At 39.4% G+C, this 108,769-nt stretch overlaps 2 protein-coding genes across 3 annotated transcripts; both read right to left on the bottom strand.

Moving 5' to 3' along the window:
* Window positions 1-7,027: 7,027 nt before the first annotated feature.
* Window positions 7,028-9,223, bottom strand: CER1 (cerberus 1, DAN family BMP antagonist). The gene is made up of 2 exons (XM_051643215.1): window positions 8,699-9,223; window positions 7,028-7,321 (listed from the first exon to the last, which is right to left on the bottom strand). The coding sequence occupies exons 1-2, from the start codon at window positions 9,221-9,223 to the stop codon at window positions 7,028-7,030; spliced, it is 819 nt and encodes a 272-aa protein (XP_051499175.1).
* Window positions 9,224-14,762: 5,539 nt separating this feature from the next.
* FREM1 (FRAS1 related extracellular matrix 1) lies at window positions 14,763-76,798 on the bottom strand. Of its 2 annotated transcripts, XM_051643265.1 has the most exons (36): window positions 76,568-76,798; window positions 71,839-71,933; window positions 70,958-71,259; window positions 70,255-70,451; window positions 68,119-68,442; window positions 64,683-64,791; window positions 63,773-63,904; window positions 61,452-61,796; window positions 60,666-60,808; window positions 59,347-59,543; window positions 58,107-58,197; window positions 56,905-57,072; window positions 56,173-56,381; window positions 55,290-55,383; window positions 54,656-54,908; window positions 52,594-52,791; window positions 51,193-51,378; window positions 50,262-50,458; window positions 49,288-49,516; window positions 47,565-47,709; window positions 44,370-44,511; window positions 42,776-42,971; window positions 41,763-42,024; window positions 37,521-37,935; window positions 36,860-37,061; window positions 36,261-36,405; window positions 34,162-34,291; window positions 32,691-32,763; window positions 29,685-29,834; window positions 28,285-28,523; window positions 27,522-27,569; window positions 27,066-27,248; window positions 26,659-26,784; window positions 25,856-25,971; window positions 19,363-19,448; window positions 14,763-18,013 (listed from the first exon to the last, which is right to left on the bottom strand). In XM_051643265.1, the coding sequence occupies exons 1-36, from the start codon at window positions 76,796-76,798 to the stop codon at window positions 17,814-17,816; spliced, it is 6,558 nt and encodes a 2,185-aa protein (XP_051499225.1). In that variant the 3' UTR covers window positions 14,763-17,813. The 2 variants fall into 2 exon arrangements, with proteins under 2 accessions (XP_051499225.1, XP_051499226.1); XM_051643266.1 differs by lacking the exon at window positions 26,659-26,784.
* Window positions 76,799-108,769: the final 31,971 nt, after the last annotated feature.

Raw genomic sequence — 108,769 nt, forward strand, 5'->3', positions numbered from 1 at the left:
GCGTGCTAAAATCAAGCCATGTGCAGTAACAGCTGATGCTCTCTTATGGAGAGCACATGCAAGAAAGAGGTATGCACTGTGTCTCCCATGGTTCTTATTCCTCACAAGCCCCTTCTTCGTGAGACTGTTTTCCAGTATTCATTTTGAGCTCAATTGTACCCCTGGAAGGGGCACTCTCTGGGCACAGGTATCTTCTAGGTTTGAGAAATCAGCCTCCTCAACATTACTCATCTTCTGGGGTCCCTGTTACTCCCGTTTCTTTTCTGCAGCACTGTTTCATTTGTTTGCTTCCTTGTAAACTTTGCTGATGTACATAGGAGACATTTGTTTACATGGGAACAAAATTCTTCATGTCATGAAGATCCATGCCATGAAGATGAAGATCTGTGTTAATGACATGCTGTGCTGAAACAAAACCTGTCCTGGGCCAGAAGTTTTATCAGTCACAATGTCACATACTGAGAATGAGGCAATAGATACTTGTAAAAGAAAATGTCTCTTGGGATTTGTTTTCTCTCTGGCCTAGTTGCCAGAAAAATTGAAGCTAAGGTAGGTTTTCCAATCTGTCTGCCTCAGGAGTAGGCATAGTGATATGGATTTCCCAGCCCATGTAGGTTACATGGGGGCTAAGCTAGACCAGGTAGTAGTTTGATTTAGGGACTTAAATTTTACCCAAGGCACTTCAGGGGTCTGAGGAGCTCTACTCAGATAATGTCCAGCTGCAGATGTCCTAGTATTAAATCTTGCAACCCCTCTCTGCCAGGAGCTGCTGTCTGAAGGCAACAGACTGCTTGATTGCTTCCTATATTGCAGTGCAAGGTGAGTTTGAAGGAGCTTAAGCAGAGGGTTAAGGTGAGATACTGCCTTGCTCAGAATGGCAGCTGAAGTACTTGTCTGGTCTGTTTAAACACCCTGACTGTGGGCAGCAGCCACCTGCAGAACATGAGACTAAATGGCTGGTAATAGCAATACCCTAAAACAGCAAAACAAAAATGCCTCAGAAAAGGCCACAACTGACCCTGACATCATACTATTACTACTACTACTAATAATACTAATAGCAATAATAATATTAGAATTAGAAGAGAAATAATAATTTTAGCTTCTGGTCCAGTTTTAATTTTTCAAGTTGAAGTGCATTTTGTTGGCGTCATGAGTGCACTGTAAACAGGATAATTTTGTTCTCAGTGTGGGCCATTTTTATCAATATTCCTGTAGTGAGCTAACTACAGAGTCTTCTCATTGCCATTCTTTCTCATTTGAACAGAGGGAGTGTGCACAGCTGGGGAGTGTGCACAGCTGACAGGGAGAGATTTCAGGGGAAAGCAAGCACACACTGGCTGACATGATGTGGTTATGCAGCTCGTACAGGGTGGCAGGAGGCTTCTACCCCAGTAGGGAATCTAGTCATCTTGCTTTTGCAGCAAGGAGCTAGTACATTTAGGAGAATCACAGAATTTTTGGAGTTGGAAGGGACCTTAAAGATCATCGAGTTCCAACTCTCCTGCATGGGCAGGGACACCTTCCACTAGAACAGGCTGCTCAGAGCCCCGTCCAACCTGCCCTTGAACACCTCCAGGGATCAAGCCCCCACAACATCTCTGGGCAGCCTGTTCCAGTGTCTCGCTACCTTTACACTGAAGAATTTAAGCCTGATTTCTAACCTAAATCTCTCTTCTTTCAGCTTAAAACCATTACCCCTTGTCTTCTCACTGCAAGCCCCTGTAAAAAGACCCTCCCCAGCTTTCCTGTAGGCTGCCTTCAGGTACTGGAAGGCCACTATGAGGTCCCCTGGAGCCTTGTCTTCTTCAGACTGAACAACCCCAACTCCCTCAGCCTGTCCTCATAAGAGAGGTGCTCCAGCCCTCGGGTCATTTTTGTGTCCCTTCTCTGGACATGTTCTAACAGGTCTCCATCTTTCTTGTGCTGGGGGCACCAGAGCTGGACACAGTATTCCAGGTGAGGTCTCACCAGGGCAGAGTAGAGGGGCAGGATCACCTCTCTCAATCTGCTGGCCACACTTCTTTTGATACAGCCCAGGATGGAGTTGGCTTTCTGGACTGCAACTGCACACTGGGGGCTCATGTCCAGCTTTTGATCCACTAGTACCCCCAGGTCCTTTTCCACAGGGCTGCTCTCAAGTGTGACCTCCCCCAGCCTGTATTCATATCTTGGGTTACCTTGGCCCAGGTGCAGAACCCTGCAGTTAGCCTTGTTGAACCTCATGAGGTTCACCACTTCTCTGGCTTGTCCTGGTCCCTCTGGATGGCGTCCTGTGCCTCTGGCATATCAGCTGCACCACCCAGCTTGGTGTCATCAGCAAACTTGCTGAGGGTGCTCTCAATGCCCCCATCAATATCATTAATGAAGATATTAAAAAACATTTGTCCCAGCACTGACTCCTGAGGGACACCACTTGTCACTGCTTTCCATCTGGACTTAGAGCCATTGACCACTACCCTCTGGACACAACCATCTATCCAGTTCCTTATCCACTGAACAGTCCACCCGTCAAACCCGTATCTCTCCAGTTTAGTGAGAAGGATGTTGTGGGGGACCGTGTCAAAGGCCTTGCAGAAGTCCAGGTAGATGACATCCACTGCTTTTGTCTGGTCAACTGATATAGTCACTTCGTTGTAGAAAGCCACTAGGTTGGTCAGGCAGGATTCGCCCCTGGTAAAGCTGTGCTGGCTGTCCTGGATCACCTCCTTGTCCTCCAGGTGCCTTAGCATGTCTTATAGGAGGATCTGTTTCATGATCGTCCCAGGCACAGAGATGAGGCTGATAGGTCAGTAATTCCCAAGGTCCTCCTTTCTATCCTTATTAAATACAGGCGTAACATGTCCTTTCTTCCAGTCACCACGGACTTCACCTGACTGCCATGACTTTTAAAATATCATGGTCAGTGGTTTGGCAACTACATCCGCCAATTCATTCAGGACTCTGGGATGTATTTCATCAGGTCCCATGGTCTTGTGTATCTTCAGGTTCCTCAGATGGTCATGAACCTTATCTTCACTTACAGTGGGGGGGGACTTTGTCTCTCTGGTCTGCATCTTGTAGGCTATCAGCATGAGAGTTGTGAGGAGAGGGGTTACCAGTGAAGACTGAGGCAAAAAAAGTTGTTGAGAACCTTAGCCTTCTCCTCGTCTGTTGTTACCATTTCACCATTGTGGCTCATCAAGGGGGTTATGCTTTCTTTAACCTTCCTTTTCTGGTTTATGTACCTGTAGAAGCCCTTCTTGTTTTCCTTAACATCTCTTGCCAAGTTCAGCTCCAGCTGCACCTTGGCCTTCCTGACCTCATCCCTGCATAATCGAGCATCATCCCTATACCTAGGATACCTGTCCCCTCTTCCACTGCCTCTGTAGGTCCATCTTGCCTTTTAGTTTGATCAGCAGGTCTCAGCTCAGCTGTGCTGGTCTCTTGCCTTCCTTGCCCGATTTCCTATACCAGGGGATTGAGACCTCTTGCACTATATGGAAAGTACAAGAGATTTTGCCACCTCTTGGTAAGACATGCTAAAGCTTGTTAGCTGACAGACATAAGGTTAGGTTTGAATACTTCATAAATGGTGAACAAAGTACCAAGCACAGCATGAAGTGCAACTTCAGAGGCTTTTTCTCTGGAACATATGGTTACACAGTATTCTATAAGAGGTACCTTCTAGTGTTTAATGTAATGATAAGCACTAAAGCTGATTGCATAAAATCCATATTTAGGAGAATAGCCTTTAATGAAGATTTATTTTGCTTAAAGTAGTTAAAATAAGCAGCACTTCTCAATTGTTTTCAAGATAAAGCACAGCCATTTGGAAAAGTGGCCACAGGTCAAATAAATCAGCAGAAAGGTACAAACGTCACTTGGGATTGACCTGAATTTTCAGAGAGCTCTGCAACTATGGGTTAATCTTGTTCTGGAAGATAAGTTTGCAGAAGTGCTCTGAAATAGATCACATTAACAGCCCTTCCACAGTAAGGATAGTTACATTGGAAAAGCTTTCATGACAGAAGGCGTACAAGCTCTGAACAGACACAACTAAATTAAAGTAATGCAGGCTTGCTGCTATAATAGCGTTACTACTAAAAACATCTGTATAACGATATGGATCACACCCCTCACCTTTCTGACCCACATCATTATACTAGCAGAGGCCATCATAGTTGTGCTGAGAGAGCAAAATCCTCTTAGCCCCTGGAGACAACTTATTCCTAATATGGAATTTTTAAAGGCTGAGAAATCTGATCCAATTAACACATTCTTGATTTTGCAGAATACTCTGCTAATTATGTGCAACCAGTCATTGCTGGGTTAATTAAACATTCATTCAAAAACCTACAGCACTAATCTAATTAGCAACTGCTACAGCTGTCATTACCTCTTTTCACCTACTTTTAAGCTGTGGAAATTCACACTAAGAATCTGATCTTGCAAACTCCTTAAATGAATAACTTTGAGTGCAGTAATGCTCCAGCACACAGAAGTTGCTTTAAACACTAGACTAAATACTTTACAGTCCACAATATATCTTTAGTTCTGCCATCCTTACGTGCAAAACTCACAGTTTAGCAGTCAGTCATGTCAAAATTATGAGACTGAAAGATTTTTCTTTCTAATTGACTTATGATCTTAATGGGAGTGTATGTAGGTCCTGCCTTCTAGTGGTTCTCTGAAGGTATCAAACCTGAAACATACTTGCATTTAAGGAAAAAAGAATATGCATACAAACATTTATACAGATGCACAGAGTATTAAAACATCAGTGGTAAGAAGCCTCAGAAGAGACAGCTTTTTCAGATTAAAAAAATAAAGTTGAGAAGAAAGATAAAATAGTAGGGAACTTTGATGCTTTGTTTTCTTTTCTTCCTTGGGTTTAATTAAAAATAAATACTAGTAATCACACACAATAACTGACAAAGGTTTGATCCTTATGGCAAGGCAAGGAGTTGTTCCTTAGATTTTCCACTTGCTTATAGCATGCTTTAACCATGCACCAGTCATTGAGGCTGACTGTGCAATTGGACATGCCCAAGGAGGAGGAATCTCTACTGGAAAAGTCATGAGCCATGAATAATTACTTTGTTCTCTGAAACTATTTTTGCTAGCTGGTGCTGCTTTGCTTGTTAGAAAATATTTTCTTTCTTTCTTTGGTCATAGCCTGAGCCATTCATGCTCAACGCACCCCAAGATGTGAAGGTAAATTCTCAATCTGGGTGCTAGTTCATTGCACTAGCATCCTGTGAGTATCAATCAGCTTTAAAAATCTAGAGTAAATATTAAGTTTAAATTAGTATTTATTGTATTCAATACAGGGATGATAAGACTTTGTCGGCTTGTTACTTGGAATGACATCACACATCATGTCATAACGTACAAACAGCCATACACAGTTTGCACATCAGTCCTTGGTGTAAAAGGATAGAGAGAAGGCTTTGTTCACTTTTAGTATACAACTTTTATTCTCTAAAAACAGGTTTATATATAATGAAAGATAACTATATACTAATCTTCACTTCGCTCACTGCAAGTGACTGACCTGCAGAAGCAAACAGCTATTGCAGCGGTTCAGATCCAGTATCAGAACATCATTGAGATACAATTTTCTGTAAATATTAAATATTTTGAGCCTTGTACTCCAAGGCCATGCTGAGCGTATTTTTTACAGGATATTAAAACACTTCTGATCACAGTACAGTTCAAATACAAGGAATTATTTACGCAACCCTTAAATTGACCAGCTATATCAATAGTGATTTCCAAATCCCCAAAAAGAGCTGAGGAAAGTTTAACAACAAGGGCCCAGGTCTGAGAATTTGGCAATAGCAGCAGAACAAATTCCCAGATGACTGAAGGAGCTGGGTTCGAATAGGATGAAGTCTAGTTGCTGGAAGCTGATTACTGTCTGGTGTTCCAGGTCTGCAAGACTAATCTAGGGAGAAGCAGCTGGAGAGAGCAGAGAAGCCAGTAGTTTGGCTAGCAGCCACTGATGCTGCGTTGGCTGGCACTAGACTCAGGCCTTTCCTAACAGAGTTTTCTCAGCTGTTTGTATAAAGCTATGCAAGTATTGCCATGCTGATAAAACCCTCCTGCAGATTTTCTGTCACACAGATGCCTTTTCTGCTTTAGTTTAGGTATTGAGAACATTACTTAAACTTTCTCTTGGTGTCACTAACAATGGTAAAATTAATAATTGTCTTTCCACATTTAATTTAGATAATAATAACCATCCATTCATTTATTATTTTTACTGTAGAAGTATACAATTTTTAATCTTTTTTTCCTAACACTTAACAGAACCAAAAGAACAAACAAACAAACAAACAAACCCCAACAAGCTGAGCAAATGCTGGCATGTAGAAGGAAAGTAAGAGGTTTCTATGGCAAACTACCCTTTGCAACCACTATCTGTGTAAATTGAGAGGTATATTAGTTTCCACAGGGAGCTGAGCTCCAGCTGGGAGCAATCAGAATGACCTTAACTAGTCACAGCTCTCTATCTTCCTTATGTCCACTTATATTTTACAGTCTTCAACCACCATCTGAATGTAAAAATAGACCTGTTTTTGCAAGGAAAAGACTAAAGCCTCATTTGTGTTGCCAGTATGGCTATATTAGCAGTCCCTGCAAGCAAAAGCAACATGAACCAGTCAATGCATTAGGGTTCTGTAGGGATAAATCATGCTAGTTCAGCTGTTGTTTCCTAGCATCCTATATGCAGTTGTAGGAAGGGTGTAAAGTGTTTTTAAAGTTTTCCCTTTTTAAAGTAAGAACTCTACACAGAAGCAAAGTAATCTCATCTCCGTTTCTTAGCTGCAAGGAAACATCTGTTACATTTTAGGTAAAGTTATTGTTGAAGCAAAAAAGAAGTTCAAGTAGATAGTCTACATCTTTAACATTTTTGTGTAATAGTGTGATGAAAGCTCTATTTCTTTGTTTTGTGTTTTGTTTTCTGTTTTGTTTTGGTGTTTTGGTTTGGTTTTGGGTTTTTTGGGGGGTTTTTCCATTGGCGAAATCTTAGACCAAAAACTTAATTGTGCTCCTCTACATTTGCATATAAATCTGACAACAGACATCCAATCTCAGGGTCTTTAATCTTCTGAGTCTCACATTTACATTCTTCTACAATCATTATTTCCTTGACCACTGGGAAAGAACTGGTGCAATTGAGATCCAGGCGCTTCATGGAGAACTTGCTGGGCAAGCAACGCGAACAAAAGTTATAAACACGGTCTTCTGAAGCAGGAACATGAGAGGAACCACATTTTCCAAAACACAGATTATTCTGTACCATCACCTTCTCACAGCTCTCATGAGTAACACCCTGAAACAGAAAGCAGTTTGAAGTACCTGGTACATTAATGGACTTGCTAGAAGGCATGAAAACAACAAAAAAAAATTCCAAAAATACTATACTGTTTTAACTCAGAACATTTACTTCAAACATGTTTAATTTTTATGTTAAGAAAGCCATAGAAAATAAGAGATTTTAAAAGTGAAATTTAGTGCTCCTATGGGTAATTTTTAGATCCAACAGCAAAGACAAAATCTGCTTCAATCAGAGCCTTTGTGAGCTGAGAGGGGAAAATCCAATAGGTGGGTCTGTCATATTTACCTTTTACTTGCTTTTAGAGTTTACATTTCTGACATGGTTGAACAGTCTTACCCACTTGCAAGGACTTAAAACATCATTTTGGCCCAACGTTCTCCTATGTAAGCCACAACCTGGACTCAACTATAATCTTCAGTTTTATTTCCATGTGGAAGAGGCATGATGCCTTAGCCATTTTTTAAAAATTGACATTCTAAAAGTGCAATGAAAATTCTGTCATTACTTGGATTCAAGGAATAACAGTTCCTGGTATCAGGAGAACCTATGCCACTTCCTAAGCTGTTAAAAGCTAGACTGAAGTTAACACTTTTCTATTGGCATAGCTGCAGCTTGCCATATTACATGGCACAAAACCAATACAAGATTCTAGGCGACATCTAAATTTACATGTGGCTGCCAGTGAAATAGATTTAGTGAGGGATGTGAAAAAACATGGTCCTTGACAGACAGGGATTATAGAAACACTGAGAATAGATGCTGCCTTATGACGAATATAGCACTTTTATCTATAACATTTGCTTATCTTAATGTTACAATATGACAGAATTGTCATCTGTGCATGGGGCAATTTACCAGTTCTCCAGCATCCTCAGCACAGAATTGGATGTATGCATCAGTCTTCTGATTAATACAGCAGAAAGGAATCCTTGCTTAACTGTAAGAAAACAGCCAGCTTCCCCAATGAATGCTTGCCCTGGGTCTCTTTTTGTATATGCATATATGTCTATGTAGATGCATGTAAATAGGTAATTCATGTATACAAACTGTTTAGGTGTGCATTCATTGAATAGATAATTATTTAGCACAGCTGTGTTAGCTCGGTCTAGGTCAGAACTTCTCTGCATAAAAAGAATATATAACTCTGAAAATTAAATGTGTGTCTTACCAGTGCTACAATTTAGCAGTTTGCCTCATCAGACTAAAGCGTTTTCAGCTTTTTTCAATGGTGTTTTTCAGCTGCTTATCATCCATGAGCATTCTAAAGTGGCCCTGTGATTTAGCAGATTAACTAACCCACATGTCTTTAGGTGCTGATTGCAAGAGGCAGAGTAAAGGACACACTTATTGATCTTGGACACCTGTTTTTACCTGGGAAAAAGGCAGGGTTCTGCAGTTTTGGTGCATTTCATTGGTCTTGATTGGCAGAACAACCTCCTCAGATGCTGAATTTTTCTTTAATATGAAGTGGTCCCAGAATTTCTTGGCATCTTTTCTGTAGGGAAGATCAGCCTCTCTCTTGCTGGAATAGTGAAATGGAGAGAAGTTTTCCACAGGAGAGATCTTTTGGGGTACTGCCCATGTTCTCAGGTCTTTCTCTGCATAGAGTTCTGCATTGGGAAGAATGAATCTGGATGTTTTTTTCTCCTTTCGCTTCTCACTTTCAGATGCTGTCTGTGGAATTGCTACAAAAAAGCTTGGTTCTTCCAGAGTTTCATCAACAGCTGTTGGGTTTTCCCCTACCAGCTCATGAAAACTCAGACTTCGAAGCAGATTTTTGTCCAGATAGAAGTGGTGCTGAAATGGCCTTCTGCTTTTCCTTTGTGATGAATCTCCCTGTGACTCTGTGGCTCCAAAACATGAGAGCACTAACAGCTGAAGCAGATGCAGAGACATGATCCTGTAAAGTGCAACCATGTAGACCTGCTGCTAGTGCAGTGAAGGTAGTATGCTAGTTTTATACGAGAGCCTGGTGTCAGCTTATGACTGCTCTCTGTGTGCAGATGAGGGGAGGGCTCAGGGGGGGAACCTGATGTGGCTAATTGCCTTCATTTGCTGTAGATTACAATTATGATAGGGGAGCTTGTCCTAATGAAACTCTGCTTTCCATCTGGATTATGTGTATTAGAAGTTCTTATCTAAAATCTAATAGCCCAGGATGGGGGGCACGGAAGCAGTCAACAGGAGGAAGTGTTTGGATAAACTGTCTACCTTAGGCCTAGGAATCAAGGAAACATTTGAGGTTGTGTATTAGCATGTTCGATGTGGTCTTCATTGTTTATTTTGACTTTTCATTCCACAAAGCCACAGACTGTTAAAACAGGAAATGTTATTTTATCGCCACAGGAAAATGCAAGCTGAGGAAAGTTTTGGGACAAGGAAAAGATCTTTTCAATAGTCATCACAAACACTGATTCTAATCTGAAAATAAAGAAAATTCTTCTTCAGATAATTTGCCTTTTAGGTACTCTAATGTCTACACACTCCTGCTTCCCCCAGGAAGAGTCTACCAAGAGACTCTTAAGTTTGTAGCCAGTCCATTCATTAGTCTTGAAAACCTAGGTAATCTGTACTAGATGTATGGAGTTATTTGTCTTTTGTTTCCAAGGAATTAATTTATTGCCTGTTAATCAAAGTCAGCTAATTGCCTAGCAACATCTTTGTGAAGCACTGACAAGTTTAGCACAAAGTTAGTGGAGATCTAGAGCTTTTCTGTACTATGTAATTCACTTCAGTTAATTTTTTTTCTAACCTTGAGGTCCATCCTGAGACAGAAGTGCATCCAGCAAGAATGGGGTTCACACACCATTAATGTGTATTTGTGCCTTGACCTCAGTGAGAGGGCCTAGTTAAGGGAAACACAGTTGTCAAGCATAAGCTTTATTGCTTTGTAATTTCAGAATATACTGGCATCTGCAATAAGATCGGCTCTAGGTGTGCCTGCAAGAAGTCCTTACATCTATGCAAACATGGATTAAGGTGGAGCAACAACAAATCAAGAGCATTAATTTGATGGTAGACAGTTAAATAAGTAGCCTAGAAGTGCAATCTGAATTTTCAACTCCTGTCTTTATTGGACAACAAGTTCAACTGAAGTGGCTGATCTTTGGAATTCAAATTCCTTGTATTTGGTGTATGTTGATCCTAATCATTCAAAATTATTCAGCTAAAATAAGGACTTTACATTTTGAATTTCCCTTCTTTTTTTCCTCTTTATTTTAGCTGCTCAGAGAGTTAAAAGATTGGGCTGATACTCAGATCCGTGTATTATAGTGTATTATATTGATACAGAAGGGTCTGACTGTCCTGGTTTGAGCCAGGATGAAGCCAATTTTCCTTTTACTGATTTTTTTTTTTCCTTCAGTAAGGTTTCTTTTAAGAGTGCTCCGACTAAGACTGATAATGGTGGAATGTTTTTCTAACTGCTGGGTCTTCAAGGTCACATCTTTACTCTGCCAGCTCAGACACTACAGGGAGATCTATGACCCCCCTATAGGAGGCTGAGTTAGACAGCAAAACTGTCCAGAGATATTCCATTCCATATATCTATGTAAGCTCAGGGGAAGGTCAGAGATCACAGAAGACAACTTCCTTCCTGCTTCTTCTTCCCTTCTCTTCCATCCATGGCCAGTGTCCAGGGAGGACATCATTAGTGTTTAATTAAAGCTGTGTAGTTTAGTTTTCAATCTAGCAAAGTCTCTCTCTTTTTCTTTCTCTCTTTCCCTGCCTGGGTGAGAGAGGGAGGGGATCAAGAACATTGTTGTCGGTCCTAAGTCAAACAGTGACACTGACATATTGGGTAATGTCTTTCCAACAGAAGATTTGACTGTTTGATACAACCTATATTTTTGGAGCTCTTTGCTTCAGAATTTAGAAGTATAAAGCTAACTTAATTTGAAGATAATTCCTTCTGGATTGTAGCAACACAACACAAGTGTTCTTTCTGTTCGCTTGTACCTGTTTCATTTGCCAGGAAGTGCCTCTTAAATCTAGACCAGTGGAATACCAACTCTTTCTCTTTAAAAGTTCCAGCTGTGGTCTTGTTCCTGCAATGTCTGTATTTAGCTTTATCCATATAAGCAAAATTTTATTAAATTACTCACATATATGTTTACAGAATTGAAAACTTAGCGTCTGAAAGGCCAAATTTACCTCCCTTCAAAGCCTGCTAACAAAATTCCACCACCTCCGAGTTAAAAGAAAAAGGGCTTTAAGTCTCAGTTAAATTTTATCCCAATCTGCCTGTAAGGAAAGAAATAGATGTGTATGTGTGCAGGTGTATTCTGCCCTTCCTATCTGATGTGGCTGAAGCATGGTTTGGTGCCCAGACAGTTTCTGCCAGCGGGTTCTCTTCTTTATACTAAGAATATGAGCAAAATCTTCTTATTACTGCTGTTTACAGGGTTTTTTCTCTGCAGCTCTTCACAAAAAATTAAATCATATTGCATGCAGTGACTGTGGTGCAAATGATGTAAGGATGTCTCTCAATGCACAGATGAAAATTAAGTAAATGGTAGCATAGAAATGATTGGGATACACAAACCCTTTTATCTAAACTAAACAGGTATGGGTTATTGGTGCAGTGCAAGTAATAACAAGGAATGTAAAAGAATGATAGTATTGGCATATATGTAGGGATGTTATGCTGCTAGTGTTGTATTTGCAGTGCAATGACATTAATAACAGCTGTTTAAGATCAGGATCCATTCATGGTACATACCTTTCTATCCTGTAACAAACAGCAAGAGAAAAAGGCCTGCCTTAGAGGGCTTCAGATGTAAAACCACAAAGTATTATTTACAAAACAGTAGGAAAGAAGGCTGAGGCAAAGCAGTGTCAACAAATCACTCCTCCCAGTCACCCTGCAACCCAAAGGTAGCAAGCAGAGCTCTCTTCTCCTCCAGCTCAAGCCAACTCTAGTTCCTGGGTTTTCTTGGATGGTATAAGCTAAGATCTGCTGAGAGCCAAACACAACATGCCAGCATGCCAGGCCAGGCTAATCTAATACTGTTCCTTCATGCCTATGGTAGTAAACTGTGACTGCTTTCCAAGAGACAAAGTTGGTAAGAAATGGGACCTGGTACAGCTGAGCACAGTTTGTTAGTTTGTTCTACATTTGCATATGGTCTAAACCTGTTTTGGAGTTGACTATCTTTATAACCATGCACAGGTAGCAGATCTATCCTCAGCCCCTCAGTTCAGCCAGGAGCCTGCCTGCATTATGGGAAGGCATCCCAGCTCAAAGAGCAAGTTTGGAGGATTATTCTGAAACTGAAAATAAAAAATAGTAAGTATTTGTAAGTCTCTTTGTGGTGACATCAACTGCATAGACTAATAGTTGGCAATAGAGATGGGACTGGGTACATTATTATTATCTTCCAAATACAGCTAATCTCAGATTTCTACAAATCTCAATGCTGTGTCTTTTATAAAAACTTGTTTTCCTGCCTGATTACCCTTTCATATAAGCATTGCACATGTTTTCACTGTATTTTGGTTGTTAAATCTTGTGGCTAAATGCAGCGGTGTCCTTCAAGAAGGCCTTGATTTGCCTTCATAGTAGCAATTTAGATGGGACATTGTGTTTTCACTAGAAATAGTCACTGTGAATGTTTGCCTATCTTATGAAAACTATCAGGTCTATAAATGACAAGTGCTATGCAAATGCAAAGTGGTATTTTTCATTTGTTTCAGAGCTGTAGTTTATTCAGTCATTATGGACATAAACTCAGTAATTACTTACACTGCCAATTGATGCCTAAAAATAATTCTTAGGCAGTGCTTGAATTACTTGCCTTCTGTTGAGCTAAATAGTCTCATCATAATGCGATCGATGATTAAATAATTAAAATGGATTTTTTATATTATAGTCCAATTCAATATCCTATCATTTGTGAAACACATCCTATGCAGACAAACTTGTATGCAGATACATCTTTTACATAACCCATATGAAGACCTCAGAACTAATGGATTAGCACCGTGCAGTTTATTCTCCAATTATTGCACTTACCAAAGAAAGCCATCTGTGGTCTTTGTTTTACCGAGTTTCAGGGAAACAGATCACATGCAGGCCTCATGGGAAAGTTATAATTATGAAACCAGGCTGCTTTTTGGATGGTATGATATGAAAGAACAGACAGCAAATCTGGGGTTTTTATATCTTCAACCTTAGATGCTGTACATCAGTAATTCACACACACACACACACACCTTTGCTGTTTGCTTTCAAGTCCTCTCTTGCATTGTTTCTTTCTTCACTCAGTTATACCTTCCTATTCACAACTGTGTTTTTCTTTTCCTTGTGCTGCAGCTACAGAACTGGAGTCTTACATTTCAAACTGCTGCCAAGAAGATGCTCACACTTGAAAATGTTTGTATGTAGGTCCAGTAGGGCTATGATCAGTGTTCTTCTGTATTAGTTAATGTTCTCATGGCTGTAGGTACACACACATGATGCAGTGAATGTCTTTCTTTCTGTTATAGTTCTCAGCATGGTGTATTTTGGACAGGCATCCACCTCCTGAAGCATCTCCTGAATGATACTGGCACATATGTATTGCCTAATGGAGAGTGTACCCAACTCCAAACCCAGCCTGAGGAGCTATGTTGGTTATGTGCTTGACTGCTACAGCTTGTTAAGCCATGGAACTGTGAGCCAGGGGGAAAGGAGTTTAGGCAGAGATATTTCAGTCTTCTGGAAGACACATCTTTCTTAGATTGCCATGAATAATTTGAAAGATCAGTGGTGATTCATTGAAGAGTTTGACAGCACCAAAAAAAACGTTTGTAGCGTAATCTGAGGAAGGAGATGCAGATTCTGTTTCTTTTATTTAAGTAAAAATATATTTATGCTACTTTGAAATTTTCATCTGTATGAATAAAATTATAATCTTTTGCTTACTGCACTCACATGAAGAACTTCAGATACTAGGTTCCTATTCATTAGGACTATCTCTCAACACTGTCAAAGTAAACAAACAAACCCTATTGTTTTCTAGTCTTCTACCCTTATGATGCTTGTGTACTGATGTAGAGGACAGCAGTTAAGTGATGGAATTACAGTAGCAGAGTTTTCCAAACAGCATAGCTTCTTAAAGAGTAATAAGAAAGAAGAACTGACATCTGCATCTCCTCCATGAGTATGACTGAGGTTATTGAGGGCCAATGACTTTTTTTTTTTCCGTGTTCTCCTTTAAATGATGAATCATTAATATTCAGTTTTATGGACTGACAGTCTTTCTTGAGTTTATTCCTCCTTTTGTATATCTGTTTGCCGACCTGTCACTTTTCTTAAATTCCTTCTCAAAATAAATAGCATTTATCTTTTAAAAATGGTTTGATGATACAAATGTCCTTCTACTATTCATTTAGGAAAAGGTTCATGCAGAAGGAAAAAACAGAATTCAGAAACTGCATAGAATAAACAGTAGATATATTATGCTGACCTTTAATTACATTTCTACTATGTCCAACACTATGTTTTCTATCATTAGAAATAAAAGCTTTTGTGAGATTATGAAACTGGAGAAATACATATTAACACACATTACAAAGTTGAACATAACAATATATATAGTGTCCTGAATACAAGAATTACAATAGCACCAGTCTTGTGATGTAAATAATGTAGAATCACAGTATTCACTGAATTATATATATAATTATCTCAAATCTATTATTATAATTTTAGAATAAGTGAATGAAGTCTTGAAGGCATTCAGTAAGTTTTCAGCATGTACAAAACAGTTTTATTTGAGATTAAAAACTTGATCTCCATGAAGATAGTAACACCAACGTTTCAGAATATTTTGGTTTGGAAGAAGTGCTCCTGTGACCAGTTGTCTATAATTTTTTTCATATCCATTGTCTTTGAGTCAACTATTTCTCTGTCAAATCTGTTTGGAATTGGCCAAGAGATTTACAAGATGCTTGCCAGGAAGAGAAGGTGGTTAAAAGCAGCAGACACACAAAAAGTTCATGCTGCCCATCCCTTTATAGAAATTTAGGCTAACTGCTGGGTTCTTTTCACTGAGCTGTTTTATCTTGGTGCTGTTGCTTTTAAAAGGCATATGGATAGTTCTGGTGAAATGAATCCTGTCTTTATCCAGAAAGTGTAGCATCCAGAGGAGAACACCAGAATTTACTTGCCCCTTTTTCTGACTATCAGCCTCTTGATATTCCCCTGCTGATGTTGATCCTCTGAATAGTGCTTTTGCCCTGAGTTAACACAATTCAAAAGTACTTAAGATTGGAAAAATTACCAATGAGTTCTCAGGAATTTAGGCCTTTTACTAAACCTTTTAGAGATAACAACATCCTATGGGAAGATAAGTGATTTATTTATGCTTTCTTGATTTTAATATGTCATATTCTTTGAACTTGTATTCTAGTGGAAGATGTAAAAATCTGTGAAATATTGCCTTATTTTTAAGGACAGAAAAATTAAAATTGAGGGATAAATGTCTGGCACTGTTCATTGCATTGAGAATCAATCGAGCAGCCTTTCAGGACAAAAATATCCTTCTACTGCAATATAAGAATTTTAGCTTCATTAGTGAATTGTATTACATTTAATGAAACCAGTGAACACATACGGTCTGCAGAACTGTCTGTAGTGTACTGAAATCTTCATACTCTTCAATCACTTATAGGAGTTGAAAGGAAATACAGAAAAATGAAATTCTCCACTCACAAAAGCACAGTTGTCTCAGATTAGGTGTGACTCACCTTTTAGATACTGGCCAAGTAACAATCTCCTTGGCCAAAATTCCGTCTCTGTTGATGTAATTAATTTATTAAAAAAATTAGAAGAGGTATTTAAATAATCTTGACAGATTTTATCAAGATAGCACCAATAAACTCAGCAGTTTTAATAAAAATAAAGCCCTAAAGAAAAGAAAAGAAGGCTTATATCTAAGCAAGCTCTCTTAGTCAATTTCCCCTGGAAGCAAGAGATCCCAAAAGTGCTTTTTTAGATCCTAATATTTTATTTTTGCAGTAAAAACTATCCAAAATAAAACCAGGTCTAGATAGGTACTTAGAGGTACTTGGTTTGGTGAATTCTTGAAAGAATTAACCTATGTATGTTGATCTAGAAAACTCCTTAAGCAAAAGTGTTAGTGTCTAGCGAAAGTGTCTAGAAGCTTTGCATAACGATTATCATGACCAAAAAAAAAAAATAAATACAGGAGATATTTTTGTCAGACAAATGGCTGGCTGAATAGACAAGCTGATGGGGGACAAGGGAAGAATAAACTGCTGGCAGCAGGCAGGCAGATGGGAAGGATGAGAGTTTGTGAGGCACAAGGCAAAATCACCCTTTTCAGTGCCCCACCAACTGCCACATGCTCACCATGGGCAGAGGGAGGGTTTGAGAAGAGCTTTAACATTTTTTTTTTTAGGAAGCTTATGACTTGTTTCTTTTTTTAATTTAAGGCTGGCAGTAAGAAGGTCCTAAAGCACGATTTTTGAGAAGTTAAGTGTAAATCTACTACAGTGTTACAAAATGTTAATACTGGAACTGCATATATTTAAAATAAGTTAAAATTAAGTTGTGGGGAGCAGTTTTTTCCCTATGAAATGCTGATTTTTAAGCCTTTCTCAGAAGTAATCAGGATTTTTAATTATTATTTTTTAAAATCTCAAATCCCTGATAAGGGCTTTAGATTAATACTTTTTGAAAGCCATAGCTGCTTTAGTACAAAACATGTCTCATGATTACATTGGTTTATATACACATATAAATCCTATTGATGTTCATGTATCACTGAATATCCCAAGATAATATTCTAGGATTAAGTTTCAGGTTTTGTGGGGTTTTTTTGTGTGATTTGGTTTGTTTGTTTGTTTGTTTGTTTGGTTTGGTTTGGTTGGTTTGTTTTCATTTTTGTTTTTTGGTGGGATGTAAATCATCCATAGCATTAGATTTACAGAGGTCCCGTTGTTTAATTACACTAAAAACTTCAGCATCATCCTGCTACTCCAAAAAACACTGAAGAATTCTGTTTAGGAATGTGAAATGATATGCAGCTCTGTGTGAGCAGATCCACTAGGACCTGAAGCTGGCCTTGGGAGACAGAAAAATAAGTACAAATCTTTTCTTCTGTTGGTACTCTGTCACTAAATCCTGCTGTTGGTATTGTACCAGGGCATCCACCAAGGAAGATCCAGTCTCCTGACATAATGTCCCACCCCTCACCACCCAAGATAACCTGACAGCCTTTAGGCCTAATTCTTTGGTGTAAAAATGCATAAGAGTACATGGCAGATCAAAGTCTTTGGGGAGAGTTCACAAGCTTAACCTGGATTTAATCCTTGCAACTAACCTCTGTTCCTTGGATAGAGTCCAGTGCATCTGCACCTCTGGCAGGATATACAATAAGCCTTGCTGATAATTAGAACAGATTTCTAACTGCATACTCTCACATGTCTGCAGATAAAAATGAAACAACGTGAATATGCTACCACAGGGATCCTCTATTCTTTACAGCTTTCTTGAACATATATAGCTGTTCCGTTTGACCTTCCTGCAGTCAGTTGCTTGCCATTTTCCTCGCTTCTGCACCAATACGCAATTTCTTCCTCTCTTTGGAAAGTGGTAGGAGCCTCTTCTCCAATTTATGTAGGTTACAGGTTCTCCTCCATTCCACTCCCAATGTCCAGGATTGACTTGGTCGTTCAAGCCTGTGTGAAATCAGTAGAACAAAATTAGTGATGTTTATAGTGTCTGGAGCCCAATGCCAACAGAACCATGTTGTTCAATCCCCTTGTTATAAAATGCATACAATATTGTGCTGAGAGAAAAACCCATCTGGAATAATACAAGTAAAATACAATTTAATATTTTGTAAAACAGTAAGTGCCGTCTGAATAAGGGAAAATATACTTATTCTCATTATTGCCTATCTAAAATGTTTTCTCTTTTTCTGTCTATTGTATGTGTATCACTTCTCAGGTTTCTTTTTTGGACAAGCAAAATGTTGTGTTCAAGTCTGGGCAGCCTCACATGCCTTCAGATTCCTTCTGAAAATAGCAAACTACAGATCTTTGTAGACCTTGTTTGCACTGTTGAAATTAACAGTTATAAAATTAGCGCTAATTAATACAAATTAGAACACTTCTTTTTACTTAGCCTCTGAGCTACTAATATGAACATGGGTGGCATGTTTTTAGCCATGACCTGTGGTCTAGACTAGAAGAGACTAAGATCATAAAATTGACACAATAATCTTCATTCTTGTATCTCAGGTTAACAGAATCATGATACCATTATTCATGATCCCAAACCAATTGAAGTTTTTAAAGGTAATTTAATATAGTGAGTATATTCATCTCAGAAAATGACAAAGAGCTGAAAATTGTGGTTCACAATTGGAAAAAAGAACCTGAAATGTGGACAGTATAGCAGAAAAAACATGGGCTAGCACTAGTCTGTGAGCTAAGATGGTCATTCACAGAAAGGGTTCAGAAGGTGTAGAGAAGGCCCACCCGAGCTCTTTCCATTTTGCATGAAATGAAAGGTGCATAACAAGAAATAGACAGATAAATCTAAAATGATGTGATGAAATCTTCTTTAGTTGTTCATCTAATTAATCAAAAAGATTTATAATACAATATGACACCATTAAATTAGCAGTAAAATAAATTATTATTTAAAGTAACATTTTAAAAAGATAAATTACATCTAAATAACATAACAGTTGAAAGAAAGGTGTTATAAACAAAAAAAAGTCAGGAACTCCATCAGAACTTATTTTCCCAGCTAATATTAAAATGCAATAGGTTTGAAGGCAAAAGCAACCTGGCAATAGGCAACATAATAAATTTTTGTTTTATAAACATTTTGTCTTATAAAATTAGTCAGGTAAATTATGTATTTCAGTTTAATGACTTGCTCTGAAATAATAAAAGTAGCAGGAAGTTAAGGACAATGCAACATTTGAAAACTGGGTTGAACTGCTGTGGTAGTTTCAGCTTTCCGAGGTGCACAGGAACTGTAATCCTTGGAGGGGACAAGCAATTGCTGTACTTGCCTATCCAAAAGGGCTTCCTCCCACTGAAGTCCCACAGCCACTGCATGTGTTGTTCATTAGCCACACTTGCTAGACTCCCCAGATATCTAGGCTCAAGGAGAAATGACAGAGTGATTAGCATTCCACAGAGTGACAGACGTCTCCCATCAGCTTGTCAACTAGGGACACTGTTTCTAGTATAAAACATATAGCTAATGTTTCACAGGAAAACCACTGCTTAATGGCATGAAAGAATAATTACATGAAGATAAAGTATTAAAATTCTACATTACTTGGAGTGGATCCAAAGTCATAGTCTGTTAAGACATTTCTGTTATAAAAATCAAATCAGCTGGCCAACTGAAGAAGTGTATACAGGAAATGTTAGCTCATACTCACAAACTGTGTTTTAAACCATTGGCATCATTACTGATAAAATCTTTTCTTTAAAATAATAATCTGCCCACATGAAAATCCAAGCCACTGAAAGATTCGGCTTCATGATTTGTTGTAGAGAAGATTATGTCTTTCTTAAATTGTGTTCTGACAAAATAAAGCTTTGAATAACACATTCAAAATCCCCACCATGTTTTAAAACAGAGCTGAGTGCATATAATTTGCATGTCTGGATTAGGATTGTTGTGTGGTCCTGAGACATAATGTTGCGTTGTCTGCAGTGACTATGCATTTAGTGCAGATCAGAGAGCAGTTGTGTTGTGTATTAAGCAGACTATTTCAGAATGAAGCCAATACACAAGCTCTGCTCTTTGTTTGTACTTAAAGTATGCCAGCCCCAAAGTAGGACTTGCAAACCCTAGCCACTGACTGGCCTTGCCACTGTGAAATCTTCCAACTAGTACCAAACCTGCAAGCACCGTAAGGGTGCTCTTCAACCATTTATAGATCTGGCTAAATCCTGAAACATTAAGAGACAAATTACATCCTTCACATTTGCCAGTAACTGCCAGGCATCTGTGGCTCCACTTTCTTATTTATCCTTTTTTTTTTTTTTGCCTGCCTTGATGCCATGTAATGTTTTACCTCTCACACCTGCTATTGCCTTCCCTCCAATTCTGAGTCTGTCATTTCTTTTGTCCTGTATTTCTGACTGCCACTCAGTCTAACAGTGATGTCAACCCCTTCAGGCTCCCAAAACACCCTGAGTCATGGTTGATAAGGCCCAAGAAAACAATACTGCTTATCAAAACATGGTTTAAAAGAGAAAAAAGCTTTTCTAGCAGCAGCATAAATCAATGGCATTATGGTCATTGTGCTGATTTCATTTTTGTCGACAGGTAAAGGAGACAGAATATGAGCAATGCTCCAATGGAGGTAAAGACTCTCTTTTTTACAAGCTGAGACAACAAATAGACCTCAAGGGCCATGTGGCAGACTGGAATCCACTGTGGAGACTATGAACAGGGGCCAGGGTACTAGCCCACCACCAAGCCTGCTGCCTAGTTAGAGACCCATGCCTGGATATCCATTCCTGTTTGCTGCCTTGTATCTCTTCAAACAGTACTGATTCCACGAAAGCTATGCCATGGTGCTACACAAGGCAGAGAAGCAAGCAAATTTTCCATCAGGGAGAGTTCAGAGTAGTAGCCCACAATATTATGCACAGTCCCCACTTCACAAAATCTGGAGCATTCCTTAATCTGGGCATAGAGGGTCATGGTATGAAACAAATCTATTTTACTGCTGATGGGAACACTCCTGCTGCAAAGGCCTCATCCACTCTCCCTGAAGTCAACCACAGCAGCTGGGGATTTGGCCTCTGCTTCTCTTTGCATGGCGGTCCTGCCAAGGCCTGCAGGACAGCTGAGTGTTAGCCCTCACAGTTTGTGTAAGCATGGCTGCCCTGGACTAGGCACCACACAACACAGGTGCCATGGAGGACCCCCTGTGTTCAGAGGCCACCAGAGAACAAAGTGTAAAGGATCTCACAGACATCTGTGTACAGTCTCCTCAGGTAGAGGTGTGGAAGTTTGGCCTCAGCAACACTGATATGACTTTACACACAGCAGACTGTTCCAGCACAAAGTGGTAAGCAACTGTCTGGTAGGGTTTAGGACTGTGCACCCATTTACAGTGCAGACTCCCAAAACTTTGCCCACTGAAGCTCTCACAGAGGCTTTGGCGGTCCTTTACATTATGGTAAAGTTTCACGCACGATGTTGGTGCCTGCTATGTCCCCAGGGTGCCATGCTTCCACACTTCTTGGCCCATCTACCAGGAACTGAATCTGCAGTGAACCAGGAACAAAGCTGTTAAACTGACAAAAGCTCATGGGAAGTTTTGTACTCCATTTTCTTCCTCAGGCAAAAGGTCCAGGAAAGCAGATTTGCTTACTTTAGGGTGTCCTCCCATGGCATCTGATTCAGCAGCAGGATGCCATTCTGTCTCACAGTGGCTGTGGTTGGCCAGTGACCAAACCTGGGGCTAAGAAAATATTTGAGCAGCAGTCTCTGTGGTATCTCTACTAGCTGAGCAAGAATAAAAATAGGACATTGTATCTGGCTAGTGCTTCAGGACAGTTAAAGCCCTGGAACTAAGCTTGTTTACTTTAAATAAGCATAGCTTACTTCTGTTTCAGCTATTTAGGAAATGTGAAAACAAAGAGCATTAGTGTGTATCAGTAACAGCTGTATCACTTATGACATACAGGGGTGGTCTGAGCAGTAGCAGTTTCTGACTTTTACTTCAAGTAACAGGGAGAGGCTTTATTTCTGTAAAAGGAAAGCACTGCAATAATCATAACATGTAATCTTTTCTCCATAGAAGTCCTTTCTAAATACTGACAGAAAGACACACATGAAAATACGAATGAGAAACACACATGACTGAAGAGAGAACAACTGTTTTATTGTTACACCTAGCCAGGGGTTTTGATGTGTCATAGGGAAATGAGGACAGTCCTGAAGGAGCATACCACTTACAATAATATTGCTAACTGTACCTATAGGCAGAGCATTAGACATAGGAAATGACAAGATAGTGTTATTTATGGAGTTATGTAAATCGAACATTTCCTGATTCAAATTACTCTAGAGAAGGGGTCATAATGCCTTATGAGAGAAAAAAAAAAAAAAAAAAAAGGAAAAAAAAAGACACATAACTGATTTCTGCAGTAAATAAGTCTGTTTGAAAATATTCCTGTGTGATTTGAGATTTATGCTATCCCCTCAAGAGAATCTGTTATCATAAAGCAGTTGCCCAAACTCAGGAAATATTTTGAGTAGCCATTGACCTTGAAGTATTATATGCAAAACACTTAGCACAAACACTGCTGATTTTACATTAAATGAGTCAATATATTTAAAGGAGCTTTTTACCATTCAGCAAAAGCACAATGAGTACCTATAAAGGTCACAGCACAGGAGGACATTTAATTTGAACTGCTGTAGTAAATCCATGTCCTATACTGACAGTGAAGGGGGGCAAGCGACTGAGAGGCTCTGCTTATCCCAGTCTTTTGTTTCATCACCTAAGGAGTAATTCTGGTGCCTTGAAATAGATGTCTAGTGTTGCTCACAATGCCTCCTGATATTCAAACATTCAGATGAGGCTGGCAGATATGATGCAGAGCTTACAGGAGCCCTGCACTTCCAGAGTTGCAGTTGAAAGTCACACAAGATGTTCTGGGCCTTTACAATTAATCTAGGTACCTGAATCCATATGCTGGAGTCACTAGCAATAATTTAAGTTAAACCAGTCACTTACAGCGCTATTACAGCATTAGGAGAGGAAGGCAGCAGAGTCCACCCTGCTTTGCACTAGGCAACACTGTGATCTAACCTATTATTTTAGATGTGGTTCTGCCTGTGATTCCCAAGGACTGATGCCACATGCTGCTAGTATACAAGTGCCAAATGGAATAACAGCGCCTGCCTTACAAAGCTGGCAGTTAAGGATCTGAAATCTGACCATATTTAGACTCTAATTAAATGTTCGGCTTCAAGAAGATGAAGGTATAATTTGACTAACAGCAAAAGACACAACTGTGGATTCTGTTTATTCAGCGGAGAGTCCGTTCAGTGGCAGCAATGAAACTATCTCACATGCGAGAAAGCCTGGCTGCACCAACCCTTGGGTAGGACACATTCCTATGGGATAAACAAGAACTGTAACATAAATCACCAAAATTGCTGCTAAATCAGACTGCTGTGGGATCACTCAGCCGTAATATCCCCCAGGTGCTTCTCTTCATGTTGCCAAGGGCCTCTTCATGCATACAAAACAAAGCTAAAAAAAGGAGTTCTTAAACCACTTTTCTCCAATATATGGGAAAATTGTTCATAACGGTGCAAGATTTTCACAGAAATTGGGATTGTTTCCACTCACAGTATCACTGTGGTCTGCTTCTTTCCCCACACTTGGGAACTGAATAGAAAGTAACTATGCCACCTGCAATAAACAGGTGCAGTGAATGTCAAGGCTCATTAGAAGCCCAAGTAGGTTTGCATAAGCCCATGTACATTAAGTTATGCCCAGACAGCAATTGCTTCTGTAATAAATTGATAACATTGCTTTGAAGAAATAGCTTGGTTTCAATCATCTCAGGATAACAGTGTTTTTGCAAAGGGGTTGGTTAGTTGGAAATTGTTTCTGAAACAACTTTTTAAATGCTTGTGTTTTTCTCCTGTTCTATATAATAGAAAAAGTGTAGTAAGATGATTGAATAGATGTTTAAAATAATGCCATTTTTTTAGTAATACAATTTATTCTAATATTTTTCTTTAATGTCTAAAATTTGTTTGATCTATTGAAAAATGAGGATTGATCTCTGTCATGATTTTGATTTGCTTGTTGGAAATACCAGCTATTTAAATGTCAACAGAAGAAGCAGTAATAACAGAAATACCACAGTTGGTGTTGGTTGCAGGTGGGAATCATGGCAAAAGTATAAAATAAGATGAAATAAAATGAAATAAAATAAAATGTGTTAAGCTATCTTCTCGTACCACCTTTAAGCGTGTGCCTCGGGTCACACTTTTGTAAGTATGGAGGCCAGGAGTACTGGCCAGGACAGTACATTTACCAAGACAATGCTTCCTTAGTGTGTGGAAGCTTGACATTAATTGAATCATCTCTACCCATGGATTTATTTGCTTCTGAATTAATTGATTTGCTTTGACTTTTTTTGTAGGTGTTTGACACTGTCATTAATTTAGTGTTACTCAGTTTAATTTCTGCATTGCACACTATGTAGAATTCAGCAAGAAGTTACTGTCTACAAATAGCATGGATTGCCAAGAGCACACTCTTACAAAGTAGGAAACACCTCTCAGCAGAATGACATACATTCATTCCCAAGGGATCAATTGGATTTTGATGCCTTCAGGGGAAAAGAGGGGGGAAAAAAAAAAAACATTCGCAGCTAACAGCTTTGTCTGGATAAGTAACAAAATAAACACAGGTGATAGAAAACTATGTCAGGAGCTGAAATTTTAAGTAAACCTATTAACAATGTGAAATTTGTGGTGAGATCACAAGAGCAGGTAGCATTGGCACTTCAGGAAAGAGTAACTTCCATCAGCTGGAACATATTAGAACTAAGCCTTCCCATTTTTGTGTTGCCAAGACAACATAACCTGGCATAACTGAGTGGAATTAATAAAAGTTTGTTAAGCATGCTTATCCATGTTTCATGTTTCCTGCGTGTCCTTCAACCACTTCTTGAATATATTATTTCTTTGATTTCTAACTCTTCCATGTTTCAATTTTAATTTCATGGAATTATGGAGAAGCCTCCTATAGCCCTTCCTGTTCAGCTGGGTCTTTAGTCTGGTGCTCACAATTCAACAGAAGGTACAGTACATGCATGATCCCAAGGCAAGCTCCATGTTACCATAGCTAGCATTTCTTCCAGCCCTAAGCTATCTCTCCTAAAAACAAAATCACAAGGCAGGCCTCTGAAGAGCAAGACTGGAAGATTTTCTATTTGTCTCCTACTTTGGGACAACAATCATTATTATTATTGTTGTTACTGTTATTGTTGTTATTGTTATTAACCTTTTATTTGTCATTCAAAGTAGTAAATTTACTGTTAACTCGAACATTAAAGTTTTCAAGTAGTTACAGAATCCAAATAGTTGCATCTTCAGAAGAATATGGTGAGGTACACGGGAGCTGGCAACCTGGTACTGTTGCTACATCAAGTGCAGGTAGAGCTAAGCAAGTGATGGGTCAGAGAGGATGAGTAGATTGGGTCTTTGATTTATTTCTCTTCTCCTGGACTAACTCTCCCATTAGGAAAGCATCCTCACTGCAGATGGACTGCTTTGGGAATTCGTGTTGTGAGCAAGGTAGTATCACCACCTGAAACATTATGAGACTAATAATATTTTTGTCCTCCACAGGATCAGAATCCCAGAGCTTGTACTATTTTTGGGGAAGCTGTGCAGCACAGTGAAAGTGAGGCTTGTCCAAATTAACTCAGCCTTTAGAGCAGCATTCAACTCAGGGCAACAGCAGCACATAGAAAACACATTCACTTGGAGAAATCTCTTACTGTTCTCTGCAAGTCTGAGCAGCAGTGTTCCAGCTGACCTTCTGATTCACTACCAGGAAGTAGCAGCTGCCCTCGTGATGACTCCATCCAGCAGGACACTTCTTCATGCTTACCTCCTAAAATAAAAGAGGAAGAGCCAAAACAGACTCCTGCTCATAGTGATCTTAGTCTGTGCACTAATAATCAGACTGAATGCTGGAGGTGCTGCTTATGACCTACCTGGAATTAAATTGAACATGAACTTCGGTGGGTATAAATAAAGCTACAGGATTGATTAAAAGATGTAAAGAAATAAATGCCTGCCAAAGGAGCCTGCCATTAATAATTAATAGCTTCAAAGGTGACATGAAGTTCCAGTTCCAAAAACCCTTTTAAGAGACTACATTTCTTTGGACACCATTTTCTGTCTCCTGCAGTCTTTGTAGGGACTGCAGGGCAACAAGATTTAGCATGACATCTTATGTGGCAGAGGGGGTGTATGTTTACAGAGTACTTAAGTCAGCTAATTTCACTAAGTCCCACTTATTTTCTCACTGATTTCATTCACTGACTGTTTCATGCCCATACCCTCACAAGTACCAAGAAATCAGGGCTCATGTGGTGCACCTGTGGCTGGCAGAGAGGAAAGGCAACACCAGCAATCAAGCCCTCATCATGTCTCTGAGAACCTTTTTTTATGGTGACAGCAAACTCGACACTGGACAACTCTTATTCCCTGTCCAAGTCAATAGTTATTACAGGAAACTCCCTTGAGAATCTCTCTCATCAAGGAAGTGGATGAATACTTGTAGCAACATTTTTACCTTGCTTTGGGAATTCCAGAATTTCCACATTACCCCATCACACTGAAATAACTTTTGAATGCTTTCTTCATAATGCAAGAGACCCTTTAAATCTGGTGTGCAGGCCTTTGGAAAAGAGTGAAAGTCCTGGGAAGAGAAATATAATTTGAACATTTAAAGGAAAACAATTACAGAAATCAAACAAGCTACACAAAACAGCTTAAACAGGTTAAACATCTCTTACATTAAAACTTTATGACATGAAAAATCTTCAAGAGCTGAGCTGTGAATTTATCTGTGTATTGGTTAAATGCAGCTTTAAGAGTGGGAAGGTTAGGCTGCAGATGTCAGAGGTGTTACAAAATTTTGGAAAAGAGCATGACTGAAAACAGATGGTGAAAATGCCTGTGCAACAAAAGGTTTCATACCTGATGTCTTGAGCTTGGTTCAGATGCAAGTTCTGCCTTATCAGCTTGTGGAATTTCTGTCTTCCTAGAGGAGATGACCTTTATCTGTGGTTGTGCTTGGTTAATTACTGACACTTGAGCCTTCTTGTTTGCTTTAGCTGATGAGCTGTCATCCTCTATTTTGAGTGATACTATCCCATGATACTTCATTTTACAGTATCACACACACACACAAACAGAACAAGAGAGGGGAAAGAGATTTAGCAAATACAAGCAACTCTTAAATAAACTGCACACACACAGAGAAAAAGAGCATTATAATGGAAATAGTTGCTAATCAAGGGGAAAACACACCAAAGAAAGGTACATAGAAAAATAAAGTACTGTTCCTAATGAATTATTAACAGCTGTAAAGCCTGTAATTGGAATAAAAAAGAAATCACAGAAATATCTGAGCAGTACTCCTAACACTCTTACTTCAAAAACTGCATCTGTTCCATTTCTAACTACAGATGAAGGATGAACCTAAAAAAAAAGGTAGAACAACAAAATGAGATGGGCATATTCATGCATTATGAAAACCAAATTACTTTATACGAGGTTTACTACAAGATCTACGTTACAAAGCATGCAGAACATATCTTGGGTTTAGCTCTTTCTCTTTCAGAATCAAAACTGATCACCTCAGAAGACAACGATTAAAAATCACACATTACAAATGTGTTTATAAACAGATCCATTAACTTGTAAGATAACAATAGCAGAATGTTACTAAACCACCTAGTTAAACCAATGAGGCTTTAGTAAGGAAAACAATGGGCAAGTTTTATGTAACTGTTCTCTATTTAAGCTAAGAGTATTTTCAGCTTTACAACTTCAGGAGCAGACACACAGTTTCTATACATTGGCCTGGCTCCAGTGACTTCCTTCTTCTGGCTGACCCATAATTTAGACAAGATTTGAAGCTGCATGATTGCCAAAGTTTATTGAGCCATGTTTCCTTCAAGAAGTCTATTTTTCTTCCTCTCTTGTATACCTGGATCTAGAAAATTAGGATAATTTTTTTTCCCCACACAGTATTTTAAGAAATCTGTAAGATCTGATTCAAAGCAAACTCAGGTGGTTTATGGTTATTGTATGGTCAGGTAGGATCACTACAAAAATATAAGAGTTGAATGAAGATATCAAATTGCAATGAATACAAAAATCACTCCATCACTGCACTACAGAAGGGTCTTACTATTCTTCCATTTCCAGTCACTCTCAGCCTTGTCCCTGACTGATTCACCAAGCTGTGCTCCTGCCTCAGGTCTTCTCCATGCTCTCTCATCCCTTTTGAAGGAGGCAGTGGGATCCCTTCCAAGGGAGCATTGCCAGGCCTGGGAGGTGAAGAGGAGCCCGGAGAAACTGGAAACAGTGTTCCTCTCCCCCAGAAGTTGTGCTTGTTTTGGCCAGAAGAATGGGAGTAACTGCATTGACCTGAAAGCATGAAAAATGGCAGATGGTCAGTTCTAACTGCTTGAGCAGATAACTGGTCATGTTGATGTGGGCACATAAACAGCTTGTCATTAAAAACTGGATGATTCTTTCACTTGATGCGGTTGATTTGCCCTTTATTCAGTCATCCTCATTTGTAGGGTTTGCTACGAATATCACTGCAACTACTACTTGTATTTGCTTTTATATGTAGTGCATCTTCTACCCACACATCAGAATTTCAACCAAGCATCTACTGAAAATGCCAGTTTTCATGTGCAGATTAAGGTATGGAGTGTTTTTTTTAATGGTTGTGGATAGACAGGTATCCCTAACTAATGTTGGTGATACTTCCATCATGCCCAGACAATTTTCTCTTCAGAAATCCAGGACACTATTGTTACTACAAATTATTTGTGTCAATTAGGTCCTGATTCATGTAATGAATGTTAAAGAGAACACAGTTCTAATTTTTTTTTTTTTTAATGAAACCTAATTAATTGCAACACAGGCATTTAAAATATTGTTTCATTAAACACCAGAACAAAAAAAAACCCTTTCGTCTTTTAGAGGACTCAGCTGCTTATTAGTTATCTGTGTTTTTCTACAGTTGCTTCTTCTTTAGGTGTGATTTTAGGCACACCACATTTGATCACTGAAAAACACAATAATAATGGAGACACAAAAGCCTAAACTCTCTAAGGATACCTGTTGTATGCTGTAATGTTGTGGACTGTGTTTATTAAGCATTGGAAAATGTATTTCTAAGGCTTGGGTTTAGTTGTTAAGGGTTTTTTTGAGAGGAAAATATTTTTCAGCAATGTATAACAACTGTTACAAAATAATGGAAAAAAATTTCTAATGGACATAAAACATTTTTTTCCCACTTTAATAAATGAGAACTGAACTCGTGTTGTTATGAGAAGTAGTTTCTTTCCTTGCACTCTTTTAATTTTGCATTTGTTGCCTTCTCCATGCTGTGTTTCCTGAGAGGATTGTGTGAGCAAACAAAAGAGTCTGCAGCTGTCAAGTCTGTTCTCTCTAAAAAGGAATTAAGCATTTTGATCTGAAGGTGAGGGTTGGGAACAACTTGTGGTTGAAAATAAAAAGCTACTCAGCCAAGATTGTCCCACCTTCTTAATGACAGAGATCAAAAGAGAATACCTCCTTTTGAATCCAAAATTTTCACTACAGCTTTTGTCCGAGTGCCAAGAACAGCATTCACAGGGGAGTTCAGAACTACTTCAAAGACTTCATCGTCTTCCTCTAATCCATCATAGGTAATTGCTATATTCCACGTCTTCGTTGACATTCCTAAAAAAAATAAACATTTTAATTACTCTTTAACTGCTATTTCAATCAATGAGGGTGTCAAAGAAATATATTAATTAACATGTCTGCAGCTAGAATGGAGTAGCTGGTGTATGCTATTGTGCTCCTACAGACTGACTGGGCTCCTGCTGTTCTCCCAAATAACATCACATTCAAATTTGTTCCCAGGCAATTCAGTTCAAGTGTGTACACTGTAACAGAAAGCTGCTGTAGATGTGGGAAATAGCACTACAATACATAGGTTTAGGAGTTTCATTGCAATTTAAAAGAGAAAATATATAATGTTTTGTTTGTGTGTTGTTTTTTTTTGTTGTTATTTTTGCTTTCGTTTTTGTTTTTTATTTTGAAAACTTAATTTTAGAGATTCAGCAGTTATTTAAAATACCTGCAGATGGATCAAAGACATTGGTGGATTCAAGTACAATCTTTTAGGCAGATTTTATGCTTGGTTACAAAATTTTTACTTGATTGCTTGCCATTAGTAAATAACTACAACCTTGCATTATGAGAAAGAGCATAAAGATCATTCCCAGATAAAGGACTAGTCCGGTTACTGCATGAAATGCTACAAAAGTTTTTGAGGGAAAGTCAGAGGCAGCAGAACAGATCTCAACGTGCACATTGCTGTCAACAAAACATCCTGGGAACAATCTGCATCACATAGTCAGTGCTAACATCTGAAATGAGTAACAAAGATACATGTGCAACACTAAAAAAAAAATAAAATAAAAAAAATCCCTTCATCCTTATGAGGCTTCACATAAACTTTATTTCCTTGTTCCTCGGGACCTCAGCTGTCTTAACTGAGAAGCGGACCAGCAAAGGGGAAAAGTGTGCATCTCTCCTGTCCATATTCATAGCTAATTTTCCTGAGGCTGACCACCATATTCAGAGAGACAATAGCAGTAGCCACGGACAGTCTCACACTTGGAGAATCTGCATGGATCAGCAGAAAAAAACATCAACAACAACAAAAATTCTAGTAAAGCACCTTGCACTAAAAATCTCTTTGCAAAAATCTCTAGTAATTTCAGTTCAGAGACTTCTAAGCTTGCATAATACATTAGAGGAAGGAGAAATTGAAGCCTGGGCAGCACAGTACAAAGGACTATTTACACTGATTTGTCAAATCTTTTTTCCATCTTCTTATTTAAAACAACAAACCTAACCAAAGATAAAGGGTCTCAGAAAGTGACTCATTGGTTTCAGAGTTTTCGTGTGTGTTCCGGAAACTGGGAATTAGGGCAGATTTTCACATTTCCTTCCAGTTGTTTTGGTTTGGTTTTTTACTGCTGGCTGTTGGGTGTCCTCTCTTACCCACCTCTGAAAACTAACCAGCAGCTGCTCATTCTACACCTTTTTGCACTTTTCAAGATGGGCTGTGTTGGTACATTTCCAAAATAATCAGATCTGTGACTCTAACTGAACTTAAAGCTACAAGATTTCCTATGGGATAAGCAAGCAAAGCTTCAGTATTATGTGAATTCAACCATGGGATGTGATCCTACCTAATCTCTGTAGCATCTTTTTTCTTTTCTCCGTTTCTTTCTTTTCTTTTCTTTTCTTTTCTTTTCTTTTCTTTTCTTTTCTTTTCTCCGTTTCTTTCTTTTCTTTTCTTTTCTTTTCTTTTCTTTTCTTTTCTTTTCTTTTCTTTTCTTTTCTTTTCTTTTCTTTTCTTTTCTTTTCTTTTCTTTTCCCCAAAATACAAATCTTACATTCTAAAGAAAAAAATCCCGAGGCTTTGGCTGGAACCGATTTATTACATTTCCCATATCTGCTTTTCAAATACAGGTAAGCACTTAGATTTATTTTACCATAAAAAACCATGCCATTTATTTAAGCCTCTTACAGATGTAGTCACTGTGACTTTCTGCCATTTGAATCTCACTCCTGGTACTCTTGGGATAACCTCTGCTGGAACTGCAGACAACATCCTGGGAGGCCTGTGTCAACCTAATTTTCTAAACTCAAATAAAACCTGGACTATGCCAACAGGATGTCTTCCAAAACAACTCAGACTTGCAGACACAAAGGAAGTTGTTATTATTATAGAAAATGGATTTTCCTTCCCAGATACTGTGTTTATGTGGGTAAAATCAAGTTTTTCAAGTGAAGCTGAATTTCTGAATGGTAAATTGTGAAACTCTCACCTGGACTGTATTTTCTCTAGACCCAGGGAGATATCTAAAGCATGGTAATAATAGATTGTGTAGAACAAAGGAAGCTTTTTCCAGTATCTTAACATTTTTTTTAATTTTTACAATTGATTCTCCTCCAGGGGAAAAAAAAAAACAACAGTAAAAAAATCAAGCTCCTTTTGATAGTACAGTTACTATAATTTCTTGCTATTTACAGCCTCAGCCAAGGTCAGACTGCTGTTATTATTACAATGCATGCAGAGAAGAACTGACGATTTTCAGGTTCTTTTGCACCATCTTGGTCTTGGGTACCTTGCATAATTGAAATTGTACTCAGTTTTGTCTAAATTTGACCACCATCCAGGTCAAATATTAAAATCTTTTAAGGATCTCACAGCTCAGCTCAGACTGAGTCCTCCGCAGCCTACCTGTGAGAAGATTAGGCAACATCATTTCAACACGTCTGATGTTTTATCTGATGTAAAGGGATCATATGCCATCTCACCCTAAGTAATAAGTTGCACAAAACCCATTTTTCAATTCACAAAAGAAGCCCTCTGCACTTCCAGAAAATGAGCCCAAATATCTTTAAATGTCTTTTAGCTACAGATGTGTGATAGGTTTTTCTCTCCAAAATGAGAGTTTATACATTCAAAATCAGTGAATTAATTTTTAAATTATTTAGTGCACTGGTTCATACCTGGATCAAACTGAACGAGCTTGGAGGGAGTCACCATAAAGTCCTTTCCTAGCACAGCAGATATTTCATTGACCTAAAAATAAATCAAACAGTAAAAGCAATGCTGTAACCTATTTTACTGAATGGCTGCATTCTGCTGGGAGCTGAAGCTACTGTGTACCTCTCTCTGGAGTCCATCGCATGTCAAAAATATATTCCAATCCATATACATGCTTAGGCTGAAAAAAATATAAAGGTCTTAAGAATAAATGTGCATCTGTCATTTTGTACCTGCTCATGGTTTAAATCTCATAATAAATAAAAAATTCCTTATCCTAAAATTTTACCTCGTCCCCTCTCAAACTGCTACTTGACAGCATCAGAGAACCCTTCTGTTCACCATGCCTGGGAACCCAGCCATACCTGGTTGCTGGACAGACACAAGATGGCATCCTGGAAGAGTGGCTGCAGCCTGGCCACATTTGCCCATTTAGCCTTTTGTCAGGTCTTGGAAGAAGCATCTGAATGCAGAGCTGTCTGTTAGCTCCAAAAACTTGGGATAGGCATGAACCCATACATAAGTATGGGGACTCCGGCAACTCCCTGTATTTTTGTAGCAGACCAATAGAGGAGACCAGCTTCTACACTGGGTTCTTGATCCTGCGATCAATTTCACTGGTATTTTTAGCTCAATGACAACCAGAGCAGAGTCAGTAGAGTCATGAAAGACAGGGCAGGATCTCCCCTGATGAAGTCAACAGCAAAATTCCCACTAACTTCAGTAGAAGAAAAAAAACACAAACTATTTTCCAAGTAGGATTATAATCCTGAGAAACTGGGAGAGGAAATTTTGAGTATTTTTCTAGCAAAGGGGGCTAGTAAGATCCTGGAATTTCCATTTTACACAGAAAGATAACTTATGTGGAGACAAGTTGCACAAAACCCATTTTTCAAAATTATAATCTACAGCTTTCAGTTTAATTTTTCAGACATAAGTCAGAGGCTGTTAATTAAGGTATAGGGGGTTCCTTGTGCTGTTTTCCTAGGCTGATGGCGGTGGGTGGAGAAATGGAGGAGGCAGCCTGAGCTGAAGTTCCCATAGCTCCTGGGGTCCTCCAGTCTGAGCAGGGAAACAAGGAGTCCCAAGGTCCCAGGTTGCCCAAAGTCTGGATTTTAGAGTGGCAAATCCTGGAAACCCAGCTGCTGAGCACATTGAGAGAGGAAACTGTCTGATCTGTCACAGAAGGTCATAAAATCAGAAATACTGCTCCAAAACATTCCTGTTTTGATTAATCAGCATTTCTACTTAAAAATCAGTAAGTTTTATTAGAAAATTTTCAGCAATGTGTACCTAGTAAGGGTAAGTCTGGTTTGAGTTGCATGGTCTCTTTGCTGATTATTGAAATACCTTCGAACTCTGAGGAATAAATTAACGGGCTCCACTACTTATTATTACAGTAATTGCAGTCAGGAGCTTGGCTTTTAGCTTTACCTTCACTGCAATAAAGGCAGAATCTGCAGAGTGTCCTGCTCTGGTGATTTTCAGAGACACCACTCCCACGCTCTCACACACTTCGTATTCAGTCTGTTGCATTTCAATTCGAGACCACTGCAGCTCCAGCCTGTGGGAAAGGAGGGAAAGCCCGTGTGAAGCAAAGCCAGTCCCCTGCTGCCCCCACCTCCTGCTGCTTGGAGGTTTAGTGAGGAGCCGCTTCTCTCCTGACTGCTGATTTAGCCAATACACATACTGAGTCTTTGCTTACAAATCAACACATTTGTGTGATTTGGTTGATTAGAAAGAGTGAGCTGCAGTTAATAAATCTTCCAGTCCACCCCAAACAAAGCCTGCAGCAGGTTTCAAAACCAGAGGGGCTCTGCAGCAACTTTGAGAAGGGCAGAGTTTGTCCATCACATGAAGTAGGGCAAGACAAGTTATCACTGTTTCTTTCTGTTTACCTTTAATCCCGTAGTTTTAGTTCATTCTCATTCCCCAGTATTTTCTCTGCAGTATCTTACTTTCTTCCCATCTTCTTTCACCTATCCTCTAACCCTCCTCCTCTAGAGTACAGGGCATGCTCTAAAACTTTACCTCCTCTGGGAAAGTGCTCACCCCACACCCCTTACTTTAAAATACTCTGAGTATCTTGCTCTTCAGCCATAGAAGTGGCTGAGGCAGAAAGTCTCATACACTGAGTTTTAGAATTGTTTATAGGGGATGTGACCAAACCTCAGAGGATAACATGCTGCTCGGGGTAGCTAATAAAGATCTCACCATTTTATATGCTGTGACAAAAATTAATGGGAATCAGAGAGGAATGAAAGAGAGTGAAAAGATGGAAAATGAGCTGTGCTATTTACAAAACAATTTTAACTTTTCTTAAAAAAGCCTCTGACTTTAGACCTTTCAGGACTGACTAGCTCTAACACCAGTGGAAGTTTCCTCCTGTCCCCCTATATCCTCTGATACTCATGGTGGTGTGGGCAACCTGTTTAGAAGCAGATTTGCCTTCTTTTTCCCAAAGAGGATGGATGTACCGGGTACCAGATGTAGGCCAGAAGTATTTATATAAAAGCTGGAATTCGATTTTTATAGTATCAACATACAAATCATACCTGTATTTCAAACCAGTGACTATTAGATGATAAATTGTTTGTTTAAAAAAAACCCACACAAAAATCCCAAAACAAACAACACCTCTCATAATCTTTTAAATCCAAAATTTAAAATACTAATTTTTCTTAAAAAGTCCAATTCCCCTTTCTTCTGATGTCCAATGCAGCCATCAGATAAATTCTGCTTCCCTGAAACCCCTGTTTTCCATTTAAAAGGTGGCTTCTCTTTGCTTTGTTGCTGGAGCTGTGATGTTACACGTTGGTGTTTACACACAAGAACTGACACTTTCCCACAAGGAGCGGCCACATTTTGAGGGTGGCTGTAATATTCGTGCACCTGTGAGCCAGCAGAGCACAGCTGGGATGTACTCCGGCTGGCTGTGTTCGGATGTGTTTGTATGTGGGGACACCTTTTGGCACAGCGCGTAACTGCCGAAACGCTGCCTCTGCTCGGTCCCATGCCCTCTCTAGCATGCAGGGAACTGATCTGCAGAAGAGCTTGGCTCTTGGAGCCAGCCCTCTCTGCTCCTTTTCTCTCACTGTGAGATCTGTTTTGCACATAGCCGGTTCAGCCCAGGAAAAGAGAATAAATTATTTTTCTTAGTTACTTCAGATTCAATGAACTGGTTGAACATTGAGCCCTATTTTCAGAAACAGAGATGTTGCCCCTGCTGTAGAGCTACACCTTCTTTTGGCCTTAATTTTCAAAGAACAGTTCAGATGATACCCCAGTCTGTCATTTTTGTACATTAGGCTTATGTGTCACAAGGAAATTTTCATAATACCCAGTACAAATTTTGGCAGTAGATGAAAAGGATGCTGTTTGCCTCCCACATTCTTTCAGTCGTCCTTTGCAGAACTATGGCTCTCATACCTTTTCCTGCCTGAGAGCATTCCCTCCATCACAATCTCAAGCTTGTGAAAAAAGTGTTGCCCTTGAGAACTGTGCCCCAGTCTGACATGGAGCTAGCTTTATACCTTTGAGGCACTGCAGAGTTTCCACTGGCATCCGTGACTTGAAACTTCAAGTTGTCTGAATTCACTTCCCATGATGGATTGATGACATAAAGTATGATTTTGCTGTTTAAATCCTTTTGGCTAAACCCTTCCTGAATAAATCCACCTAAGAAAGAAGCGAAACATTCAAGTGAATCAAAAGCCTGATAATAAGAACTGCACAGCTCCTGTAGACTCTTTTTAACTCTTATTTTGTTCAACACTTAGAAAATCTGAACTTACAGAAACCGAGTTTTATAGTTAAACAGCAACATCCTAGCTTGATAAAGGCTCCAGCCAAATTCTTCCCATGTGACATGTTTATTAAATGGCTTTTTTTTTTCTTGACACAGAAAAAATATTTTTTCAATGGCAGCTATTAACAATCATCTCAAACTCTTGGATGATTCAGAATTAGCATGAGATTCAGGCTTTAGTGTAAAAGCTTTCTTGCTACATTCAAACCTTGCCCAAAGTTTGCTAAGAAATATTTATTACCTGTATCAAGTAAATACTAACAGGGTAGGTTTTGGAATCTGGTCTAGCATGTCTCAAAATACACAGTTTATGAAAGACATCACCTGTTGTTATGTTTTCCAGGTAGCCATAATAAGGACCTTGTAAAATCTTAAAAAATATTTTGTCATCTTCTGTATTGGGGTCAGATGCCTTCAGGGACCTGGCAGTAATATATATCCCATAATTGCCATTCTTCAGCAGCTCCACATCAGAAAGGCAACGGAGATTAATGATTTTTGGTGCCATTTTGTCCAAATGATCCACCTAAATCAAAGTTAAACAAACATATATTCATTATACTACATATGTTACTTTTGGTAACACCACAGTGGCCTGCTCAGGGTGGCAATAACCACTTTGATTTGCAGTCTGCTCCAGAAGAAGTCTGATCTCTCATGCTACTAGCCATGAGATATTTTCTGTGTAAAATATTTTAGCAAGTACAATTATACACTTGCTTACATTTATATAAAGAGTAAATCTTTCTTCCCTTAAATGTTGTCTCTTTGCACTGTATAAAATTATTTGCCTGAGTAATGCATTGTGGGAAGTAGTTAATTCTTCAGGTTAATTATTCATGGAACACAGAAAGCAAACATTTTAGCTGATAAATATTTCATTTAAATCATAGACTGCAGCAGACACCAGTTCTCATAAAAATTACTACGTTTTCCACCTTCCCCTGCTATATATCTCTCTAAGTAGGCTGGTGGTCACACTTGCCTGAATGGTGAATGTCACTGGCTCGCTCTGCACCCTCCCATTCACGATGAAGCCTTCATTAGTACTATCTGTTGCAACAAATGTAAATCTGTCAATCTGGGAATCCCCACTTCGGTGCTTGTATGCAACATCCCTGTTGTCTACATCTTGCTGGGTGAAATTGTGCTGCAGTAACACAGCCCCTCGATAATAGAGATGACCGTACTGGGGGAGCTGAGCCAAGAGGAAGGTGAGGTTTTCTTTGGCAGTGTCTGGGTCTGAAAGCTGCAGAACATCAGGAGAAAGAAGTGCCATAGTGCCTTCCACTAGTTTTAGCCCTGCATTTTTAGATAGTGTGGGCAAAGCTTGATCAACAGCTTCCAAGGAGATCTTGAATGTCCCATGCTTAGTCCTCAGTCCATTGCTGATGATGAATCTGGCAAAGAGAGGCAAGGTAGTCTTCAGCATGTGTTCTTGATTCACCATATACTGAAATGAAATGATAATATACACCTTTACTACAGGACATCCTTAAGTATATCTTCGCTTGGTTACCTGGCAGTGACAAGTGCCAATGAAATTGCTGGCTTTTTCTACAACTTACAGAAAGAGATGTGTAAAGTGTGTGGTCTGCTTGGACAAAATTTTTTTCTCTGATCATTGTAACAAGCCTTTTGTACACAACAGTCCCTAAACTATCTAAAAAAGTAAGCTGCAAAAAGGTCCATCCTCACCTGACTTTGTGGCTTTGGTTAGGCATTAACTGTATCTATAATTTTTTGTATGTTCAGAGGAACTGCTTTAGGTCTCTTTGCAAATCTTGAATAAGATTTCACTGAAATACTTAGATTCTATGGGAGATACTGAGTTGAACTATAGGGAGCTGCTAGGCTAATTTTGAAAATGCAGATATCATGTGTTTATCAAAGGGTCAAATCTGCAAAATTCTTATTCCATGCTAGTAATTTCTGCTAACACCAGCATAGTTTCTTTCCCAACCAGTAATATTTCTTTGGATAAACTAAATATTTTATTATGCTCTATGGATAATTTTCCTTTCCTAAACAAGAGAAAGATAAAGGTGCCCAAGGCTGGAGACAAAAATATATTGGAAGCCTAGCAGCTGGGTAGGTGCTTTTACCATAAAAGTGGCAGCATGTTCTGCAAAAAAAAATTATTATCATATTTAGTTTAGGATAAAATTAAAGAGAAAACCAATATTTTAGCCTTCAAAATTCTTCTTAGCTTTCTCTGCCAAGATTATGAAGTATTTTTCTCTGAAAGCAACTACATTGCACATTGTCACGCCTGTAACAAAACATTTTAATGTTCTATGAAACTAAAAAATTGCTTTAAAAACGTCTCACAATCCTTCATGTCCCGTTGCTATACAGGAGGTAAGTTTCACCGTTATTTCTACAGAGGTTTCTGTGGTTATGCAGCACAGTACATGCTGTCCATCTAAAACTCCTCATTGCCTTCACCAATGCAGGATGATTAGGGCTTGATCAACTTGTAAGCTGGCAGTATGCCATGAAACAGATGGGAATGAGCACAGGCAGACCAGGGAGTATACAGCAGTTAGAAATATGTTTACTGAGGATGGTATTCCCAGCTGGGAATCTAGAGACATCTGTCTGCAGTGACCTAATGCTATTGTGCCAGTGGTAAAAGTGTTATGCTATTAGTAATCCAGCTGAAATCAAATATATAATTAGAATAATGATGATAAATACTGTGCTAAGGGAAAAAAAAAAAAAAAAGGCAAAACACATTCAGTTAAGACCTTATTCATCTCTCAAAAAGTCTGCAAGATTCCAGTGTGGATTTCCTCTGGTTCTTTTGATGGCTGTAAAATAATATGGATGATATCTCAAATAATATTTTCTTGAAAAACTTAGATAATTCTGTTTAATAAACTGAAGATTTGTGCAGTCTTCTACAGAATATCCGATACGAGCAAACCTCCTGTTTATATACATCAGACTGAAATTTACTATGCAAATGTCATATGCCAACTTGATTTCACAGGTGATGAAGCTGCCTGTGTCCAGGACATCATTTTTTTCAGCACTTTGGGAGATTTTGGTTGTTTATTTCTGGTTTATGGCTGCTTTATCTTTCCCTTAGGAATGAAGAGCAGCCAACATTCTCCTCACTCTGATGAAATTCAGGGGACAACTCTCAGGCACAGTTAGGAGGACATGTTGCATGGTTTGATTTCACCATTACCAACATTTCATGCTTTCTGCAGTTTGATGGCAACAGAGTTGGCTATAGGACCTACCATCTGTCATGGCATTTAAAAGATAAAAATGGAATCATAAATAGTGCCAGCTCATTACAAAATCCAGCCAGCATGTCAAAATGGAGGACATTAGCATGTTCTTTTAGTATCCTGCTGCCAGCATCTGATGTCAGGTTGCTAATCACTTGAAGTCATCTGTCCAAATAAGCACTGCCAAATCTTTCTTCCAGGCCAGCAGCACCAAACAATATAGGCAAATTTATGTCTGAAGGAAGTACTCCAGTGGAAAGTAGAAATCTGATCAGTTAATCTCCCGTCCTTTAATTACCCATATAATTAATGTAACCTTTCCTTGTTTGAATAACAGTCATATTCTGCCACAATATTTATATGTCTACACAAAACTAAATTCTTCTCTGAATGGTAACATCAAGGAACAACAATTATTGTGATTAAAATAGATCCTTAATATCAATATTTATTAAAGTACCACCACCTAACTTTTATCAGGCTGACTTTCTAGTTTGCTTCTAAGCTATTGGCTTAAACAGAAGGCATTTTGTTTAGCCAGATGCAGTTTCCCTATAATTGTTTGGTGTAGAAGTCATATTGATCAAAACTATTCCTACACTGCCCAAGCTAGAGTTGTCATGACTGCAAACTTACGTGTATAAGCAAATTCTAGTTTTGAGCATAGTATTTCACAACTGAGAAGAATAAAGAGAATATTTTTTTCACTTTTTCTGTTACGACTAGAAGTGCATCAGACAAATCTCATAACGAGAATTTCCACCACATTGAATTTAATGGAAAGGATAATTTAAAATGTTTTGGTTGTGGGAAGTCCCAGGATTACTTTTGGCTTAACTCTAGATAATGTCACCTGGGCTGCCCTGGTATCATAGGGAGGTTTATTTTATGTTTCCACAACCCACTTTCTTGTCTTCCCTGTAAAAATGCTCGTAAACTAGATGACATAACATGTTCTTGAATCTTCATCATGCATTATGGAAAATGCTGTTCAGATCATTAATATATTCATAAAAGGGTGTAAAAAGGGGTCTTCTCTGAATTGCAGCTCGTAGGAGCTAAATCCTTTATCTTAGTCACAGATGAAAAACCAGTAAGCTTTTATTTTTGTGTGGAAAATTTGAATTTTACAAAAAGTCCATTGCCTTCAAAAAGCTGTCTTCAGAAGAAATTTCTATTGCTAGCAAGAAGTTATTCTTCCTTTAAAATATTTTCTTTATTTCTAAGGTTTTTCCTGAATTTACAAAATTGTTCCTGACATTATGAGCAACAATACATTTACACTGTCTTTACTTGATGATAACTCATTACATGATTACATTCTGTAAACAAGAGAGGTTCATTTAAGAACAAAATAAATGAATATTCGCTTTAGGAGTGAGCCCAGTCTAAACCAGTTTAAGGGCAAGGTTCAGAACCAGGTTAAAGTCTACTTACATATAACTAGGCCTAGGTAACTAGATTTACCCAAAAAATCCCATGGTCTACATGACTTTTTGAGTTATTGTGGTGTCAGAATAGGTAAGTGGACTGGCTTTCGGTATGTGTAGGAACTACTTATGGATTTAAAAAGACTGGAACCATAAGAATACAATAAATTAGAATAAAAAAGAAAGCAGTTACATAATATCTTAATGAAACAATTTTACCACACCTAGCTGTAGCAAAAAAACAAGGGAAAATTCCACAACATATGTTCTTAGACTTTCTTAGCAGCTGTGTGATTGGGTGCTGTAATTATGTTGAAGCTAGTATTTTTGAGTGAGCATGGCTCTGACTAGAGTTGCAGCAACAGGATTACCAAAGCAGTCACACTGTATGTATGATAGTAGAAATATCTTTGCTATATAAATATTGATAATTCCTACAGATATTCCACCTCATTTTAATAATTTGGTTTGAGTTTTGTTTTGTGTTTTGGGGTTGTTTTAGTACCAAAGAAATCCAAGGAAAAAGGGTTTGATGGGTGGGATATTATGCCTTACCTGAATGTATCTTCAGGAGCTGCCTTAGTGTTGTGAACATAGCAGACTATCTGTCTTGCTACATCCATTTGACTGAAGCTTGTAATGGGAATGTCAGGATAGCTGATATACTCTATTTGTCCATACTGAGGTGGGGAGGTTATCACATAAAGGAGCTCCTCTGGCTTGTCAGTACCATCCAGTGCAAGGAGGACATCAGTTGTGATATAGCCCCGACCCCCTTTTGGCACTCTAAGAGGTTTTGTGGAAACAGCAATGTCTCCTGCAGGACAAAAGAAAAACACTAATATAGCCATATTTAATTGTAAGTTTTTCACATGCATTTTTGAGCTACATGCAAGCCATCACCAGTAGAAAAATCATAGGACACTAGGATTATGGGGAAGTTCAGGCTGGAAGGGACTTTAGTATTTCTCTAGTCCAACCTTCTACTTGAAGCACTGTCAACCACAAGATTAACAGCAACCAGGTCGCTTAGGGCTTTATTCCATCATGACCTGAAAACTGCCAGGGATGGAGACAGCACAATCTCTCTGTATCCTTGTTCCAAACTTAGCAGTGTCGAGTTAACTTGGTCTAATTTGCATTTCCAATAAGGATGCAATAAATTAAGAGGGACCAGAACACTAGAGCATAAACCTGGCAGACAGAGCTGTTCTTTAACATTATTTTGTCTACTTTTATTATATTCTTGCTTTATTTCTGTGCTTTGATTTACTCCCACATAAATCTAATTTCAGATGAATATTTTCAGCTTTATTTGAAATGTTTTTGGGGTCCTGGGAGGCAAGGTGCAACACATTGCCTATGGCAGAGCATTTTCAAATCCCAGGACCACTTCTTCACCAGCAGTAACACCAGCTGTGAAATCCAAGCAGATGGACTTTTGGGGTCTGCAGGGAGACTTGCCAAGGGCCTGCCTAGTGTTCAGGGAACATGCAGTGTTCGTGCACTGACATAATATTTGTTTCAGAAACAGGCACTGTAAAATATAAGATCTGGCAGATGTTTACCCTTTTCCATGTCTTTTATATTTATGTAGAAGTTCAGAGCTGGGGATCTGTTGTACCCATCCCACAGATAAAATGTGAAGCTGTCTTGCTTCTTGGACCCTATAGCTCCTGTATGGATGTATCTCACAAGATTCAGATCCAGTTCTTCCTGACTGCACTTCATTCCAGTTTGGAGACTCACCCAAACTTTGCCTACCTAGAAAAAATAAACATCCTTCATTAAACAGATAGTGCTCCATGCATCCTCTCCAGTTAACTGTTTTTGTTTGCAGTTATGAAAACCGTTGGTAGAAGCTACCTAGCTCCCTTTCTAAGCTATAGACTCTTTCCTCATAATACGTTTTGAAAAGAAGTAAATAGCTAGAGTCATTCCCAAGCAGTTAGAAGGCTGGAGAAGTTACAGTGATCATGAAGAAAATGGAGTAAATGGAATTTAGCCACTTTTACTCAGGATCTACACTTCTACAGACTTCTCAATGAGACACCAACCAGGTGAAAATGAAACAGTTCCTGACCCAACTTGTTTTCTATGTCTTAATTTCACAAAGCTGATCATGGTTCCATACAAAACTATACCTAGTGACATACCAGAAAAGAACCTATGGAGAAGTTCAGGGAAGAACAGAAATGTAGGGCTCCAGAAGTCCTCTGATGGAAAAACGTGAATTGCCCAAAAAATGTGCCTGCTTTTCATAAGATAACATAGTACCTTGTATTGGACTGATCTGTGTATTTGACATTGAGGCTGCAGTAACAGTGTCAGTGCTTTTGGAGCAAAGTTTATCAAGGACAGAGAGCTCAAATACATGTGGGTGCCCTATATGTTCAAACTATAGGACTCCAGCCAGTAGGGGTCCCCAATGTGTGGGACCCCTTTAATTCACAATTCTCATGTGATCTGCAGATGCCCACAGGGCTGCAGCATCAAAATACTTTCCAGGCTCACAGGTTTTAGAAACCATTTTATTAATTTTTTTTCTGTTATGTATGAATGTAATTAAAAATAGACTTTTTTTTCCTATCTTTGTTTTAGTGGCTTATCTTTGCTCAATAGGTCACCATTTTTCTTTCCATTTATAATTTTATTTTATAGCTTTCCTCTTGCTATATCCTTTTCTTTTTTTTTTTCTTTCCTTTCCCTCATACTTTTCTTCCAACTCATTATTTATTGCTCACTCTTTCATACACATCTCCCTCCATTATTTCTGAACCCTGAAGTAACTGAAGTAATGGCTTACTTGTCACTTTTTTTTTTTTTTTAATCAAAGACTTCCTCCCCACTCCCTCCTAGCTTGGATGCTTGGTTTTCCTCTTCCGTGGGCTGATTCTCTCAGCATCTCTCTTCATTGTCACTTCAGATGATCTCCCATGCTTTCCTCCCTTCCCTCCTCCTGTGGAGGATCTGACCTTTAGTGTCAAAGCCTCTGGGACGGCATCATTGTTTGGTTCAAACACTCTTTCCACAATTAAACTGGTCACAGCCTTCTCTTCAAAATATGACAGACATTTGGGAGAAAAGGAAGATGAACTTCATTCTAACCTAAAAAGAGACAGTTCTTTGCATGCCTGCTTTTACTGCAGTACAAAGACTAACCTTGTGCTGAAGCTGACCATTTTCTGGAATTCTTTCAAATAAGTAGTAAATTCTCTCCCTGGGGGTATCTTTATCTTCTGCTGACAGAACAGCACTAGAAATTATTCGAGCTTCACCCATGTTCACCTCTATATCATCCTTCCTGCAAAAATTAAAAGTCATGTATTGATGCAATGAAAGAAAAGTAACCTTTCCAACATGTGATTTCTCTGCCAGGAGTATGGATTACCCAGATGCTGACAGAAATGATAACTGCAGAAAGAATGAAAGGAGGGTGTCTATTTCAGCTCAAAACAGAAAAAAAAAAAAAAAGGCAAACAACGAAGCAGATCCTTAAAACAACCTGCGGTTTACAATATCCATCTTCTTCCCCTGGGCCCTATTCCAGTTACCTTTATACGATTTATAAGAGGACAATGTGAACAAATAGGCTGTATTATATGTTACTGCTACTATAGACCATAGCAATATGGGGTCTAAGGAGCTAAGGTAAAGACTGTCTTTCAAATTACTAGTTTGTCACTGCTCACCTTAGTCTTTAAGAGACACTGCAAAGACCTAACTGGATTGTTCTCTGTGCTCCCCATTGCAGAATATTCCTGGGTTCTGGATTCAGAAAAGTAGGTTAAGACCACTCATTTTTTGGCAAAAATGGCCATCACTAGTCACAAATGAAATTTGAGGCAGCTCTGTGGAAAAAAATCCCACATTGTTTGAAATTAATTCTTCTCAGATTGTGTCTCTTCTGTTTCCTTTCTTAACCAGTAACCATCCTCCAGTTTGCCTCTGCACACCCTGTTTTATAATTTTGCTGTTATCTGTCTTACTTTTTCACGGTGTAGTACCCAAACAGTACTATTAAACCCCACAAAAGTTTCAAGGGATTTGGAGGGGATTCAGCATGTACAGTCACATCAGGGATGGGATCTGCTCAAGCTAATCTGCCCATAGGCCATGAAGCAGGTTGGGAAAGGACAGACTGTTTAAGGACTTGGGCAGCTAACCTCTGGCTGGATGCAACCAAGTATGTGCAAGCCATGGTATTTCAAAAGCCAAACAAATATATTTTTGCAAAAATTGCCGAAGACACTTTCTTCACCTAACAGCCCTTTCTTTTGCCAAGCTGCAAGTGCCTGTTACAAATCAGAGTGACAACTGAGATTTCCAAACAAGAAGTTGTCACAATTACTTAGTGATTCTGGAGAATACATTCTTTATTCTCAGAAAAAGTGGAGATTTTTTTCCTGAAGTTTCATTTTCAAACTGATATGGATACAAGGCAAAGAAAGGCCATGTTCGGCAAAATGAGAAGCAAAGCAAATGGAGTCATGTAACGAAGTATATCAAGTCATATTGATGACACATCAAGCAACGTTGATGATTTGCTCGTGCCAGCAATAATCATGATGGGACTGTGCAAAGAGAAAGAACAGGGGTCTGAACCAAAGACTATTTGATCTAGGAAGAGAAGATTAAAAAAAACACATAAACCACAAAAAACCCCCACAAAACCACAAAAACCCACACATACAACCAAAAAAACAAGTGAAGAAAAATGTGTTAACTACACTCCGAGTGCTGTGCAATACAAACTCATTTTTCTGTGTAGCAGTTAGTTGATTAAGTCTAGCACGCACATGTCTCATCCTGAGAAGAAGCTCTCAAAGAGAATGGCCTTACATTCCTCTAGGGCACTCCTTGTTACAGGACACAATCCAAGAGGTGACAGATTGAGTTTTTGGCAATCACTATGAATAAGAGCCGCTGTTTGCCAGCCAAAAACATCCCATTCTAGATTCCTCAGTCTGTTGACCATACCTAATGGAGATGAGAACTGGGGTGGAAAGGTGCCCCCAGATCAAAAGATGAGAAAAATCTTGCACGTATTGTCAGACGTTCACCTGTACAACACTGGAGTGGCAAAAGGGAGCTTCTACCCCACAGTGAAAATGTGGTAACTGAGCGTCACCACTTCAATGACAAACTGAACATGTTGCACTTAAAGCATTACTGCTTAACTCCTGGCATCATACTGCATCTCAGCAGAAGAGCAATAGGCAAGAAGCAGTAACTTCTTGTCATGAAATAGCTATTTTGTAAGTAGATGGCTCACTATGTGCTACTGCTCACGACAGGAATGGCAAACAGTAAGATCTGACATTGCCAGACATGGCAGCAACAGTTTATGGATGTAGTAGGGCAAAGCTAAAAAAAACATGACTTCTTGCACTCCACCACCTCCCTTCAGAAAGAGTGGAAAATTACATAGCAATCTTCACCATGGGGGGAACAAATAGGCAATTGTCAGTAATTATCTGCATACATTATATAAATACATAAACTACACCCTGTTACTCTAACCAGATATTTACTTTCTCTCTTGTTAGCATTATGTGGTCCTTGTTAATCTTTCAACTATAAAACTAGTATTTGTTAATGCAGAATCTCTACATGGTACACAAAATATTAAAAATTCTTCTCAATGGGAAATGAAGGTCTGATCTGAAGGCAGGCCAAATATCCTGAGGGATCTGAAATTCCCACTTTAGTGGCAGCCTGCTTAACAGGCTGTGTATCATTTCTAAAATGCAAACTTTAGAGTTTTGGAGCTATACCCCCAAAGCCTTCAGGCTTTCGGCTCCCCATCTGCCTGCCTGGGGCTGGAATGCAGCCAGGAGGACAGAGGCCCTGATGTTCTGTAGCAGGTCATCAGCTAAAAAATGGGGATTCCAAGGGATGAGCTCCCTTGCTAAAATGCCCAGGAGGTTTGGCTCTCTCGCAGCCAGCTGCCTGTCTGCAAATGGTCTGCCAGGCAATTCCTGACCAGGTCTAATTAATTTATGATTTTTAGTTTTGTACAGTCAGGGAAGCTGAATTATGGCTGCACATTACAGTTTTTTAATAGAAGAGAATCATTAAGCTAAAAGACTTTCTCTGTGAGGCAACGAAGGATCAACCTGTGGATTCTCTCATGCCAAAATCTAGTGCTGCTTTCAGAGACAAGTTTTAGACAGGCTAAAATTGTTTTTGTTAAACAGGCTGACAGAGTCTTACACAGAGGCATCTGTATTGACATTAGTCTGTGACTAGTTACGGCACTGTCTCCCCATCAGTCACAGATTTGCTGTTCTGATCACTTCTGGGTCATTTTATCTAAACTCATCCCTCTGTCAGAGACAGGAACGTGTGGCTTACTTGCTCAGCACTGGTTTCTCATCATTAACTGGAATGACCTTTACTGAAATTGTTCTGAGGACTTTATGCTTCCCATCTGATAGCTGGATTTTAAAGCTGTCACTGAGGTTTTCCGTATTGTCATGCATGTACATCAGCTTCATTCCTATGCAGAGAGTGAAGGGAGGGAGAAAAATGAGAGAGGGAGAGAGACAGGAAAAGAACAAATAAATCTGACTCCTGCAGAAATCTCTCACATCATTTAACCCAGCTTCCATCACCCTTCTTCCATCTCCCCTTCCCATATGCCCAAGTCACAGCAAGCTTGTTTCAGCTATCAGAAGATGACCTTGGCGAGTCATCACTGTTGATTAACAATTTTGACTCGAAGACACCAGCCTGACCATAATAAGGAATTACTCTCTTCACAGAAGGGGCCCTGTTAGTCTGAAAAAAAAGAACATTTCCTCTTCTCTTCTTGTTCTAGTTCATTTTAACAGGGACCATAGAAAGGGTGAGGCTATCAGACAACACTTTTCTGCGTCTAAATAATCCTCAGGAAGCTTTAAACAAGACATGGGGAGAACAGCTGGCCTTGTGATTACGACCCTGGACAATTAGAAGAACGGGACTGGAAGTGGCTTTATCACCATTTTGGACAGGAAAAGACAAAAAATATACCGCTGGAAGAGATTCAAAAACAGGATTTGGAAAGGCTGAGGAATTTGAGGTGGGGGCATGGTATTTCTCAAGGTTCATATTAGACAGAAAAAGAGGAGAAAAATCTTTCCTCAGGTTTTGAGGGCTGAACTGCAACCTGAGTGACAGAATTGAATTGATATCCGCTTTATATGAATAGATGCCACGTTTTACTAAATGGCCACTTTCTGGAAGAATCTGTCATATTCTTGGCAGTGTTAAATACACTTTTTGATTACATGTACTTGAAAGAGCTTTGCTGCTTCAAAACATGTTAACTGATGATGCTGAACTATAGGGCTTCAGTTCATACCTTCCTGTTAGGCACATGAAGGTATAATGATGTTATACATTGTGGCCTTCTAATATATAAAGGAGGCTTATAGGAAAGGTGTGAAGAGACTTTTTACCAATGCTGGTAGTGACATGACAAGCAGCAAGAGTTTTAGATTTACATCTTCATGTTTAGATTGGACATAGGAAATAATGTTTTACAATAGGGTGGTGAGACATTGGGACATGTTACCCAGAGAAGCTGTGAATGCCCCCTCCTCAGCCAATCTGGATGGGGCTTTGAGCAACCTGGTCTAGTGGAAGGTGTCCATGTCCATGCAGGGGTTTTGAGTAGATGGTCCTTAAATGTTCCTTCCAACACAAACTGTTCTATGATTCTGTGATCATTTAGAGCAATATTTAACCTCATGATCAGTTAATGTATTTTTAAAACAGTCTCTCTGTCTCTATTCTAGATTTTGAAATCTGTTTGCTGATATGTTACACTATTCTCTTTATTATTTCAGGGCAGGTGGTCTCCCTTGTCATATTACTACCCTTATTCACATGTAGGCCTCTCAGGACAACTTTACTGACACTTATTAAATTCAATACATAATATTGGCATTAAATAGCCTGCCTTCTATTCCTAAACATTGTCTTGGAAATACACATAAGGCAAGTGAATAAATAAGTTGCAAATGTTTCTTACTGTGCCACCTTCTCTCATTGAAGGAATGAAAGACCAATGTCAGAAGAATGCTACACCTACCATTCTTCAGTAGATCCATGGAAAAGTCATCAACAAGCAACGCATGGCTGTTGTGGTCATGGTTAATTAACTTCTTATAGTGAAGAACATCATTGCCATGAACACCATTAATAAGGAACCCATGATGGGGCCTCTGCATGACCCTAAATACTAAATGGTCTTTGGGCACATCCAGATCAACCGCGTTGATAACAGAGAGATCCACTTCTTTCATCTCCCCCTCTTGAACCTGAACACACACAAAAAAAGTAGGGTATTTTTGTGTAATAGTGTATTTCTTTCTTTCCTCCACCCCTTTCCCAGCAGCTGTTCAGCCAGGTAATGATTTCAACCACTTTAAGAGGCATAGAGTAGGAAACAGTTATAATGATGAGAAGGTGAGATAAGGAGTTCATTCCTACCTCAGTTAACAGAAAAGTCGTTAGATGAGTAAATTTCATATTAAGTGCTAGGGAATGCAGACAGCAGAAAGCCTATAAATACATAAATGTTTATAAAAATATGGATGCATATAAATTTATACACATACGTTCACTTTTACTTTACAGCAAGATAAGCTTACACTGTCCTAGCATGGCGGTCACAGAAATATTATTTATATTAAAAGCAGTATTCAGAAAGGGGAGAAGCTATGCTAGGAACACAAAAATATCTATGAAAAAATTTGGAAAGGCTCTTGAGAAACCAGAAGAAGTGTACAGACCCTTCTGCTTTCTAGAAGACTAATTTTTTAAATAATTGGAGCCTTTTTTTTTTTTTTTTAACTTAACTGCAAGTTACCAAACAGAGCTGTGCACGGTCCCAGTCTCACTGAAGCTCTCTTTTACAGGTTTACATGGGATTTAATTGGGCTGTTCCCTGAAACTAGGCTGAACTACAAAGGAAAAGATGCAACGGAACACGTCAGAACGCTGTTCTTACTGACATTGATGAGTGTTTTCTGGTTTAAAATAATTCTATTAATTCTTCCTTACTGTAAAATTTGTTGCTGTGAATTCTGGGACTTCATCATTGGTTGGGTTGATTATCACAAAAAATGAAGTCTCTGTTGAACGATGCATCCCATCAGTGACATAAAGTACAAAGTGGTCTGCTGTTGGTTCCATTTGCATGTGCCTGGCTTGTACATAGTTTATTTTCAGGGATTTCAGGTGTTTCAGCTGAAAGGAAGCTAGAGATTTTAAAGAGATTATTAGTTAGCACATCTTCTCCTGCCTTCTGATCTTACGTATCATAAAAAAACCTGGAACTGTCTTTCTTCAAAGAGCAAAGAACTCAGATTTTTCAAGTTCTCAATCTTTTGTGGCTGAAAGGCTTACACTGCACATACTGCAAGACACATGACCTTCCCCTGAAACAAAAATGCATTCCTCTGCTTCTTGTGGGACTGTACAACTTCATATTGTTACGTTCAGTCAGCAGAACTGAGACCAAATAAAAGAAACAAACAAAGAAAAACAAACAGGTAGGAAAAGATCTGAGGTCTAAGCAATTACATTGATTGGAAAGTAGTCAGGGTACCCAGGCTTGTCAAATTCTCAGCTACAGCATTTAATTGACAGAAGTACAGGTGAAGAGAAGTGCAAGAGCCTTGCCTGGGAGACTGAAAGGGGAGGCAAAGAGAGCAGATTAATGTCTCATGTCACCGCTTCTAATATCTTTCAGCTGGAATGCGTAAAACAAGGATTGTTTTTTTACTTCAAGTGCCAATTTTTCACGTTTGCAGAGCTGTGGTCTCCCTGTGTACTCCTCCCACACAGTCCCACTGCTCTTCATTTGCCAGCACCTGCCTTCCTTAATAAGCCCATGTTAATGCACACACCTGCAGCTGCTTCACTGAGTCCGCCACACAGGCCCTTGCTCTGCATTTCATCTGCTTAATTATCGTACATTGTGTAGACTTACCTATACTTACACCAATGTTGCTCTTCTCAAACCCTGGAGAAGGCAGTATATTTTCAATGTAACCAAACTGGGGAGGAGAAACCAAGACAAACGCTAAGTCATCTGCAGTGGTGTCAGGGTCAGTGGCAAACAAATGGTTGGTGGTAAGGGCTGCTGAGGAGCCCTCCTCCACTACAAACCTTTCACCTGCACACAAACAATATGATAAGCATTATTATTTTTTTAGTTCATTTGACTGTTGTGTTTGTCAACAAGAATGGAAAAAATAACTAAGGAGAAAAAGAAAAAAATAGCTGAGTGGTTGAGGGTGTTTAGGTTAAGGCTTTTTTCTCTACTTATACTATCAACTCTACTTTTACCATAAGGTAAGTAGAGAGGAAGGGGATCATGAAATTATTTTACTGGTGATAGTTTATGTGCTGCACAAAATCAGTTGTTACCTCTGTTTGTCAGAGCATTAATTACATGAGAGCTGTTGCGAATTGCTCATAATGAACAATTTTTCATGCATCACTGCTTAATTTCCCTGCTGGGACACTGCTTCATTTCCAGAACATTACTTGGGTGAGAGCCTGCAAATTACAAAACTACTCATACATACGCTTAAATATTCTCTGAGATACATAACATATACATGGTGCTTACAAACAAATGACATTGAGAAAGACAAGTATGCAGAGAGCATACCTTTAATATGTCCTCATCCAAAGCCTGGGAAGTCAATGGAGATTTCACACAATGGGCTGTTATTGGACTAAATGTGCATTACTAACACTATTTCCATTTTTACTGAGTATTTTTAATCCTGAAGAGTACTAATGAAAATGTGGCTACACATCTATTAATATGATCTGTTACATATATAGTCTGCATTTGTCTTCATTCACTAACAGAATTGAATACAGGTAATAAAATATTATCTCCCTTCAACTAAGGGCCAGAGTCTACATTTCTCTTGTATACTTTACATGCAAAGGTAGACGGATATCTGTGGTTTTGCACTCTATAAACCTGAAAATTGTATGGACATCAGTTCAAGGACAAGTTAACAACCACTTTTACCGAGACACAGTTTACGTATGCAGCAATCAGCATGTATAGATGGAAGGGAGCAGATCTGAGCATTCTGATCTCTAACCACATGATTTAAACATACAGCCAAAAACCCACAAGCAGTTACTCATATTTGCACTGCAGCTGAATTTGGTGGCTGTCCTGTACTAGCAGAAGAAAAAAAGAAATATTGATGGAAATTCTGATTGAAAAATTTTGTATGCTGATCTCATTTGACTCTTCCTGATGCTAAAACCCAAACAAATAAACAACTAGCCCCCTGAGTTTTCAGCCATTACAATATTGCATAGCCCACATTATAATGCTACAACGAGAAGAAGCTTTCACCAGTTGCAATTAATGGAGGCTGGTTGTCCACTGGAAATATGGTGATGTTAAGGTTGTATACTGGAAATCGATCATGAAGCAGAAGTGGAGGAGGAAGAGGTCCATCATAACAGCAGTCTTTCACATCTATGCCAGCTTCATTGTCAGAGACAAGAAAGGTTAAGGTTTCAATGAAAGGAGTCAGTCCAATCTCTCCACCTGGAAAAAAAAGTTGCAGTTCAGAAGAAATATTTTTCCAAAACTTCCTGAAGAATTATTTTTGTAATTCAAGGACAGTCTGCAATATTCAAACTCAGAAGAGTAAGACAGACCAAAACAACAGCAAAATCACTAACATTCTTAATGTTGGCTGATGGGGGTGCTGTTTGGTTAGGAATTTGGTTAGTTATTTGTGATTAATTTTAACAAGCATAATTCTATTCTAGAATAAAAGGATATGGAAGAGTATATAACTAAGTTAGTATTACTACTAGTTACAGTAATATTATTCCAATGGTATAATATGATATTGTAATTTTAATGAAATTGCTAATAGTTTTCATTATTCTGTTCTTTGTTCATGAGCAAAATGTACATTTGTGCAGAAAAGGAGGTTTATTGTTTTTCTCTGCATCCTTGAAGAATGTTAGAAAAGATCTTTCTTTTACATATATATATATATATATATACATATACACTGTCTCTATGACAAGTGACAATATCCATGCTCTTCCAGAAGAAAGCTTTTTTGCATACTGAGAAATATGTGTATTCCCATATGCATCTTACCACTACAAAATGGACTATAACAAGGGCTGTGTTTTGTTACCGTACTGTATCTTATGCCTACATGTGATCACTTTAAAAACGTGGGCTGATACAGCACAGAACTGGGAACTGCCACCCCTTGCAACAAGCATCTGAGGCAGAGCGCATTGCAGTTCTCAGCAGTTCTGGCAGTCTGTGTCTTGCATTGCTGCAAGATATTACTGCCCGCAAAGGAAAGGCAATGACTCCCACCCTCTCTTGCACAATCTACTGGCAGCACATTTAAGGTCTAGAAATTTGGTAATTAAAAACAAATGCACTTGAAGGTCAACTTCTGCCCTTCATTGCCTCTGCAAAACACTGCCAATGAAATAATGCTCCTGTTTTCTTTAGGATGCTGAAGAGAAGTTTATTATCGGTGGCCATAATCAAGCACTTCCTTCTCTTCTCAAATACCAGCTGTTCATTTTAGACAGTGCCAAGCCTGAAAATATCACATTTATTCTTCATGCTCACACAAAATTACAGACTAATTACACAAAATCTGAAGCCTTTAAAAAAATAAAAAACAAACGAAAGCTGTCATCAGAGATGTAGAAAAGAGAACCTCTTTAATGCTAATGAAAGGACCACATTAAGGAGGAAAGAGAGTTAAATGGCTCTTGATTTCCGTAAGTAATTTTAAAAAGTATTTGTTTAATTTTAAAGATTAAACCACAAAATAACATAGTTAGCACTGTGGTTGTCTTGAAGAAAATCTGAACATTATTTTTCTTCTGGTACTGAAAGACTATAAGAGCTCCAAAAGTGGATATTCATCTAGATTGGAGAGGCAAGCAAGTAGTACCTTAGGTTGTCACAAGCTTTCTATTAAAACTAAGCATCCTCATTTACAATATTACAGTATTTTATCTAAACATGACTATGGAAAAAGTTAGACTGGTTTTTTTTAGTATCATGAAATAAGTAAGACAACTCTATCTTGTACCTAATTTAATAGTAGTTTTGCCAAAAAAGCCCAGGATATTTTATAAGCAATAGTGAAAAAATCCTCCAGGATTATGATGCATTCATCTATTTGCTCTGATATACTTTTGAGCTCAAACAGGAATTTGGAGAACACATTAAAACATTTGGTGGTTGTGTATCATCACTCCTCTTTCTAAGCCAGATTCCTTTTAACCCCAGTCACAATAAATATGGTTTCTGAGTAGTTCCTGCCGAATTTCTGCAGAGATTATATGGATTATTTTCTAAGTTTTCTGCCAAAAACTCTCTGACCACCTCCCAGTCTAATTCTCCTTAACCTACTTACTGGTGTGTTTATATGTGACTAAACCAGAGATGACATCAGCCTGGGAGAAACGATCCACAGCAATGCCAGCTTTCCTCAATATCCCATGGTAGGGCTGGTGAGCCAGTATAAACATCAGTTTCATGTCATCACTGTCTGCATCTGTGGCATAGATATACTTTGAGGAGAGGACCACTTCTTTGCCCTCCAGGCAGTGAAGCACAGGAACAAGGTCTGTTTGGATAATGGGTGGTTCATCGTTCACAGGCAACACCTAATCAGAAAAATAATTTCTGATAATAAACAGGAAAACCACTTTTTCATTTCAATGAAATCTGTTGTTTAAATACATTTCTTTCCAGCTCAAACTGTAAGTGCTATAGCTTGAGAAAGAAATTTCACTCATTGTATTTAAGTACAGAGAGAATAATTTCATCAGAAGAACCCAAGCTAGAGCAAGGACAAATGCCTTTCAGCTAGTATAAAATAAATCTCTTCTCAAATTTGTCACATGAATCTGAAAGCTGGGGCAAAAATTGAAAGCGTAACAAGTCCATTATTTTCCAATTTCCTGGGAAAAGTGAAGACTTTCAGAAATCAAGCTTTGTGCTATTCTACACAGGCAATTTTTCTCAGGAATAGGCAACACACTGACCTTGACCTGCAGGCTGAAATCTACAAAGTGAATACCATCTGTGGCTGCAAAGAGGACAACATCAGTGAGAGTCTCAGAGCCATCATGCCTATACCTTTGGGAAAAAATAAAATAAATTTTTTTAAAAAATTAAAATATCGCATATGCAAAGAAGTTGTGCTTTTTGGTCAAGCCAGACAATGTGGAACCCTTCCGATCCCTATTTAAGACTGCCAGTTCTGGATCAGAGTGCCTCCAGAGGGCCTGTGGGGCTCCTACAAGAAGAAAAGCCCTAGATAAGCCAGACATCAGCTGGGAAAAAGGGAAGAAAGTTTCACTGAGGCTGTTTCCTCTGTGTTCTGGATGCTTGTGTCATCTCTGCAGTAGCTGTCCTCTTTGACTAACAGACTGAAACAGAATCCAGGAGCCCTAATTCTGCATGTCTGTAGAAAGTCAAGTCTTGTTCTTGCCACAAATACAGCAGCAAAATTTTCACCTCCAAATTAATCAGTGTCAATACAAGAAAATTAACCAACTTTAATAAACACACAACTACCTTAACAAGGAAAAAGCTTGCAACCATTGCCTTCTCCACAGGAGCTGCATGGCTGAATACAGAATTTGTCTCCTCATCTGCACAGAGCAGTGTTTTAGAGAGAAACTTACCTACATCAAATGTGGTTGTTAGCTGCTGCCTCCTGGCCACACAACAGCTCAGTTTCAGCTGTGACTGTTGTGGTCCCAAGGCTCAGCCAGCAATCTGGGCCTGGAGCAGCTCTGCCAAAGCATTGCTATGGTGAGTACAGCTAGCTGTACCGTCTGCACTTCACAACACTGCAGGCTTTTACTCATCCAATGGAAAGACTCAGCCACCAAAAGAGGAAAAGGCAGCCACTCCTCTAACCTGACTGCCAGGGTACGCAGGTCCCCACAGGAAAACCTGTCGCCTTCATTCATGGGAATGCTGTCCAGCTCCACCACCCCATGCTCAGGCTGTCTCTGCAGGAGGAGGAATAGATGTTCCTGTTTTGTGTCCACATCAGAGATGAGAATGTGTGCCTCTGTGACAGGACTCAGGCCACCCTCTTCCACTCTCAAATGGCTTGTAGAAACCTGCATGGAAGAGAAATGTTGGACTCTCTTTTCTACTGCACCCCCACAGATACACCAAACAAGGCAATTTCAATTTATTATGATATGACGATGTGTAACACCTTAAAAATCAACATGCCAAAGGCTATACTCCTTTCTGCTGCATTATAAAAACCTAAGGAGTTTGCTAATAGTAGGCCTTAATACATACAGTCAAGTCCTTATCCCAGTCATGGAGGCTTCTGGCCTTCATCGGCAATAGGCAGCTCAAAGAGGAAAGATGCAGTTTTGCTAACCAGGATGTGACATACATCTTCTTGTACAGCCACTCTGAAGGTAACCCTCATCTTGTTTAGCACCTTGTGCACACACCAGACCTCACCTTCCACTTCAGTCTCAATGGGGGTGACATGCAAGACACTGAAACCCTGATCCCGTGGAAGCTTCATTTTTTACTTCAGTCAGATAGGACGTCTCTCTGCATTTCTGTTTCTACCTAAAGCCATTTCCAAGTCCTTCCCTTTCACCCTCACCACCACCCTACCTCTGGGGCTTGATTGTCCACAGGAAGGATTGTAATATTGAAGCAGATCCCATACAAAGTTCCACCATGCAGATTGCTGACGGCAAAAATAAACTGGACTTGCTGAGGTTCAGGCCCGATGTCTTGCAGAGGCGGCATGTAGGCAATTTTCATATAGTTCACTGCATGCTGCAAAAAGAGCAGAAGTTTGCAGGTAGGAAGAGATGATGAGAGTAGCCATAATTCAAGACATTAGGGACTTTTCTCATCTTCTGATTAGACGTTACCCAAACTGCCAAAATAAATTCCAGAAACTTTGCATATACTCTTTAGCTGCTGGCAATGTCTTGATTAAATCCATCTTTATAAATTCAGTGAGTACAAGTTCAAATACTCAGACTTGTGGCAAAAAATACAGGCAAGGTTTATAAATTATAGCAGAGGCAACTGCCTTACCTTACTGAGAGAAGTCTTTAAGAATACTGATGCCAGGGCCTTTTCTAACTGTGACTTTAAAATAAACAATCCATCAAAGCATAGCTTTTCATGTAACATCTCCCATAACAGTAGAATTTGCCCTCACCCATATGAATAAACTGCACACCTTGTCTCCCCAGGTGACAGCAGGCTGGTAAAGAGGCTAATCACAAAAGTTTTGCATCCAGGCACCCATATTAGTGTATGAAATAACTGATTTGTAGGCTCAGAGCTCTCATTATGGTAGTGCAATTATGCAACCTTAACAATACAGCAGGATATAAAACAGGGCACTTTGCTAATACTCATTAAGACATCTGTCAATCTACAGAAGTACAAAGACTGAACAACAAACTACTGGAAAACGTCTGTTCCAGCCTGTACCGTATCTACCAATGGAGACATGTAGAAGAAGCAGGAAACTGTCAAGTTCTCATTTCCAAATTTTATGAGTTTTTTCCTTCCTCTTAACACCATGCTGGAGACAAATTCAGCCTATGCTAGGAAGTGCAGCCTCCTGGTTTCAGAAGGAGATTTGTGTTTACATACTACAGAAACTAAAGCATGATGGAAATTTGTTTTAAAAGCTGAAATGGAATTAGTTAAGTTTTGTTTTCTTAAGTAGAGCTCATGGTAGTATTGTTCCTCATTTGTCACCACTTTTTTTCCTGCCAAAAAGAAGCTGTATGTTTGTAGTTTTTAAAAATTTTTTCGAACAGGTTATAGTATCAGGTAACATAACAAACCTGAGTAAATGAGTGCAGTGCAAGAGCAACAGGATCCTTGACCAGTTTGGGGATAGTGTCCACCAGAAATAACTTGCCAGCATCTGAGTCACTGTACAAAGATACATCTGTAAGATCCTCATTAACAATATTGAAGAACAGGAAAAACAGCAGTCACATAGCTCAACCTTGCATTTCACATTAGCTGCCCACTTTCAACTGCATTGAAAGGAAAAACATTTTTCTTTCTTCTATCCTTGTTATCTACCTAGATGTTATCACAGAAAGCTGACCACAAGAAATATTTTTCAAGATAGTTACGAAAAATCATTGCATACCTTATAAGCAAGCTCTGGGTTTGTCTCTGCACACCCTAAATACAATTAACATCACCTGCAAGTCTAATCGGTAACATTATTACCTACACACCTATGTTTATCTTTACATATCAAAGAAATTATTTCTGGTTTACATGCATCTTACAAACTTCTGAACTGAACAGTTTCCAGCAAGCCACCTTTTCAAGAGCAGTAACAAGTAAACTGGATAAACATGTGGCTGTTTGAATAGAGGAAAAGCCTAAATGTCCTTCTGTCCCAGCTGCTAACTGATTATCCTCTGTTGCTTGAGGTCAGAATTGAAAGTGTTGATCTTGATTTTAAACCATACAATGGCTGGATTTTAACTTTCCTATTTAGCAATTTATTCCTGATACTGTAATGAATTTACCAAATGATGAAGCACCATCAGTGACATGTAATTGCTACCACACCCATTCATTCTGTACTCCTGTTACACCCATAACCTGTTTTGTCTGCATTCTGCTTCACAGGTTCCTGGTCTAGGACCAGGAATCTCCCACAGTGCATGGTAATAATACATAGCCTAGAAAAACCTGTAGCAAGTCATCTTCTCAGGCTGGGTCAGCCACACTCTGTCAGTTAGGAGGGGTGCTGTGACGTGTGCTCAAAGCTGTACAGGATCCTACAGGTCAGTGTAAAACACAATTCCAACAAAAGGAAAAAAAAAAAATCGTGCTTTCCTCCTTTTTATTTCTTGCTGAACAATACTTTTTGTATATTATTCTGTTGCTTTCTGCTCTAACTGACCAATAACCATCAACGTGAGAGCTATTGTCACCTGTGTTTCATGCAAGCACATGAAGAACCTAAAGCACAAACACGCTGCTGCCACTGAGGCTGCTCCTCTTACAAAGGTCATTGCCCTGTCCCACCTAGAAGGTATGGCATGTGACACCTACCCATGTGCACAAGAGAAAAATGGGTAAGTGGTTATGGTGTATGTGAGTTCCCTGTCTTGCTCTTCCACATCTATGAAGTGGAGATGTTTCTTAGTTAGGTGAGCAATCTCAGTCTCCTTAACAACCAGGTGGCGGGTCACTCCTGGGGCTTCCCTTGGTAGCTGATCGTCCACAGGGATAATGTGTACTGTCATCACCTGTAATGAGGAAGACAGTAAAATCAGCAGACATTCCACCCAACAGAGACTGTTCAAACAGCTGTTTTCAAACAGAAGTGGATCACTGGAGGATGAGATATAGGATGTGGCTGTCATGCCTTATAATGAACACATGAGTAATGGAGATATACAACATTAAAATGCAAAACCTGTGAGTCTTAGTGGTGTCCCTGTAAATTAAAAGCAAAGTTAAATTCAGTATGTTTGAGTCCTGGGTAAAATAAATTGTTTCTTCTCAGTTTACTTCAGGAGGGCTGTTTGTTTCTACAGTCTCCAAATCAACTTTGTTTTCAGCATTTCACTTCACAGTGTAGGAAAAGTCTTTGCAATGGACTTGTCTCTCTGGGATCAGGCAGAGAGAATTACCCCAGGGAAAGGAAGAACAAGAGCTAGCTCTGAATAACATTAGTAGTGATGAGCATGGAAATGATTGATCCTCTGTACTTGGCATTGGTGAAGCCACACCTCTAATACTGCGTCCAGCTTTGGGCACCTCAATACATGGAAGACATTGAGGTGCTGTAGTGTGTCCAGAGAGGTGCGACCAAGCTGGTGAAGGGCCTTGAGAGCAAGTCTTATAAGGACCAGCTGAGGGAGCTGGGGCTGTTCTGTTTGAAGGAAGGGAGGCTGAGGGGAGGCCTCATCACCCTCTACAACTACCTGAAAGGACATTGTAAAGAGGTAGATGATGGTCTCTTCTCGCAGGTAACTGGTGATAGAACAAGTGGAAATGGCCTCAAGCTGCACCAGGGGAGGTTTAGACTAGACATTAGGAAGAACTTTTTCCCTGAAAGGGTTGTCATACATTGGAACATGCTGCCCAGGGAAGTGGCTGAGTCACCATCCCTGGAGGTGTTTAAAAGTTGTCTAGAAGTGATGCTTGGGGACATAGTTTAATGCTGGACTTGGTAGAGTTGGGTTAATGGTTGGACTAGATGATCTTGAAGGTCTTTTCCAACCTAAGTTATTCTGTGATTCTGTGATGGGAAACAGAAAATAGCTATGCCAGATTGACTCTGAAGTCTGTCAGAAGCTGTAAAATTACCAGCTATTTGAAAGAAAAAAAATGCAGGACTTTGCCAGAGATTGCTTATTTCATACCTGTGGCTCCGAGAGATTGGGAGGGTCATGGCTATCACAGAGCACAAACTCAAGGGAATCCTCAAATACTTCTCCTCCCAAATGACAATAATAAATTATTCCATTAAATAGATCCCTCTGAAGAAAACTGCTGACAGCATAGCCTGTTAAATTGAAGGATATATATTCTAATTAACAGTGCATGATTTTAACCATTCATAAAAATTCTCAATTAACTGTGCAGGTAACTGGTGAAGCATAATGTCCTCTTCCTTACTCCAACTAAAACAAGCCCTTTGAAATGTTACCTCATTGTCTTCTGTGTTTCCTGAATATCATCAGCTTCTTTTCAATGTCACTTAAAGATCATCAAAAAATGAAGTAACACCACAAATGGGCCTAAAGCCTTGTTCAGAGGACAAAAGAGAATTTGCAGCACTAACAGCCCCTGCAGTCTACCACAGAGATTTATGAGTTCAGAGAAATGTAAGGAGATCTTTCTTCTTCTTTTGCAGATCCTTGCAGATAAAAGAACGCCTGACTAGCCCAACTTTTCTGAAGGAGAAAAATACAGTAAAAAAATAGACTCAGAATGGAAGAATTATGGGATAAATTGTGTTAATAGGTATAGTCATCCTGGTGCATAGACCAACATTAATGAATAATGGGGTTTTACAGTATAATGAAAGAAGTCCTAATTTTTCATGGTTTGTCCTGAGCTAAAATAAATTGTCTAATTGTATTATTAATCTGGCTAAAACCTGAGAGGACAAAGTAAAGTGTGCTACTGTGAACTTCTTTCACTACCTATTAAGTTTGGTCCTGGTTTCTTCATGATTTCTCCAGCCTGTGGGGGCTTGGTAATATTGAATAGTATGTAATCATCACTGGAATCCATGTCAGAAGCATGAAGCATGGAGCCCTGAATCAAGATCATCTGTCCCTCATGAACTTCAATAACCATATTGCTGATAAGAAATGGAGGGCTGTCATCTTTAGGGAGAATATTGATTGGAAACTTATGGCGAATACTGTGAGGGCCATCAAAAATCCGAAATACCACAAAGTCCTTAGTAGAATCACTGTCATCATGATGGTAGATAACAGCTCCAGCCTGAATGTCAGAGACCGTGAACATGAATCCTTTCCCTCCTGTCAAAACAGTGGAAGAAAACACATTAAAAATGTTCAGTTCATCCCAGAGGGGAATCCTTCCACCAATATGAACAGAGACAGAGAATGCATTTCTGACTAGAAAAATCAAAGATAACTTCACCTACTGGAAACAAGGCTGCAGAAGTTGACATAGTTAATAAGTATGCAGAATTTGCAACTGTGGTTTCGGACAAAATCTTCCACACATCCATGGCACTAAAGACATTTGGAAACATCAAAGATTTTTGTCTGTTTCCACTGAAATTTCAACCTCTGCTTTCTTTTCATAACATTCTACATGTATCTTGAGCATCAGAGAGAATATGTGTTATAATTACAACTCAGCATTTCATTGAGAGTAAAAAATAATATTTATGGGTCTTGGATTTTCTGCATATTGAGCTTACTGTCTATAAGAAGATAATTTTACACCTTTACTTCACCGGATATGTTAATATACACCAAAATATTTGAGAACTGCAAGCTGATACTGAAAGAGATTATATCCCTTGGCCCTTAGGGGCCCTTGGGCGCCTCCAAGGAAAGTATTTTTCTTCCCTCCATGCTGTGTCACATCAGCAGAGACACCCACAACTATGGGTGTATTCCCACTCCCTTTGTTCCGTACTTGAATTATAGGCAAACCTTAGGATGGAGAAATCTCTGCCTCACCACCAACCAAAAACCTGGTAAAGGTGACAGAAAGCAGGGTACCATTACCATACATACCTCTTTCTTTCTAGGTTTTTGTTTAGCTCTAGGACTGACATTACCAAACTAAACAAAAGAGCAGTGGGTTGATTTATGGTTCCCTGCAGTTAATGGGAATCCCTTCACTGATTCAGTGAGCAGTGGCTCAGACCATTTGCTAGCAGCATGAGAGTAATGCAGTAGCTGGAGAGCTAAACCTGAGCTTCATCCTGAGAGGAAAGAAAATTCTGAATAGTTTCTGTTTCCACCAAATTTCAATACCACCTTCTCCTTTTCTTTTAAATACTTGTTTTATGTCTCTAGGTCATGCATTTTCCATTAATATATTTCAGTGTCAAAAAAATCCAACACTGATAACAGTATCTTTCCACCCTGTCAAAGTGACTTTTTTTACCTAATCATTTTCCCTATGAGAGCAGCACTGTGCTGACTCATGAGGTTGCAAAGCAAAATTACTTGTATTTACAATGCAGAAGGCTAACAAATTAGAAATCTAATTTAATTGCTACTTTTTTTAATAAACCTTGAAGCTGTCAGTAAATAAAAATTGTACCTAAATGTTGTCTGTATTGGCCAGCAAACCAAGATCACTCAGCATTCTTTAGCAGATTCAAGAAAATATGAAAGAAGTTAAGATAGTCATTGCATTTCATGTAGGTCATGCCTGCTCACTGAAAGTATAGGTGATTTGTTTAAAATTTCAGCTTCTGCATGTAAACAAACATTAAGAAAATAAAAGTTGAAATACTGAATTTTTCAATACTCTTGTTTTAATCCTTGGGTTTATCAGGGTTGTAGAAAGGGTAGCCAGTCAGTAAAGGGAACAGAGCTGGCCGGCAAGGCTGCCTACAGTGGCATGGCAGCACAGTCTGCCAGGGAGTTATCCATCATTTAGCCTTCATGGAACAGGCTGCATTAGCTCACCTGGGCTGAATTCTCCTCCAGTGAAGAAACTAAGAACCGGTTTCATTTTCAAGATATCTCCCATTTAAAAATAAAGACAGCATAAATACCCTGTTTGCAACAGTGTTTAAGCTACGCAGCTGACTTATTTTATGAGCTTGTGATTTTTTTAATTTCTTACTGTGCATCCAGGTATTCCTTCCACACCTTCATTCCCTTGTAAATCCGGCTCTTGTGCTGGCAGCCCTCAACAGGGAGTGACTTAGGACAGACTATCAACATCTTATTGACGGTCATGTTATCATAGCCAGCTGTCACTATAGAACACGTTTCCAGGCCCTCCAGTTGAAATTATTTACCTCTCACCGTGAGCCGCCCATGCTGTAAGCCATCAACTGTGACCAAGCGAACATTTTGGATATCATCATTGTCTACAATTTGGAAGTGTTGCCAAGTGATGGGTCGGGATTGCCCCTCCAGGAGGTTGAGGCCTGGAAAGAGCAGAGCGTTATTTCACCAAAACATCTGCAGCATCCGAGGCTGACAGCATCTAACCTTCCTAAAGATTTTTGCAGTCAGCAAAAAAAGCATGTTTAATTCCACCTACATTCCTACCTGTGACGGATATTTCAAGGCCAGCCTCAAAGCTTGGTAAGAGCTTTTATTCTGACATACTTGCCTTTGTCAACAGTCCTTAAGGAATATTTTTTCAGAGAAATAGCATATTCTGGTTCCCAGTAACCTGATAGACTAGCTAGGCACATTTCTAAACATTTTCACAAGCTGGAGCATTACACCTGGGCACTTAGATTTTTTAGTGAGTCTCCATTTAAAAATTTATATTGATGTTCATGACAGAGGACAGTATATTTTCTTTTTCTTCAACAGTCATTTCAGGTGGTGTTTCTCTGGGAGATATAAGGCCTCTTCTCAGCTCCTTCCCTGTTCTACTGAGGAGATTGCATTCTCTCATTCTTGAAGAAAATGCTGCATACTGAAATCTTAATTTTCCTCTAATGCCCTTTTTTCTTTATTTTTCATTCCAGTTAGAACTTAGGAATTTTTTTAGTTGTTGTAATATGTTCCCCCAAAAATGTATAAAGGGATAAAATAGATTTACACTCCCTTAGTTTAGTGATCCTTTAACTGCAGGTGTAAACCTGAATTTTAGAGTTTTGTTAAATCTCTTTGTTAAAATGTTCTAAATTCTGTAGGGAGGACAAAAAAAAAAAAAGAAAAGAAAAAGAGATTGAGGAAAGTAGAGCTCACCTGTGTTCCATGAAACCCGAGGAGCATTTGTATCTGTTGTTCTGATGGAAAGATGTACAATAATCGGTAAACTCCTTTCAAAGTAGAAGTCATGAACCTCAAACCCCACCTGGTGTGAAAACAGACAAATTATTTATTGAAAAAAATAATTGACCCTAAAAGCCAGCTGTGCCAAATCCCACATATACAGAGTGCTTTCCTGCAATATCTTAAATTATTATGATAATATGTTAATAAATTAAACTTGATTTAGCTTCTAAAAACAAGCTTTGAGGTTCTGCACCAAATTAATTAAGTATGCCCTTCACAGGAATGCAGGGAAAGTTAGTTTGCAGTGGATGGAAATTAAAGAAAAAGATACGCATGTTCATGGTTGTTTGGGGTTCAACTAACTCAGCAATTAACACTAGGCTTTTTTAATAATAAAAGGAGGAAGGGGCATTTATTTCTCTTTTAACATAGATAGGACTCCCCAGGCAAAATAAAATAAAATAAAATAAAATAAAATAAAATAAAATAAAATAAAATAAAATTAAATTAAATTAAATTAAATTAAATTAAATTTGGACTGGCAGAGAGAAAAAGAATTCTTGAATTGCCAGATTCCTGAATTGTCACATTTTTTAACCTGTAGTGAAACCATGCTGAAAGCAGAACAGAGAAGAGGTTCCTAAGGACCAGGTGGTTTGATAGAGTGACTGATCCTCATACTGAGGGAACAGAAAGAAAGGAGGGTCGTGTAACAGCCAAGGTTAAAAAAAGACAAGCCTTGTCATCATCAGGTGACAAAGTTACTGTTCCTCTGCTTTCCAGTCCACCATTTCCCCAGCTTACCTTACTCTGATTTTCTGTTTATTCAAAGTGGTACCAATCACTTTGTTTTGTTTGGGTACACCTGTCTCAAAGCGGGAAAAGGAGTTGCCGGGGCTTGTCAAGAGAGTTTTAAACTAGATTTGAAGGGTGAATGGGATAAAACCAGGCTCACTAGAGATAAATCTGGGGTGGCACACCAGCATTTATGGGATGGTGTGCTAACGAGGTCCTTAGGTCTGCCTCTCAGTGGAAGCATGGGGATGGAGATCCACGAGGAAGCAAACGCACAAACTGTGCTAGAAACCACAGAAGCACCTGAGAATGGTCACAGAGGAATGAAGGCTCTTCCCCTCAAAAAGGCAGTGGGATCAGCAGCCCAACTGAAGTGCATCTGTACCAATGCACTTTGCATGGGCAACAAACACGAGGAGCTGGAAACCACTGGGCAATAGGAAAACTGTTAGACAGTTGCCATCCCGGAAACACAGTGAGGTGACTTAGGCAACTAGAGTGACACAATGGATGGCTACAAACTCTTCCAAAGGGGGACAGGCAAGTCAGGAGAGCCAGTGGGGTGGCCCTTGTATGCTAATGATGGTGATGGTAGGGTTGAGTGTTTATGGATAAGAACTGTTTTTGGGAAGATCAATGAGGCAGATATCATGGTGGGGGTCTGTTATACGCCACCCAATTGGGATGAAGAGGCAGATGAAATATTCTATAAGCAGCCGGGAGACATCTTGTTATCACAAGCCCTTGTTCTTGTGGGGGACTTCAACTTGCCAGATGTCTGCTCTATATAAAATACAACAGAGAGGAAGCAGTCTAGGAGGTTCCTGGAGTGTGTAGAAGATAACTTCCTGACACAGCTGATGAGTGAGCCAATGAGGGAGGGCACCTGCTGGAACTGTTTCTTGCACACAGAGATAGAATTGTGGGTGATGTGATGGTTGGAGGCTGTCTTGGGCACAGCAATCCTGAAATGTGAGTTTTCTAGTCTTGGAGAAGTATGGTGGGGGGTCAGCAGAATAGCCACCTTAGACTTCCAGAGGGCAAACCCTGGCCTGCTTAGGAAGCTGATTGACAGAGTCCTTTGGGAGGCAGTCCTGAAGGGCAGAGGAGTCCAGGAAGACTGGACATTCTTCAAGAAGGAAATCTTAAAGGTGCAGGAGCAGGCCTCATGGGCTGAAAGGTGAGCCAGGGGAGAAGACTGGCCTGGCTGAACAGAGAGCTTTGACTGGAACTCAGAAATAAAAGAGTTTGTGACCATTAGAAGAAGAAGCAAGCAACTCAGGAGGACTACAAACATGCCATGAGGTTATGCAGGGAGAAAATGAGAAGGGTTAAAGACCAACTAGAACATAGTCCGGTACTGCCAGAAAAGACAGTAAAAACTTTTCTATAAACACGATAACAATAAAAGGACAGCTAAGGATGAGGGAAAAACATTAGGCACTTCATGCCTTCTTTACCTCAATCTTTAGTAGTAAAAATAGTCGTTCTTGGGTTACCCAGCCCCTACACTGGGAAGACAGGAAGAAGAATGAAACCCCCATAATTCAAGGAGAAATGGTCAGTGACCTGCTGCACCACTGAGACATACATAAGTCTATGGGAGTGGATGGGATTCACCCAGAGGTTCTGAGGGAGCTGTTGGAGGTGCTCATCATGCCACTTCCCACCATTTATCAGTAGCCTTGGCTAACTGGGGAGGTCCCAACTGGTGGGAAACAAAAGTTAGGAGAGACCACAAAAATGATCAGAGCACCTCTCCTATGAAGACAGGCTGAGAAAGCTGGGGGTTGTTCAGCCTGGAAAAGAAAAGGTTCTCAGGAGACTTTATAGCAACCTTCCAGCACCTGAATGGAGCCTTCAGGAAAGCTGGGGAGGGACTTTTTACAAGGGTGTGTAGTGATAGAATAAAAGGTAATGGCTTTAAACTAGAAGAGGGAAGATTTAGACTAGACATAAGATAGTGTGAAGGTGAAGACACACTGGCACAGGTTGCCCAGGAGTGTTGTGGATGGAAATGTCCCTTAGAAATCTTTAGCGCCAGATTGGACAAGGCGGGTTGGAACTAGATAATCTTTAAAGATCCTTCCAACACAAACCATTCCATAATTGCTGCAGTAGGTAGGCTGCAAGATCAGTTGACAATCCTGATATTTAGTCGGCCCACCCTTCGTGGCTTTATATATGTCATCTCTACACAGCTCTACACTGTCACATAGGGATAAAAGCTGTGTGGAAAAGGCACCACTGATCTTTCTAAAGGCTCTTGGGTAGATCTACAACTACTGTTATTCCCTTAACCCTCTATTCTCCTCATTAAAAACAACAACAACAACCAACCAAACAACAAAAACACCACTGTAAAAAAATGCTGTTTAGATATTATTAGTCGAACAGGATAAAAATCTTACAGTGCAAAAACATTGTTAAGTAGTGAGCAACAAATGTCTAATTTGTGTTTTACCTCTGCTCCTGCATGGCATGTAGTTAGAGAAATGGCTTGTTGGGGTTTTTTTCCTGAAAAATATCCATTATATATGAATGTATTTATTTACAGCTTACTGAATCTTAAGGAGATGAAAACCAACAAATGCTCATACATTACTGTTACCTCATAATTCCTCCTCTCTGTGTGACTGTTATTTGGAGGCTGATAGGCAATGAGCAAGTCACTAAGATCTTTCCATGTGAAGGAGCCAATAGATTTTGTGTGGTCAGACAGATGAGTGATGAAGCCCTGTGGAGGTGGCTTGGTAATGTTGAACACAAGCAGGGGTTTTGGAGTTTCATTGTCTTCAACATCAATGGTTGTGGTTGAGAGGGGGGTTAAAATAAATTGATCTACTTCCAGGATGAACTTTGCCATTGAAGCAGCTTTGGGTATTTGATTTGGAACAGCACCTTTAATGTGAACAGGGAGCCATGCATACTCAGTCTACAAGAGGAAAAAAAACAACATCAATTTATGTTACCTTCACCTAGCTAACTGGAGTACATGCTAAAGCAATTATTTCTTTGAAAAGAAAAATTGAAATTTTTTTATGAGAAAATATCTAAAGTAAGTATTCAGACCGCATGAAAAGGTCTTCCAGGTTCACTAGTCCTATTTATGTCCTTAATTTTGGGCTGAAGCAACTTGCCTAATTTTATGTGAATTTAAGTAATAACTTCACCTGACAGAAACATGCATGAGCCATTAATTATTAATAACTGAGTATTTTCACACAACTTTCAACTTATTGATTACTATATACATTGAAACCAGTGTCAGTCGTGCCCTGTAAAAAAGCTTTCAGGCAAAACTCTTTATGTCCTCCAGGAAACAGCCAGAGGTGTTTCCTTGTAGCCATAGTGGCCTAAGTGTAGAGGCATAGAGATAATTTAGAAGGTGATTCAGGACAGCCAGCATGGCTTTACTATGAGCAAATCATGCCTGACTGACCTAATGGCTTTTTGCAGTGTAGTGCATCAGTGGACAAGGGAAGACCTATGGATGTCATCTATCTAACACAGTCCCCACAACATCTTTCTCTCTAAGTTGGAGACATATGGGTTTGATGGGTGGACTATTCATTGGATACGGAATTGGCTGGATGGTCACATCCAGAAGGTAGTGGTCAATGGCTCTAAGTCCAGATGGAAAGCAGTGACAAGTGGTGTCCCTCAGGAGTCAGTGCTGGGACAAATGTTTTTTAATATCTTCATTAATGATATTGATGGGGGCATTGAGAGCACCCTCAGCAAGTTTGCTGATGACAGCAAGCTGGGTGGTGCAGCTGATATGCCAAAGGCACAGGATGCCATCCAGAGGGACCTGGACAAGCTAGAGAAGTGGGCCCAGGTGAACCTCATGAGGTTCAACAAGGCTAACTGCAGGGTTCTGCACCTGGGCCAGGGCAACCAGAGCTATCCATACAGGCTGGGGGAGGTCACACTTGAGAGCAGCCCTGTGGAAAAGGACCTGGGGGTACTAGTGGATCAAAAGCTGGACATGAGCCCCCAGTGTGCAGTTGCAGCCCAGAAGGCCGACTCCATCCTGGGCTGTATCAAAAGAAGTGTGGCCAGCAGATCGAGAGAGGTGATTCTGCCCCTCTACTCTGCCCTGGTGTGACCTCACCTGGAATACTGTGTCCAGCTCTGAAATGTCCAGAGGAGGGCAACAAAAATTAACAGAGGACTGGAGAACCTCTCTGAAGACAGGCTGAAGGAATTGGGGTTATTCAGCCTGAAGAAGAGAAGACTCCAGGGGCACTTTATAGTGACCCTCCAATACCTAAAAGGGGCCTAGAAGAAGGCTGGGGAAGACCTGTTCACTAGAGCTTGTAACAATAGGACAAGGGGTAATTGTTTTAAGCTAGAGAAGGGTAGATTTAGGTTGGACATTAGGAAGAAGTTCTTTAATATGAGGGTGGCTGGTCATTGGAACAGGTTGCCTAGAGACGTGGTGGAGGCCCCATCCCTGGAGACATTCAAGGTCAAGGTTGATGGGGCCCTGGGTAATCTGTTCTAGTTGGAGATGTTCCTGCTTATTGTAGAAAGGTGGGACTAGGTGACCTTTAGAGGTCCCTTCCAACCCAAGACATACTATGATTCTATGATAATACATTCCATTTGCCCAGCTGGCAATGTTGTAAGAAATAAACAGAATTTCAGGTTCACTATCCCTCTTCTGAAAAGGAGCAACTAGTTCAAGTTTTTTAAAAACCAGGAAGACAATCAGAAATGGTAAGGTTGAATAAAAATCTACCTTGTGCAGAGTTTTGCTTCTTCTGTCTGTGAGATCCAGCCTCACAGGAATATAATCGGTGTCAGGTGAGGGAGGGTCAAGGTGCTGATACCGAATCCCCATTCTCAGAAATTCTTCACAGCTCATTTTTCTGTTGTGAATGACTCCTGGTCCCAGCATGCAGCTCCCAGTTCTGCACTGCTGGCCCAGAGTGTGCTCTGTAACCCAAGAGAAGTAATAGTGAAAAAGTTACTGGAGGAGAAACCAGCATGGAAAGCCTGACTGTATGGCTAAACTAACCCTGATAAAAATTTAGCATGATGAGAATTAGGACTCCATTTCTGACTTAGCTTTTTCTACAGGATTTTTTTCTGAACTGACATCTTCCAAGTCCAGCCTCCCTTAGTCTCTTGGGTAAGTGTTGCCTCCAACTACTTCTGTGCTGTTTCTACTGAGTCTTGGCAGTCCTAAAGCCATCACGTTGGTCCACATGTCTAGGAATCAAAAACAGACTCCAGTAGGGGGATTACTGACCCAGATCTGTGAACTGTATTGTGTCCACACAAACTTCACATCCCTTCCAGTTTCAATGGTAGCTCAAGCTGTTCATTGAACTTCACATGACCCACTCTGACCCAGCATGTCTGAAGCAACCCACCACTATAGAATTAAACTGCTTGGTATTTTTGAACCGATTGATAAAAACTAATAAAGCACATCCTACTTGGGCCAGGGAAGAAGCCTTGTGGCTGTTCTCCATGAAGCTTATCTTGCTGGACTTCCCCAGTGATGAGCTGGCCATGAGCAGGCAGCTGGGTTTCAGAAGAGTCTATGGAAATGGTGCAGTCCAGATTTATCTTCCTGTCATAGTCAAAAGCAAGGACATTCTTGTCAATTGCCCTGGAGAGGCCATAGTACTCAGGGACCTCCAGAGCACGGGAGCGCATTTTGATGATGTTACAGTCTGGCTCAAGTAACTGCACATGGAGGGTGAATGTTTCTACAAACGTCTCAGTTTCTGTAAACCTGTCAGTGATAGAAGAAAATTGGTTATGCTTCATGCCATCTTCTATCACTCTGTGAGTTTGGCATTGGACTCACTTTCTAAACTGAATTACTTGAACCCCTTTCTCTCATGTGCCTTAAACCTAACCCCCGATTCCGTCAGAGACCATGAGGTGCCAGACCCTGCTGCCCACATTCCCATACTTGTAAAATGGGTGTCTGAGTAAAGGAAGAGTTTATTCGTGGTGTATATACGAGGGTCTGTGTTCCTATCAGAAGGACCACACATAACATACAGTGCTCTGAAAGTACTGTTGTCAATTTCTATAATAAAAATAAGAATCACTGGTTTTCTGTAACAAGAAATATGTAACATTTATTAATACTAACAAAGTCATTATTTGAGCATAACTGAAATACATTGTAGGAAATGTTTCTGTAAACAGATGGTTACTTTTTGACTAATGAAGCTGCTAGTGGAGTTAAGTAGTTACAGTATGTACAGCAGAATGTGCTGTTACCATGAAAAATGGACTGCTTGCTCTTCCTGAGGGATGCTGTTCTAGTAAAAATGGAGTGTGAGCTCCCATCTCTTCTTACCTGTACAACCTAAGCATGACTATATCTTCATCTAAAATCGGACAGCCATTGTGGGTATATTTGACCTCATTAGGAAGGAAGTGGCAGTCAAAAACCTATGAAGGAGAAAAAATAGACAAGTACAACATTGTCAAGGATATTCACTTCATGGCTTCTGTTCTGCTTCTCTCTGAGTGGCAGGAGTGCATCAGACTAAGGAAATTTTTAGTCTGTAATTTGTTTCCATGAATAGGTATTCAGTGTTCTGTGGTTACCCCAGTGAGAGCAAGAGCAATCATTTGAATGTGTGGCTGCTGACACTCTGTGAGGGAATGGGCACATAGATTTTACTGCTTCAGGCTGCCAAGTTCCTTCTCCAGAGCAACAAATAGTTTGAGGGCACACTCTCTGCCACTGCAGCCTGTGCACTTATGGATGCAGTTGTATTCACTAGGAGAACTGCAGCAGATCTGAAAAAGCCAGCCATTCCTGCAGTACTGTTAGATTTATTAGCTTATGTTAGCTTATATTAGGTTATAAAGTTGCTCATGGTGATAGCCTGATTCTACAGTAAATCCTGCTTTATGGCCACTACCATTGGACTACAAAAGTACAACACTGTGAAACCTCTCTGCTGGAAACCTTGCTAGCTCAGGTTTGTTACATGGTTTTGGAACACTGACTGTAGCAATAACATTTTACCAGATGTCATCTTTGTGCAATATCAGTGTTCAGCCCCAATGTCAGTGTAATCTCAAAACATAAAAGTAAGAAGAATTCCTATATTGTGTCCATCAGAATATTCAAAAGGGACTAATTCCTATGGCACATCTGATACAGGTCAGGTTTGCAGAGATGACTGGCCACAGTTTGACCACCTAAAATAAACACTTCTTTCAGGCTGTTTAATTTAATCTCTTGTTGACTTGGGAAATTAAGGCAACACGGAGAAATGTTTGACTCACTTGAAAAAAATATTACTTTGGAGAGGTCTAACACATTCACTCTTTGGAGCAGGTATTTGGATTCTGGGACACAGGATTTTCATGTCCTCACATATGCCAGTTGGCAAGTCTGGAAAATTGAGATTCACATGTAGCTATATTTCATTACAGAGTTTAACAGCTGAAAACTCCTACCATTTGTAAGACTGGGTCTATGTTATCCTTGTGATAACAGGGAACCTCTGCACAGCCCATGCATAGATGGAGGAGACCTGTATTTCATATCTATAGAGAGACAGAATATATTCCTGTCAGCAAGAAGGAGAAAGCTAGTAATTGCATTTTCTAAGTGTCTCACTAAGAAAGTAGATTTGGTTTTGATTCAGTTTTTATGGGCAGTATTCACACATGATTTGTTCTCCTACAGGATATGTAAAATCTGTTCAGCATTCACTAATAGACTGATGAGGCTATAACTTGTAAGTATTAATACACATAAGAGGCTGACTGAGAAACAACATCTTTCTGGAGAAGGAAGAGGTCATTTCTTACTACTTGTAAAATACGTCAAAAGAATAACAAAAATTAAGTGGTTTGCCTGGATTACTGACACCTCCCCGGTCACTTCAAAGGCTGTTGAAATGGAAGGCGGATTTTAGTAGAGTTCTGAAATGTTGACTGGAAGAGCAGTGCATGGAGGAAGTTTTCAGATGTTATGACTTTCAGTGTAAAAAGAAAGTAATACTTCAAATCCTAAATTGTTAATGGATAGGTAACTGAAGTGCCTCATGACCACTTTGTGGATTTACACCAAAGGGTATAAGACCCAAAGGCTTACTTCTTTCTAGCCGTTACACAGAATTAGAATTTACATCTTTATATACTGCAAAAATAATTAGAGTTTATCAGCTTTCATTATTACTGTCAGTGTCTGCTTCCACTGAAGTTACTCTCAGGTGCTCAAGCTGCATGGTAATTATTCTATATTGCTAATGATTTTAAAATATACTGCCTGATTTTAACTTTCATCGAGAAGCATATTGTACAAATTTTTTTATATTATTATTTTTATTTTTTTAAAATAAGTAATGAGTTAGTTGATTTTCAGATACATGGACTTGCCATTTTTCCTATTGTCTAAAATAATCTTGGAAAAATCCGTAACAGATGAAGTCTTAGACAGTATAATTGATTTTATTGATTGGGACTATTTAGAAAAAAAGTACAAGAACTGTTCGTGTAAAACAAAATTAGTCTCATATTATGAAGGTTTTGACTATGTTGTGGTTGTTCTGTTGTGTATTGTTTTCAACTGTCCTAGAAATAAGTTTTGGGGTTTTATCAGCATTTAACCAACAACAAATGTTTTTCTCTTACTTAGCGTCTTTTCTTTCTTAGTAAAAGTGAACATAAAGGAAGGTGATTGATCAATCAGAGAATCCTAAATTACATCCTACAAAAAAGATAAAGCAATTAAGAGAGGTAGTTAGGTGGTGTGTTACCTTGAGGGAAAAAAAAAGTACATTATATACAAAAGCCATTCATAATACAACTTCCAATAGTTTAATGTTGCACTCTGAAGATGAGATTCATCACTGATGTAAATCAGCTTAGAACTTTCAAATTTAGTAGAGCTTTTGATGACATGTAAGTCTGGTGTGCACCTGATAATGGGATACTACTCAGATGATGGATCCCTGTTCATATCAGAGGGGACTGCCTAGACCAGATGGTTTATCAAATCAAAGAATTAATCCCTTTCTTTCTAAGGCATCACTAGTTCCCTTTCTTAATTGATAACAAAGGGATAGAGAATGAAGGACCTTGCACAAAGGTCTGTTACCACTGACTGACAGTCATCTTATATATGTACAAGACACAATCTGCTTTGCAAAAAGAAACATCTGGTTTATGTTTCCTAATATGTTTTCCCTTTATATGAACAGGCAACTCTAATTGTCTTTAAATTCACTGGGTAAGACAAAAGAGATCTAAATCTTTTCCTAATTACTGTTGAGCTTTGCTTTTTTCTACTTCAACTATTTTTCTATTATAATTTATAATTCAATTGTCATACATTCCTAGGATATTACTCACCTTAGTGGCAGTAGAACAGATCAGACCACAGGCATTTTCTGGCTGTGGAATTTCCTAGTAGAAAGAGCATGAGCGGCACCAGGAGGGCCAAACTCCAGCATCTTTTTTCAAGAATGGTGAAAACTCAGGCAGCATTTTTCAGTGTCTATTTCAGGGTTTAGTAATTTAAAACAGAAGCTCTCTATTTACAAATACTGTTGTTGCTTCTTGCACACCAGGTCATGGACCGCACTTTTGGGACAACACTGTCTTGTTCTTTCCCAGTGATAAAATATGACTTGAGATAATCAGGCTGCCTGTCTCACTGGCAGTCTCCCTGGGGGACCCCATGTGGTTGTGTGTCTCTGGCACTCCCACCTCCCTACAGCTGTGGAAGATGAGAAGGCATCTTTCCTAATGGGATGGTATTTGGGCCAGGAGATATCCAGAGGAGGTATCCTGGGAACCACCAGCAGTCACTGCCCCTCTCCAGCCTGGTGCACTGGGCCACCTGCCCAGCGGAGCTCACTTCTGCAGATGAGGTGTGACTGCAGCCTCCAAAAGCCACGCTCAGCTGCCTGGGTTCACATTAGCCACTTAAAGGAAGTGAGACTGGGAGTGGGGAAATACATGAACCCTAGGTATTTTGGAAAATAAAGTGTGATGAGTAGATATATCCTGGGGTCTCTGGAAAAGTGCTTCTGACCCTGTACTTGAAAAAAATCAGGTTACAAAGGACGAAGTCACTTTAATAAAAATATCTGAGTCCTACTGCAGGTAGAGGCTGAGCCAGAAATCAAAAGCAAAATTACTCACTCAGCCAACAATGAGACATCCAAGTCTCTTTTTTTTCCTCATGGGCCAAACTAGACTGGGGAAGTCCACAAGTGGAATACAGCCAGGGCTCTCTGTTAGCAGAGATCATTTCTGTGGCTCTGAGCTGGACTCTTTCAAGCAGTTCCCTGTCCTTCTTGAACTGTGGGACCCAGAACTGGACACAATATTCCAGATGCAGCCTCACCAAGGCAGAATAGAGGGGAGGAGAACCTCCCTTCACCTACTAACCACACCCTTTCTAATACACCCCAGGATGCCATTGGCCTTCTTGGCCACAAGGGCACATTGCTGGCTCATGTTCATTCTCCTGTCCACCAGGACCCCCAGGTCCCTTTCTCCTACACTGCTCATTATGAATAATTTCATTATTCCTACAAGCTTGAAATTGTAACATAAACTTTTTTTAATGTATTTGCCATCTGCTAGCAATTTAGCTGTTGCAGAGCAGAGCAAACAGTGTACACAATGTGCTTATTGTATGTGATGGGTTTTTTTCTTAATTGCTCTCTAAGTAGCAGCCTTGTGACTAAAATGCAAAATGCTCTAGCCAGCTATGCATTACTGGAGGGGTAATGGCTGCCTTCATGGTGGTAAAACAAGCAGCTGAGAGAGGGAGAGTATCTCCTGAAGTAAAGTTCTGAAATACCCATTCTCTCTTCCTGAAAGAAGACTCTCACCAAACTCCTTCTTATGCACTGTTTTACTGAATGCAGCTTTTGTATTTGAGGGATGTGGTTCTCTTGTCAGCTGGCTGCTTTTAGCAAAGGGATGAATGCCATAGGCCACTCAGTTAAATTTTTTAGTTCAAAAAATTCAATAAAGCAGCTCTTCCTAGTTCCTCCTACACCTGCACACACATGGACACTCAGAGCAGCACAACAGAGCCCAAATACCTGTGGAGTTAGTTTTCCAACCCTCTGCGTTACTGGCTCATTGGTCACTACTTCCACTTTGCAGACATCCTTCTCTCTAGGGATGGAAAATTTGAGGTCATCTTCTGACAGGAATACAGACTGTCCCTTCATCACTTTCATCCCGAGGTTGGTACTGATAAAGGAGCAGCAGCCAAGTCTTAGTACAACAGGCAGCAGTAGAAACAACAAGCTTTTCTCAAAGGGCTTCATATTATGACGGATGCCAGCTCCTTTCGACCAGTGAGAACGTTCTTAACAAAAGAAGTATTCTCTTTCTCCACCAGCAGATTTTCACCATATAATGAAGGAACAAAATGCTAGTTGCAGGTAGCAATGAACCACATATTTTCTATTAATATGTGCCACTTGAATAAAATTTGGACAGGAGCCTTTCAAAATATCCTTGGGTTTTTATAAAATCCATTGGTCAAGCCTGACAAAATGATGAATATGTTCTCAGAGCACTTTGAATGTCTGTTAATCCTGAAAATAGACAGAAATTTTATATAAGGCATAGAGCAACTATTGAGAAAAAAAGAATAACCACTGAAAATCCTTCTGCTATTTCTTACAATTGCCATTTATTGCAAGTAACATATTAACCTCACCTTGGAATACTATTAAGTGCACACATGCTCAGAAAAACACAGAAGTACCAATGAACCTCACCCTCTATGGATCAGCTCTCAATATTAATTCCAGACACCTTCAATCTGTATGCACATATGAACACTAGATGTGCAGCACCCTTTGGTACTGACCTTTTTTACTGCTGGACTAAGTATATATTAATAAAAGAGTAGGAGCATTCAAGTATTTTGAAAGTGCAGAAGTAGGCATTCATCCACATTCAATATATCTGAAAATGGGATAAAGAGAGAATGGCCTTTTTTTAGATATATTTTTGCTTTGCCACTGAATGTGGGGGAAAAAATTCAATCTGTAGTTGAAAATACCCAGCCAGTGCCTCTCTACTCTTCCTGCTATAGTAACTACTCTAGGCTGTCAACATAGAAAGGTATGATATGGCACAACAAAGTGATATGTCACTTAAAAAAAAAAAAAAAAAAAAAAAAAAAAAAGTTAAAATCATTGTGAAGCAAATTCAGAGGAAATAAGGAACAAAAGATAGTACTGAAAATAAAATTACACAAGCCCCTCATGCCATCAGTTACAGTTAATCTTTATCTTTCATGTTTATAAACTCATAAGAAAAGCATAGTTCTCCTGACATCAGACAATCACTACTGAAATCCTCATGAGACCCTGATTTTCACAGTCATCCATAGTTACTAAATTTCTGGCCCAAAAATAGACAGTGGCACAGTTTTAATTAAATTTGATAAGAATATAAGTAGTTTCAAGCTAGTAAAGCATTAACATTCCTTCAATTTCTTGTAAATTTTAGTGCCTTGATAACTTATTTCTGCAGTCTAATTTAACCACAATCCTTCCACCAACAGTGAGATTTCCTGAAAGTTTATAAAAAACAAACCCAAGAGTGTCTTGATTTCCTTCACTATTAACAGATAAGTCTTCATTCTGCTGCTCCTGGCAGGATGACCACCTGCAGCCTACAGTTGTAGGCACATATCCACCTAGTTTTACATTTAATGAACAAAAAAATTATTTAAAATTATTCATTTTCTGAATTAACACAAGTTAGATTCACTTACTTCGGCCCAGATTCAAGATTGAAGACACTGGGACTAACATATGCTTGAAGTTCGATGTATGTTGACTATGTAGTCTGGCAAACAAAGCTTAACTCTGGTTTTCTAGCTCTTTGTCTGAAAATGCTTTTGTCTTGATTTTAAATAACGCAGCTAGATCAGTCTGAACAAAATATGACAGAAAATATAGAATTCTAGCCAAAGGAAAGATGATAAAATTCATGATGGAAAGTTTTTTAATGTGTTCCAGAAATAAAGAAAAATTCAATTTTTAAAAACTTACTTACAGACACAGATTTTACTAAAATATAGATATGTGAATGTACCTGCTAATTTTTGGTTCTTCCCAGTGGGATGGGTATGCATGACACTTCATTGAAATGAGCACATCTGAAACAGTGCTCCACTTCCTAAACTTCACAGTTTAGAAACACAGTTCGCAATCCTACAAAGGACAAATTGGAAAAACACAGATTACACTTCAGCCTCCAAGTGAGAAAGTTTGGTTTGCAGCAAGCCCATCCGTTTAACCTGATTATCTGACTGGCATTTATCACATAGTGCACAGATTGCTAGCACCTCTTATATAAAATCTATGCTTTTACAAGCTGCAAAGCATGGTTAGATGTTCTGAGTCAAAACTGCTTTTATCACTGTGCCCTGTTCCTACTTCCTGACTCAAGAAAAGTAAAGACAGGGCTGAGGGAACTGAAATAGCTTCCTTGGCATCTGTGTCAGGAAAATGCTCTGGCCAGTGTTTCCTCTGACTTCAGGTGTGCTGAGATCCTTGACTAGCAGGAAACTCCTGGCACAGGGACTTAAATGGATTTTAAATCCTTTGACTCCAGCCACTAATGAAGAAGCAATGCATGATGAAGTCCCAACTGGTTTCAGAGAAGTCATAAAGGGGTTTAGATAAGAAAAACATAATTAGAATCTTCAACTCTGACTAGGACCTGGCAAAGCACTCAGAGGCCATCAAGGGCTCTGAAGCATACACCACCACAGTGATTTACAGCTCAAGACAATGGCAGTAACTTTGTGTTCCATAGCACCAGGCTGGGACATTAATTTACAGTGCAAAATGCCTTTAGTCAAAGGGCACTGGATACCTCCTGAGAAATTACGAAATTGAAGCCTGGACAGTTTTGGTTTTCTTCACTGTCACCTGAGTATCTATCACAAAACCACATTATAGTTCAGACATGTCCTAATCACCAATTCAGAAGTGGTACTGGTCTGGAAGGGAATTGCTCTTTTTACAGCTTATGTATTGCTTATAAGGGAAAGCCAGCTGTCTCGCTCCAACATGGACTACCATAGTTGTTCATGCAGACAAATCTGCACCTCGACTCTGATGAAGCCCAAGTACATCAATGTTCTGCTGCCCTCCCATAAGCCCCCGCACTGGGTGCAGGTATAAACTCAGGCATAGGAAGTCATTTGTTTGCTGACCTTTCTTACTCTACATTAAATACTAAGAGCAGAAAGATTCCAAGAGGAGGTAGCAGCATTCTGGCCAATTTCATGGTGGGTGTGTGAGCCATTCTCTGCTACAAAATTGGTCCCATGTTGTCACTCCTGTATCAGTATACTTAGATTTGCTACTTATCTTCCAGCAATTGGCCCCTACTTGTCAGTTGCAGGTCTGTTTCCTTACATTGCCAAGTGAAGATCTTGAGAAGTACAACCACACTTTTTCAAACACATCCAATTACAGCAAAAAGAAATAACAAGAGATCCTTTCAGCACAAAGCTACAACAAAATGAGAAGGTTTTGGAGTGAATGTCAACAGATCAGCATTCTCCCCTCTGTGTAAAGATGGCCACTGCTTCAGCAAAGTCATGTTTGTGCTACACAGTACTTATGCTGATCCACAATGACAGTGCATTGCTCTCTGACAGCTCTACAACCACTGGTGATGCTCCTGCCATATTTAGTGACTGCTTCAGAGTTCCATATAGTCTCTTTACTTCTCTGCCCTAAATATCACAGCCAAGCTTCATTGATCCCTGCTGTTTCTTGGCATGTCACCTATGTATCCAGAATTATAGACTCATAGAAAATCATTGGAGAAACAAGGAGAGGGGTTAGTAAAACTGCCACCTTAGACTTCCAGAGGGCAAACTTTGACCTGCTCAGAAGACTGATTGACAAAGTTCCTTGGGAGGCTGCCTTGAAGGATAAAGGAGTCCAGGAAGGCTGGAAATACTTCAAGAAAGAAGTTTTAAAGGCACAAGAGCAGGCTGTCCTCATGAGCTGAAAAACCAGGAAGCGGGGTAGGAGACCAGCCTGGCTAAATAGAGACCTTTGGCTGCACCTTAGGAACAAAAGGAGAGTCTATGACCTTTGGAAGAGGGGACAGTCACTCATGAAGTCTATAAAGATGAAGTGAACCTATGCAGGGTGAAAATTAGGAGAGCCAATGCACAGCAAGAACTCAAACTAGCTACAGCTGTTAGGGATGATAAAAAATGTTTCTGTAAGTTCATAAACAGCAAAGGAGGATTAGGGAAAATCTCCATCCTTTATTGGATGCCAAGGGAAGCTTAGTAACAAAGGATGAGGAAAAGGCTGAGGTGCTCAACACCTACTTTGCCTCAGTCTTTAGCAGTGGAACTAGCTGCTCCATGGATACTCAACCACTTGAGCTAGGAGAGAGAGAAGGGGTGCAGAATGAGGTCATCACAATGAAAGAGGAAGTGGTCAGAGACCTGCTACACCACAAGTCTGTGGGACCGGAAGGGGTTACATCCAAGGGTGCTGAAAGATTTGGCAGACATGGTTGCCAAGTGGTTGCCAAGACACTTTCCATTATTTACCTGAAGTCCTGGCTAACTGGGGAGGTCCCAAAGGACTGGAGGGTAGCAAATGTAACACCCATCTATAAGACAGGCAGAAAAGAGGATACAGAAAACTATAGACCTGTCAGTCTGACCTCAGTACCAGGGAAGGTCATTGAGCAGATCATCTTGAGTGTCATTAGAAGCCATATAGAGGACAACCAGGGGATCAGGCCCAGTCAGCATGGGTTTATGAAAGGCAGGTCCTTCCTGATGAACCTGATCTCCTTCTATGACCTGATGACCCGATGAGCCGACTATTGGACAAGGGAAGGGCTGTGGATATTGTCTATCTGGACCTCCAAAAAGCATTTGACATGGTTCCCCATAGAACTGTCACAAAAAAACTGGCTGCTCGTGGCCTGGATGAGCACATGATCTGTTGGATCAAGCACTGGCTGGGCAGTCCGGCCCAAAGAGTGGTGGTCAATGAAGTCAAGTCCAGCTGATGGCAGGTCACAAGTGGTGTTCCTCATGGCACAGTGTTGGGACTGTTTCTGTTTAACATCTTTATTGATGATCTTGATAAGGACATAGAGTGTATTATCAGTGAGTCTGCAGATGACACCAAGCCAGGCAGGAATGTTGATCTGCATGAGGATAGGGAGGCTCTACAGAGAGACTTGGATAGATTAGATCGTTGGGCTAATGTTAATGGTCTGGGCTTCAACAAGGCCAAGTGCTGGGTCCTGCACTTGGGCCACAACAACCCCAGGCAACACTACAGGCTTGGGGAAGTGTGGCTGGAAAGTGTCTGGCAGAAAAGGACCTGGGGGTTCTAATTGACAAGTGGCTGAATATGAGCCAGCAGTGTGCCCAGGTGCCAATGGCATCCTGGCTTGTATTAGAAATAGTGTGGCCAGCAGAAGCAGAGAGGTGATTGTCCCCCTGTACTCAGCACTGGTGAGACCACACCTGGAGTATTGTGTCCAGTTTTGGGCACCTCAATTCAAGAGAGATATCGAGGTGCTGGAGCGAATACAGAGGAGGGCAAAGGGAGGTTGGTCCCCTTCCTTCTTTCCTTTCTAAGTTTTGGTCTGTGAACGAAAATCCAGTGCACTTTTTGACAAATCCTGTACACTTTTTAGCAAAGTGAGGAAACAATAAATGTTTCGTTGCATGGTCAATGATCAGATCTTCCTTAATTAGGGAAAACAATTTAAGAATGTGAAGCACATCAGATATATCCAGGTTATTTGTTTCCTAGTTGTATTAAAGCAGAATATTACAAGGTAAGAATCCCCTTTTTTTTCTTCATTCTGCCATCTTTCACATTATAGTTATTTTAACGGTTACTATCAGATTCAGACCTAATGTAGTTGCAATTTACAAAGACTATTTCTGACTTCAGTGTTCACTCTCAGCATGATGTTGTCACTGTCATACACTAAGTGTATTAGGTAGAGGAAACTGAGTGCAAAGGTATCCCCATACACTGGCAGGCCAATATAAGATGGAAAGCATATTTGACATTACGCAGAGGCAGACAAGTAGCAGAGGAGAAAAATCTGAATATAACTCCATAAACATTATTGCACTGTAATGTCAGGTATTGCAGCTTAATGCAAGTCTGAAAACTGAATGGGGTTCCTCTGTAGCCCATGCTGAACCTTTTTAACTTTTGTTCTTTCTGAGACCCCCTTCTGCATGAACCAGAAGTTGTAAGGCCAGAGGGAATTCCGTCTCAGGAGTAGTGCTCCTACTTTCCCGTTCAGCAGTGCTAAGCCATAGTGGGGAAGGTGGGGGAGCTTAGATGGTGGCGAACAAGAAAATAATGGGAAAAAGAAACACTGAGAGGAAGACTTTCAATCAGTCAAGATTAACAGCTTTACCTTCAACCATTAAAGAACATACTTTTTAAAACGCAGAGTTGGTCAGAGTCCCAGAAATTGCCTCCTGCACAAGGGTGAGGAGACAGAGACAAGGAACCTGTGGCCAGCCATACAACAATGAGATTTTGTCATTACACCAGGAACTGCAAGATCTGATACTTCTGTGAAACAACTGTCAGGCAGTGGTGGTGAAATGCAGTACCCCTGACATACTGTGCCTCTCCACAGTGTTACACATCTGCTCATGTACTTAGCAAGTTGAAGGTGGTAACACCCAACCCTGCTCTACACGGAAATGCAGAGCAATGAAGTGCCAGCAAACTTCCTCCTCTGCCAGATGCCTTCTTACAGGTAGAAACCTGCTTGAAGCACAGCATGTGGTTTGAGTGTTTTTAAGAATAATTTATCTATGCAGTACCATTTGTTGGCTGGTAAAACAAGTGTGAGGGAGAAAGTTGATGAGCCTCGAAGGTAATGGCAAGGGTTTTGAATTTTTGAGAAGGAAAACTTTGCAGGCTGTTATTCACAAAAACAAGCTCACTGGAGGGCATGCTGTACCTCACAGCACTAAACAGAAGATGTGCAATCTGCTTCACACACTACAGAGAGGATCTTTTTAAAGCTTAAATTTTAACAGCTGATAGATGGTATAGTTTACACTTTCCCACACACACACTGGCTCTTTTAGTTTCTTTGCACTTTAGATGTGTGAAACTTAGATGCTTGATTGAGCTTTTTACCAGGATTCCTTCAATGTTCTTGTGAGCTAAAGATGTGCCTCCAAAGAGCAGTTCCTTCCTGTTTATGTAGTTATGTAACAGAAAGAGGGTGGATTTAGCCCAGACACAAATTTAGGTTTCCAAAGGTATGTAAGAGGACTCCACTGGGAGTTTGTTGTTCCCTACATATAAAGGAAGTGATTTGAGGTTCTTCTGTGAAATCTGTAAGCTATGTAGATGCGCTATGATTACCTGCAAATTATGATTGATAAATGCAACAGATTAAAGAGGACGCACTAGAGTTACACATCTCACCAAAATTACTCTAGATCCACAAAAAACAGACACACAAAACAAAGAAACAAGCAAGAATCCACAACCAAACTAACAAACCCAAAACCATAGTTCCTCATTTGTTTACAACTTTTATATACAAAGGTATATCCTTACACATTCAGGAAGACACAGCCTGTCAGTTCATGTAGTCACTTGATAGTTTTAGACAGTGTTTGTCAGAAAATCAAACACAATCCAGCTACAGTTTCTCTTCACAGCTGGATATTAGAGTTCTTTGAAATATTGTCGCAGGCTTCACAGTGATATTAACTAGAGACAGAAACAACACATTTCATTAGGAAGTATTTACAACTTCCCAAATGTAGTAGTCTATTCAGGGTTTTTTGTCCACTGCATCAAAGGCAGCTGACTCATCCAGAGGATCCTGTAGCTGTGCACAGACAATCTAGCTACAGTAATTGTAGCCCACACAGATATTAGCATGCAATAAATTAATCTGGGTTCACAACCAACTGCCTCAGATTCTCAAAAAATGAGAGAAAAAAACTTAACGGATTTATAACAAATTATCTTCTCAGTGTCCCCTTTATGCTCAACAGGTAAAGTTAAGTGTTTTGCACTTTTAATGTGTCATGATTTGAATAGCATGGGCTATTTTACTGTGATATTTTCATTGTACATACTCTTGTCATCTAAATTCATTGTTAGATTTATATAGACATTTATTTTGGCCATGAATAAATTGATTCCTCTGATACTGTAATTAATAGTATTATAGACATGTATTAACAAGACCACTTCTACTGTAATTATTATTGTCGTAGACTAGTCTTATCAAGACTACTTCAAGGACCACAGAAAACGAATATAATGAATGACCAAGCATGATATACTTCAATTTTAAAAATCAAATCATCACCGAGGAACTTGTTTAATCATTTGTCCTTTACTTACCTAATTCTTCTCAGAGCATGGATCTATGCTGGAAGAATGTTCAAAATCTAAAAGTGCCCAGATCTAAATCATCTCACTGTCTAGGTAGAAACAATCTGCATTGCAGTCATGTTGCATGCAAAATAAACCCTAGGGAAGAATCACAAACCCTAGGGCAGGCCCACAGCAGTTACACTCAAGAGATAGGAAACTTCTACAGATGTGTGTTCTCTTTTACTGTGAAACCAACTGGTGATTTACAGTGCCAGTGCCTCCCACAGACACCTTGGACACGTCAACAGCAGAGACGCATTTTGCCTAAAGAAACATGCAGTCCTGAGTTAGCTCAGAAAATGAACTAATATAATTCTCTAAATAACAAAAATGTAATTAGAAAAATCCTCATTTTATAGTAATTTTAAGAAACCATGTATAATTTCCTACAGGACTTGTTGAAGTATCTCAGCACAACACAGAGTGACAAAAGCTTATCTCTAAAAAGTTATGGTTTAGAGTTCGGTTAGATAAATTTTTAGACAAATGCACAGAAATCAGCAGGAAATGTAAAAACTGTGTAAGCGTGTGTGTGTGTGTGGTGTGTGTTGTTCAGAAATACACGTAAATATTTACACACATATATAACCAATGAACATCTAATTTAGATTAAGTCAGCTGTCTGAATGTACATTAAAATATGAAAACTCTCACAGATCTCTGCTGCAAAATAAAAGTCTGCAATTTTAAAACATGCATTTAACAAAAACAACAACAAAACAAACAACAAACAAACAAAAACAAACAAGCAAATAACAATTTTTCCCAGCTTAATGAATTACATCCTTTAGAAAGAGTAACTAATATTGAAAATTTTCATTAAGTTTTTCAGTGTTTTTTTCTCACACTTCTCTCTCCCAATGTATTTTTCTAAAAAGACAGTTGAAGAAACTGAATTTTCCTTAGCACTTCCAAGTTTTATAAAAGAACAAAATGTTATTAGAGTCAATGGAAGAAAGCCAGCATAGTTGAGAAATCTACAGCAACTTGAACATTAGAATAAATTAAATTGCTTGGAATACTTAACTTCCTAACTGAACTTAACTTCTTAACTGAACTACTGGCAAGAAGCAGCGTCTGTTTTCCTCCGAAGTTAGAACTGAGCTTTCATCCCTCCTGAGCACAAAACCCACTGTTTAACTGCTTTGCTGCAACTTCCATCAGCAAACAATGTTGCAAGCTGGTAAATGCTGTTACAATCTCAAACACAATCGCTTTCAGTGTATACAACAAACTTGAAGCAGTTACTTACAGGTAGCAGTGTTTGTTTCCCCAGGAGGCTGAACGAGAGACCATACTAGAATAAAAGGAATAATGAATGTCACTTACCTAGCAATTTTTGGTTTAAAAGGCCGGCAGAGAAAGAAATCCAATGAGTGGGCGACAGAGAGAAAGACAGAGGCGGGGGGAGGGGTGGGGGGGCTGGGGGCAGCGGGAGAGATGAAATTCCAGTCTTTCTGGTCAGCTTGACGGAGGTTTTCTCCGTACTAAAAGTCCGCAAAAACCACTCTTTGCTTGCAAGACCGCTCCCGACTGCAGAGCCCCAGAGTATAAAAACTTTCGGGCTCCCTATGACAAGGGCATTCTGAGATGCCTTGTGGGTGTTTACGCTCAGCAATGCTCTGGCAGCCGGCCCCCGATCTTCCTTTCCCCTTCTGCTGGTTAAGTCTGTTGGGACTAAAAACTGAGCTCCTGTTAGCAAGGTTTACTCTTTTTTTTTTTTTTTTTTTTTTTTTCTCCCCGTTTCTGCTAGTTTATTTCCTTCAACAGACACACACAGGGTCATTTATATTTTAAAGATTAATAGCCAAATATGTGACCTGAAATCTTTTCTGATCAACCAGATTTTTCCCACAAGAAAGAAAAAGAGTCTTTATTGTAGTACAGCCATGATTAACTTCTACCATAACATAACACTGAAGCAGGTTGGACCTTATTTGAAGGTGGCTGATGGAATTAAAACCAAGTGAATCATCAATAGTAATGCATAGTGCCTACTTACATATGTGATACTTTTTATGAGCTGAAATGATCAGTTAACTGCTGTTCAAAATGCCACTGCACGTTGAAGCATTAACATATATTCATTTCACTGACTGACTGCCGTTGCAACAGAGTAAAATCCAGGACTATTTGTGTTTCCATTCAGAACAGCGGGAAAGGGGAAAGGGATAGCCTAAATTCCACCAAATATTTAATACCCCATAGAATTCAAGATCTCTCTCCAGCTTTCAGTCATGAGACTCACATCAGATTTGCAGATTTGTCTGGCTAGTGGGAGTTTTTAAGTAAAATTTGTTACCACACAGTGGCTGGTTGGTGTATCCTGAGGAGTAAACTTCACAGCCCACATTGTCGGAGCACAGAGGCTGTACTACGACGAAGTCACAGTACAGGGACAGAATTACCACGGACAGAACACCCTGCACCCATCTCAGCACCGGCACCAAAAGCCCCTTTAAGCACAGGGGACAAACAGATTCTCAGCCCAGCCACAGGCCAATGTTAAAAGTGGAAGGGTAACCGCATGTAAAAGAGCCACTGACACTCAGGTTCCCTATGTAAGCAGGAGCCAGATCCAGTGTGACCATAACTCTGTATCTTGTTGCCTCTTCTTATCCCTTTTTCAACAAGCAAGCTGAGTTTGACTCTCATATGGAAGTAACACCACACTATAAAAATGCAAAACCAAAGTCAATAGCATGAAAAAAAAAGAACCAGCAGATGTTCCCGTGGCATGTCTTAAAGGCAGATGAGGAAAACATATGAGAGTTCAAAATTAAAATTAACTCATATCTACCCCATGTATAATATGATACAATCTGGGCTATATTTTTAATGAAAAAATGCTAGACAAAAAAAAATAATAATTCCCTGAAGTACAATATTAGTATCACAGTGGTATACTGACCTGGATTTCAGACTGGAAATAATCCTCAGATTTTATCAAGTTTCAGAAGAATGTGGAATGAGAATTTGTATACTCTTGAGTTGTCTAGATAACTGTGGGTTAGCTTGTGGTTTTTTGTTTTCTGGAATGTAACTTCTAATCCACTGTGATAAATGGCCTGTTTCTGTTGTACAGTAGTCTGGTTAGGATCATTCATTTAACTGTACTTACAGGCTAATTAAAAAAGTGATAGCTTATTTTTAAATGTGATGTCTCCAACCCATTAATTCATAACATAATTACAAAAGCTTTTTTCAAATCAGTTTTACTCTGGCAATGAACTTGACATCTTATTTCTTGTTCTACTCCTTAACTACAACTAATTTTTGCAATCTATATCAAGCTTACATTACCTAAAGGATAGACTAAAATTACCAAAGCTTTTCTTGAGAAATGCCAAAGCACTGAAGACACAATATGCCTTTTGTACACATACTCACTCTTTTTATTTCAACATTCGTCTACAAAAGAAACTGGCTGGACATTAGGGCCCAAAGAGTGATGGTCAACGGAGTCAAGTCCAGCTGATGGCAGGTCACAAGTGGTGTTCCTCATGGCACAGTGTTGGGGCATCTTTATTGATGATCTTGATAAGGACATAGAATGTATCATCAGTAAGTTTGCAGATGACGCCAAGCCAGGCAGGAATGTTGATCTGCATGAGGATAGGGAGGCTCTACAGAGAGACTTGGATAGATTAGATCGTTGGGCTAATGTTAATGGTCTGGGCTTCAACAAGGCCAAGTGCTGGGTCCTGCACTTGGGCCACAACAACCCCAGGCAACACTACAGGCTTGGGGAAGTGTGGCTGGAAAGTGTCTGGCAGAAAAGGACCTGGGGGTTCTAATTGACAAGTGGCTGAATATGAGCCAGCAGTGTGCCCAGGTGGCCAAGGAAGCCAACAACATCCTGGCTTGTCTTAGAAATAGTGTGGTCAGCAGAAGCAGAGAGGTGATTGTCCCCCTGTACTCAGCACTGGTGAGGCCACACCTGGAGTATTGTGTCCAGTTCTGGGCACCTCAATTCAAGAGAGATATCAAGGTGCTGGAGCGAGTACAGAGGAGGGCAATGAAGCTGGTGAAGGGCCTAGAAAACAAATCTTATTAATAACACTTGAAGGAGCTGTGAATGTTAGTCTGAGGAAGAGGAGCTTGAGGGGAGACCTCATCAGTCTCTACAACTACCTGAAAGGTCATTGCAGAGAGGTTGGTGCTGGTCTCTTCTCACAGGTAATTAGTGACAGAACAAGAGGGAATGGCTTCAAGCTGCAGCAGGGTAGGTTTAGACTGGACATTAGGAAAATTTTTTTCACAGAAAGAGTGGTCAGACACTGGAATAGTCTGCCCAGGGAGATGGTTGAGTCATCACCCCTGAACGTGTTTAAAGGTCGTTTGGATGTGGTGTTGGTGGATATGGTTTAGGGGAGAACTCTGTAGAGTAGGGATGATGGTTGGACTCGGTGATCCCAAGGGTCTGTTCCAACCTGAATAGTTCTATGATTCTATGAAAGAGAATAGGTTGGTCTTCTGAGAATGAAACTTAAGCATGGTATCTATTCCTTCTTAATTACTAGCTAAAATCATACAGTCCAGACTGTTGATATGGATGGAAGTAGTACATTTTTTTCTGCAAACTTTCTGTAACGCGGTATAGTCATAATCAGTCTCTTTCTTTCCAGATTTTTATGTGGAAAAGAAAAAAAGTGCACTTAATGTACAAAACAGGCAAGAACACACACAGCCCCAACCCCACCTACAACCAACACCCTCTGCACCCACCTCTGCTCTTTCATTGCAACTTGCACGGATAAGCAGTGGCCTAAATTGCGCATTGTCATCCCCTAAATTGCACATTTGTGCACACTCTTGTAAAGGGGACGAGGTTCTCCAAGAAACAAAAGAATCATCCCAAACTTGAAGGCTCTACACATGAAGTTCTGCTGAACTGTGGGGTGAAAAAGATACAATTATTCCCTAGGCATTTGTTACATGTCAGAAATTTTCTCCTGTGAGTGACTGTACATAGTTGCAGCAGCCCACTCTTCAGGCTCTGATGTAGGCTGAGAACAGGGTGAAAGATCATGTTTAAAGGGGAAGTATTAAATCTGACTTCTTCTCCTTCCCCATCCTATATATACTCCATCCATAAAGATCCACTGTCTTCCTGGCTACTGCAAGTATGGGAAGGCCCCTGAATGCACTAGGTTGTGCTCATTCGAAACATAAAATGGCAAGATCAGCAAGGCGAGGTCAGACTGTGGGCAGGAAGATCAGGGCACAGAGCTGATCCTGCCAGGACAGTCAATCCACAAGGCTTGCATCCTGGTACCACTAGGCACTCTGCTAGAAGACTCATCTAATGATTCCCATGATCATAAGAACATGATAATCATGTTAGTGCCATCAAAACAACCAGCACGCTTCCTAGAGAAGAAACAAGGATAATCTGGGACTACAGCATGCTTGTGGCTGGTGTCACTGGCTGAGCTTTCTTTGCAGCACTGTGCACAGACACCACAACTAGGAGACTAATGCAGCTGCCTGAGCCTGTCCCTTCATCCACAAAAACACGGAGTTTACAAGCAAGAAGTTAATAATGTATTTCAAAATGAAATGGTTTGCTGGTTATTTCCCCTCTTTATTGAAAAGTATTTTCTGGAACATTACCAAGCAAGATATTCCTTTGAGTTCTGTCACAGGAGACTGAGAATCTGCTGGTTATCAAGCACAGCCAAGCAAGAAACATGCTGCGTTTTCTCAGTGAAAAGCAATTAACGTATATAATACAACAGAGGAGATTGTCCTTGCAGCAGGGAGTACATCCGTTTCCTCTTCCCCTTCCAAGGCACTGAAAAGCCTGATGACTAAGACACCATAAAGCTTCTCTGCTCAGTTAAACCCTCACTCACTCACAGTCACCAAGCATCAGTGATGCTCTGGAAGGTATCTGAAGTAGCAAACTGAATAGACACAGATGCCTACACAAAGATGTTATAGCCTGCAGACTCCTTGTAAGACATATCCTACATATGTTCATAGTTTGGAACATATTCCTGAGTGGTTTTGGTGATTTTCATCAAGCATGTAATGGCTTGTGGCCTTGTAGTCAGGAGACCTGGATTCAGATGATACCTGTGCTCTTACAAACTGGTACATTGGACAAAGCAACCCTTGAGATTTGGTAGCACAGCTGCTTGAGTGAAGAGCACTGGTTTTGGCTGTATTCCACAAAATCATTCTTGTCCTTGGGAAAGAAACAGGCTGGAAATTACATTTTATCAGTGCTATTCAGTTTGATGTGACATAGATTTAACTCTCCCTATCATCAACAGTGGGAATATCAAGTGACACACCAAGCAGGGTGGCAAAGGTTTCTACCCTAATGAGACCAAAATGATAAGACATCATACTGTTGATGTTTCTTTCCTGATAAGTGTCACAAAACACTCCTTTCAAAGGACCATTGCTATAAAAACTTGCCAGCATTTCAAAGAATCTCTCAGGGGCCTAACCTTTAGGGAGGTATTTTCTGCTCCAGTGACAAAACAATTGACCTCCTAATTTATGAACCATGACATTTCTGTTGTCTGAAAAAAAGAAGCTGTGACCTTAAGGGAGTTTTAAGCTGTATACACTTCCACAAAAATGATAGAAAGGCAAGCTGTTTATCTTCAGGGGATGAGGGAAGTTATCCATATCCAATCCACTGAAAACAGCCACACACTAAATACAAGGAAGCCTATATTTACCCTACTGCAAAGCCTCAAACCAGTAGAAGAATTACTGTTATTTATTTTAGATTGCATTTAGAGGTTTAGTTTGGGTTAAGTATAGGGGAGGAACTCTCTGCAAGCACAGCTGCCCTTCAACCTACTCCTAACAGGTAATTAATACAGCAGAGATACACCAGCATGTCAAAATAGTAATCAGATTAAGCATAACATGTAAAGTTAGAAATTCTGGATACTGGTTTCAGCTCAAAAGCTTTAGTCCAACTTTCTGGAAAGCATTTTGTGTCTCAGTTTTTATCAAATGAAAACTTCACTCACCTCAATTATGTTAAACGGCCTGATCCATTCATAGCCACATTGTATTGGAACCATTTTAAAGAATGTTTCCTCTTAAGGAGTCAAGGTGCCTGCTTGTAAAGCACTGAGATCCTGAATTGGAACATATTCTAAAGACTAAGAATGCTATTTATTTCACATATCATGGAAAATGGTTTATTTATGTTTACTAACATCGCTCTCTAAAATAGTGTAATCTTTTGATTAAAACAGTGTAGCCTTTTGGCAAAGAACAAAGGAGAGAAAGAATTAAGATGCTATTTTTGCCTACATTACTGCAAGTAAAAGATGGGGTTTTTATAAACCTGGAAATCTAGATGAATCTAGATGAATCTTTCTTTGAGCCTTTCCATAAAATCTGATTTATACCTGCAAAGCCTTCCTCTTCCAAACTGTCTATGGCTGTGTCCTTAATATCTGAGATTATTACAGGAAGTCTGTTACCGTATGTAAACCACCTTTACAGTAATCCCTGCATGATCAAATGAGGACATATCATTTGCTTTTGTAGAGTTTCTTCTAAAATTTTATGTCACATATCCTGGCACAACTAACATTTCTCCTCATTTGGTGTAGATAGGCTCATTAGGAACTCTTTCCATATTTGTTTAAAGTCACAGAATCACAGAATGGTTTGAGTGTGAAGGGACATACAAAGGTCATCTAGTCCAACATAAATTCACTGCAATAATATAAATGTTCATCAAGATAAAAAGACTCAACAATCACTGTAATAGAATATGCTACAGGCCATGTGCCCATTTTCAAATTCTCAGTAGTGCAAATTTGAAAATGTTGCAGAATGGTTCACTTTGCTTCTCCATAAGAAAAAAGGAACACAGCACCGCAGTGATGCCCTGCAGACAAGATGGCTGGGAATTGTCTTCGCTCATTAGATATTCAGACACAATAGAAAAAGGCATAAGGAATAAAAATCAAGTTCATGCCAAATCTGTAATCAGCAATTTACGTAATTTTCTGAAATCTTCCCTATTTTTAGTAATTGCAACTCAATGCAAGCACTATGTGTTTGTGAAAAAAGGTTCGCTGGTATTTCAATTAAAAACAAAGAAAACATTGGGTCACAGATGCTGAACAGAAGAAATAACTATAATTGAGCCTCATGTAATGTAAAAGAATGAGTTTAAAAGTAATCCTCTTCAGGTCTGGATATATCTCCAGGGAGTAAAACCATGTATTACAGTGCAACAAGTGTTAGTATTTTAGTCTCAAGTAAGCTCACATAACTTTTAAAGAAATTTATGCCTTACATGGAGCACAGTTATCAAGAGATCAAATGCAGTGTGTCACTGTCAGCTGCTTCATTGGAAAATACATGCAGGGTATGTGTAATAGCAAAGCCTTTGATCACAAAGACCCAACATTCAAGTTTTTAACTCAGAGATACTAAACACAAAATTTAAGAATGGCATTCCTGAATATCAAATAAACAAAAAACTCCACAAGGCAGCACAAGAACATTTGATTTGTGCCAAGCAGATAAAACAATTGGAATATTGCCTGAAATGGAACAAAGGTGAGTAGAGTTTTCAGTAAAATGAGTAGCTTCATTAAAAAATCCGTACTTCATGCTATTCTCTCCATATTTAAACTGCTAGGTTTTTCTCAAAATTCTTCATACTGAGTTAGCCACTCAGTTGTTGTAGAGGAACAGTGAATGGACATCTTTAAGGACTTCAGTAGCTTGGCAGCCCCTGCAGTCTTTGGCTCTAATACACCTGAACCCCATCACCACTTCTAAGGTTTCTTCAAATTACACAGCCATAAGGATCAGCATATTTACTGCAAATAATAAAAACACCTCTGCATAGCCATGGCTTTCTTTTGGAGATGTTAGAGGGACTAGGCACAGCTGGCCACACCGCAGCAGAACTCTTTCTTCATTACCTTCAGGGTAGCCTCACTAGGTGCATAACCACCAGGGCTGTGACACTATATGACCATCAGAGGTGGCCTGACTCTCATTGGATCGAGATAGTAGAGACACACATCAATGCCGTAGGAAGAGAAACCCAGGCTACCAGTATTCTTGCAGAGCATCTTCTGCAGTGTTAAAAGGCATGCTTGCATATATAAGCTTCACCACAGAACTTCAATTCTAGAAATTGCAGTGGTGAATTTTTGTGCTCGTGCTGCCATCACTGATGAGGGTATTGATTCTTCCCACTTCCCTTCCAGGCTGCTGTCATGCGCTGCTTACGAAGGGTAAAAAGACAGAATTGGGTTTTTCAAATCTTGAGCTAGAAGCGTATTATGAAATGGTTGGCAGTAGCTAAGATGACCATCAGCATTTTTAACTTTGGAAAGTGGGAACCGTCTGGTATGTCATGCAGGTGTCACACATGAGGCTCACGATGAACCCTTTTCCATTCTATCCTGAGACAACCAGTATGCTCACAGATGGCATAGACTGGTCTTGAGCACTGTGGAAGTAATGAATTTGGCACAGTTGGAGACAGGAACTTAATGAAGGCACTGAAGGAGCAGCAATGTCCCCATAATAGAGGAAATAATTTGATTCCTGCTTGTGAAAAGCTGAACTATTCTTTAATGTACCCAACTAGGGAGAGAAAAAGCAATCTTTTTCACGCCAATAAACACAGAAACGAAAGGGTAAATACCACATGTTCAACATGTAGTCAGACACCACAGGCTAAGAAAACCACAAACTACATGAAGGATTGTTGCATGCTGGCAGTCTGCTCGCTCTTTGTAACAAAGCTCAAAACTGGGCTTCAAAACACATGTTAAAAATGCCCACTTTTTCCTTCCCTTTCTTTCAAGTCTGTTGTTCCTGCTCCAATCATTCTCCCAAAGCCCCCAGACAAGACAGTCCCATTAATGCAGATGGGGAGTAGTTCTCATAGTTAAACTGTTAATCAGTGTACCACAAACTTAAAGGTTTTTAGGTATATTATTTTCTTGACATTAAAATAATACTAGTGCACTCAGAAAAGTTTGCATAACAGTTTTAATTTAAATAAATCAAAGTAAACATAATGAGCATTTTGAGGGAAAGGGTCTTTATTTTCGCCTACATGGATTTAGACCACAGCTGGCACAACTGGATTTTAGTTACAGTTAATGCTTCTAAAGTTTCACCAACATTCCTTATTTAGCTCACACTGCAATTGAGTATGAAAGATCTGTAAAAAAAAATTCCAAATAATAGCACCTATTTTCTTTTGTTCTCTGTGGAAAGTGCAAATTCTGCAAAGACAGAAAACCTATTGGAAGCATAATCCGGTAGGACTTACACATAACTGATACCATGCCTGGCCTCAAACAGTAGCTCCAGTAAACTCACACATTTTAGGATGCTGAATATTGCATATCCTTGGATATGTTACACACAGTATCCAGACTGAAAACCAAGAATGCTAATCTTCATAAATAATTTCCCTTCCCTCTGAAGTCAGTGCTTTTACTTACAGCAATGCTTTCATTAAAGTGTGACAGCTTATTCTGAAACCATTTCAGTCCCTAACTGTTCAGAAGGTATGTCGAAGTCTTTAAGCACAGGATGGTGCTTTAATCTGCTGTAACCCTCTAAAACGATTATTTTCTGAAGAATTTTTATATCTTGGCATTCCACAAAGGTATTATTAAAATGACAGTTTAATTAGAGAAAATTGAAAGAGCCTTCTGAGACACAGGAAGAAAGTAAACCCCACTTGTATGCACCTGGATAGGGCTTGAGGAAATGTAGGAAGATGTGTTATTTTAATTATTACAGTACCAGATCTGATCACTGCTTGCAATGAATGAGATTATCAACTGAAAAAGTGAAGTTTGGACTTCTCCAGAAAATCCCTGCTGCACATGTGGGTCTTCCTGTCATCTTTCTACTTTACCACCATAGCACAGATGCGGCCCAAGCAATCTCCACAGTTGTTTGAGCAGATACAGACCTAAGCATGGGAAGCAGGCAGGAAGGTAGGAAAGAATGGGCAACCTGGAAGGTTTGAAAGATAAAGCAAAAAAGATAAGAAGATGAGTGCAGGATGAAGACTACATTAGAGAATGAGAGCCTGAAACCCAGCTTCATCTCATACAGCCCAAGGCACACCTTTGCTTTGGTATTCTTACTGAATAACATGCTAGTGTTAACAAATAATACGCTGTTATATGTTGAGGCCAAATAAACAGTTACACAGTCTGACACAGATGTATAGCCAGAGAAAACCCAGCTAGAATTTTATAAGATATTATACAAGTGATGCAATAAAGTTAGATCAGTGGAAGCAAGAAATTATTTTTTCCTTTTTTTTTTAATATATATTTTTAGAGTTGCTCTTAGGATGACAATAGGCAATGGAAGGTGAAAGTTCTCAAGAACTTCTGAATGCCTGAGAAGAGGTCTTGAATAAGTGCTTTGAGTTGTGTTAACTTCATGATCTTACATCTCTAGAAAGAAAAATTCTGAAACAAACATCACAAAACAAAACCAAGAGCAGAAACTTTTCTAAAAATTCAGCATGTTGTCACATCTGTAGCTTGTAACATTTATTTGTTTTAAAATAAAATGAATTATTTCTTCTAGTCCTCTTTCATTGTGTTGTGGTTTTTTTTGGGGGGGTGGTTTTTTGGTTTTGTTTTCTAAGGAGAGGGCACAGGGGGAGGGATCAGCTGTTTCTCCTTGAATTAGATCAATGTCTAATGTTAGTTACGGGTTCTTTTCAGTTCCTCTTTTTCAAGATATCAACTAGACAACAAGTCAAAGGTCATTCAGCTTTCTGCAATGGTCAGAGACTGAGCCCAGGAAAAAAAAATAATAAAATAAATAGATCCAATTCATTTTAAAACTCTTTCCAAATGAGGCTCTTTATAGAACATCAGTGAACAATATGTGAAGTGTCTTTTCACTTGGAAGTTTGTCCAAACAGAACCGGAAAATAAGCCAAGTCTGAGTGAAAAAGCAAAAAGGAAGTCCCTTGAGGACTGTAGTGTATTGACCAGAAACACTGATGTTTCCAGAGAGACTAGGTGTTGTGGAAAAACAGAAATATGGCTGAGTAACAATGAAAATTGTCTCATTTTTTGACTTGCCCATCCCAAAGTTCAAAGTTAGATTAAAATAGAACACTGGATCACAGAAATTGAGCCAGCTGTGAAATGTCAAGGCTGCCAACAAACCTCATAGAATCATAGAACCACAGAATAGTTTGGAAGGGATCTTCAAAGATCATCTAGTCAAACCATCCTGCCATGGGCAGGGACACCTTGTACTTGATCAGGCTGCTCAAAATTTCATCCTATTTAATCTTGGTATGGATTTCACAGCATGAGTTGGGACACATATCAAGTGTCAGTGTTAGACTGAAGTATCAAATTTCTTTATACATCCAGCAATAAAGACACCTACCTAAAGCTCAAGGCTGCTCTGTTATTTGGAGGCATGTACATCCACAAGCCTGAAGGAAGTTTCACCTGTGGGACATCACCGTGCCATGCAGTCACTCCCTGGCTGGTGCTCTGTGGCACTCTCTCATGTAGCAGACATGTCAAATTGGCCTCTGCCCTGGAGGATATACATTGCTTTAGGCTGAAATAATGAGCTGAGGCATTACACTAACACCGAGAGCTGTGGTGGCAATCGTTTGTCCCCACCACCCAGTAGCTAGTGACCACCCTTGTCCAGAGGTCATCAGTCCTGAAGCAGGGTCATTAGAAGAGATGGCCTCAGTGATCCTCACCGACTAAGATGGTCAAGAGGCTATTTTCAGGAAGTGGACAAAACAGCTAAGGGTCTAGAACAGAAAACCAACATAAATGGAGCTTTTATTAAAAGCAGACAGCTCTAGTTTAATCCACAAAAGCAGGGCTTTGATCTGACATAATTAAAATCTTTACTAAATAAACAGTTGTACTGTATGCTTATACACATTTTCCAATGTTTGACTTGGTTCATTTTCAGAAAAGTTTGCTTATTAGCCATCCAGGCCAAAGACAGTTCCCAGTGAGAAGGAAGTTCTGCCAAACTGGACTTATTAGAGGTTTTGAGGAGAGAGCATCTTTTCCTCTGCAGACATCAGAACTGATGACTCTTACTTCCTAATAGTTTAGCTTGTCATTGACCATAGCAACATCACTGGGTATTTAAGGAGACTTCAAAAACTGAAAAAGATGTTTTGCTAAACATTCTTTTGATAAAAAAGCAAACAACAAGCAAACAAAAAAAAACCCAAACAAACAAAAACACCAAATAAACCCAAACCAACCTAAAAAAAAACAAAACAAGCACAGAAAACCTAAAAAATTAAATGTGTATCCTAGGATCACTATTATAAAGTGTACCAAACTCCTTTTTACTAATGTTAAAAATTTGAACCCAAAGCCTCACTTGTGGAGTTTACTGAACTATTCAGTCTTGCAGCTTTATTAAAACCAATTAATGCAAATAACAATGAAAACCCTATTAAGAGCCTAGCCAAACACTGCAGTTTGATCCTTTTAAATCACAGGCTCATGTCACATATAAAATTCAGAAGTAAATTACACAGGCAGTATCAAAGGCCTCTTACCTCTGGTGACATGATCTTTATAACATACCGAATTTCATTACTCTGAGGTTCCTGTATTCTGCTAACTGGTCTTTCATGTTAAGAAGAGGTAGAAAGAAAGGTTTCTGAAATAGTAATTGAAGTAAATGAAATTGAAAGCCTAACCCAAGAGAAGTTTGCCTTTAAACAAAAAAAACAAATCAAAACAAAACAAAACACCCAACCAAACCAAACAAAAACAAAACAAAACAAACAAATAAAACCCAAAACCAAAACAGCAAAACAAACCTCTTTTCTGTGTTTCTTTGCAAGCAACATGAGAGATTTGAGCCTGGCTATCATTTTGGGGAGGGGGGGAGAGATATTGGTATATTCATAGGTGAGTAGGTTCCCTAGTTGGAGCCATTTAAACGGGGAAAAAAATTACAGGAAAAGCCATCCAAAAAGCATCCATCTCTTGTTTAGACCAAATGCATGCATCCATAGCATACTTTCCTCTAACATCTCCTTCAAAAGGAACTAGAACTGTTGAGTGTCACTGTTGGAAGTCACTTTTTGCACTGCATATATCCCGGGAAATTCCAGATCGTGACTGCTACGGCAACACCCTGATCATGGAAATCAGCATCAGACACACTCAGTCTCCCCAGATGTATTGCATTCATCCCAGATGATGTGGCTGATGTAGGCCACTCATTAAAATAAGTTAATTCTGGGGAAAATCACATAAGAGAGAATAAAGAGACATGCAGAATAAGAACAGAACTTGCAAAACACTAACATAATGAGAATTTGAGCAAAACATGTCAGTAGGAGTCAACAACTCACCCTCGAGAAACAGGCCTACATGATGGATCAAATGGAGTCCTCCCACAACTTAACTTAGTGTGAGAATGGTTATAACCTTGAGCACTAAGTAGAAAAAAAAAATAAAAAATGAGTAATTAGACTTACCTCATTAATATACTATTAACATACTAACATACCTTCCCACAGGCTAGAGAGATCCCTACTAGCAAAAAGCCCCTTACTATTTGAACATACGTAGTGAAATTTTTTATCATTGTCACTTTAAATGGAACAAAGAACTGGTTAACCAGCCATGTATACGAGTGATACAATATAATTAGAGGTATAGTAATTTTACATGTTTCTGTGTATAAAAGAAGCCCATGTGTTTCTGGAAGGTGTGTTAGTTTTGTGGCTTACTACCTTGCACCTGTCTCTGAGCGGGAACAAATTACATGAAGTATCTTGACGCTGTGTGTGGATCAGCTTCTTGCACACCAGGTGACAGACCTCACTTTCAGGAGAACATGACCATACAAAGCACAGTGGGAGACTCCACACATCAGTTTGGGTGCACAACCTTACTTGCCTAAAGAGCTGAAGCCAAGTGATAAATAAAAATATGGTGGGAGCTGGGTGGGACCTTGGGGAGCTGGAGGCTGAGGAACAGGCTGCCAGCAGGAATCCCAGCCTTAGCAGACCTGGCTCCTGTGCAGCATCTGCAAACAGCATCAGCAAACAGCTCTCCTTCCCCAGGCACAGTGTGGGCTGTCCTGGCTTCCTGGAGTGGAAAATAGTCTCCTGTGAACAACTAACCCTGTGTGACTGGGGTGGGGGTGGAGGATGAAGAAACAGCTAATAGTACGTTTTTTCCCGCTTACCAAGCTTACCAAGCGACACAAGCTCACTCCCTTCATTCACAATCCTGCCATAGCACTTGTGAAGAGAATTACGGTAGGTAATAAACCTCATCCTTCAAACACCTAGCTCAGATGTACAAGCAAGTGTATGGTATTTTGTTTGTGGCTGAAGAAGGCAATGACTTCCATATGCTGTTAGCTTGCTTGTGCATGTAGTAAAAAAAAGAAAAAAAAAAAAGTAAATCTGTGTGGCTTTTAGAACAAAAAGTTAAAAAAACACCAACTATTGGAGAGAGTCATTAGCAGACACAAGGAAATTAATAATAACCTGGTAATTAAAGCACATTAGGAAATCTTGGGAGTTTTCAATATTTTTAACAAAAATGGATAATTTACAGCCTTTGCACCCTTGACATCACTATACTACATGTCCACAATATAACTGACTTCCTCCACAAAGAGAGGCTTGCAGAAGCAGAGAACTGCTTTGTCAAAATTTTCTAGCCTTCAGTGAAGTACAGTCAATTATGCCTATAAGCCTCATCTAAAGTTTAAGGGCAGGTTCTTAAGCAGACCTTAGTGTTCAATGTAAACTAAATGTCAACTTCATTATTCAATAGAAGCCAGAAGTGGCCTGTTACAAACAGAGATGCAAGCAAGCCACCAAAACACAGATTTATGGTCATGTTTCGGGTGGGAGAACATCTCCACTAAAACCAGAGAGAGCTGTGACAATTACAGTGGTGATTTTACCCTTTAGGACCAGCATAGTATTCATAAATTTTTATTGTATACAGAGGAGACAATCATATTAAGTAGATAAATAGATAAAAGGTTTCAGAAGTTTCAGGAGACAATGTTACGCCAACAGAGAATCGACAACAAGAGCAGAGTCACTGTTTTAACAGTCTGTACTTTTTAAACCCGTTACTGGCAATGTGCAGTAAAATTAGAATATTTATCTTCAGAAAACTTCGGTTATCTTCATTCTGAACAGTAGTCAAACAGCTGCCTATCCTGTGGGCCAAGTGTCCAACTTGCAGTCCTGCAATGAACTGCCATTGTCTGGGTGGTTCTTTGCACTCACATGGAGCCTCGCTGAAATAAATCTAGTTTTGCCCATTCAGAGTTTATCAGGGAATCTAAGCCTCATCATTTATGGACAATTCCGTATAAGTATTATTAGCACGATTTTGTTTTGCAAGCAAAGCAGAAATCCTATCAGTGCCACAAACTGCACCAAGTGGATTGTTAATTGCATTTACAAATGAGGTACAACTGCACAGCACTGTCAAACAGAAATGCCAGGTTTTATTTTACACTGTGTGTTAAGGGATTGCCCCTATACTCCCTTGCATTTAGTCAGGATGCAGCAACACCAGTGTTTCCACTATTCTCTCATTTTGCTAGTCTGAGCTCAGATTGGCAAGAACTGGAAACCAGAAAGTTCATCTCTTTCTGGGTCTGTTTTACAGCAGATGGTTACAATCAGCTTTTACCAGTAAGCATAAAAGAACAGTGATGTTTAAATTCTTAGCATCCCCTAGATAACATCTCATGTAAACAGAAGTAAACTGCATATAAGAAATGTCTTTAAATGTATTTAAAGGGACCACCTCTATTTCAGCATTCCTCTGTGAAACTGAGAGTATGATTTCTTCAATATCCACATTTAAAGGGGCCCCAAGTTTGCATCCTGCTGGAATAACCAAACCATTTCTTGCTGAGAGCACTGCCAAATACTGGAGATGACAGGATATGGAGCATGTCTATTACACTGCATAAACAAAATAACTGCAGAGTGACTATTCATGCTGGCTTTGCACAATGTATTTTGATTCTATAATGAGAACAATCTCTCTTCACTCCCTGTAGCAAATTTATTCGTAAGATTAGGAGGCTTGTGTTACCATCCATATGATTGATTAATTAACATGCCATTCTTAACCTTGTTACTAGCACACTGAAAAGTGTATTTCTGAAAGATGAGGGGTAGGGAGGAATAGGACAGGAAGGTTCCCTAAAAAACGAAACTGCTAATGACTGCAAGTGTCAACAGAGTTGACACCTGTGGTAACATTTACAGTGTAACAGCAAAAGAAATTTTAAAATTAACACTGTTTACTGCAAAGAAACACATTTCTTTTGCTAACGCTGCTTCATAATCCTTTGCTGGTTTGGCTGCTGAGATATTTGCTTACTTTGGAAGACATTTACACCTTCCCCATGAGAAAAGTGTTTCCCACAATTTTTGCCACAAGCAGAGGGAGCTCAGGGGTCAGAAGTCATCCCAGAATATTTTTTGTAGGAATGCCAAAGTCATACTTTATTTGTTGGCTTACAGTCTTATTTTCCCTGCTTCTTCTTTTCTGTGCTTCCACTCCCATTTCCTTTAGGGAGATCTGAAGAAAAAATAAATAGGAGGTTGAAATCTTTGGATTTCCTTTAAAGTATTCTGCAAAGATGAAAATGTACAGCAGAGACAGCAACTGGGGAGGAGAGAAGTCTACTGTAGCAGAAACTCTTCCTCTTTGTTCAGATCATGAGGTCTTGGCTGCTACTAATTGCTGTAAGGTATATAGGGAACTGGCAAAAATATTTTCTCACTTGAGTCAAACAACTGAAAACCCAGGCAAAAGGCATGCTAAAAACTGACTTTTGGAAACTTTTTGTTTGTTTGTTTAAGCTTTTGTTAACAGCTTTTTAAACTGTTTTGTGATAATGGCTTGTTTAACACTTTGAAATGTCTTCCTGTCGATCAGATAATGCATGCTCACAACACGAGTCTTCTGAGCCAGGAAATCCTTCACCCAAACAATCTCAGAGCAGAGCAACTACTCCTGATACTTCTTAGGAAAGAAAATGACAGAAGTGACTCTTCTTAAAAACAGAAAGGTGGGTTGAGGAGGTCAGTTCTTCGTAAAAGCCAAGATAGGTGAAATATAGATTAAAAAGGTGATCTGAAGGTTTTATGTGACATATTTCAGTGCACCACAAAGTAACATCACAATGATAGCATCAAAGCTTTTGCTTCCTATGCAAAGTAATTAAATTTTCACGCATAAATGACACATAAACTCTTTTCAGGGAACATACAAAAGCTCACTTGACAGAAAGATATTTGTTTCGGACCAAAAGAATGTATGTTAAGTAACATGTTTGTAACACAGCATGATAAAGTAAACATGTTTATAGTCCTTCTTTGTATTCTTGAGCAGTGGACGAAACTCTTCCTGGAAATCGAAAGGACATTTCTATTAATTCAACACAGATACAGAAGAATGTAGTGCGCCCTGGAACATTTGTTAATAGGATGTGCACTTTAAGTTTCACATGGACTAATCACCCCAACCATAATCTGTCTTTAAAAAAAACATTTAGCAAAGTACCTTCATGGTTTTGTCTCTTTTTTCCAATTAAATATTCAAATTTTTTTCCTGAGTTCAAGGAGTCACCAGATTAAGTTCATTATTTGTGCAGTAGCTCTGGAAGTTAGAGCAGAATAACAGGGGGACAAACCTAAATGCGGGCAGAAAAGCACATAGATTTTCCTTGAAGCAATTGAATTAATCACTTAATTTTTTTGAGTCAGTTTCCTGTGACTGGAACATACATTCCAGCCATTAAAAAAGTCCTCCTATTTTTCTAAATCACACCCAGTTGGTGCAACGGTCATTACTAGCCCTCTTCAGGACTCTGGTCTCTGAACTTTTACTGGTTGCAATATCCACATCTTGTGAGCTCTCTTCCTAGAAACAAAGTCTAAGTGTGTTAAATAACCTGCCTTGCCAGAAGATCCAGCTGTGAGAAGTCACAGTATCTACTGAGCTAATAAAACTACTCTGTGATTATCACAGCCACAAGCAGCTAGATTTACACAAACTCCTCTGAGACTTTCTCTCACCACAGATATATAGTAGAGGATAATTATAGTGTCTGGGACTACTTTGAAATCACAGAGCCCATGAAATATCAGGCACGTCTACCTTAGATCATATCTTTATATACTTCAATTGTTTTACTAAAAACTAGTAGTTTTCTCAGGGTGACTGAACAGTGCGCTGCACTTCATTATTAAAGTTTTGCCCTGGACAAGAACTTAAGTGCTTCAAAAAATCCCACTTTCTGTAAGGCTTAACAATACTTACTCTGAACTTTATGCACAGGAAAAAGTTAAAATATGGCCCAACAGCTACTAAAGTAAGCCATGTTCTGTGCTCTCAGCTAGACATTAAGCAGGCAGCATTAGTTTGATCCTTAATCCTATGTTAATGAAATCCTGAAAGGAAGGACAAGCCAACAGTGATTAAATTGACTACAAGTAAATATTTGGCAGATTTACAGGATACAATTAGGAACACATGTACGTTAGTACAGAACACATACCTGTGTAAACTGTTATTTATTAAAAGTAAACCACGAGTAACAGAGAAACAAAGCTACTACCTTAGAGATGCCAGAAGCTGCTGTTCAATAGGTACTGAATGCTAATACACATGCTATTCAGTACACTGTGTGATGATATTGATGCTTAGACACCCTTAGCAAGAGGATAGACTCCTTCAGCCTATATGGATGATCATGTCTCTTCTCAAACCTTTCTTGCAGTTAAACAGGAGTCTGATATAATGACTAGTGGTTTTTCTATTAAATCACTGTTGTCTTGCCTCTGAAACATTTACATTTTAGCATGTAGGTGTAAGAATTATTAATTTTAGCCATAGGACTTTGCTTCCATTGAATAGCAAAGGCTCCTAGCAGTGACGGGTCAAAGTCATGTAGTTTGGATCTGAGCCTAGGTTTGAAGGAATGCAAAGTTTCTGGAGAAACACAGAATTCCCAGGCTTCTCTTTCCAGCAGACTCTGATTTACAGGGAGCAGTTTCAGAGAAGCAGCAGGGAATTAACTGTCTACTGTTCTCTCCTTGGGAGGTTCATAAATTCCAGAGGTGACAGCTGCTTTCTATGCCAATGAAGAAATCCATTCACATACAAATATTTCCTTTTTCTTCCATTTTTGTCCACCAAAGCTGAAAAAGGGAAGAAAAGAAATGCTACAGAAGCTTCTTACTCGTCACTGAGAAGTGTATTGGAGACTCCAAAATCCACAAAATCAGAGAATATCAATACCAGATATGCGTTTTTAAGTAGCTGATCTGTTCCTGCCCTGAGGAGATCACCATTTAGGATAAAGTACAAAGGCCATGCTCTGCCATCAAAAGCTGCTAAGCTACTTTGCTCATGTGGGGTCTCATTGTCCTCAGTGCACCTCTTGTCCAAGGGTTTTATGTAGTATCACATCCAGATTTTGTCAAATGGTTAGAGAAAGTTTCAGCCTGTATAGAAATAGAATTTTTTTTGAAATAAAATAATTGCGATGTTGTCAGAGGTTTGGGAGTCCAGTTCATTCTGATGCAGAATTAAATTCTTCTAAAAAGGACAAACACTATCGATTCAAGCACTAAAATTCATCACTGTTAAAAAAAAAATTGACACAGCCTTCTCATTAATAACAAAATGTTCTGAGTAAGCACCCTACTAAATGCTACATTTAGTTATTCAGAAAGTCATTAAATACATTCTCTGAACTGATGTGGTTTTTTCCTATTTTTCCCACTTAAAATAATCAAAACTTTAAGAACATGACAGAGTGAACGCAGCTTAGTAGGAGTAAATTGTCAAAAGGGCTGTCTTTCCTTCCCCATTCAGATCAAGCTGTACACATACTTGAGAGATTTCAAGCATGGACTGTGCAAGAGCATATCAAGTTCACATTGTTGCCCACAGCCGTTGCAGTAAAGCAATTTGTTCTGTGTCAGTAACACCATTCATGGCGTTGTGCTGATAAGGGGGCTTAGGATGTGAGTTATTCGCAGAGCAGCTGAAGATGAAATTCCAGCTATGTTATGTTCTCTTCATTAAAACAGCTGTAAATTCCAGCCAGATCCCTGAAAAAGGCAAGGAGATACTGAAAAGATTAAAAAGGCAAATATCTCCAGAGACACAGCACCTCACAGGCTCCAGGGTACTTGGCAGTCAGCTTGGCTTGGCTAATGGTCTTCTGTGTGACAAGGAACATATGGCTTTTACAGTTACAAAAGTTCTTGAAAAAGCATATCAAAGAGGGGAACATAAAACCTCAGGCAGCTTCATTTGGTGAAGGGCAAAGGGAGGTAAAGGAATATCTCACCTGACAAGAGCTAAAACAACCCCAAAAGTCCTATTGGATCTGGAAACTGAAGATTACAGCTAAAGGAAAAAAAATGTTATTATAGAGGGCTGTATGCTCCCATCTGTGGATAAATGCTCCCAGTCACAGGGTCTACAGAAAAAAAATATCCCCCCCATTTGACCTTCAAAATACCCTTTGGCAGGTTTCCACATTTCCCCAACCTGTTGAATCTGAAAAAACAAACAAACAAACAAAAAACAAACAAACAAAAAAACCCGAACAAAACGCAAACAAAGAAAAAATAACTCCTCGGCATGCAATGTGTCTGTTTAGAAGCAATACATGGCCAAATTGCCTTTGGGACCTACTTGGTATGAACTTGAACTTGCAGTTATGAATTGTCACAGGAAAGCCTGCAAACAGACTCTTGTAGGAGGAAGTCTCCATCTCTGACCTGATGTTAAAGAGAGAAGCAGCATAGGCAACAAGAGAGTTTTAGTTCAAATGCAAATATCAGCCTTAAGAAAGCACACCACAGCCACAACCAGTGTTTGAGTGCATTGACAGTTGCTCTCTTTAATGTTTTTTCTCAGAGAAACAGATCAACCCAAGCTTCTCAAAGCAAGAAGTATTACTAATCCAATGCACTTGACCTCAACTTGTAACCTGAAATGGCTAAAACACAGTGAGTGGAGTTTGCCTCCCTAACAAAACTTTTAAATCGTAGAATCGTAGAATGTATTGGGTTGGAAGGGGCCTATAATGGTCATCTAGCCCAACCCCCCAACAGTTATCAAAAAGTTCAAACTCAGGGACTAAAATCTGTCAAAGTTTTCAGCAAAAGATAAGAAGGTCCTCTTGTGGGCTTTCCCTCCATTAAATATTGCCAGCAGATACATCTATCATATACACATACCTCTTCACACAAACAGGAAATTGAGCTTGATCTATGAAGTTTTACACAGTGAAATAATGATTCACATACAAACACAGATCCTAATAAAACCAGTTTGTTCTAGACACATATCTGAGAAGAAAGGTCAGCCCCTATTACCTCCAAAAGAACCAGGGATGAGCCAGCAAAGCCAGCTGGTGTGGGGTTTGTGGTAAGCCCAGGTAGCCACACTGTAGTACTTCTTGCTGCAGGGCAGTATGGACAGTGATGGTTTATATACATTGAAGGGGTCTCTGTGCAGGTTAATGGAGAAGAAATCCACTGAACTACAAAGCACACAGAAACCACATCTGGCTCAGCAAGATGTGAATGGGAAAGATCAGAGTCCTGTACTGCACAGAGGACAGTAAAGGGATCAGAAAGGCTGAAATGTTGGGTACTCATCTCTCTTCTTCTACCCTCTTTCTTCAGTATCTACTTTTGGTACTCTCAGAGGCAGATCCCTGGTTGGAGACCCTTCACAGATGCAATGTAGTTCCATTGCTTTCTTGCAGTCTCTTGAAATGTATGGTTTTAAGATGGGAATGAGAAGAAAAAGATGTTCACCATAAACCCATTAGTAACAGAGGTTTAGTTTTATTTATTTATTTATTTATTTATTTATTATCAGTGTTTACTCTTCTGTAGAAAGAGAAGCTTTGGTCATTGACTATTCCGAATAAATCTTCTCATTTTATGGGAAAATTTTAAAACTGGAGATAATTAAATAATTTTTAAAAAAACCAAACAAACAAAAAAACAAACAAAGCAAACAAACAAAAAATCAGCCAGATAAACTGTTATTATCCAGTTGCAGTAAATTCCCATCACAGCACTTAGCAATCTTCTCTACTCTTTGGAATCAGAAGATTTTAAAAAAGAAACAAAAAACCCTCCCCCATAAAAAAAAAAACCCCACAAACAAAAAACCCCAACTAAATAGACCAATAACTAAAATAAATTGTAGCTGGCTTACTTAAAACAGAAAGTGTAGCTGCTCTTGGCAGTGTTCATCTGATCTTCCCTATTTTCAAGTTTCTTTTGGAATGAAACAAGGTTTTCTTTCTCCATTTCTTATCAAAATGCTTGCCTTCATTCTCCAGGTTCTATTTATTTTCAAAAGACATCCATTAAAGGTAATCACAAGTTAAAAGAAACTGATAGATAAAAAAATCACAGCTAAAAAATAACTGCAGAAAGTTACACTTTTGCATACCAACAAAAGTACCATGTTTTCTCTGCCCATCATGTGATCTCTCTGAGGACAGGTATAGTGCCATTGAGATCACCCTCAGCAAGTTTGCTGATGACAGCAAGCTGGGTGGTGCAGCTGATATGCCAGAGGCACAGGATGCCATCCAGAGGGACCTGAACAAGCTAGAGAAGTGGGCCCAGGTGAACCTCATGAGGTTCAACAAGGCTAAGTGCAGGGTTCTGCACCTGGGCCAGGGCAACCAGAGATACCAACACAGTCTGCGGTAAGACATGGAGAGAAGAGAGCAGCCCTGTGGACAAAGACCATTGTGCAATTGCAG

This window comes from Apus apus, chromosome Z (genome assembly GCF_020740795.1).
Source record: "Apus apus isolate bApuApu2 chromosome Z, bApuApu2.pri.cur, whole genome shotgun sequence".
NCBI classification, from domain to species: domain Eukaryota; kingdom Metazoa; phylum Chordata; class Aves; order Apodiformes; family Apodidae; genus Apus; species Apus apus.

Coding starts and splice junctions, on each gene's coding strand:
- CER1 (XM_051643215.1), bottom strand. CDS start 9,223: ATGTCTCTGCATCTGCTTCAGCTGTTAGTGCTCTCATGTTTTGGAGCC. Junction 7,322..8,698: donor GAACCCTGCCTTTTTCCCAG/GTAAAAACAGGT, acceptor TTTCTGTTTCAG/GGTGTTACTCATGAGAGCTG.
- FREM1 (XM_051643265.1), bottom strand. CDS start 76,798: ATGAAGCCCTTTGAGAAAAGCTTGTTGTTTCTACTGCTGCCTGTTGTA. Junction 37,936..41,762: donor GCTCCTGAAGATACATTCAG/GTAAGGCATAAT, acceptor TCTCTTTGCCAG/ATTCATCATCAGCAATGGAC. Junction 34,292..36,260: donor AACTCTGCAGTGCCTCAAAG/GTATAAAGCTAG, acceptor CCTTTCCCACAG/GCTGGAGCTGCAGTGGTCTC.